The 123,356-nt window shown below is 44.5% G+C and overlaps 2 protein-coding genes across 3 annotated transcripts; both read right to left on the bottom strand.

Moving 5' to 3' along the window:
• Positions 1 to 518: 518 nt before the first annotated feature.
• Positions 519 to 53,867, bottom strand: LOC309551990 (uncharacterized protein). 2 transcript variants are annotated; one of them, XM_082252735.1, is made up of 4 exons: positions 53,710 to 53,867; positions 17,426 to 17,764; positions 13,321 to 13,438; positions 519 to 1,506 (listed from the first exon to the last, which is right to left on the bottom strand). In XM_082252735.1, exons 1-4 carry the CDS (start codon positions 53,759 to 53,761, stop codon positions 804 to 806), a joined length of 1,212 nt encoding a protein of 403 aa, XP_082108861.1. In that variant the 5' UTR covers positions 53,762 to 53,867; the 3' UTR covers positions 519 to 803. The 2 variants fall into 2 exon arrangements, with proteins under 2 accessions (XP_082108861.1, XP_082108860.1); XM_082252734.1 differs by having other exon boundaries at positions 519 to 1,509.
• Positions 53,868 to 53,889: 22 nt separating this feature from the next.
• Positions 53,890 to 107,617, bottom strand: LOC309551989 (calpain-5-like). Its single transcript, XM_082252733.1, has 12 exons — positions 107,227 to 107,617; positions 99,803 to 99,937; positions 99,474 to 99,685; positions 92,576 to 92,765; positions 90,981 to 91,174; positions 88,362 to 88,439; positions 86,231 to 86,426; positions 80,685 to 80,807; positions 75,841 to 76,037; positions 68,594 to 68,712; positions 58,485 to 58,618; positions 53,890 to 54,067 (listed from the first exon to the last, which is right to left on the bottom strand). Exons 1-12 carry the CDS (start codon positions 107,380 to 107,382, stop codon positions 53,897 to 53,899), a joined length of 1,905 nt encoding a protein of 634 aa, XP_082108859.1. The 5' UTR covers positions 107,383 to 107,617; the 3' UTR covers positions 53,890 to 53,896.
• Between the last annotated feature and the right edge of the window lie 15,739 nt (positions 107,618 to 123,356).

The following is a 123,356-nucleotide window of genomic DNA, read 5'->3' on the forward strand; positions in this document are numbered from 1 at the left end:
AGTTCAATATGAATGGATGAAGTCAGTTTAGAGTGTGTCTCTTAAAGTGGTGTTGAAGGTTTTGGCTTTAACAAAAAAAAACATGTCATACATACCTGCTCTGTGTAATGATTTTGCACAGCGCAGCCCTGATCCTCCACTTTTTGGATCCCCGCCGCCACTCCTGGCTCTTCCCCCTTGACCAATGCCCCCAATAGCAAACTGTTTGCTATGGGGGCACTGATGCATGCTCGCTCCCGTGCCCTGCTCTATGAGTTAATAAGACACATAGAGCCACAGCTCGGCCTCGCCCCACTTTCCCCTCATTGGCTCACTGACTGTGATTTACAGCAGTGAATGCCAATGGCTCCCGCTGCCATCTCAGCCAATGAGGAGACTGAGTCCCAGTACCGCCAAGGGTCTCGTGCACATCGCTGGATCAAGAGAGAGCTCCGGTGAATATTGAGGGGTGCTGTGGTGGGAGCAGCACACAGAAAGTTTTTTACCTCTTTATCTTAAGCCTTTACAACCACAATTATGTTCTAGCCATAGCAACCTGTAAACAATGTATGCCTGCCAATGGGACATCCAATGCGTCCAAGAAGATAGGTCATGTAGGGGTGAGTAATTCTACTGATCAGTAAAAAAGCATACTAGGTGTGGATGTAAGGGAACATTGCCAAGGTTACAAGGCAGAGATCTTGCCAAAAAGTTCCTGGAATGTTTTAATAAGTCAGCAAATAATATTTCCAAAAAATATTTAATATAGCAACCTGTAGGTAATTAAGTCCCAGCAATACATGTTTATTTGTCCTTTAAATGATTTAAGAAATTGCTGTGTGTGGGTACTTGAAGTGGGCATTGTTTGGCTGGGATTCCCAGGCCGGTCGACTGTGATACATAGGGTTAATGGTGGTGAATGGAGACTCCGGTGTCCTTGGAACACGTAATCTTGGTGGCTGTAAAGGAGCAGGGTCTTCAGAAAAGTAGGATGTGTCTCCACACAGACAGGGAGCAGATGTGGTATGGTAAGAGTTACCAGATGATGACTGAGTTGAACTTGCATAAGGGAACATCTCAGGTTGGTCTCCAACTGGCTCGTTCTGGGTGTTTTGCAAATGGGGCATCTTTGGCCGTTGCCTGTTTTGTCTGCGAATGTTGCTGTACATATGATTATCTGTGGAAGTATGTTCTGGTATAACATGGATCCTTGGGGGAGGAACTGAAGATGAGTTTGTGTAGGGAGGAGGATCAACTGTCACAGAACTTTCAGAAAGCCACTGGTTCCTTGGGGGTGGGATTTGATACTGTTCTGAAGCTCTTGTTGATGGGCCTTCAAAAGGCAGAGGATTTGCCGGTTCTGCGTGATGAGTATGTGCCCTCTGGGTTACCTCATTATTTAAAAGATTTGCTTCAAAAGGAGGTTCGTATGCAAGGTTGACTGAGGGTGAAGTTCTTGTATATGGAACCTGTGAACTCTGAGCTCTGTTCCACACTTCTCGACTGACCCCTCTCAGATTTAAGATCCTCCTGTTTAAAAAAAAAAAAGTTATAAAAGTTTATACTAAGAATAAATAGAACTGAGCACATAATGACTGACTACTCCAAACTTAGGGCATCTTTAGGGCTTTGGTGCCCCAAGTTTGGGACCTGTGAGCACCAAACTCCAAGCCTACAGAAACCTTTCCTTTGGTCTGCTCCCCAGCAGTCCTTCATGCTAGTAAAGTCCCTGTATCACTGCAGTATGAGTAGTTGGGGGTGATTTGTAATTCTTACAGTAAATTCATCATACATTTCGACCATAGATACAATTCAACATGTTTTCTAAATTTTACAGGCATACCCCTCTTTTAAGTACACAATGGGACCAGAGCAAGTATGAAAAACGAAAATGTACTTAAAGTGAAGCAATACCTTTTTTCATTTCTCAATGCATGTAAATACACTAGCTCTATAGGAAATCTTGGTCAGCTTGACATGGCACTGCTCCTAAACCATAAATGACAAGGACACGAAGCTTGGGGAGCATGTTAAGGACTATGACATTGTAGATTACCTAGGCAAGCTGGCTGGCCACAAATAGGATATGTTGTAGTCCTGGGTCCCTTCTCGGTGCTCCCTAAGTTTGCTATCCCTGTCACTTATGGTTTGGGAGCAGTGCCATGTCAAGCTGACCAAGATTTCCCATAGACGCCAATGTTAAAAACCGGGAGTAGTGCCATGCCAAGCTGACCAGGCTGTGTCCGTGCTCGCGAGTGTACGTAAAGTGAGTGTACTTAAAACGGGGTATGACTATATTCACACACACTATATTACCACAACTATTGGGACGCCTGCCTTTACACGTGCATGAACTTTAATGGCATCCCAGTCTTAGTCCGTAGGGTTCAATATTGAGTTGGCTCACCCTTTGCAGCTTTAACAGCTTCAACTGTCCTGGGAAGGCTGTCTGCAAGGTTTAGGAGTGTACCTATGGGAATGTTTGACCATTCTGCCAGAATTTCTACATACATTTCTACATGTACTGTATGTATCGCTACCTCCAAAAGAGCCGCTGGATTTTGGGCATCCCCCCCCCCCCCCACACACACAGTACCCACAGCCAGCAACAGGAATTTCCACACTCTCTGAATGGCTCAAGAAACCCCCCTAGGGATTTTGGTTTATGCTGTTTATGCAAAGAACAACGAACTTTGATAGGGAACAAGGTACATGGGATACCCAGGACTTGAAGAACTGTAAACTCCAGACAGCAAATGAGGACCTGCTAACATCTCTGGCTATTCTAATCCAAAGTGTAGAACTGAGCTGCAACACTGGGAATGATAATGCAGCAATAACAAACGTACATTGAAGAGACAGCACCTGGCTGTATTGCATGGCACCTGGCTGCTCTAGGCCCAAAGTAGAGATATGATAGGGTGCTCCTGGCTGACTTGCCTCTGCACTTAAAGCGGAGTTCTGGGCACAGATCTCATTTTTTCATGAACATACCCCCAGGACAGTCAGGGCTAGCACATTCCACAATGGCTAGCCTCTGATCTGTCCCAGGTTGGAAATAACCTTTTAGAAGAAATACTTACTTTGAAAATTTCTTCCACAGCGTTTCCATCTCTCTTGTGGGCAGCTGAAGCCGGCGCGGTCCTCTTCGGTGTCTTCTTCCGCGTCTTCTTCTCCCAGAATGCGCCGCACCGGCCCCTCTCGTCACTTCCGGTGCGGCGCCGCATTCCTAAACAGCTTCTGGGCATGCCCAGAAGCTGTTTAGCAGGGGAATGCGGCGTCGCCCGGAAGTGACGAGTGGGGCCGGTGCCGTCGCATTGATTCCTGGGAGCGATGACGTTCAGCTCCCAGGAATCATCGCGAGGCAGGAAGTGACGGGGTGAGCCTCGGCGCTGGAGGAGGAAGTACCCTGAGGTGAGTATTTACGATCTTCGATTACAAGGTGAGTATACAAAAAAAAAAAAAAAATAACTATCCAATTCCTTTTCAGGTTATGTGTAGCTAGCGGAGGGGCACAAAAATAAAATACCGATTTTGTGCCCGGAACTCCACTTTAAAGTGATTGTAAACAATCACCTTGTAAAACAACCCATTCAGTTAAAAAATAAATGAAAGGCAAAACATTTTTAAAAGGTTCAAAAATACATTATAAATACAGTTTTTCCCTTTTTTTTATAAGTTATCACATTCCCTCTGTTCTCATCTGCATAAGTGCTGGGGGAGGAGAAGCAGCAGCACACTGAGCTTCCCTGTGAATGGCTGTGCAGCGGGGCAAGTCTGGACAAGTCTGATCATTGGAGGAGAGCACACTGAGTTTCCAGCACAGCTAGGGAACTGACTACGGGTGCTCTCCTGCTTAGTGTGGTCAGTTTTTAATAGGAAAGCAGAGGGACTGGCAGGAACACCAGGGATTTTACAGGAAAGAATCATACAAAGAGAACATGATATTTCTTAAACGTACATGGAACAGCAGGCACAATTAGGAATATGAAGTGGGGTAACAAACGCTTGAAGCTTCCCCCTGGTCCCAGACATGTAAGGTCCTCACTGACCTCTCTGAAGCTTTGGGTGTGATGCTCGTTTGTACCTACTAAGTTTCCTTTAAGTGTTCACTCAAATCCAGAAAACTGCAGTACTGGCTAGGGTTGCCAATTTTCTGAAATGGAAATAAGGAACGGCGGGAGGGGGCAGGGCGGGGGCGGGGCGGGGGATGTTTTTTCCAGTGCAAAAAATAAGACAACATTTTAAGGAAGTGTAGTGCAAATATCTTTATATAATTATACTTCCATAACTTTTTCTTTGCTTTCCTTACCATTTTATCTGCTATTCTCCCACCCTTTTTTTTGCTCTCCTTCTGCTCTCCTTCCCATTTTCTCTGCTATCCTTCCCTTTTCTTTGCACTTTCCCTTTTCTTTGCTCTCCTTCCCCTGTCTTTGCTCTCCTTCCCCTGTCTTTGCTCTCCTTCCCCTTTTCTTTGCTCTCCTTCTGCTGTCCTTCCATTTTCTTTGCTCTCCTTCCCTTTTTATTGCTCTCCTTCCCCTTTTTATTGCTCTCCTTCCCTTTTCTCTGCTCGTAGTCCCCATTTTTTGCTCTCCTTCTCTTTTCTCTGCTCTCCTTCCCCTTTTCTTTGCTCTCCTTCCCCTTTTCTCTTTGCACTCCTTCCCCTTTTCTTTGCTCTCCTTCCCCTTTTTTTGCTCTCCTTCCCTTTTCTCTGCTCTCATTCCCCTTTTTTTGCTCTCCTTCCCTTTTCTCTGCTCTCATTCCCCTTTTTTTTTGCTCTCCTTCCCCTTTTCTTTGCTCTCCTTCCCCTTTTCTTTGCTCTCCTTCCCCTTTTCTTTGCTCTCCTTCTGCTGTCCTTCCATTTTCTTTGCTCTCCTTCCCTTTTTCTCTTTGCTCTCCTTCCCCTTTTCTTTGCTCCTTCTGCTGTCCTTCCATTTTCTTTGCTCTCTTGTCCCTTTTCTCTGCTCCTCTTCCCTTTGCTCTCCGAGTCCTCCCTCTGCTCATCTTCCCCATTTTTCTGCTCTCCGTCCCATTTTGTTGTCTCTTCTCTTCTTCCCATTTTATTTGCTCTCCTTCCCCTGTCTTTGCTCTCCTTCCCCTTTTCTTTGCTCTCCTTCTGCTGTCCATCTATTTTCTTTGCTCTCCTTCCCCTTTTTATTGCTCTCCTTCCCCTTTTTATTGCTCTCCTTCCCTTTTCTCTGCTCGTAGTCCCCATTTTTTGCTCTCCTTCTCTTTTCTCTGCTCTCATTTCCCTTTTCTTTGCTCTCCTTCCCCTTTTCTCTTTGCACTCCTTCCCCTTTTCTTTGCTCTCCTTCCCCTTTTCTCTTTGCTCTCCTTCCCCTTTTCTTTGCTCTCCTTCCCCTTTTTTTGCTCTCCTTCCCTTTTCTCTGCTCTCCTTCCCCTTTTCTTTGCTCCTTCTGCTGTCCTTCCATTTTCTTTGCTCTCTTATCCCTTTTCTCTGCTCCTCTTCCCTTTGCTCTCCGAGTCCTCCCTCTGCTCATCTTCCCCATTTTTCTGCTCTCCGTCCCATTTTGTTGTCTCTTCTCTTCTTCCCATTTTATTTGCTCTCCTGAGTCCTGATGGGAATGGATGCTCTCCTTCCTCTTATCTGCTGCTTTGCCTAATATATCCCTTTTCTTTGCTCAACCTTCCTTTCCTCTGCTCTTCTCCCCTTTTCTCTCTTCAGTTCTGCTGCTTACCTTTTTTTTTCTCTTGTGCTCAGCCTCTGGCAGAGTCTGCTCGCTTTCTTGCAGCAGCAGGTACCGCGGGCGCCGGGCGGGGAAGGGAGGGGTTACGTCGTGACGTCACGACGTCATCGACACGGGCCGGCATTGCGGAATTCAATTGGTATTGGTCAGAAGGCAGAGAGGGGAGGGGATTAAGGGACGCACAGTCAGTCACAGTCACAGACAGTGTAGTACTACTACGAAAGTGAGTCACGAACACCAAGTACCGCGGAATACGGAACAAAGTGCATTCCGTATCAGTTTGATACGGAACAGCACTTGTCTTTGTAAAATACAGGACGATTCCGTATTTTACGGAACGGTTGGCAACCCTAGTACTGGCCTCTCTGCAGGGCAGAATGTTCCTGGCATGGCTTGATGTCTGCAGCTAAGTGGCCTGACTGGGCTGATTGAAGACTTGAGGCTCCCCACTTCTCTCTCTTGCTTATTATTTTGCCCCAGCAGCCCGCAGTACAGTGGTCTCCTCCAGATGACTTCAGGCTGTAGCCTCAGTCCCTCCACCCACTAAGTTCTAGAACTATCCAGAGATCTCCAGAAGACAGAGGGAGGTAACAGTACCTTTTGAAGCACTTCAGGGCCTCCTAAACACAATTAACCTGTGCTCCTCTGCCTACAGGGGAACCCAACTAAATGTACCTAAACTAGCACTTTTTTAACTTTTACTTTTAATGATAATGGTAAACATGAAAAAATAGAGAGGGCGAATCTTCTTAACAGGGGCACAGACAGCAATAAAACCTGACAGGAGTTGTAATCCCTCTCCACTCTATCCAAAACTAAAAAACAAAAAGTTATACTTTAAGCCAGTGGTCTCCAAACTGTGGCCCGGGGTCCAGATGCGGGCCTTTTTTTGCCTTTATACCGCCCTTGGGACACTCTTCCGCCAACTGACACCAACAATGGAGCACTTTTCCTCCCACTGTCACCAACAATGGGGCACTATTCCTCCTACCGACATCAACAATGGGGCACCATTCCTCCCACTGGCGCCAACGATGGGGCACCATTCCACCCACTGACACCAATGATGGGGCACCATTCCTCCCACTGGCATCAATTACGGGGCACTATTCTTCCACCAACACCAACAATGGGGCACTATTCTTCCATTGTTGGTGTCGGTGGAAGAATAGTGCCCCATAAATGTGTCGGTACCAACGATGGGGCACTATTCTCCCCACTGACACCAACAATGAGGCATTATTAATCCCACTGACACCAACAGTGGTGCACTTATTCCTCCCAGTAATGCCAAAGATACTTTGTTTACTCTCACTGATGCCAGGACAATTTCATCTTCCAAAGGCCACAGTCCGGCCCCCCTAAAGTCTGAAGGACAGTAAACTGGCCCTTTGTTTAGAAAGTTTGGAGACCCTTGCATTAAGCAATTCCTCTCTCCATGCTAGTTATGTATAATACCAGTTATACATTGATAATCATCTTACCATGCCAGGGACGTAGATAAAGGAGGGAGTATGGGGGTCCAAACTCCCCCCCCCCCAATCTTAGAGTATCTGTTTGCACTAGAAAGCTCAGCCGACAGATTTAAGATGTGCATGCCAGCAGTCCTCTCTTCTAGCTTTGCCCTGGAAGTCTGCCTACCCTGGCTAAAGGAAGCAGGTCACAGACGTTAGGCTATCCAGATCTCTGTCCAGGCACTCAATAGAGACTTCTACTGCCTCTTTCCCCACCACTTTAGGTCTTCTGCTGAATCTACATGGGCAAATGATTGAGTTACTGCCCGAGTGGGAATGTGGGGATGGGCACCGAGGCCAGGAATAAACACATGGGGGCACTTTTACATGTACTAGTGTCAAAGGATTTTTATTCGTACAGCTATATTTGGGAATATTGCCGCAGCTGTAGTATCTCTACAATTCCTGTCTTTTTTATAGGAAGAGAATGGTATACTGTGTGTTCATTGAGTTTTAGCATTTATGGTTGGCTGTATGACAATAATCAGGTTTGTGAAACAACATGGTTTAGGTAGCTTACAATAGATTGGAATAGAATAGAAAAAAGCACTTTCTGAATAACCCTGCTGACTCCTGCACTATGCAAATTACCCACTTCTGACTCCTGCATTATGTACATCACTCACACCTGAATCCTAAATATGAACATTACCTAATCCCGGGCCTGCATTCTGTACCTTACATACTCCTGACCCCTGTACTCTGTCTACTACACCTGCACACTCTATACATTGCATATTCCTGACCTCTGCACTTTGTACGGAGCACACTCCTGACCCCTGCACACTTGATACATTACATATTCCTGACCTCTGCACTTTGTACACAACACACTCTATACATTACATATTCCTGACCTCTGCACTTTGTACACAGCACGCTCTATACATTACCGATTCCTGACCTCTGCACTTTGTACACAGCACACTCTATACATTACATATTCCTGACCTCTGCACTTTGTACACAGCACACTCCTGACCACTGCACACTCTATACATTGCATACTCCTGACCTCTGCACTTTGTACACAGCACACTTCTGACCCCTGCACACTCTATACATTACATATTCCTGACCTCTGCACTTTGTACACAGCACACTCTTTACATGACATATTCCTGACTTCTGCACTTTGTAGACAGCACACTCTATACATTACATATTCCTGACCTCTGCACTTTGTACACAGCACACTCTATACATTACATATTCCTGACCTCTGCACTTTGTACACAGCACACTCTATACATTACATATTCCTGACCTCTGCACTTTGTACACAGCACACTCTATACATTACATATTCCTGACCTCTGCCCTTTGTGCACAGCACACTCCTGACCACTGCAGTATATACATTACCCACTCTTGACCCTGCACTCTGTACATTACATTTTACTGACCCCTGCAGTATATACTATACATTACCCACTCCTGACTACTACATTCTGTATGATACATACTTCTGACCTCACTGTATAATTATAATATACTGAGCATACACTAATAATGATCACACAGCACTGTACAATAATACCTAGTATATACTAATAACGATCACCCCATACTGTATGATAATACTGAGTATACACCGATAATGATCACATGACACTATATAATAATACGGTTTATACAAAGATAATGATCACACAATCCTCGCACTGCATAATGTCAGTAATATGTAAAGTTCAGCACAGACACAGGAAGTGGAAAATAGTACACAGAAAAAATATACCTTGTGGTTAGACTGTGTCTGTGCTGTGTAGGTGTGAATCTCATCTACCATTATTTTCTTCTCTGAATTTTCTATTGCATTCATTTTTAGACAAGTACATGAATGTGATCAGATAAACATAAATAACATTCATATCAGGGATCAATGTTTTTTATGATTCAATAAATAGTGTAATTATACTGGTACATGTGGATTGCTGGAAGGGGAAAAGAAAAAGAGAGACAGTGATGGGGAACAAGAGATAGAAAGAGTGAGTGAGTGAGTGAGTGAGTGAGTGAGTGAGTGAGTGAGTGAGTGAGTGAGTGAGAGAGTGAGAGATGAAAAGCAAAGAGAACACAAGAATATGAGATGGTAAAGACAAAAAGTGCATAGAGTGAGAGTAAGAGAGTGTGATGGTGATGGGGTACAATAGACAGAGCAAGAGAGAGAGAGAGATGGTGATGGGGTACAAGGGATAGCGCAAGAGAGAGAGATGGTGATGGGGTACAAGAGATAGAGTAAGAGAGAGACATGGTGATGGGGTACAAGCAATTATGTATCTTGGCCTAGGCCAACAAGGCCCAGGCCTAGGGCAGCACTTTGCAGGGGGGCGACAAAAAAACCGCCCCTGGATGAAAAAACAGCCTCCTTCTGCCTCCTGCATGAAAAGAGTCCCCAACACTTGCGCTACACTTTTAGTGTAGCGCCAGTCTCATGAGCCGGACTGGGCCAGGTGGCAGGGCCTAAAGAAGCTGCACTGCTGCCAGTACGAAAATACTGGCCGGCGGCCGATGACTGGCCTGGCATTTGGACAGAACAGCGGCCGCACTTTAAACAACTAGCGGCCGCCAATACTAGTAGGTGTGGCACTGGCCGCAGGTCTTATCAGCCTAATGCTCTGCTTACCCTCCCCTGCGGCATACCAGGCTTTTGTAGTCTTCTGGATGAGAAGTAAAGCTGGAACATATACTTTTTTTGCTCATGGTTTTTGCAACCTGCTGATTTGTCATAGGTTTTTCTCTATAGGAACATCTTAATGGCAGTTAATCCTGTTTTATTTAGCAAAATGTATTGTAATTAATACACAGGTAAAAGATCTTTCAGTCTATGTGTTGACATATTTTGGGGTCATTTTTGGCCTGACTGAGTCCTAATGCTTTGACTAATAAACTGGTTTGTGAATGTCACATAACATCCTTCGAATGGAACTGTAGTTGGGCAGGTTCCCATCCCCAGTGTTCCTCCTGGGATAAGTGGTGCTGACAGCTAAGAGCAGTACCTGTGTTGTCAGATCAGCATTGTATGTCCAATAATCCACAAATATGGATTCAGCCCAACCCTATCTGCTGGCCCAATGTGATGTCATTTAGGGGTATTTGGCAGTTGAATATGAGCACTTCCACCACTGGAAGTGCTTTTGTTATCACTTAGCACTGGCATTTGTTCTGACGTCAGTTTGAGATACTTCAGTGATCATTCAGAATTTATTGAAAGGTGCACTTGACCTTCTGACCTGCATTTACCTGTGCTTAATGCAAATTTTGCATTCCAATAGACTTGCATGGGTATGGAAAGCCTACTTGAAGCAAGCAAAAGCCTCTCAACGCAGCTTAGGGTCCATTCACACCAGCTGCTGCGTTGGTGAAGCCTAAAGAGGAAGGGGCGTGGTTTGTAGATGACAGGGGGGGTCTTAAACAGGAAAGGGTGTGGCCTTAGCAGGAAGGGGTGGGTCATATTTAAATTGGGGGGCACACGAGTTTAGTCAGGCCTAGTGCAGCACAAAACCTAAATACACCACTGGTTACAAGAGATAAAGTAAGATAGAGAGATGGTGATGGGGTACAAGAGATAGAGTAAGAGAGAGAGAGATGGTGATGGGGTACAAGAGATAGAGTAAGAGAGAGAGAGATGGTGATGGGGTACAAGAGATAGAGTAAGATAGAGAGAGATGGTGATGGGGTACAAGAGATAGTGTAAGAGAGAGAGATGGTGTACAAGAGATAAAGTAGAGAGAGAGATGGTGATGGGGTACAAGAGATAGAGTAAGAGATAGAGTAAGAGAGAGAGATGGTGATGGGGTACAAGAGATAGAGTAAGAGAGAGAGATGGTGATGGGGTACAAGAGATAGAGTAAGATAGAGAGAGAGATGGTGATGGGGTAGAAGAGATAAAGTATGAGAGAGAGATGGTGATGGGGTACAAGAGATATAGTAAGAGAGAGAGATGGTGATGGGGTACAAGAGATAGAGTAAGAGAGAGAGAGATGGTGATGGGGTACAAGAGATAGAGAGAGAGATGGTGATGGTGTACAAGAGATAGAGTAAGAGAGAGAGATGGTGATGGGGTACAAGAGATAGAGTAAGAGAGAGAGATGGTGATGGGGTACAAGAGATAGAGTAAGAGAGAGAGATGGTGATGGAGTACAAGAGATAGAGAGAGAGATGGTGATGGTGTACAAGAGATAGAGTAAGAGAGAGAGATGGTGATGGAGTACAAGAGATAGAGAGAGAGATGGTGATGGAGTACAAGAGATAGAGAGAGAGATGGTGATGGTGTACAAGAGATAGAGTAAGAGAGAGAGATGGTGATGGGGTAGAAGAGATAAAGTATGAGAGAGAGATGGTGATGGGGTACAAGAGATAAAGTATGAGAGAGAGATGGTGATGGGGTACAAGAGATATAGTAAGAGAGAGAGATGGTGATGGGGTACAAGAGATATAGTAAGAGAGAGAGAGAGATGGTGATAGGGTACAAGAGATAGAGAGAGAGATGGTGATGGGGTACAAGAGATAGAGAGAGAGATGGTGATGGGGTACAAGAGATAGAGTAAGAGAGAGAGATGGTGATGGGGTACAAGAGATAGAGTAAGATAGAGAGAGAGATGGTGATGGGGTAGAAGAGATAAAGTATGAGAGAGAGATGGTGATGGGGTACAAGAGATATAGTAAGAGAGAGAGATGGTGATGGGGTACAAGAGATAGAGTAAGAGAGAGAGAGATGGTGATGGGGTACAAGAGATAGAGAGAGAGATGGTGATGGTGTACAAGAGATAGAGTAAGAGAGAGAGATGGTGATGGGGTACAAGAGATAGAGTAAGAGAGAGAGATGGTGATGGGGTACAAGAGATAGAGTAAGAGAGAGAGATGGTGATGGAGTACAAGAGATAGAGAGAGAGATGGTGATGGTGTACAAGAGATAGAGAGAGAGATGGTGATGGAGTACAAGAGATAGAGAGAGAGATGGTGATGGTGTACAAGAGATAGAGTAAGAGAGAGAGATGGTGATGGGGTAGAAGAGATAAAGTATGAGAGAGAGATGGTGATGGGGTACAAGAGATAAAGTATGAGAGAGAGATGGTGATGGGGTACAAGAGATATAGTAAGAGAGAGAGATGGTGATGGGGTACAAGAGATATAGTAAGAGAGAGAGAGAGATGGTGATAGGGTACAAGAGATAGAGTAAGAGAGAGAGATGGTGATGGGGTACAAGAGATAGAGAGAGAGATGGTGATGGGGTACAAGAGATAGAGAGAGAGATGGTGATGGGGTACAAGAGATAGAGTAAGAGAGAGAGATGGTGATGGGGTACAAGAGATAGAGTAAGATAGAGAGAGAGATGGTGATGGGGTAGAAGAGATAAAGTATGAGAGAGAGATGGTGATGGGGTACAAGAGATATAGTAAGAGAGAGAGATGGTGATGGGGTACAAGAGATAGAGTAAGAGAGAGAGAGATGGTGATGGGGTACAAGAGATAGAGAGAGAGATGGTGATGGTGTACAAGAGATAGAGTAAGAGAGAGAGATGGTGATGGGGTACAAGAGATAGAGTAAGAGAGATGGTGATGGTGTACAAGAGATAGAGAGAGAGATGGTGATGGAGTACAAGAGATAGAGAGAGAGATGGTGATGGAGTACAAGAGATAGAGAGAGAGATGGTGATGGTGTACAAGAGATAGAGTAAGAGAGAGAGATGGTGATGGGGTAGAAGAGATAAAGTATGAGAGAGAGATGGTGATGGGGTACAAGAGATCAAGTATGAGAGAGAGATGGTGATGGGGTACAAGAGATAGAGTAAGAGAGAGAGATGGTGATGGGGTAGAAGAGATAAAGTATGAGAGAGAGATGGTGATGGGGTACAACAAGAGATATAGTAAGAGAGAGAGATGGTGATGGGGTACAAGAGAGAAAAAGTATGTGAATGAAAAAGATGGTGAGAGAGATGGGAAACAAGGGACAGAGAGAGTAAGAAAAAGAGCGAGAGGAGGTGATGGGGAATTAGAGATAGACATTGATTACAAATCTATCTCTGACCATCCTACTATGATAAAAATTACACATTTCTCTTTATTTTGATTCATCTTAAGGAACAAATACAAGATAGTTTTATAATCACAAAACCTCACCGAGAATTCTTCTTTGTGCAGCAGATGTGACAGATAAGGATAAGCGATCCGAAAATGAAGAATCCGCTAACCACCAGAACGCCCAGGAGAGCCGACTCAATGCTACGTCCATCTGAGACTGACAGAAGAGAACACGCTAACTCCATGTACAGGACAAGGGCACCCACACACTGCTTCATATTTCATAGGTCACAGCTGATTCAAACATCATTCTCAGTCAGTGCCGGGACAAGGTCGTCTAGAGCCCCGGGCAAACATGCCAAACTGCGCCCACCCCCCCCCCCCCCCCCCCAGATTAAGTATATGAGCATTATGTGTCAGTAAAAATCTCCCCAGAAAAACACTGAGCACTAATCTGAAGGCTTACCCCCCTAAGCATACATTCCTCCTCCTTCCAGTACAAAACCGCCCCCTGCTGAAATCCCCCCTCTCTTGCCCCCATTCCCCAAATGCCCCCCACCACCAAAAAAAATTCCCCCTCCTAGCACAAATCCTCTACTCCTAAAGTTTCCCCTCCTAGTACACATCCCTTCCCACTGCCAGTACAAAATTCCCCCCCCCAAATCCTCCCTCCCAGCACAAATCTTCCTCCCTCCTCCCAACACAAATCCCCCTAAATCACCACTATTACTACCACCCCCCCTCTAGTTTCCCACTCTAAAACAATACTTACCCCCTGCTGCCCCTCAAATGCCCCCTTCCAACACAAATTCCCCTCCCCCTTGATCTTTTTGTGGTGCCCCCCCCCCCCTTCTTTACATGATACCACAGTGTCCAGGGCAGCTTCCCCTCCTGCCCACCCCTTGTCCCGGCCCTGCTTGCAGTAACTGTGCAAAGAATGTATTAGACTGAGCAATAAAAAGTGGTATGAATATCAGACATTCTCATTATTATCAGAAATTTGTATCAGAAATGTTCATTATCTTCATATATTTGCTATCATATCATTTGCTATTAAAATATTTGCTATTATTTACACAAGTTTTTGAAGTGCTTGTTACAGTCACATGAGCACTGGAAGTACTCGCTACAGATCCATGACCTTTGGAAGTGCTCGCTACAGATCCATGAGCATTGGAAGTGCTCGCTACAGATATATGAGCACTGGAAGTGCTCGCTACAGATACATGAGCATTGGAAGTGCTCGCTACAGACACATGAGCATTGGAAGTGCTCGCTACAGACACATGAGCATTGGAAGTGCTCGCTACAGACACATGAGCATTGGAAGTGCTCGCTACAGACACATGAGCATTGGAAGTGCTCGCTACAGACACATGAACATTGGAAGTGCTCGCTACAGACACATGAACATTGAAGTGCTCACTACAGACACATGAGCATTGGAAGTGCTCGCTACAGATACATGAGCATTGGAAGTGCTCGCTACAGATACATGAGCATTGGAAGTGCTCACTACAGATACATGAGCATTGGAAGTGCTCACTACAGATACATGAGCATTGGAAGTGCTCGCTACAGACACATGAGCATTGGAAGTGCTCGCTACAGACACAGGAGCATTGGAAGTGCTCGCTACAGACACATGAACATTGGAAGTGCTCGCTACAGACACATGAACATTGGAAGTGCTTGCTACAGATACATGAGCCTTGGAAGTGCTCACTACAGATACATGAGCCTTGGAAGTGCTCACTACAGATACATGAGCATTGGAAGTGCTCACTACAGATACATGAGCATTGGAAGTGCTCACTACAGATACATGAGCATTGGAAGTGCTCACTACAGATACATGAGCATTGGAAGTGCTCGCTACAGACACATGAGCATTGGAAGTGCTCGCTACAGACACATGAGCATTGGAAGTGCTCACTACAGATACATGAGCATTGGAAGTGCTCGCTAAAGACACATGAACATTGGAAGTGCTCGCTACAGACACATGAACATTGAAGTGCTCACTACAGACACATGAGCATTGGAAGTGCTCGCTACAGATACATGAGCATTGGAAGTGCTCGCTACAGATACATGAGCATTGGAAGTGCTCCCTACAGATACATGAGCATTGGAAGTGCTCGCTACAGACACATGAGCATTGGAAGTGCTCGCTACAGACACAGGAGCATTGGAAGTGCTCGCTACAGACACATGAACATTGAAAGTGCTCGCTACAGACACATGAACATTGGAAGTGCTTGCTACAGATACATGAGCCTTGGAAGTGCTCACTACAGATACATGAGCATTGGAAGTGCTCACTACAGATACATGAACATTGGAAGTGCTCACTACAGATACATGAGCATTGGAAGTGCTCACTACAGATACATGAGCATTGGAAGTGCTCACTACAGATACATGAACATTGGAAGTGCTCACTACAGATACATGAGCATTGGAAGTGCTCACTACAGATACATGAGCATTGGAAGTGCTCGCTACAGACACATGAGCATTGGAAGTGCTCGCTACAGACACATGAGCATTGGAAGTGCTCACTACAGATACATGAGCATTGGAAGTGCTCGCTAAAGACACATGAGCATTGGAAGTGCTCGCTACAGTCACATGAGCATTGGAAGTGCTCACTACAGATACATGAGCATTGGAAGTGCTCACTACAGATACATGAGCATTGGAAGTGCTCGCTACAGACACATGAACATTGGAAGTGCTCGCTACAGACACATGAGCATTGGAAGTGCTCGCTACAGACACATGAACATTGAAGTGCTCACTACAGACACATGAGCATTGGAAGTGCTCGCTACAGATACATGAGCATTGGAAGTGCTCGCTACAGATACATGAGCATTGTAAGTGCTCACTACAGATACATGAGCATTGGAAGTGCTCGCTACAGACACATGAGCATTGGAAGTGCTCGCTACAGACACATGAGCATTGGAAGTGCTCGCTACAGACACATGAACATTGGAAGTGCTCGCTACAGACACATGAACATTGGAAGTGCTTGCTACAGATACATGAGCCTTGGAAGTACTCGCTACAGACACATGAGCATTGGAAGTGCTCGCTACAGATACATGTGCATTGGAAGTGCTCACTACAGATACATGAGCATTGGAAGTGCTCGCTACAGATACATGAGCCTTGGAAGTACTCGCTACAGACACATGAGCATTGGAAGTACTCGCTACAGATACATGAGCATTGGAAGTGCTCGCTACAGATACATGAGCATTGGAAGTGCTTACTACAGATACATGAGCATTGGAAGTGCTCGCTACAGATACATGAGCCTTGGAAGTGCTCGCTACAGATACATGAGCATTGGAAGTGCTCGCTACAGATACATGAGCCTTGGAGGTGCTCGCTACAGATACATGAGCCTTGGAAGTACTCGCTACAGACACATGAGCATTGGAAGTGCTCGCTACAGATACATGAGCATTGGAAGTGCTTACTACAGATACATGAGCATTGGAAGTGCTCGCTACAGACACATGAGCATTGGAAGTGCTCGCTACAGATACATGAGCATTGAAAGTACTCGCTACAGAGATGTGAGCATTGGAATGGCTTGCTACAGTCACATGAGCATTGGCAGTGCTCGCTACAGTTACATGAGCATTGGAAATGCTCGCTACAGACACATTAGCATTGGAAGTGCTTGCTAAAGACACATGAGCATTCAAAATACTCGCTACAGACAAATGAACATTCAAAGTACTCCCTACAGAGAGAGAGAGAGAGAGAGGTGGTAATGGGACACAAGAGAGAATGGGAAAGATTGTGTTGGGAATCATGGGAGAGAGAGTAAGAAAAAGAGAAGAAGAGATGGATGGTGATGGGGGACAATGTGGGACCAGCTACATCCGATCCCGATGATATGCTCATTGCTATTCCTTCATTAAAAGGGAAGAGTGTTGCACATTCCAGCACTGGAGATTTGAGGACCAAACCGGTATTACTCTTTGATAGTCATCCACTAGAAAAACAAGAAATCTGAAATGGGGGACGGGGGATTTTTATGCTATCTCTGTCCAGGGCCAGTTTTTAAAGCAGATCACAAAAAACTGGTGGTGGGTTTACCCCATAACACCCCATCTGGTTTTGGCCATGGGCAGTAAGAACTCTTTTCCATCAGACCCAATGAAGGTCCTCATCATCTTACCTAAGTCACCTTCAACCGTTAGACAGTTTTCTTGGACCATTCCAGAAGGGTAGGTTATGACTTCACAACACACCACTTTGCTGGCCTCTGCTATCTCCATTGTGTAGGTGGTTTCATCCATTTTGCTTAGTTTCACTATCAGTTGGTAAGCGAGCTGCGTAGCATTCCCCCAGACTGAGTTCAGAACAGCGATCATGTTGTATTTCCCATCGGGGAGACGCTCCTTCCAGTGCACCTGGGTCACTTTCTCCTCTGGGATGGCAGCAGTACAAGAGATGAGGAAGGAATCATATAATGTTTGGGTGGAGGTCATGATGAGATGAGAAGATGGCAGTTGAACTAAAGATAAAAATGATATATGGTTAATATAATTTCTTTAATTGATTTTACATGACATATTTTGTAGCATGTTAACCACTTAAGCCCCGGAAGATTTTACCCCCTTCCTGACCAGGGCCTATTTTTTTTTTTTCCACAAACAGAGCTTTCTTTTGGTGGTATTTGATCACCTGTGCGATTTTTTTGATCATGCGCTATAAACAAAAAAAGCGTCAATTTTGAAAAAATAACAATATTTTTCACATTTTTTTATATGAAATTCCCCCCCCAAAAAAATGTAAAAATCAAAATTTTTTAACATTTTCGGCCAATTTGTTTTATGCTACATATGTTTGGTAAAAAAAATAGCAAAAAGCTTATTTTGATTGGTTTGCGCAAAAGTTATCGCGTTTACTAACAAAGGGAAAGATTTTTGTCATTTTTGTTGTTTTTTTTTTTTAACGCGTAATGGCGGCGATCTGTGATTTCTTTCACGGTACTGCGACATTGCGGCTGACAGATTGGACCCTTGACTGACATTTTTGACACTTTTGAGGTTACCAGTGACATTTCTACAGTAATCAGTGCTATACATATGCACTGTTACTGTAAAATTACACTGGCAGTGAAGGGGTTAACTTTTTTTGAGAGGGAGGGGTTATGTGTGTCCCTAGGGGCGTGATTCTAACTGTGATTGGCTGTGGCTTGAGGTGTAGGAACAGTGATCAACGGTCCTACATAGTAGAACCGTATGATCACTGTTTCTACACAGGGGAGAATGACAGGCGGCTTGTTTACATTAGCCGCCTGACTTTCTCCCTCTGCACCGACGATCACCGAGAGTCACACGCGTGGGGGGGTCCGTGACCGCACGGGAGCGGGAGCGCGCCTCCAGGGGCGCGTGCTCGCTCCCTAGACCCTCACAGGCTAGCGATGTAGTACTACGTCGCTCTGCCTGTGGGGGGCTGACTGCCGACGTAAATAGTCGTGCGGCGGTCGGCAAGTGGTTAAGATCTGTCCCTCTAAAAATACCATCCAACAGTGGCATGCTGGTTGATGTATGTCTCTGGGACTTCAGTGGTAAAGTCTACCTGCTATAGTCTTTGCTAAATGTTTGTTTTGGTGGGTTCTCCAAAGTATACAATTAGTTAAAATGGAAGTAAATCCTCCTATCTTTTTCAGCCAAGGAAGCTGCCATCTTGGCCTTTGTTTGATCTTCAACTGCCATGATGCCACACATGTGATCAGTTATGACAGTGGTCCTCAACTCCGGTCCTCGGGGCCCACTAACAGGCCAGATTTTAAGTATTACCTTGGGGAGATGCAGACTAGAATACTGCAATCACTGAGCAGCAAATGAGATCACCTGTGATGTAATTTAGTTATCTTGAAAACCTTGCCTGTTAGAAGGCCCCAAGGACCGGAGTTGAGGACCACAGAGTTATGACATAAGTCATTGGATGGTTTAACAGTTTGGTTGAGAGCATAACCAATGGGAGTGTTACATTCCCGGCACATGCCAAAAATGTAACTGTTTTTTTAAACTATTACATCGATGGGTTTACTTCCACTTTAAAAATGAGATGATTTAAAGAAAAGAAGAAAGGCTTCTCTTAATGTAGTAGGTGTCCTCAGTCAGGTCTTATAGTGTTACTAAACCCAGGACCCTGTATTTAATATATCTGGTCTCCCACAGTACACAGAATATAGAAATGCAATTATTTTAGTAAATACACTGCTGAAAAAAACTAAAGGAACACTTTGAGAACACATCAGATCTCATTGGGAAAAAATCTCATGCTGGATATCTATACTGATATGGATTGGGTAATGTGTTAGGATCTATACTGGTATGGACTGGGTAATGTGTTAGGATCTATACTGGTATGGACTGGGTGATGTGTTAGGATCTATACTGGTATGGACTGGGTAATGTGTTAGGATCTATACTGGTATGGACTGGGTGATGTGTTAGGATCTATACTGGTATGGACTGGGTGATGTGTTAGGATCTATACTGGTATGGACTGGGTAATGTGTTAGGATCTATACTGGTATGGACTGGGTAATGTGTTAGGATCTATACTGGTATGGACTGGGTGATGTTTTAGGATCTATACTGGTATGGACTGGGTAATGTGTTAGGATCTATACTGGTATGGACTGGGTAATGTGTTAGGATCTATACTGGTATGGACTGGGTGATGTGTTAGGATCTATACTGGTATGGACTGGGTGATGTGTTAGGATCTATACTGGTATGGACTGGGTAATGTGTTAGGATCTATACTGGTATGGACTGGGTGATGTGTTAGGATCTATACTGGTATGGACTGGGTGATGTGTTAGGATCTATACTGGTATGGACTGGGTGATGTGTTAGGATCTATACTGGTATGGACTGGGTGATGTGTTAGGATCTATACTGGTATGGACTGGGTGATGTGTTAGGATCTATACTGGTATGGACTGGGTGATGTGTTAGGATCTATACTGGTATGGACTGGGTGATGTGTTAGGATCTATACTGGTATGGACTGGGTAATGTGTTAGGATCTATACTGGAATGGACTGGGTAATGTGTTAGGAATAAAAGGATGCCACATCATTTGATGGAAATGAAAATTATCAACCTACAGAGGGCTGAATTCAAAGACAACCTGAAAATCAAAGGGAAAAAATGATGCAGCAGGCTAGTCCATTTTGTTGAAATGTAATTGCAGCAACTCAAAATGGTACTCAATAGTTTGTATGGCCCCCACATGCTTGTATACAGTAAATGCCTGATAACATCAGGGGATGCTGCTATTGAGATGACGGATGGTGTCCTGGGGTATTTCCTCCCAGATCTGGACCAGGGCATCACTTTTAATATTTGGGTTGGGGGGCTGGAGCTCCTCTTTATTATGATCACTTTAGATACAGGTAAACCCAGCATAACCAGCATCTTGAGTGATCAAACTAATTATCCCCCAGGACCCCTCCAATCTTTATTAGTTTGTTCACCAATACCAAGCCCTGATGAAGGCGGACCCTCTGAACCTCAAAAATAAACATGTGCACAATGGAACAATGTTGTTTCGTTTCGGATCGGTTTATTTAGTTATTCATTTTGTTTTGTCATATTCGAAATGTCAGAATGATTTGTTTTTTCAAAATTTGTTTCATATATTCAGAATTCGTTTGTATATTTGGATTCGGTTAGTATAATCGTTATTTTCCTATCGAATTTCGGAAGACGGTTATATTTGTTGTATTCGGTTCTTTGCTATTCTATTCTAATCTTTTCTATTCTTATCATCATCTCATTTCATTTGTTTATTTATATTTTTTCACAAAACGTTTTTATTGAGATAAAACATCATAGAGCATTACAAGACATCAACTTCAGTCCAGTACAATAGTCTATTACAGAGTAAGGCATCTATGGTCATAGGATAAGATATCAACTACAAGAACAAAACAGTAGTGAAATTCATAGGAACATGCGGTAACACTCAAGGCATGGAAAGATGAAGCCCAAAATTTTTTTGAATTCTTAAAGATAGCATAAAACTCGTAACAGAATTAAGCGCAGGGAGTAGATAAGAATAGGCACGGCTATATAGTTTTAATGAGGTTACCTGTATACGGGGATTGCGAGCTCGTTGTAGAGACCAAGTATGCTTATAGAAAGTTCGGAGAGTTTGTGTAATAGGTGCAGATGTTATGGTTGGGCGGGACCAAAGTAAGGTGAATTAATATTTCCTTAGGGCTCTATATTAGATCCATTTCATAGCTAAAGCCAAAAAATGGGTGACGGAAAAGGGGATGGGGTAGGACGGGGGAGACTAAGAAAGAAGTTGGGCAGGGGATGGAAAGGAGGTGACCAGGGGAGAGAGAGAAGGAGAAAAAGAGAGGAGGAGAGAATGGAGAATGAGAGAGAAAAAAAAAAAAAACGGGGGGGGGGGGCTTATGTCACTTTTATACCCTACTTTATTTATTGCAATATGTTTCAAATTCAAAATTTATTTTCAAATTCCAATTTTTTTTTTATTGTAAAGTCATTTTTGAATTTTCCGAATTCGTTATTTGGTTACGTTTACGTTATAATTTTTTTTTCGGATTCATTGAAATTCATTGCTGTTGTGCTTCGTAAATTCAGATACATCCGAATCTCCAAAAACAAAGTTTTTGTTCGAAAAACAAATTGAAACAAAATGCACATGTCTACTCAAAAACATTTTGTCTTTTTTTTTTTTTTTTACATCTGAGGAAAATTAATCCTGGTCTTATGGGTTCTGATTTAAAGTGTCTGTCCAGCCAAACCCCAGTTGAATACAGCAGAGATTTTTTTGCCATATGTGCGCCATTTGGGGTGGGGAGGAATTTCTTCACCTTCTGTCCTGGATGGAAAAAAAGACAAATGCCCAACTAGTTCAACCAACAGAAAAAAATAAATGGAAAACCTGCATATACAATCCTAAACCCACAGCTGATCCAGGCGAAGGAAAAACAATCCCTTATGAAGCATGACCAATTTGCTCCCACAGGGAAACAATTCTTCTGGATTCCCCAAAGACAATTGGATATTCCCTGGATCACCTGGACAATTGGATATTCTCCTGTAGATCACAGTGCAGTTCGTTCTGAACTCCTGCGATCCATTTTTAGCCAACAGTGGGCTGAAGCCCGCTGTCGGCTGACGTCACAGAGCAGAGCCAGTCTAGGCTGGGGAATGACCCCGGCATTATGATCAGGATCTGGCCACAACCCTGGATCGGAACCTGGCTCAGCCTATCAGTGAAACCACTGAGAGAGCCTTAGCCAGCCGCTCTCGCCCCTCCACAGCCCAGCGCTCCAGTGAGCACAGAGGGGTTGGTCAGAGCAGAGAACCGAGCGATCAGCGATGTTTGATCGCTCGGTTCTCACCCTTAGAGCCGACAGGGGACAGATCTAGGTAAGTGAGATAAAAAAAAAGTCCAATGCGATTAGAGGAGAAGCGTTTTAACCTCAGGCAACGTGGGGGGTTCTTTACTGTTAGGGCAACAAGATTGTGGAATTCTCTACCACAAGAGGTGGTTTCTGCGGGTAGTATGGTGGCTTTCAAAAGACTCTTAGACTTACATCTCAAGGATCAGAACATTCAGGGGTATGGGAGATGATTACAGCCACACATACCTACACAGGTTGAACTAGATGGACTATTGTCTTTATTCAACCTCACCTACTATGTAACTATGTAACTATGTAATAGTTCTCTTTTAACTGGTTCCAGAGCGCCCGCCGCAGTTTTACTGCGGCAGGCTGCCTCTCCTGCACGAACCGACGTAACTCTAGGTCGGTTGCACATTTGGTCCTGGGGGGTGGCTCGCTCCCGCCCCCACTAGGCAGCGGGGATGCCAATCCACGGGGCCGGCGGCCACCATTGCCGCCGGTCACCCGCGATCGCTCCCTACTGAGAGAGAAGGACAGACAGCTGTTGTAAACACAGCAGACCATTGTTCTCTCTGGAATGAACACAGAGCACCTGTGATCCTCCGATATAGGAACACAGGTCTCTGTGGTCATTTCACAAGCCCCTCCCCCATACAGTTACAAAACACCCCCTAGGCTCACACATAAACCTTTAGTCACCACTATGTTAACCCCTTCCTTGCCAGTGTCATTATTACAGTAACAGTGCATATTTTTAGCACTGATTACTGTAGTAATGTCACTGGTCCCCCCCCAAAAGTGTCAAAAATGCCAGTTAGGGGTCCGATCTGTCTGCCGCAATGTCGCAGACCCACTAAAAATCGCAGATCGCCGCCATTACTAGTAAAATATAAACAAATAAAAAAAAATTGACATAAATCTTTCCCCTAATTTGTAGAAACGATAGCCTTTGGACAAACCAATCAAAATACACTCATTGCCATTTTTTTTTTTTTTTCTACCAAAAATATGTAGTAGAATACAAATTGGCCTAAAGGGATGAAACATTTTGATTTTTACATTTTTTTGGGGGGGGAATGTTATATAACAGAATGTGAAAAAAATAGTTTTTTTTTTTTTTTTCAGAATTGTCGCTCTTTTTTTGTTTATAGCGCAAAAAAAAACGCACAGGTGATCAAATACCACCAAAAGAAAACTCTGTTTGTGGGAAAAAAAGGACATCAACTTTATTTGGGTACAGTGTCACACGACCGCGCAATTTTCTGGTAAAGTAACGCAGTGCCGAATTGCAAAAAATGACCTGGTCATTAAGGGGGAAAACCTTCCGGATCAGAACTGGATAAAATCCAGTTAACTTTTGTGTATTTAGGAATGCATCCAGCTCTTTTTTTAAACAATCCACTGAGATGGCCAGAACTTGTTCTTGAGGGAGTCTATTCCTCGTTTCCTTAGCTATTACTGTGAAGAACCCTTTCCATACGTGGAGTATAAATCTTTTTTCCTCCAGACGTAATGAGTGTCCTCTGTGATGACCTGAAAGCGAATAACTCAACACCAAGTCTCACTATATGGACCATCTATGTATTTATACACAACACGAAGAGACAGAATATTGTTGAAAAGTGAGGGAAAACATCCCATAGAAAGGTGTCACCAGAACAAATGCCCCTGTTGTACAGATCCAATCTCTGTTCTTGTTTTTCGGTAGCAATCCAAAATTTTACATTTTTCCTCACTGTGAAGCTGGCATGCTAAGGTAAGTAATGCTGTAATAGCCAAAACATGTCAGCATGGATCCTGTGTATATGATGTTGCCAAATAAAGGATCATACCAAGGAGTTATAGAGTTGCCGGCTTAATTTCTGCTTTGGACGTTGGAACAGGGGAGTTGGGATCCCCCAGCCTGAGCACCGAATCTCAGCAAGTATTTTCCAATTGTGCGGATGGGCTTGGCAGGGCTGTCTTTAACACATGGCAAAAGGGGCAGCTGCCCAGGGCCCAGTCAATGTTGTGGGGCCCAAAGCAGCTGCCCCTTCAGCCCATGCTGCCTGCAAATAGTCGATAAGTGTATTCCAGGGGGGGCTCCAAGAAAATATTTGCCCAGGGTCCAATCAATATTAAAGTTGGCCCTGGCTTGGGTATTTCCTGCTTGTATGTGGCAGAGGTTCCACTCCTTCCCTATTCTATCCAAACAAAAAATAAGTCTTGGGTAGAGATATACTTTACGTATCCAGCATCCACCTTCATGTTCATACATGAAGATATAATTATGACACCTCTAGAAGGTTAGGTTCTGGAAGAGCTGCAACAATACTAAGAAATACTGAGCACAGAGAACGAGCTACAGAGAGTAAAGACTATGGAACAACCAAGGCCCACACAGGTAAAAACCTTCATTTTCTTAAAGCCCTTTTGGAAGTCCCACATCTTTTTCTACTTTATAGTCCTGAAACAACTTATTTTGTTTCTTTTTAAACTAATTTGCCTGTGGAAATTTCTTAAAATTTCCTCTGTGCTTCCTGCCCGCCCACACCGACATTTCACTTGTCAGCGGTGGAGAATCTGTTCAGCATCTTCAAGACACTACTGGCGATGTACATTGAAAAAGTCCATGCTGGCTGCTAGGGGTGGGCATAGCTTTAGGGCAGGGAGCTGCAGAAATAAAAAGTTGAAGAGTCCGCCCCTGAGGAGCTTCCATAATTGCTAGAAATATAAACGAGGCTTTTCCTGCAACATAGAGGTCATTAAGGTTAATTTTGTTTCTTAGAGGAAGACTGACACAGCGCTCCCTAACAATCTGCCCTGCTGGTCAGTAAACCACCACCTCTTAAATGTCAATCACAGCAGGGTGGTTGGTGACAGGTTGGAAATTCTTAAAGATGAGTAAAGGCCATACCCCCCCATCACCATCATCCTTATACAGACTTATAGTGCAGAGTAAAGCTGGATACACACCATACAACTTTTGTTGGCAGATTTCCATTAGATTTACCTTCAACTATGTAGTGCAAGGGCCTGCCTAATTGCATACAAATTTAACCACTTAAGCCCCGGAAGATTTAACCCCCTTCCTGACCAGGGCCTATTTTGCGATTCGGCACTGCGTGACTTTAATGGACAATTGCACGGTCGTGCGACGCTGTACCCAAACTAATTTGATGTCCTTTTTTCCCCACAAACAGAGCTTTCTTTTGGTGGTATTTGATCACCTGTGCGATTTTTTGATCATGCGCTATAAACAAAAAAAGAGCGACAATTTTGCAAAAATAACAACATTTTTCAAATTTTTTTATATGAAATTCCCCCCCCCCCCCCAAAAAAATGTAAAAATCAAAATTTTTTAACATTTTAGGCCAATTTGTTTTCTGCTACATATGTTTGGTAAAAAAATTGCAAAAAGCGTATTTTGATTGGTTTGCGCAAAAGTTATTGCATTTACTAACTAAGGGAAAGATTTTTGTCATTTTTATTGTTTTTTTTTTAACGAATAATGGCGGCGATCTGCGATTTTTTTTGCGGGACTGCGACATTGCGGCGGACAGATCGGACCCTTGACTGACATTTTTGACACTTTTGGGGGTACCAGTGACATTACTACAGTAATCAGTGCTATTCATATGCACTGTTACTGTAAAAATGACACTGGCAGGGAAGGGGTTAACTTTATTTGAGAGGGAGGGGTTAAGTGTGTCCCTAGGGGCGTGATTCTTACTGTGATTGGATGTGGCTTGTGATGTAACAGCACAGATCTACAGTCCTACATAGCAGGACCGTATGATCTCTGCTGTTACACAGGGGAGAATGACAGGCGGCTTTGTTTACATTAGCCGCCTGCCTTTCTCCCGGTGTAACCGGCGATCGCGAGTGACCGGCGGACATTGGGTCCGCCAGTCACTCGCGCGTGGGGGGTCCATGAGCGAGCGGGAGCGCGCCTCCGGCGGCGCGCGCTCGCTCCCTAGAGCCTCACAGGCTAGCGACGTAGTACTACGTCACTTTGCCTGTGAGGGGCTGACTGCCGACGTAAATAGTCGTTAGACAGTCGGCAAGTGGTTAAAGTGTTTAGGTCTGACCTCATATTATATGGTTTTGGTAAATCTAAAGGAAAAAAATCTAAAGATAATTGTATAGTGTGTATCCAGCTTTAGGGAGGTGATGGGCATGACCAGAATCCTCTGATGAAGTGTAGGGACACCGAAAACTGATCAGGCTCCAGGACTCTTTTAAAGGAGAAACAAAAGCTTTCGGGAAAACTGTTCCTGGTAAAACGCTTTATAAATAAATTTGAGATTGGACATTTTGCATGTGGGGTATAAAACGGGGAGCGCAAAGTGTATATTGTGAGTTGCTGGTTGGAATATTTTGGGCATAGAGGCTGCCATTCTTACTCCCTGGTACAGTCAGAACGGGCAAGTAAAGAAGTGGCTGTGCATTATATTCTGGCACCCTTAAGCTGGCTATATACAAGTAGATTTTTTAATGAATATTCATACGAAATTCATATGAAAATTTTTGGTACATTTGACAGTTTGACTTCAAAACTGCATTTGCATTTAACATTCAATTTTGAGATGAATGGACTTTGTCCAAAACCACACACACTGAGAAACAAAACTTCCATCCTGTCCTTTCTAATTTTTTTTGTCACTATGGTCGAAATCCAAGTGTCAGTTTGATCCCATTGATGATGAGAAAATTGAACAAACGTTCTTAAATGGAAAAGGTAATTCTGCTAATGAATAGTTAGCTTTAGAGTATCTCTACTGTTATTATTGCATGTCTCACCAGGTTGGATTATGAGGTGTACTGGGCTCTGTGTTCAGGAGAACCGATCCCAAAATTTGGAATATGTTAAATTTGGACCAAATTGTAAAAAAATTGGATGTACCAATCCAAATGTCATTGTTTTTTTTTCTTTGGGCAGTTTGGATTTCCAAAAGGCTTCTGGAAAAAAGGGGCCAAAGGTTGTTTCTGCCTTATATCTGCTTCTGCTGTCCCCTGACCACCCTTAAGCCTCGTACACAAGCAACAAATTTCCACCGACCGGTCGTCCGTCTTTTGTCCAGAGTGGTGTCTGTTGGTTGGAATGTGCCTAGACTGCACACGAATTTTCCCACATGACAGAATTCTACTTCATGTGTTGGATTGCTTTCTTTGTGTTCTTTCATCTCTGAGCATGCCTAGTCTTGCTCATAAGATTTTTCCCCATCGAAATCTGTACTAATGAGACGAAAAACGGACGTGTTTTGACGGAGTACAACAATTTTAATGCCTGCACACCAGGATTTTTTCGGCCGAAAAGTCGGAGTCGGTTGTCGGAAGCACCATACTTTGTCGATTTGTGGTGCCTCAAGTCAAGTATGGGATTTTAAGGGCAGGAGTAAGGCGAGTAAACAGTAGTAGTACAATTTGTAGATAAAATTTATTCACATGTATAATTATATACAGAGATTTGAGTGAATTGATGGGTAAAGTCCCATTGTGATAGTGAAGAGAAAAAAAGTAGTAGGTGTGGTTACACGTGAAAATAGTGACTTAGACAAGAAAGGTAGATGGTCCTGCTCTGCTGTTCCTCATATCAGAGAATGGGAAATGGTTGCAGAGAGGGGCCTGATCGGTATTCCAACATGTTTCGGCCTGTAGCGGCCTTTATCAAGGATGTTACCGATTCTAGGAATAAGTACAATAAATTGTCAGAAATAGTAGTATATAGTTGTTCAAGTTTAAGTTATATATAGAGTTGTAGATAAACATACATATTTTTTGTCCACTTTCTGGAGTATTGCTTTCCCAGACTTTTTCCAGGAGCTGCAGGAACAATGCTGTATTGGGTGAGAAAAGTGCGGTATAGTTGTAGTTGGAGCCACAGGTGAAACAACCTGAAGAGTTGTTGGTAATAAATAGTATAAAAATAATAATAATAATTACTTCTTGGGCCACGTTTTTTCTGGTCCAATGTAGTTCAATGTGGCTATAGTGTATAACTTTCCACATTGATGGAGATCATCTGTGGTGTTTGCACATTGATGGGAGTCATCTGAGGTGCAAGGTATATAAGAAAGATGCATAGTAAAGTAAAGGATGGTTTGAGGTAAAAATAAAACATCCTTGAATGCAGTACTGAAGGTTTGAAAATTGGTGAAAAGTAAGGACTTGGTGGAGAGATGTTGGTACATCTTTTCAAGTCTATGCTTACGTTTTGTAGAAGGTATTGGTATGGTGTTGCAGCATGTTGCCTCCAGGTCCTGTCCTCCTGCGATCCGGGAGAGACTGAGGATCTGGAGGTGTTCCCCGGCCTTTTAAAGGCTGTCGCACATGCGCAGTGATGCGCTGTGTGACGCCTATGGGCGGTGTCCGTGGTCTGACGTGAGATGCGTCTGCATGCGGCAGATGCGGCATCCCTTGTAGCCGTGCGGACGTGCCCCTGCGGCCGCCGACACAGAAGAAAGCCAATAAATCCCAAGGGGGATAGTGGAGGGTGCAGGACCGACCGATTGGCTTAAAAATGCCCCGATCCAAAAGGGGAATCGGGGCTTTCCGTGCCGGGAGTTCCTGGAGTGCAGGAATTAAGCAAAAGAAGTGGATGAACAGTGTCATGACAGTATATGTACAGACGTGTAAACACCAATTAAGTACATATGAGAAAGATTAAATAAATAAACAAGATATAATATATATTGATATATATAGGTGCAGCAATATAATCATGAAGGGAGAGGGGATGTGAGACGGTCTGGATAGGGTCCGAGTAGGGAGGGTATTCTATGGTCAGGTATCCCGGTATCATGTTTTTGGCATGTATTGGGGAGTAGGATGGCCAAAAAATGGCCAATTGTAGGTTGGTCTAAATGGAGGTGGATTTCCTTGGTATGAGTTTAGTCTTTTTGCCGGAAGAAAAACCTGGGAGGAATGGACGATAACTTTGGGCTTCATTTAGCCCTGGTGGGATAGTGGCCTTGAGAAGAGTAATCCAACGCATTTCTAGTTGTAATAACGTTTTGTTCCAGTCCCCCCCACGTAGTGGGATGTGGATCCTGTCCAGGGCCATGAAGTTGATTTTTGGCATTTTATAGTTGTGGTTGTCCCTTACGTGTCTGCCTAAAGGCATATAGAAATTGCCAATGTGCATGGTTTGGAGGTGTTAGTTGACCCTCTTCCCAAATTCCTGTCGGGTCTTTCCTATGTAGAAGGACCCGCATTCGCAGGTCATCATGTATATTATTCCTTTGGTTTTGCAGTTGCAAAAGTGCTTGGGTTGAAATGGTTCTCCATTCGGTAAGATAGTATTAGTTATTTGGCGGATGACAGGGCATTGGGCGCAGTCTCCGCATGGAAAGGTGCCTTTGTTCTTGCATGGGTCTCTTTTTGATCCTTCCTGGAATTCACTACGTACTAGTTGTTGTTGGAGGGAGCCTGCTTTCCTAAAAGTAATAGGTGGGTGGTGTGGTAGGAACTTCGAGGTGCTGGGTTCTTCCATGAGGATGGGCCAATTCTTAGTAAAGATGTTTGTAATTTCCTGGTGTTCGTTGGTGAATCTGATGATGATGCGAGTATCAATTCCGGTTTTGCTGGATTGCTTGTTTTTGAAGAGAAGCATTTCTCTATCTTTGTTGTTGGCCCGATTGTATGCCTTGCGTAGAGAGGTTTTGGTATAGCCTCTTTCTAGGAATCGGGAAGTGAGTGCATCAGCTTCCAATTTGAAGTTGGCTGGGTCATTACAATTTCTCTTGATTCTGAGGTATTGGCTATAGGGTATGGAGTGAATGAGGGGTTGTGGATGAAAGCTTGAGGCATGAAGAATGGAATTGCCTGCTGTCTCCTTTCTATAGAGAGTGGTGGAGATTTTTCCTGTGGGGTCTTTATATATTAGGGTATCAAGAAACGATATTTGATGTTTGTTATATGACATTGTGAAAAACATATTGTATTCGTTTTGATTCATCTTTGTTAATAAGTCAAGTATCATGTGTTCTGGTCCGTTCCAAATAATCAATATATCGTCAATATATCTTTGCCATATAAGAATCTTGTCAGTATAGATGGTGTTTACTTCATTTGATAGAAATTCTTGCTCCCATGAGCCTAAGTAAATATTGGCGTACGAGGGCGCGCAGCTGGTTCCCATCGCAACCCCGCACGTTTGGATGTAGTAGTTGCCACCGAATGTGAAGACATTATAATTGAGTATGTATTGTAGCATGTCTGTGATGAACAGGTTGAATTTTTGATCACGTTGATTGTGGCAGCGAAGTGTTTTTTCGATAATTTGTATTCCTTTAGTGTGAGGTATGTTGTTGTATAGAGATTCCACGTCAATCGTGATTAGGTAGGTTTCTTCTGGTATGGTGATGTCATTAAGTATCCTGAGAAGATGAAGTGTGTCTTGAGTATAAGAAGGCAGGTCTTTGACATGAGGGCGTAAGTATCGGTCAATAACTTTACTCATGGACTCTGAGATGCTTCCATTCCCGGATATAATCGGTCTTCCAGGTGGGTCATCCATGTTTTTATGCAGTTTGGGTAGTGCATATAATGTCGGAGTTTTGGGGTGTGGTGTCCTTATATATTCCCATAGGTTCTGGGAAATGGTACCTTCCCAGAATGCATTATCCACTTTGGTGTAGAAGATTTGATCATATGATTTGATCATAATTGGGGCGATCTGTTTGTAGCATTTGGTGTTAGAGAGTATTGTGTGGCACATATTTTTGTATTTTTCTTTGCTCATAACAACTACATTGCCTCCTTTGTCAGATGGCTTGATGATAATTGTGTCGTTATTTTTGAGTTCTTGAAGAGCTCGTTTTTGTTTGTTGGTCAGGTTAGACATATGTTTTTTCTCTCTGATTGCTTCTATGTCTTTTGTGGTTTGTCGCACAAACAGTGCGATTGCTGGGTTGGTGTTGAAGGAAGGGAATTTGTTTGATTTCTTTTTGAAAGTAGGTGTGTCTGTAGTTGCTTCTGGTTCCTCATTGTCAGAGTCTTGGTCTGGTTCACTGGGATCATCCCAGTCATCTAGGTCACTTTCTTGGAGTAGTAGGTTGAGGTCCCGGATGGCTCTGAACTCAGCCGCTGTGAGTGTGGGTGTGGCTTGTGGTTGGGGTTGTTTGTGATAAAGAGTTTAGAGTAGTAGATTTCTGGCAAATAAGTTGACGTCTTTAATGGTTTCAAACTTGTCTAGGCATGTATTAGGACAAAAGGAAAGGCCTAGAGATAGCACTTCATTTTGTTCCTTGGTTAGTATGTGGGATGATAGGTTTATTACCGTTTTTCTTCCTCCTGTTTCTTCTCCGATTGGTGCTTCCTGGGGGGTTTGGGGTTCGTTTTCCCTAAAAAAACACTCTGTTGTTTCTGGTCGACCTTTGATCGTGTAAACATGTTGTAGGCTTTGGGGGGTTGGTCTGTGTTCCCTGATTGTGTGGCTTGTTCATATGCCATATTGGTTCCTTGGAAATGGGGTTCATTTTCCTGGGTGTTTTCCTCATCTGTTCTACGTTGTGGTTCTTGTTGTTTTGGAGGTGGTCCTCTTCTATTTTTATGATAGTCAGGGCCAGAATTGTATGAGGATGAGTCTGATGAATAATAATGTTGTCCTGTTTTATCTGAAGGTCTGCCATATTGGGTTCTGCGGTTGGTTCGTTGATTTGCCCATTTGTATGCTCTGCCTTGGGCGAAAGCATTCTTGTCCCGCCAGTATTTTCTTTCTTTTTTCCGTAAGATGTCCTTTCCATATTCTTCCAGGTGTGATTTAAGTTTGTTTTCCTGTTCACTGTATAGTTGAGCTTTTTTGAGAGGGGCCAGTTGTTCGTAGGTTTTTTTGATGTCAAGATCTAGGGTTTTTATTTGTCTCAGATATTCTTCTTGTAGAAGAATCATTAAGTTCCTAGAACATTCATTAAGTTGGTTTTCCCATTCTTTCTTAAGTTGAGTTGTAACATTTTCCATAGTGGGAAAAATTTGGATTCTTAATCCCACCGGGTTGATCTTCTCGCTAATATAGCGTTCAAATGTTTTAATGTGCCAGTGTAGTGCCGACTTTCTCTCCAAGTGTTTTTGTAGTGTTCGGAATAATGCCAAGATGTCGGATTCCGTTTGTTCTTTGGCTTTGAAGCTGGTGTGGATGCCTGACATAAGAGTCTCCCATTCATCACCAACCAGGTCCCCCACATCTTTTTCTCCTTCTTCTTCGGTCATCCTCGCTGAGTAAAAGGAGGATGTTGCTTTAAGAGACAGGCAATCAACAGGGCTTTGCTGAGACTGTGGATAGTACCACAGCGCAAGCTATGTTTGCCTGGGAATAGTAAGTTTGGTGCTATTGCTGCTTAGCGACCATAAGATAAGTTTGTAAAATAATAAGTATTATTTTACAAACTTATCTTATGGTCGCTAAGCAGCAATAGCACCAAACTTACTATTCCCAGGCAAACATAGCTTGCGCTGTGGTACTATCCACAGTCTCAGCAAAGCCCTGTTGATTGCCTGTCTCTTAAAGCAACATCCTCCTTTTACTCAGCGAGGATGACCGAAGAAGAAGGAGAAAAAGATGTGGGGGACCTGGTTGGTGATGAATGGGAGACTCTTATGTCAGGCATCCACACCAGCTTCAAAGCCAAAGAACAAACGGAATCCGACATCTTGGCATTATTCCGAACACTACAAAAACACTTGGAGAGAAAGTCGGCACTACACTGGCACATTAAAACATTTGAACGCTATATTAGCGAGAAGATCAACCCGGTGGGATTAAGAATCCAAATTTTTCCCACTATGGAAAATGTTACAACTCAACTTAAGAAAGAATGGGAAAACCAACTTAATGAATGTTCTAGGAACTTAATGATTCTTCTACAAGAAGAATATCTGAGACAAATAAAAACCCTAGATCTTGACATCAAAAAAACCTACGAACAACTGGCCCCTCTCAAAAAAGCTCAACTATACAGTGAACAGGAAAACAAACTTAAATCACACCTGGAAGAATATGGAAAGGACATCTTACGGAAAAAAGAAAGAAAATACTGGCGGGACAAGAATGCTTTCGCCCAAGGCAGAGCTTACAAATGGGCAAATCAACGAACCAACCGCAGAACCCAATATGGCAGACCTTCAGATAAAACAGGACAACATTATTATTCATCAGACTCATCCTCATACAATTCTGGCCCTGACTATCATAAAAATAGAAGAGGACCACCTCCAAAACAACAAGAACCACAACGTAGAACAGATGAGGAAAACACCCAGGAAAATGAACCCCATTTCCAAGGAACCAATATGGCATATGAACAAGCCACACAATCAGGGAACACAGACCAACCCCCCAAAGCCTACAACATGTTTACACGATCAAAGGTCGACCAGAAACAACAGAGTGTTTTTTTTTAGGGAAAACGAACCCCAAACCCCCCAGGAAGCACCAATCGGAGAAGAAACAGGAGGAAGAAAAACGGTAATAAACCTATCATCCCACATACTAACCAAGGAACAAAATGAAGTGCTATCTCTAGGCCTTTCCTTTTGTCCTAATACATGCCTAGACAAGTTTGAAACCATTAAAGACGTCAACTTATTTGCCAGAAATCTACTACTCAAAACTCTTTATCACAAACAACCCCAACCACAAGCCACACCCACACTCACAGCGGCTGAGTTCAGAGCCATCCGGGACCTCAACCTACTACTCCAAGAAAGTGACCTAGATGACTGGGATGATCCCAGTGAACCAGACCAAGACTCTGACAATGAGGAACCAGAAGCAACTACAGACACACCTACTTTCAAAAAGAAATCAAACAAATTCCCTTCCTTCAACACTAACCCAGCAATCGCACTGTTTGTGCGACAAACCACAAAAGACATAGAAGCAATCAGAGAGAAAAAACATATGTCTAACCTGACCAACAAACAAAAACAAGCTCTTCAAGAACTCAAAAATAACGACACAATTATCATCAAGCCATCTGACAAAGGAGGCAATGTAGTTGTTATGAGCAAAGAAAAATACAAAAATATGTGCCACACAATACTCTCTAACACCAAATGCTACAAACAGATCGCCCCAATTATGATCAAATCATATGATCAAATCTTCTACACCAAAGTGGATAATGCATTCTGGGAAGGTACCATTTCCCAGAACCTATGGGAATATATAAGGACACCACACCCCAAAACTCCGACATTATATGCACTACCCAAACTGCATAAAAACATGGATGACCCACCTGGAAGACCGATTATATCCGGGAATGGAAGCATCTCAGAGTCCATGAGTAAAGTTATTGACCGATACTTACGCCCTCATGTCAAAGACCTGCCTTCTTATACTCAAGACACACTTCATCTTCTCAGGATACTTAATGACATCACCATACCAGAAGAAACCTACCTAATCACGATTGACGTGGAATCTCTATACAACAACATACCTCACACTAAAGGAATACAAATTATCGAAAAAACACTTCGCTGCCACAATCAACGTGATCAAAAATTCAACCTGTTCATCACAGACATGCTACAATACATACTCAATTATAATGTCTTCACATTCGGTGGCAACTACTACATCCAAACGTGCGGGGTTGCGATGGGAACCAGCTGCGCGCCCTCGTACGCCAATATTTACTTAGGCTCATGGGAGCAAGAATTTCTATCAAGTGAAGTAAACACCATCTATACTGACAAGATTCTTATATGGCAAAGATATATTGACGATATATTGATTATTTGGAACGGACCAGAACACATGATACTTGACTTATTAACAAAGATGAATCAAAACGAATACAATATGTTTTTCACAATGTCATATAACAAACATCAAATATCGTTTCTTGATACCCTAATATATAAAGACCCCACAGGAAAAATCTCCACCACTCTCTATAGAAAGGAGACAGCAGGCAATTCCATTCTTCATGCCTCAAGCTTTCATCCACAACCCCTCATTCACTCCATACCCTATAGCCAATACCTCAGAATCAAGAGAAATTGTAATGACCCAGCCAACTTCAAATTGGAAGCTGATGCACTCACTTCCCGATTCCTAGAAAGAGGCTATACCAAAACCTCTCTACGCAAGGCATACAATCGGGCCAACAACAAAGATAGAGAAATGCTTCTCTTCAAAAACAAGCAATCCAGCAAAACCGGAATTGATACTCGCATCATCATCAGATTCACCAACGAACACCAGGAAATTAGAAACATCTTTACTAAGAATTGGCCCATCCTCATGGAAGAACCCAGCACCTCGAAGTTCCTACCACACCACCCACCTATTACTTTTAGGAAAGCAGGCTCCCTCCAACAACAACTAGTACGTAGTGAATTCCAGGAAGGATCAAAAAGAGACCCATGCAAGAACAAAGGCACCTTTCCATGCGGAGACTGCGCCCAATGCCCTGTCATCCGCCAAATAACTAATACTATCTTACCGAATGGAGAACCATTTCAACCCAAGCACTTTTGCAACTGCAAAACCAAAGGAATAATATACATGATGACCTGCGAATGCGGGTCCTTCTACATAGGAAAGACCCGACAGGAATTTGGGAAGAGGGTCAACCAACACCTCCAAACCATGCACATTGGCAATTTCTATGTGCCTTTAGGCAGACACGTAAGGGACAACCACAACTATAAAATGCCAAAAATCAACTTCATGGCCCTGGACAGGATCCACATCCCACTACGTGGGGGGGACTGGAACAAAACGTTATTACAACTAGAAATGCGTTGGATTACTCTTCTCAAGGCCACTATCCCACCAGGGCTAAATGAAGCCCAAAGTTATCGTCCATTCCTCCCAGGTTTTTCTTCCGGCAAAAAAGACTAAACTCATACCAAGGAAATCCACCTCCATTTAGACCAACCTACAATTGGCCATTTTTTGGCCATCCTACTCCCCAATACATGCCAAAAACATGATACCGGGATACCTGACCATAGAATACCCTCCCTACTCGGACCCTATCCAGACCGTCTCACATCCCCTCTCCCTTCATGATTATATTGCTGCACCTATATATATCAATATATATTATATCTTGTTTATTTATTTAATCTTTCTCATATGTACTTAATTGGTGTTTACACGTCTGTACATATACTGTCATGACACTGTTCATCCACTTCTTTTGCTTAATTCCTGCACTCCAGGAACTCCCGGCACGGAAAGCCCCGATTCCCCTTTTGGATCGGGGCATTTTTAAGCCAATCGGTCGGTCCTGCACCCTCCACTATCCCCCTTGGGATTTATTGGCTTTCTTCCGTGTCGGCGGCCGCAGGGGCACGTCCGCACGGCTACAAGGGATGCCGCATCTGCCGCATGCAGACGCATCTCACGTCAGACCACGGACACCGCCCATAGGCGTCACACAGCGCATCACTGCGCATGTGCGACAGCCTTTAAAAGGCCGGGGAACACCTCCAGATCCTCAGTCTCTCCCGGATCGCAGGAGGACAGGACCTGGAGGCAACATGCTGCAACACCATACCAATACCTTCTACAAAACGTAAGCATAGACTTGAAAAGATGTACCAACATCTCTCCACCAAGTCCTTACTTTTCACCAATTTTCAAACCTTCAGTACTGCATTCAAGGATGTTTTATTTTTACCTCAAACCATCCTTTACTTTACTATGCATCTTTCTTATATACCTTGCACCTCAGATGACTCCCATCAATGTGCAAACACCACAGATGATCTCCATCAATGTGGAAAGTTATACACTATAGCCACATTGAACTACATTGGACCAGAAAAAACGTGGCCCAAGAAGTAATTATTATTATTATTTTTATACTATTTATTACCAACAACTCTTCAGGTTGTTTCACCTGTGGCTCCAACTACAACTATACCGCACTTTTCTCACCCAATACAGCATTGTTCCTGCAGCTCCTGGAAAAAGTCTGGGAAAGCAATACTCCAGAAAGTGGACAAAAAATATGTATGTTTATCTACAACTCTATATATAACTTAAACTTGAACAACTATATACTACTATTTCTGACAATTTATTGTACTTATTCCTAGAATCGGTAACATCCTTGATAAAGGCCGCTACAGGCCGAAACATGTTGGAATACCGATCAGGCCCCTCTCTGCAACCATTTCCCATTCTCTGATATGAGGAACAGCAGAGCAGGACCATCTACCTTTCTTGTCTAAGTCACTATTTTCACATGTAACCACACCTACTACTTTTTTTCTCTTCACTATCACAATGGGACTTTACCCATCAATTCACTCAAATCTCTGTATATAATTATACATGTGAATAAATTTTATCTACAAATTGTACTACTACTGTTTACTCGCCTTACTCCTGCCCTTAAAATCCCATACTTGACTTGAGGCACCACAAATCGACAAACTATACTCTCGGGATGGTGGCAGAAACTATTTCTTTCCCTTCCAGCTAAGATCCAAAAAACATTTCTTCAACGGAAGCACCATACTAACAAGCCGAAAATCGGCAGATCGGTCGTCAGACGAAATTTCCCGGCCGAATTTCGACGCATGTGTACGGGGCTTTAGTTTTACTGCCAGTGCCACCAGGACCCTCTCTTCCATTTTAATATCCCAACTTGAAATTTTGGCAAGAAGGCCATCAGGAGCTTCCTAAACAATCTTACACAATTAGTGGCTCTGTCATTCACACTTTTTTGATGGTTGGGACTCCTCATGATTTTGTTGAAACTTTCAGTTGGGAAATTCTGAAATTTAGGGTTTGGTAGAACTGACACTGATTGAACTTTATAAAAGTTTGCTCATCACTTATGATCAAACTCCACTGTCTATAGGTCTGCATAGATATACAAAGACATAGTGCCCAACTACTATAACCAACTAATGTAGATACCATGGAAGCTGATAGCGGTTGATACTACAGTGTTTATCTCAGAGCCTTTAGTTGGACACTAGTTCTGCTTAAGGTCATGGTGAACCAGTAAGAAATCCAATGGACATATTGACCAGTTCACTGGTTCTGTGAAGGACTGATGTGCGCCAGGTTGTTTTGGCAGAGAGGACCTTTTATGGGCCCCAAATGGAAGCACCCGTTTAGTCCTGAAGGGCAGCGTAGCCTACAGACTTTAGAAGCCGTCTACAAGTTGAGGTACAAACTTGCACTTTGCAGTGGGCAGGTCCTCTATCTGTATGGGCACCCTATCTACTTTGCCTCTTTGGATGTTCTTCATATGTTCAGAGTGGATTTATTACAAGCTCATGGCAATGTGGTGCACACACCCGCAAATGGATACGCATGTGTATGTAGACTGCGACTGCACCACACATGTGAGGTATCCCCATGAACGTCGGAGTGAGAGCCATAATTCTAGGGCCATAAATCATGTGGTGCCTGTGGAGAATTTTATTTTTTTTGCGAAATCGTGGGCACAAGCAATTTTGGGACTTTAAATGTTTGGTATTTCTTTACTCAATGCAACCTCTTCTTTTATTTTTTTTACCGGAAAAGTGGGCATTTGTTTGATGTTTATTGATATAGTGTGTAGTGTGACCCTCTCCTGTATTCTCTGTCTATAGGTGACCCTCACCTCGATTCCGGTGTATAGGTGACCATCTCCTGTATTCTCTGTCTATAGGTGACCCTCACCTCTATTCCGGTGTATAGGTGACCATCTCCTGTGTTCCCAGTGTATAGGTGACCCTCACCTCTATTCCTGGTGTATAGGTGACCATCTCCTGTATTCTCTGTCTATAGGTGACCCTCATCTCTATTCCGGTGTATAGGTGACCATCTCCTGTGTTCTCAGTGTATAGGTGACCCTCACCTCTATTCCTGGTGTATAGGTGACCATCACCTCTATTCCTGGTGTATAGGTGACCATCTCCTGTGTTCTCAGTGTATAGGTGACCCTCACTCTATTCCTGGTGTATAGGTGACCATCTCCTGTGTTCTCAGTGTATAGGTGACCCTCACCTCTATTCCTGGTGTATAGGTGACCCTCACCTCTATTCCTGGTGTATAGGTGACCATCACCTCTATTCCTGGTGTATAGGTGACCATCTCCTGTGTTCTCAGTGTATAGGTGACCCTCACCTCTATTCCTGGTGAACAGGTGACCATCTCCTGTGTTCCCAGTGTATAGGTGACCCTCACCTCTATTCCTGGTGTATAGGTGACAATCTCCTGTGTTCTCAGTGTATAGGTGACCCTCACCTCTATTCCTGGTGTATAGGTGACCATCTCCTGTGTTCTCAGTGTATAGGTGACCCTCACCTCTATTCCTGGTGTATAGGTGACCATCTCCTGTGTTCTCAGTGTATAGATGACCCTCACCTCTATTCCTGGTGTATAGATGACCATCTCCTGTGTTCTCAGTGTATAGGTGACCCTCACCTCTATTCCTGGTGTATAGGTGACAATCTCCTGTGTTCTCAGTGTATAGGTGACCCTCACCTCTATTCCTGGTGTATAGGTGACCATCTCCTGTGTTTTTTCAGTGTATAGGTGACCCTCACCTCTATTCCTGGTGTATAGGTGACCATCTCCTGTGTTCTCAGTGTATAGGTGACCCTCACCTCTATTCCTGGTGTATAGGTGACCATCTCCTGTGTTCTCAGTGTATAGGTGACCCTCACCTCTATTCCTGGTGTATAGGTGACCATCTCCTGTGTTCTCAGTGTATAGGTGACCCTCACTCTATTCCTGGTGTATAGGTGACCATCTCCTGTGTTCTCAGTGTATAGGTGACCCTCACCTCTATTCCTGGTGTATAGGTGACCCTCACCTCTATTCCTGGTGTATAGGTGACCATCACCTCTATTCCTGGTGTATAGGTGACCATCTCCTGTGTTCTCAGTGTATAGGTGACCCTCACCTCTATTCCTGGTGAACAGGTGACCATCTCCTGTGTTCCCAGTGTATAGGTGACCCCCACCTCTATTCCTGGTGTATAGGTGACAATCTCCTGTGTTCTCAGCGTATAGGTGACCCTCACCTCTACTCCTGGTGTATAGGTGACCATCTCCTGTGTTCTCAGTGTATAGGTGACCCTCACCTCTATTCCTGGTGTATAGGTGACCATCTCCTGTGTTCTCAGTGTATAGATGACCCTCACCTCTATTCCTGGTGTATAGGTGACCATCTCCTGTGTTCCCAGTGTATAGATGACCCTCACCTCTATTCCTGGTGTATAGGTGACCATCTCCTGTGTTCTCAGTGTATAGGTGACCCTCGCTCTATTCCTGGTGTATAGGTGACCATATCCTGTGTTCCCAGTGTATAGGTGACCCTCACCTCTATTCCTGGTGTATAGGTGACCATCTCCTGTGTTCTCAGTGTATAGGTGACCCTCACCTCTATTCCTGGTGAACAGGTGACCATCTCCTGTGTTCCCAGTGTATAGGTGACCCTCACCTCTATTCCTGGTGTATAGGTGACAATCTCCTGTGTTCTCAGTGTATAGGTGACCCTCACCTCTATTCCTGATGTATAGGTGACCATCTCCTGTGTTCTCAGTGTATAGGTGACCCTCACCTCTATTCCTGGTGTATAGGTGACCATCTCCTGTGTTCTCAGTGTATAGATGACCCTCACCTCTATTCCTTGTGTATAGGTGACCATCTCCTGTGTTCTCAGTGTATAGGTGACCCTCGCTCTATTCCTGGTTTATAGGTGACCATCTCCTGTGTTCCCAGTGTATAGGTGACCATCACCTCTATTCCTGGTGTATAGGTGACCATCTCCTGTGTTCTCAGTGTATAGGTGACCCTCCCCTCTATTCCTGGTGTATAGGTGACCATCTCCTGTGTTCTCAGTGTATAGGTGACCCTCACCTCTATTCCTGGTGAACAGGTGACCATCTCCTGTGTTCCCAGTGTATAGGTGACCCTCACCTCTATTCCTGGTGTATAGGTGACAATCTCCTGTGTTCTCAGTGTATAGGTGACCCTCACCTCTATTCCTGGTGTATAGGTGACCATCTCCTGTGTTCTCAGTGTATAGGTGACCCTCACCTCTATTCCTGGTGTATAGGTGACCATCTCCTGTGTTCTCAGTGTATAGATGACCCTCACCTCTATTCCTGGTGTATAGGTGACCATCTCCTGTGTTCTCAGTGTATAGGTGACCCTCGCTCTATTCCTGGTTTATAGGTGACCATCTCCTGTGTTCCCAGTGTATAGGTGACCATCACCTCTATTCCTGGTGTATAGGTGACCATCTCCTGTGTTCTCAGTGTATAGGTGACCCTCCCCTCTATTCCTGGTGTATAGGTGACCATCTCCTGTGTTCTCAGTGTATAGGTGACCCTCGCTCTATTCCTGGTGTATAGGTGACCATCTCCTGTGTTCTCAGTGTATAGGTGACCATCACCTCTATTCCTGGTGTATAGGTGACCCTCACCTCTATCCCTGGTGTATAGTTGACAATCTCCTGTGTTCTCAGTGTATAGGTGACCCTCACTCTATTCCTGGTGTATAGGTGACAATCTCCTGTGTTCTCAGTGTATAGGTGACCATCACCTCTATTCCTGGTGTATAGGTGACCATCTCCTGTGTTCTCAGTGTATAGGTGACCCTCACCTCTATTCCTGGTGTATAGGTGACAATCTCCTGTGTTCTCAGTGTATAGGTGACCCTCACTCTATTCCTGGTGTATAGGTGACCATCTCCTGTGTTTTTTCAGTGTATAGGTGACCCTCACCTCTATTCCTGGTGTATAGGTGACCATCTCCTGTGTTCTCAGTGTATAGGTGACCCTCACCTCTATTCCTGGTGTATAGGTGACCATCTCCTGTGTTCTCAGTGTATAGGTGACCCTCACCTCTATTCCTGGTGTATAGGTGACCATCTCCTGTGTTCTCAGTGTATAGGTGACCCTCACTCTATTCCTGGTGTATAGGTGACCATCTCCTGTGTTCTCAGTGTATAGGTGACCCTCACCTCTATTCCTGGTGTATAGGTGACCCTCACCTCTATTCCTGGTGTATAGGTGACCATCACCTCTATTCCTGGTGTATAGGTGACCATCTCCTGTGTTCTCAGTGTATAGGTGACCCTCACCTCTATTCCTGGTGAACAGGTGACCATCTCCTGTGTTCCCAGTGTATAGGTGACCCCCACCTCTATTCCTGGTGTATAGGTGACAATCTCCTGTGTTCTCAGTGTATAGGTGACCCTCACCTCTATTCCTGGTGTATAGGTGACCATCTCCTGTGTTCTCAGTGTATAGATGACCCTCACCTCTATTCCTGGTGTATAGGTGACCATCTCCTGTGTTCCCAGTGTATAGATGACCCTCACCTCTATTCCTGGTGTATAGGTGACCATCTCCTGTGTTCTCAGTGTATAGGTGACCCTCGCTCTATTCCTGGTGTATAGGTGACCATATCCTGTGTTCCCAGTGTATAGGTGACCCTCACCTCTATTCCTGGTGTATAGGTGACCATCTCCTGTGTTCTCAGTGTATAGGTGACCCTCACCTCTATTCCTGGTGAACAGGTGACCATCTCCTGTGTTCCCAGTGTATAGGTGACCCTCACCTCTATTCCTGGTGTATAGGTGACAATCTCCTGTGTTCTCAGTGTATAGGTGACCCTCACCTCTATTCCTGATGTATAGGTGACCATCTCCTGTGTTCTCAGTGTATAGGTGACCCTCACCTCTATTCCTGGTGTATAGGTGACCATCTCCTGTGTTCTCAGTGTATAGATGACCCTCACCTCTATTCCTGGTGTATAGGTGACCATCTCCTGTGTTCTCAGTGTATAGGTGACCCTCGCTCTATTCCTGGTTTATAGGTGACCATCTCCTGTGTTCCCAGTGTATAGGTGACCATCACCTCTATTCCTGGTGTATAGGTGACCATCTCCTGTGTTCTCAGTGTATAGGTGACCCTCCCCTCTATTCCTGGTGTATAGGTGACCATCTCCTGTGTTCTCAGTGTATAGGTGACCCTCGCTCTATTCCTGGTGTATAGGTGACCATCTCCTGTGTTCTCAGTGTATAGGTGACCATCACCTCTATTACTGGTGTATAGGTGACCCTCACCTCTATCCCTGGTGTATAGGTGACCATCTCCTGTGTTCTCAGTGTATAGGTGACCCTCACCTCTATTCCTGGTGTATAGGTGACAATCTCCTGTGTTCTCAGTGTATAGGTGACCCTCACTCTATTCCTGGTGTATAGGTGACCATCTCCTGTGTTTTTTCAGTGTATAGGTGACCCTCACCTCTATTCCTGGTGTATAGGTGACCATCTCCTGTGTTCTCAGTGTATAGGTGACCCTCACCTCTATTCCTGGTGTATAGGTGACCATCTCCTGTGTTCTCAGTGTATAGGTGACCCTCACCTCTATTCCTGGTGTATAGGTGACCATCTCCTGTGTTCTCAGTGTATAGGTGACCCTCACTCTATTCCTGGTGTATAGGTGACCATCTCCTGTGTTCTCAGTGTATAGGTGACCCTCACCTCTATTCCTGGTGTATAGGTGACCCTCACCTCTATTCCTGGTGTATAGGTGACCATCACCTCTATTCCTGGTGTATAGGTGACCATCTCCTGTGTTCTCAGTGTATAGGTGACCCTCACCTCTATTCCTGGTGAACAGGTGACCATCTCCTGTGTTCCCAGTTTATAGGTGACCCCCACCTCTATTCCTGGTGTATAGGTGACAATCTCCTGTGTTCTCAGTGTATAGGTGACCCTCACCTCTATTCCTGGTGTATAGGTGACCATCTCCTGTGTTCTCAGTGTATAGGTGACCCTCACCTCTATTCCTGGTGTATAGGTGACCATCTCCTGTGTTCTCAGTGTATAGATGACCCTCACCTCTATTCCTGGTGTATAGGTGACCATCTCCTGTGTTCCTAGTGTATAGATGACCCTCACCTCTATTCCTGGTGTATAGGTGACCATCTCCTGTGTTCTCAGTGTATAGGTGACCCTCGCTCTATTCCTGGTGTATAGGTGACCATATCCTGTGTTCCCAGTGTATAGGTGACCCTCACCTCTATTCCTGGTGTATAGGTGACCATCTCCTGTGTTCTCAGTGTATAGGTGACCCTCACCTCTATTCCTGGTGAACAGGTGACCATCTCCTGTGTTCCCAGTGTATAGGTGACCCTCACCTCTATTCCTGGTGTATAGGTGACAATCTCCTGTGTTCTCAGTGTATAGGTGACCCTCACCTCTATTCCTGATGTATAGGTGACCATCTCCTGTGTTCTCAGTGTATAGGTGACCCTCACCTCTTTTCCTGGTGTATAGGTGACCATCTCCTGTGTTCTCAGTGTATAGATGACCCTCACCTCTATTCCTGGTGTATAGGTGACCATCTCCTGTGTTCTCAGTGTATAGGTGACCCTCGCTCTATTCCTGGTTTATAGGTGACCATCTCCTGTGTTCCCAGTGTATAGGTGACCATCACCTCTATTCCTGGTGTATAGGTGACCATCTCCTGTGTTCTCAGTGTATAGGTGACCCTCCCCTCTATTCCTGGTGTATAGGTGACCATCTCCTGTGTTCTCAGTGTATAGGTGACCCTCGCTCTATTCCTGGTGTATAGGTGACCATCTCCTGTGTTCTCAGTGTATAGGTGACCATCACCTCTATTCCTGGTGTATAGGTGACCCTCACCTCTATCCCTGGTGTATAGTTGACAATCTCCTGTGTTCTCAGTGTATAGGTGACCCTCACTCTATTCCTGGTGTATAGGTGACCATCTCCTGTGTTCTCAGTGTATAGGTGACCATCACCCCTATTCCTGGTGTATAGGTGACCATCTCCTGTGTTCTCAGTGTATAGGTGACCCTCACCTCTATTCCTGGTGTATAGGTGACCATCTCCTGTGTTCTCGGTGTATAGGTGACCCTCACCTCTATTCCTGGTGTATAGGTGACCATCTCCTGTGTTCTCAGTGTATAGGTGACCCTCCCCTCTATTCCTGGTGTATAGGTGACCATCTCCTGTGTTCTCAGTGTATAGGTGACCCTCGCTCTATTCCTGGTGTATAGGTGACCATCTCCTGTGTTCTCAGTGTATAGGTGACCATCACCTCTATTCCTGGTGTATAGGTGACCCTCACCTCTATCCCTGGTGTATAGTTGACAATCTCCTGTGTTCTCAGTGTATAGGTGACCCTCACTCTATTCCTGGTGTATAGGTGACCATCTCCTGTGTTCTCAGTGTATAGGTGACCATCACCTCTATTCCTGGTGTATAGGTGACCATCTCCTGTGTTCTCAGTGTATAGGTGACCCTCACCTCTATTCCTGGTGTATAGGTGACCATCTCCTGTGTTCTCGGTGTATAGGTGACCCTCACCTCTATTCCTGGTGTATAGGTGACCATCTCCTGTGTTCTCAGTGTATATGTGACCCTCACCTCTATTACTGGTGTACCAAGTTGATATTTTTTTTTCTTCTTTAAATAAAAAGGACACAAAAAGTCAGATCTGGACCCTGTGAATGGATTAATACCAATATATTGGGCAAGTTGCTGTTTTTAATGATTTGCTCTTATCTACTCAAACTCATCAGCTGCTATAAATTATTGTTTTTATTGTTCATGAAAAGAAAGTGTGATAACCACAAACACTTTCAATTTCTCAGAAACTTCACAGAGGAAATAAATGTTTTCCCCAACATTCTGCCACTGACAGTAACGCTGATCTCACTGCATATATAACAGAATTATTATAAAGTGGACCCAGCATTAGATATTTTTTCTCATGCTAAGTAATGTGTCAGTGCAACACTTCTAGGTATTTATTACCCTCTTACAGAGATCACAATACTCCCCCTACCACAGCCTTCATATGCTTTTCAGGACAGAGCCATAGTTATTCAGGTATCATCCAGGGTCACCATCTACTTCCTGCTCTGAGCTGATTGCTCAGAAATGACACAAACATGTAAATTGTGTAGTTTTTGACTATTTTCACAAAGGCCTGACATACTGTAGATGCATCTTCTCACCTTGAAACTTTTTTTAAGCACTTGCTGACCACCCTATAGCAGTTTTACTGCTACAGGGCGGCTGCATCTTGCAGGATCTGGTATATACATGATCCCGCACTTCCAGGTAGCGAGTACGAGTGCGCGCCACCGGCGTCACGCTACCGCTGTGATTCTGATCAGTGGGTCCCGCAGAATCGATGTCCGCCGACACCACTGATCGTTCGCTACACATGCTGAACGTCAGTCTGACTATGTAAACAAGACAAACTGCCATTCTGTCTTTATAGAAGGCATGGATCCTGGGTCCAGGGACACGTATCTATGCCTTCTCCTAGTAAAAGCACCACACTGTGTACACAAAATAACTAGCTAGGCTCACAGTTGATCGCCCCTGATGTTAACCCCTTCCCAGTCAGTGTCATCAGTACAGTGACAGTGCATATTTTTAGCATTGATCACTGGATTAGTGTCATTGGCCCCCAAAAAGTGTCAAAAGGGTCAGTTAGTGTCAGACTGTCTGCCGCAATATCACAGTCCCACTATAAGGTGCTAATCGCCACCATTACTAGTATAAAAATAAATAAATAAAAATTTACAGTATATATCCCATAATAGTTTGTAGACGGTATAACTTTTGTGCAAGCCAATCAATTTAAATTTATAGAGATTTCTTTAACAAAAAATATGTAGGAGAATACATAATCGCCTAAATTTATGAATTTTATTTTTACTTTTTATGGGATATCTTTTAAAGCAGAAAATAAAAAATATATATATTTTTTTTTTCAAAATTGTCGATCGTTTTTGTTTATACCGCAAAAAAATAAAAAAGTGCAGAGGTGAGCAAATACCACCAAAAGAAATCGCTATTTGTGGAAAAAAAGGACATCAATTTTATTTGTGTACAGCATTCGAACGACTGCGCAATTGTCCGTTAATGTACCGCAGTGCCGTATCGAAAAAAATGGCCTGGTCATGAAGGGGGATAAACTTTCTGGAGCTGAAGTGGTTAAAAGTAAAGCCTGATCAGTGGGGGAGAGAAGATTGAAGAAAGGCTCCCTTGTGCCTTCAGCATACAGGTGGGCGACATCATCTCGGCCTAGACAAGGTCACTGGCTGGCGCCCTAAGTGACGGTTCACACTAGTGCAATGCCAAACATCCCATGTGTTAGTGTAGGAGGAGTTTTCATTCTCCCTTGACTGTCCTATGAGACTGCAGGACCCCCTGACCCTCTGTCTGGACAGTGCTAATTGGCCCTGTGTTGATCACATGCACTTTCCCAAGAAAACAAAAACTCTCTAGCAAAACACAACAAACTGAGCATGTGCAGCTTGCCCCCAAGTCTCTGTTCTATCAGGAGATGGTTTGGGGAGAGTGGAAGAAGGGGAGGATCAGAGAAGACAGGGTCAAACTGCTTTTTAACACAATGTGGAGGATAAACCCGTTATGTTCCACAGTGAGTATAACACGCATGCTTTACTGCATATACAGACTGATTTTACTGTTGTGAGCTTAGTAACACTTTAAGGCTTTGACTCTCACCAGAGACATTGTACATGTTCCCAATGTGGGATTTCTGTGGGTACCTTGGCTTCCAGCCACACTCCAGGAACAAACTGGTAAATAGATCAGCTTTCACCTAAACTTACCCTAGTGTGTGTATTGTGTAGAGCAGAGGTAGGACGTTCGATTGTAAGCTCCTTGGGGCAGAGACAAATATGAAGCATTCACAGTTATTGGTAAAACAATGTGGAATATGTCAGCACTCTGCTAATCAGTAGAATCGTTTTCAGGGCTCTACCAGAGAACATAGCCCTGTAATGCTGGCCACACAGATTACAATCTGATTGTACAGTTTCCTTAAGATTTACCAAATCTATGCAGTGTGAGGGCCTGATTGGATACAAGCTGGATATAAATGGAATGGGTAGTACCATACACTGCATAGTTATTATAACATTTAAAGACGATTGTACAGAAATTGCTTTAAAAGAACAAAGTGAAAAAGCAGAGTCTCTTTAGGTAGACCTAGCATCACCAAGCAAGATCTTTATTTTTCCTGGCCAAATTCCTAGTGACCCATTAACTCAATGTCCAGGAGTTATGGAATATGAGCAGTGGGACTACATTAAAGAAGGGAATGAGAGAGGACCGGTTGGGTGATCTGCAATAACGAAAGGCAGTAGCTAAGGGGTACACAAAACACATTGACTGGTTTACTAAGTGGATCAACTTGAGTAAATAAGCAATGTTTGGTAAGCATTTGTCTGCCATGGATGGGCCTAATTTAATCCACATTTGGGCAAAGCAGTCCACTTTTCACTACTACCGTATGTCAAAAGAAAAGGGCCAGGCAAAGAGATGCAGAAGAGGACACCAAGGGGGAAAGGCAGAAGAGGACAATGAGGGGAGGCAGAAGAAGACACCGAGGGGGAAAGGCAGAAGCTGAAACCGAGGGGGAAAAGGCAGAAGCGGAAACCTGAGGGGAAAAGGCAGAAGCAGGACACCGTGGGGGAAAGGCAGAAGCAGGACACCGAGGGGGAAAGGCAGAAACAGGACACCGAGGGGGAAAGGCAGAAACAGGACACCGTGGGGGAAAGGCAGAAACAGGACACCGTGGGGGAAAGGCAGAAGCAGGACACCGAGGGGGAAAGGCAGAAACAGGACACCGAGAGGGAAAGGCAGAAGCAGGACACCAAGGGGGAAAGGCAGAAGCAGGACACCAAGGGGGAAAGGCAGAAGCAGGACACCGAGAGGGAAAGGCAGAAGCGGACTCCGAGGGGGAAAAGCAGAAGCAGGACACCGAGGGGGAAAAGCAGAAGCAGGACACACACACAGAAGTGGGCACTGAGAAGGAACTAGAAGTGAACATGAAGGGGAAGGCAGAAGTGGACACGCGGGGGGTAAGAAGTGGGAAAACAAGAGGGAGGTAGATGTGGACACAAAGGGGTGGCAGAAGTGGACACCGAGGGGGAGGCAGAAGTGGATGCCTTGGATGTTTCAGAAGGAGAAGGGTGCAAAAACGGCAGGACCTTTTACCCTATACGGCTAAAGTAGCTTACAGCTCATGGGGGAAGTGCGCACTTTTTGCCTTGGGTGCTAAAGGAACATGTGCTGACACTGCAAGAGAATCATTAAATGCAGAAATACAGGCAGTTGTCTATGTAAATCTCTACTTTTCCTTGGCAGCTTGGCAAAGAATATCGTAATTTTACATACCAAATTGTAAAACACAAAATGAAAATGAAACATTAAAAGAAAATAACTAGTGTTTATAAAATATATTTTCTTTATTTAGTTATGTTCAGGACTACAAAAATATAATAATTTATAAATAGGTTTTCTTTTTTTGCATGATATATTGCATATGATATTCCATATTAAATTACTTCTATCCAGCAAGTGGAGCTCTAGGATCCATTTCATATGTTTACCAGGCTAATCTCAGCTGCACTGCGGAAAATCCAGTTTCTTAAAGCTTAGTGGCTGAGGTCCGAATTGCACATACAGCTGCACATCCCCCTCCCTCCTCTATTTCCATGCTTTATACATCCTTGAACAGCCCTTTCTTTCTGAAAGGGCCAGTAACTGATAAACCCATAACGCTTTGTGACATCAGTATCTAGGGAGCATTTTGTATTAAATGTTTGTTTGTAAAAATAAAACTTATCAAACAATATAAAAAGATAAAAATAACCGTTTAAAAATGTATAAATGTATGTGTTAACACAATGCATTTTAAAACATTAAGCCATAAACAAGATCCCTTTTACCTAACGCGGCACGAGTTGTGGTACGCTGCAGTGTGGGTTCAATGCCCGCTACTGTAATGAAGTGCTGGGGTACCATTTAAAATAAATGGCACTGCAATGCATGACGACACACAAAAATGCTTTTTATTGATTTGTAAACATCTATAAAACAGTTTGTGGGATGATTTAGCTGAATATATTTTACTGGGCAAGACCTACAAGTAAGAAATAATAGGAGGACATCTGACCTTACAAAGGTGGGCTGGTCAGTTCTAGACCACTGGGTCTCATCCATGGAAGATGGACATCAAAAGGGACTTTTGCTTCAATTACTAACCCCATTATAACTGTTCAGGATGTAACAGACAATACCCCACCCACACAACCCATATCCAGAAGTATTATCACTTACTTATTAACATTTTTACATACAATTAGTATCAGTACTCACCAATGGTGCAATGTCAAGGGATACCTTAGGTAACCTATTCCAGGTCATGTTCAGCTTTTTAGTAAGGCTGTCTGTATCCCCACTGGAAAGATGTCCTTCCAGTGCCAAAGGAGTGAGAGGAAATTTCCCAAAACAAGGGGAAATACTCCATGAATAGATACAGGAGACCTCAAGGGTGGCCCTTGACATCACCAAAGGTCTGCACATAATATTTAGTGCTGGTGTGATGTTACAGAAAACTGCTAGAGACTGCAGACATGCTAGAGAAGATGATCAGAGACTACAGGCGTGCTACAGGAGATGATCGTAGACTGCATACATGCATCAGAAGACGGTAATTGACTCTGAGCATGCTACAAGAGATGGTCAGAGACTGTAAACATGCAACGGGAGATGGTCAGAAACTGCAGACATGTAACAGAAGATGGTGAGAGACTACAGGCATGCTATCAGAGATGGTGAGACACTGTAAACAGGATACAAGATGTGGTCAGAAACTGTAGACATGATATAGTAGATGGTCAGGGACTACAGACATGCTACAGGAGATGGTCAAAGACTGTAAACATACTATGGGAGATGGTCAAAGACAGCAGATATACTATGGGAGATGGTGAAAGACTGTAGGCATACTACGGGAGAAGTCAGAGACTGCAGACATGCTACAGGAGATGGTCAGAGACAACAGACATGCTACAGGAGATGGTCAGAGACAACAGATATGCTACAGGAGATGACCATTATGCTATAAGACATGGTCAGAGACTGTAAACATGCACCAGGAGATGGTCAGAAACTCTAGACATGTAACAGAAGATGGTCAGAGACTACAGGCATGCTACCAGAGATGGACAGAGACTGTAAACAGGATACAAGATGTGGTCAGAAACTGTAGACATTATATAGTAGATGGTCAGGGACTGCAGACATGCTACAGGAGATGGTCAAAGACTGTAGACATACTACGGGAGATGGTCAAAGACTGTAGACATGCTACGGGAGATGGTCAAAGACTGTAGACATACTACGGGAGATGGTCAGGGACTGCAGACATGCTCCGGGAGATGGTCAAAGACTGTAGACATGCTACGGGAGATGGTCAAAGACTTTAGACATGCTATGGGAGATGGTCAAAGACTGTAGGCATGCTACGGGAGATGGTCAGGGACTGTAGACATGCTACAAGAGATGGTCAAAGACTGTAGACACACTACGGGAAATGGTCAGGGACTGCAGACATGCTATGGGAGATGGTCAAAGACTGTAGACATGCTACGGGAGATGGTCAAAGAATGTAGACATGCTACGGGAGATGGTCAAAGACTGTACACATGCTATGGGAGATGGTCAAAGAATGTAGACATGCTACGGGAGATGGTCAAAGACTGTAGACATGCTACGGGAGATGGTCAAAGACTGTAGACATGCTACGGGAGATGGTCAAAGACTGTAGACATGCTATTGGAGATGGTCAAAGACTGTAGACATACTGCGGGAGATGGTCAGGGACTGCAGACATGCTACGGGAGATGGTCAAAGACTGTAGACATGCTACAGGAGATGGTCAAAGACTGTAGACATGCTACGGGAGATGGTCAAAGACTGTAGACATGCTACGGGAGATGGTCAGGGACTGTAGACATGCTACAGGAGATGGTCAAAGACTGTAGAGATACTACGGGAGATGGTCAGGGATTGCAGACATGCTATGGGAGATGGTCAAAGACTGTAGACATGCTACGGGAGATGGTCAAAGAATGTAGACATGCTACGGGAGATGGTCAAAGACTGTAGACATGCTACGGGAGATGGTCAAAGACTGTAGACATGCTACGGGAGATGGTCAAAGACTGTAGACATGCTACGGGAGATGGTCAAAGACTGTAGACATGCTACGGGAGATGGTCAAAGACTGTAGATATACTACAGGAGATGGTCAAAGACTGTAGATATACTACGGGAGATGGTCAGAGACTGCAAACATGCTACAAGAGATAGTCAGAGACTGCAGATATGCTACAGAAGATGGTCAGAGACTGCAGACATGATAGATAAGACGGTCAGAGACAGCAGATATACTACAGGACATGGTCAAAGACTACAAACTTCAGGAGTCATTGACTGGAGATACGTTATAGGAGACTGCTAAAGATCACAGCTATTACACCCCCTTTACAGCAGCTCCCTTAAAAAATGACGTACTGACATTTGTTTCAGGAAGATCCATTATAGCAGATCAGATGCAAAGAAGAAGAAAATAAAAACTGATTGAACAGAAAAAAGTAAAACAGTGCAATAGAAATAAAACAAGATTTATCCACTAGAAGGTGGTCATAAGAATACTTTTCCTTCAGAGATTTGTGATTTTGTGCAGCCACATGCAGCCCTTCGGCACTTACCGAGCGTCTTCTCTGCAGGGGATCTGAGGGCCACACAATAAGTGCTAAAGGGTTGCATGTGGCCCTTAAGTGTCAGGTTGGGTCCAAGGTCTTAGGCTGGCCATACACTATACAATTTTCTTATTCAATTTCCTTTAGATTTACCTTCAACTATGTAGTGCAAGGGCTTGTCTGATTGCATACAAATTGAAAGTGTTTAGGTTTGACCTTATATTATATGGTTTTGGTAAATCTAAAGGAAAGTTGAACAAGAAAATTGTATAGTGTATGGCCAGCCTTAGACAGTTATCAACCAAACAAATATTGGATTCCTCCTCCTGGTGACCAATAGAGAAGGTTAATCTTCCCAGCAGGGGCACAAACAGTAAAAAAAACTGTTCGAGTTTCCAATCCACTATAAACAAATCAAAAGGTTTTTTTCTGTTTTTAGATACAGTTTTAGAAACGTCATTATAGGCACATGTAGGCCATTGTTCCCCTTGCTGCCCACACCACCCATCACATGGTCCATACCTGGACAAACTCCTCCGAGAAGAAGAGTGACAATCACCAGCATCCTCCCCATGGTGAAGCTTCTGTGAAGTCTGCAGAATGTGCGGAGTGGAGGTGATGTGGGACAGGAAAGAGGGGGAGATGTATAGAGAGAGGAGGAGGAGGTGACAACCACATATGAAACCAACAGACTGCAGGCAGGAAGAAGTCACAGTGCAGTCAGGTCTGAGCTGCTCGATTTTTCCACCATGATGTATCCAGCCGACGCCGTGTCTTTCCTCTGTAGTCTCAGCACCGAGATCTGGTCCGAATCTCCGACAGGGCACGGGACGGACACACTGCCCAATAAGATGTCCCTCGCCCATCGAGACTGCCATACCTGCAACACAAGACACAACTCACTACCCGTCTTCAAAGTCCAAAGCAAAACTCATCTCATAAAACAGGGATCCTCAAACTATGGACCTCCAGCTGTTGACGTCACGTCCCATGAGGCATTGTAAAACTCTGACATTCACAGACATGACTAGGCATGATGGGAATTGTAGTTCCTGAACAGATGGAGGGCCATAGTTTGAAGATCTATGAAGGCTCCACTGCTGAAAATGCTGATTGCCTGGCTGTCATGCTGACCACTGGCCTCAATACTTTCTGAGTCACTGACAAGGAACACGAGTGCAGACCAGGAAAGTCAATAGGAATTATCTGCATTTGGGTCTCAGGTCAGAAAGTTGATGTCAGAGGGTCAGCAGACTTTTACAATATTTACTTATCCACTTTACCCCTCCCTTCATGACCAGGCCATTATTTGCTATTCAGCACTGTGCTGCTTTAACTGGTAATTGCACGGTCATGCAACCCTGTACCCAAACTAAATTTATATCATTTTTTTCACCCAAACAGAGATTTCTTTTGCTGGTATTTGATCAGTGGTTTTAATATTTTTGTGATATAAACAGAAAAAAACATAAATAAAAAATAATCAAATTTCTTCATAAATTGAGGCCAGAATGCTACATGTCTTTGGTAAAAAGAAAAAAGTGCATATTAATTTGTGTGAAAATCATAGTGCCTACAAATGATGGTATATATATATATATATATATATATATATAAAAATATACACACACACTGGAATTTTTATTTATTTTATACTAGTAATGATCAGCAACTTATAGCGGGACTTTGATAGTGCGGAGAGCAATCTGATACTAACTGATGGGAACTGTCTGACACTAACATAACCAGTGACACTAATACAGTGATCAGTGTTAAAGGAGTTGTAAAGGCAGAGGATTTTTTTTATCTCAATGCATTCTATGCATTTAGGCCCTGTTCACACCTGAGCGTTTTTCAGCTCGTAAAACGCTCATCTCTGAAGTCTCAGAACGCCCAACATGCAAAATCCCATTCATTTCAATGGCCCCTGTTCACATCTGAGTGTTTTATCACCTGAAGCAAAATGCCTGAAGCCCTATTCACACCTGAGAATTTTCCAGCTCATAAAACGCTCATCTCTAAAGTCTCAAAATGCCCAACAAGCAAAATCCCATTCACTTCAATGGCCCCTGTTCACATCTGAGCGTTTTGTCTCCTGAAGCAAAAGGCCTGAAGCTCAAAAAAGTACATGAGCTTCTTTTTTGGCAGATTACAAGCATTTTTGTTGGATGTCAATGCCTGCCTCCAAACACCTGCAAAAAAAAGCCTGAAAAAACGCCTGGAAAAAAGCCCAAAAAAACGCCTGTAAAAAGCCCCAAAAAACACCAGAAAAAAGACAAGAAAAACGCCCGAAAAAAGCCAGAAAAAACACATGAAAAAAGCCCAATAAAACGCCTGAAAAAAGCCAGAAAAAAACGCCTGAAAAATGCCCAAAAAAACCCCAAAAAAACGCCTGAAAACAATACGCTCAGGTGTGAATGGAGCCTGAAGCTCAAAAAAGTACACGAGATTCTTTTTTGGCAGATTACAGGTGTTTTTGTTAGATATCAATGCCTGCCTCCAAACACCTGCAAAAAAATTGCCTGAAAAAAGCCCAGATAAACGCCTGAAAAAAGCCCAAAAAAACACCTGAAAAAAGCCCCAAAAAACGCCTGAAAACAATACCTTCAGGTGTGAATGGAGCCTAAGATAAAAAGCCTTCTATGTGTATAGCAGGCTCCCTAATACTTACCTGAGCCGCATCTCTATCCAGCGATGTCCACGAGTCCCTCGGCTATCTTGGACTCTCCCTCCTGATTGGCTGATGCACAGCAGCGGCACCATTGGCTCCTGTTGCTGTCAATCAAAGTCACTTAGCCAATCAGAAGAGGGGGGCGTTGCCGAACGGCAGCTCTGCGCCTGAATGGACACAGGGAGCTGTGACTTGGCTCGGGTGCCCCCATAGCAATCTGCTTGCTGTGAGGGCACTCAACAGGAGGGAGGGGCCAGGAGCACAGAAGAGGGATCTGAGAAGAGGAGGATCTGGGCTGCTCTGTGTAAAACCAACTGCACAGAGGAGGGAAGTATAACATGTTTGTTATTTTTATAGAAAAAACAAAAGAATGAAACTTTACAATCACTTTAATCGATGTGGCTGATTTTTTTCCCCCTGCTTTGCAGGGAGATAAAAACAGCCACCCTACTGCTTCCTGTACAGAGCCCTGTGTTGTTAGTAAACACAGGGCTCTGTACTGTGATTCGCTAAGCCGATCAGCAGGTCCTGGCCATAAATCATTGGCCAGGATCTACTGACCAACTTGTGCTGTGCCAAATTACAGCACAGATCAGCCGGCGGGCACTCCAAGGGCCAGCTCTGGCCAATGGAGAGCCTTTATTGATAAAATGTGAAGCTTTTCTGAAAAATGATACCATTGCTGTATACGATGACACGTCAGCACAGCTACCATTGGACTCTTCCTGCAGACATCTGGATGCCGGCTGCATGTTGCTTAAGCAACACAAAAGAGCGTATTTATAAAAAATCTGCATAGCACCTTGCCCGGCGAAAGTGCATGTACATTCGTTCTGTTAGAACGGGGCAACAAAAATGTTATTAGACTATTTACTGTGCTAGTGGAATGTTTTTAATTGATTTAAAAACAGAAAATATAGCATTTGGCCACTGGATGGTGCTAAGTATCATAGCAAATTCCTACGATACTTTGTGCTATCCAGTGGGCAGAAGTGGTATTTACAGTTTTAAAGCGGAATTCAGCCACTTTGTAAAAAGTTAAGACACAATAAGTCCACGGAATTGCATAACACCTCCTGGGCTTATCTCTATTATTTATATCTGACAGATTTATTGTTCTGCCAGGAATTACACTCAGAGCTGTAAGAGTAGATAAAGGCACACAGAGCAGCTATCCACCCCCCCCCCCCCCCTTTCCAATGCCTATTCATAGAAGCCTATTTATTATTTTGTGAAAGGGTTCACATAAGACCAGTGTTAATTTTGGCAGCAAATTTCAATTTAGTTTTAGTCTTAGTCTTAGGACTAAAATGGCATTTTAGTTTTAGTCCTATTTTAGTCTTCTGCAAGTGTTTTAGTTTTAGTCGTATTTAGTCGACTAAAACTCCAGTATATTTTAGTCGACTAAAACGCCCTACATTTTAGTCGACTAAAACTAATTTTAGTCATCTATAATGGAATGGGCTTAGTTCAATTGTAATTTGTAATGCATTATTTAAGCATTTCTCTACAATTTACAAACTCATTATATACTACTGCTGGTCCTGGAGTGAAAAATCTAATATGTTATTACTTATGCTTTGAGCATGCACCAGTGTTAATTTGTGGCAGCAAATTTCGATTTAGTTTTAGTTATAGTCTTTTGACTAAAATGCCATTTTAGTTTTAGTCGTATTTTTGTCTTAAGACTAAAATGCCATTTTAGTTTTAGTCGTATTTTAGTCATCTGAATTGTCTTAGTCGACAAAAACGTTTTAGTCGGTTTTAGTCGACGAAATTAACACTGCATAAGACAAAGGCTTCTGTGAATGGGCAGAATAAAAATGACATAAATCTTTCCCTCAGTTAGTAAACGCAATAACTTTTGCGCAAACCAATCAAAATAAGCTTATTGCGATTTTTTTTACCAAAAATATGTAGCAGAAAACAAATTTGCCTAAAATGCTAAAAAATTTTGATTTTTACATTTTTTTGGGGGGGAATTTCATATAAAAAAAATGTGAAAAATATTGTTTTTTTTTAAAATTGTCGCTCTTTTTTTGTTTATAGCGCAAAAAATAAAAATCGCACAGGTGATCAAATACCACCAAAAGAAAGCTCTGTTTGTGGGAAAAAAAGGACGTCAATTTTGTTTGGGTATAGCGTTGCACGACCACGCAATTGTCCGTTAAAGTCACGCAGTGCCGAATCGCAAAATAGGGCCTGGTCTTTGAGCAGCCAAATCCTCCGGGGATTAAGTGGTTAAGAAATTCGGACTTTACTTCCCCTTTAACTCATGGTGTGCCCTCATTTCTTTTTTACAAAGGAGATGAATTCCTGTAATTCAGCTTTACACTAATAATGGGGAAAAAAATGTTTTTACCAGCACAGGACAAAGCCTAATAAGATTTGTTTTTTTGCCCTATTTGCATAGAACAAATGTACATACACACAGTCACTGGGCGAATTGCTACAATGCTAACCACATGCCTTCTATTCATACATCCTACATACCCGGACCCCATTTTATTACATCTTGGCATCTCAGTAGCTTCAAAAAGATCTTTGAAATATGAGAGTCAGTGTTCAGATTCTCTTGCAGAGCCTTTGCTGCCTTTTCCCGCACCTGGGAGAATGGCCGTCCTACCTGTACAACAATCGCCCTTTTCTCATGTTTGCGGTAAAATATGGCTTTCAAGTCAAACTCCGGGTTCCGTCCTTTCACCGTCTGCGATCTTACCTTCTGACCCTCACAGTGAATCGTCACATAGACAGAAGGATCTAGCAAAAAAAAAAGAAATCTGCATTAGTAATTCAAATCCTAATTCCAGCCACATAAGAGTAAATATTGTTGTTAGGTTTATATTTCTGTTTGTGACCACATTGTGGAGATTTTCTCTCACTTCCTGTCCCGGTGACACCAGGTCAGAGACTTTCACACCAGGCATGGGCAGCAATAAAAAAGTTCTAACTCTTCCCTACTCTGTCTGTGTACCCATTGGGGAGATCCCTCATCACTTCCTGTCCTGACAAATGAATGTGGAGAGACCGAGAGCAGCACAAATATAATGTAAGTAACAGAAATCTTTATTGTGCGGGACAGAAGGTTGCAAGAGGAAACCAACATGTTTTGGGGTTTATTACTCCTTCATCAGGGCGTATGCTGATAATAAATAGGGAGAATACAGGGCATCAGATGATATAATAAAGCAGGAATATGCAAACTGTGGCCCTCCAGCTGTTGCAGAACTATAAGTCCCATCATGCCTCTGCCTCTGGGAGTCATGCTTGTGGCTGTCAGAGTCTTGCAATGCCTCATGGGACAGCTGAGCCCGGACGAGGGTAATATTGAGCCCCCAAAACGCATTTGCTTTGCATGAGGAAAAAATATGTTTTGTTTCTTTTAGATTCGTTAATATATTTATTTTGTTTCATTAAATTTGGTTAATTCATTTGATTCGTATTCAAAAAATTTTTATGCCTTTTTAGAATTTTCCTCGAATTTACCAATTTTTTCAATTTGAAGCGTTTGAATCTATATATTTTAAAAATCGGTCGAATCGAAAACTTTAGGTTTTTTTTTCCGATTCAAATGTGGAAAAGTGAATAAACAAAAGAAAAATCTTCATCAAATGATTACAATTTAAATCACCTTTGGCTTAACAAAAACAGCGTTATTTCAAAATGGCACTCTAATAACACACACAGTCTTTGATTTCAGAAATATGTCTACAGTTCGAATGCAACTGGAATTCGATGTAAAATTTGATTTAGAATTTCAATTTGATATTCGGAGCATTCAGTAAATTTCGTTTATACTGTAATTCGGGTATTCGGATATCTCCAAAAACCGAAAAATTTGTCTGAATATTTATTCGGAATGAAACTAATCGCACCTCTTTGATTTCAGAAATGTTTACAGTTCAAATTCAACTGGAATTCAATGTAAAAATGGATTTTTGTAAAATCTTACCGTAAAATCCTTTTCTCTTAGCTCATTGACAGACGTAGTCCTCGGTGATACACCACCTTCGGGTTATGTTGCCTCCACAGGAGCAGGACTAGACAGGAAATTAAAAAGCTCTGGCCACACCCTAGGGGCAGTCCCAGAGGGTATATCCTCTCTCTCTCTGCCTCAGCAAATCAGTTATGTGAAAAAGCAGTCTTTAGAGATTTTAACCCAACCCAACTCAAAAACAGAGGGGCGGGGACTACGTCTGTCAATGAGCTAAGAGAAAAGGATTTTACGGTAAGATTTTACAAAAATCAATTTTTCTCTAGCGCTCATTGACAGACGTAGTCCTCGGTGATACACCACCTTCGGGACGTCCCAGAGCAGTATCACAAATGAGGGGTGGGAAAATGGAAATCAAATCCCAATCTAGAAGGCCCAACCGGTGCCAACTAGAAGTTTACAATGCTCATCCTTAATGATGAGACTCAACAAAAAAGAGAAATTTTTTTTTTTTTTTTTCAAACAGAAAAAAACCCTCGAGGTAGACCACCGGTCTCCTCAAATTGCGGCCTGCAAAACCTTGCGGCCAAATGAGGCATCCGCCGATGCCGTCACATCAATTTTATAGAATTTTGTAAAGGTATGTACCGACGACCAGGTGGCCGCCTTACATACCTGGACCACTGACGCCTGATGGCGAAAGGCCCAGGAAGTACTGAGCGCTCGAGTAGAGTGCGCCCTAACAGGGAACGGAGGACTCTGACCCTTAATAGAATAAGCCTGTACCACCGTTTGTCTAATCCATTTGGCAATGGTCGCGGCAGATGCAGGCAAACCCTTTCTGGGGCCATCCGTGATCACAAAAAGTGAATCCGTCTTACGGAATGATTCCGTAGCTTTCAGGTATACCCTGATTGCCCGAACCACATCTAAGGAATGCAACGCATGTTCCCGATGATGCTTGGGCTGAGGACACAAGGAAGGTAGTACAATATCTTCATTCAGATGAAAATCTGAAACCACCTTAGGAAGAAAAGATGGCTTAGGATGAAGTACTACCTTATTCCTATGAATCACTAGGTATGGGGACTGGCATGATAATGCAGCCAGTTCTGACACCCTGCGAGCAGAAGTAATAGCCACCAAGAAGGCCACCTTCTGGGATAAAGTAAGCAAGGGAATCTCCCTGATGTTTTCAAAGGGAGGTTTCTGTAGAACCGACAAAACCAAATTAAGATCCCAGGGCGGTAAGGGCGCGCGGACTGGAGGAGCCAGGTGCCGCACCCCCTGGATGAAATTCGGCACCAAGGACTTGGTAGCTAAAGGTTTCTGAAAGAAGATTGCTAATGCTGAAACTTGACCCTTGATGGTGCTCAAGGCTAGCTTCTGCTCAACCCCTTGTTGCAAAAAGGCCAATATTCGAGTCACCGAATAGGTACGTGGAGGAAATCCTAAAGATTCGCACCACGCAATATAAGTCTTCCATGTGTGATAATAGACCTTGCTGGAAGTCGCTTTCCTTGCTTTAATAAGGGTAGGAATGACTGAAGTAGACAAACCTCTGTCCTTCAGTACTTGGGTCTCAATGGCCAGGCCATTAAACCCAGCGACTGTAAAGCATGATGGTAAATTGGTCCTTGAGACCACAGACACTCCCTGAGACGAAGTTCCCACGGAACGTCTGCGACTAGCATGTCCAAGTCGGCCAGGCCGGCTTGAGGAGGCCAGCCTAGAATTTCTAGGACCACTGGCGCTGATAGAATCTGAACCAGGCGCCCCTAGAGGTATCTGGCCCCGACCATCCGAGAAAGTCTGGTCGTTTTCTGTTCCCACACATTTATCAGATACCTGATTGTTATCAGGAAGGGTGATCTTTTCTGGTTGAACCTCAGGGACCGAAGTCACCCGACTAGAGGCTACTTGGCCTATCTGGTCAACCAGATCCGATTCCTGTGAGGTATAGGGACTAATCTTAGGAAAAGGTAAAGGAAAAGATCTATTCAGGGAACGGTAACTACCGCTTCCTGTAGTACTTAAATGTTGGAAGGGAAGAATCGCACCGGTAGTAGTGGTTGAAGCTCGATCTAATGTCCTGAATACCGGTGAAAACCTCCCCCCACCCTGAAACCGGGTGGGGGCGCACCTTCAGGCTGTGTACTCCTTTGCTTCGGGTTTGGCTGGGTTGGTCCTCTGCTTGTCCGACCAGCCCTTCTTGAACCCTCCTGGAGGAGTCTTGCCTTTCCCGCTAGTACCAGCCGGGCGCCCTTTATGGGCGGTAAAGAAAGGTCCTCGCTTGTTGTGAGGTCACTTAGCTTTAGCAGCCTGTGGCAAAAAAGTGCTCTTGCCCCCAGTGGTGCATGCCCTAATAAGGGAGTAGTGTCCAAGGCTGCGTCACAGATAAACTGTAGCCCTTGTATAATCTGTTCCATCAAATCAGATGTCTCCTGGGGAATATCTTTTCCCCTAAGGTCTTGGCGTACCATTTTCGCCCATTCCGTAAGTGTCTGGGAAACTAGACCAATAACAATTACTGGTCTAAATGCTGACCCTATCAGAGAGAAGATGGTGCAGGACTCTGCTTCCATCTTTCGATCCACCGGATCCTTAAAGGACGAAGTGTCCTCCACTGGGATAACCGTGGCTTTATTCAGCCTGGAAATAGGTGGATCCACGACTGGTGGTACCGTCCATTTCTTAATGATGGATTCCTCAAACGGATAGCGTCTAGCAATACGCTTGGAAATAGTAAAGGTACGTTTAGAATGCTCCCATTCTCCTTTAATCTGATTACTGAAACATTTGGGTACAGGAAAAACCTTCACCGTTTTGATGGGCTTATTAGTACCAAAAGGAATCTCTGTTTCAGTTGCCTCTGCCGGTAAAGCCTCAAGTTTTAAGGTTTCCTGCACTGCCACAACTAGTGCGTCCACCAATGCTTCTTCCTGAATTATAGCAGGAGAAGAAGCGTCCTCCTCACTGTCTGAGGGGGCTTTACCTGGGATAACAGCCTTTGCAGAGGAACCTGCAACTGCAGTGACCATCTCCGAATCTGAGTCAGAGGTGTCAGATAATATAGGGGTAGGCGGGGGTCGCTTCCTTGACCCCCGTCCCTGACAGGCCGCCTCCACCCGAGCCACCATAGACTCCAAAATTGCTGTAAATGACTCTACACTCTGTGCACCGGCGGGTCCCGTGGCCCCCTCGAGGGAAACAGGTGGGGGAATATGTGTGGCAGGGTCCATGATAATTCCAGTCACTTCCTGGATAATATAATTCAAAAATAAAAAACCTTTTTTTTTTTTTTTTTTTCAGACCCCCAGCGCCACAAAAAGCCCCTTAGTGTTACCTGCTAGGGATCCCTATCGATCGAGAGAGAGAGAGAGATAGACCCCCAGGCTCACCACTTGATGCTCAGAGTTTAACTGCAACAGGTTACAGCGCTGTCTTGACAAACAGGAAGTCTTTTGGCTGGCTGCCCAGGAAGAAAGGAGGCGGCTCCGCCCTTCTGCACGCCTTCCGGCGCCTCCCCTAGCTCCACGAGGTGTTTGGATCACCTCAAACATGGCCGCCCCCATGCTGGAGACACGAGGCTACGCCAAAATGGCGGCTCGTGCGATCCAGCAAAAAAAATGGCGGCGGCCTGTACTGAATAGCAGTGTGCTGCAGGGCACACAACACTCTCTCTGCATGGGGATTTGGCGTGGTTGGCGGTACCGGCCCTGGCGGACCGCATGGCCATTCGGGAGGCCTGCTAATAGTTGGAGATCTGATTAGGAAGGCAGTCTACATGTCCGTGGCTTCTGACTGGTAGGTAGCTTATTCTTATCACCGTAAGATTCCCAGAATGCCACAGATTATAATCTTTTTAACATGTATACAATTAGATTGTTAGCTCCCAAACCAAGCCTCCTGGCTTTTTGCACATAAAATCACACTCAAAGTAGGAGGATCTGTGTCATTTATAGGATAGAGAGGGACTCTATCTTACCATACAGAGAGGGGCCCGCGTTCACCACAAGACCCGTCAGGGGAAAAGGGGGAACATACTACTCACCATACCGGAACCAGGCGGGCACCAACTCCTGACAGTACCCCTCTCCACCGGGGCGGGAGGGCTGTCGACCGATATGGACGCCGTGACTCATGGTCTTTGGCATTTCAGCGAGACGTTTAACTCGCGGGGTCAGTCCTTTAATGGGACTTTGTCGCGGCCGACCCAGCGCGGAGCTATGGCCTGCACGCGCTCGTAGGCTGAACTGGGGTGACCACCGGATCTCAACATCCAGCCCGTCGCCCAGTTCAGCTTTCTTGCTTGAAGATCTCACAGGAACACTGGAGAAAAAAAACTGTCTAAAAAATCCTTTAAGAAAAAAATCTTGCCAGGACCTAAGATCCCAGCAAGGTATCTAGGTCCTTACTCCTAACTAGACAGAAAATAACTGATTTGCTGAGGCAGAGAGAGAGAGGATATACCCTCTGGGACTGCCCCTAGGGTGTGGCCAGAGCTTTTTAATTTCCTGTCTAGTCCTGCTCCTGTGGAGGCAACATAACCCGAAGGTGGTGTATCACCGAGGACTACGTCTGTCAATGAGCGCTAGAGAAAATTTGATTTGAATTTCAATTAGAATTTCTGAAATTCAGACTAGGTTCGTTTCGTTATTCAGAGCATTCGGTACTCTGTAATTCGGAAAAATATCCGAACAACAATAAATTCCCCTGAATATTTATTCGGAACGAAATACCTATGCACATGTCTATTCTCTTGTGACTTAACTGGACATTCCATTATATGTGTGCGGTATACTTAGAGGTTCAAAGAGCAGCTATGGAATGAGGTGACGGTAAGCGTGCCACGTGTATATGTTAAATAAGGTAAAGCTTTATTTCCCACAACAGAAAGACACAAGAGATGCACATTTGGGCGGGGGGGGGGGGGCTCAATACTCCCCCCTTCATCAGGGCTCAGCAGCCTATCCCATGACCCAAATGAGCACAATGCTCTTTTATCCAGTATACTTCCTATTTACTATCAGCATCTAAGCCCTGATGAAGGAGTACTGATCCCCCGAAATGCGTTGGATCACTCTTCGTGGCTTTGTCATGCAAAATACAGATTTACTGGATTTACATTATACTGGGAGGTCCACAGAGTAGCTATGTGGAGAGCGTAGGAGTGTCACAACTCTAATGTATGTCCAGTAAGTCTTTCCCATCATCATCCTCTAAGCCGGTGGTTCTCAACTCGGGCACACTAACAGGCCAGATTTTAAGTATCACCTTGGGGAGATGCAGACTAGAATACTGCAACCACTGAGCAGCAAATGATATCACTTGTGATGTATTTCAGATATCTTGCAAACCTGGCCTGTTAGTGTACCCTGAGGATAGGAGTTGAGAAACACTGGTCTAAGCCCTGATGAAGAACACTGGTCTAAGCTCTGATGAAGAACATTGGTCTAAGCCCTGATGAAGAACACTGGTCTAAGCCCTGATGAAGAACACTGGTCTAAGCCCTGATGAAGAACACTGGTCTAAGCCCTGATGATGAAGAACACTGGTCTAAGCCCTGATGAAGAACACTGGTCTAAGCCCTGATGAAGAACACTGGTCTGAGCCCTGATGAAGAACACTGGTCTGAGCCCTGATGATGAAGAACACTGGTCTGAGCCCTGATGATGAAGAACACTGGTCTGAGCCCTGATGATGAAGAACACTGGTCTAAGCCCTGATGATGAAGAACACTGGTCTAAGCCCTGATGATGAAGAACACTGGTCTAAGCCCTGATGATGAAGAACACTGGTCTAAGCCCTGATGAAGAACACTGGTCTAAGCCCTGATGAAGAACACTGGTCTAAGCCCTGATGAAGAACACTGGTCTGAGCCCTGATGAAGAACACTGGTCTGAGCCCTGATGATGAAGAACACTGGTCTAAGCCCTGATGATGAAGAACACTGGTCTAAGCCCTGATGATGAAGAACACTGGTCTAAGCCCTGATGATGAAGAACACTGGTCTAAGCCCTGATGAAGAACACTGGTCTAAGCCCTGATGAAGAACACTGGTCTAAGCCCTGATGAAGAACACTGGTCTAAGCCCTGATGAAGAACACTGGTCTAAGCCCTGATGAAGGAGTGTTCATTCCCCCAAAACATGTTGGCTTTCTCTTGTGACTTTCTGTTGTGCAAAACAAAGATTTACTGGACTTACATTACACTTGTGGGGTATGATTGGAGGTCTCTAGGATAGCTATGGAATGTGAAGAGAATAAGAACACCACAATAAAAAATGTGGAGAGAGTATGAGTGCCCCAAATAAAGCCCTGATGAAGGAGGACTGAGAACCCAAAACCTAGTGGATTGTCTTACTGACTTGGTCATGCAAAATAAAGGCTTGTTGGACTTAAAGTATACTTGTGGGGTATGATTGGAGGTCTCCAGGATAGCTATGGAATGTGAAGAGAATAAGAACACCACAAATATAACAAGTTGAGTCCAGTAAATCCCTATTTACTATCAGCATCTAAGCCCTGATGAATAAGTACTGAGTTTCCAAAACGCATTGGCTTAGTCTTATCATGCGAAATAAATATTTACTGGGCTTACATGATACTTGTGTATCCTTTATTATATAATCTGTTGCGCAGTATGCTCCCTATTTACTCTCAGTGTCTAAGCCCCTGATGAAGGAGTACTGAGCCTCCAAAACGTGTTGGGTTACTCTTGTGACTATCATGCGAAATAACGATTTACTGGACTTAAATTATACCTATAGGGTAGGCTTGGAGGTTTCCAGGGTAGCTATGGAACGTGGAGAGAATGAGAACACCACAAATATAACAAATGTAAGTCCAGTAAATCCTTTTTTCCACAATAGAAACTGATGCATTTTGGGGGGCTAACTACTCCACCTTGATCAGGGCTCAGCCGTCTGACCAGTGACCCAAATGAGCACAGTCCTGTCCTTTTTTATATAATCTGTTGCTCAGTATGCTCCCTATTTACTCTCAGCATCTAAGCCCTGATGAAGGAGTACTGAGCCTCCAAAACGCGTCAGGTTACTCTTGTGACTTTATCATGGGAAATGATGATTTACTGGACTTACATTATACTTGTAGAGTATGCTTGGAGGTCTCCAGGGTAGCGATGGAATGTGGAGAGAATAAGAATGACACAAATATAACAAATGTAAGTCAAGTAAATCCTTATTTTTTCACAATAGAAACTGATGCATTTGGGGGGGCTAACTACTCCCCCTTCATCAGGGCTCAGCAGCCTGACCAGTGACCCAAATGAGTACAGTCCTATCCTTTATGTATGGCTGAATTTGCATTGCAGAGACATCGCATGTGATGTGCATAGGAATGCGATTCAAATTGCATGCAATCACATAAGTGTGAACCCAGCCTCAACGATCATATCATTTATAGTAGTTTTTAATACAGTATAACAATTGTATACTAGTGTGTGCTGTTACACCAATATGTAAGATATAATATAGATAGATAGATAGATAGATAGATAGATAGATAGATAGATAGATAGATAGATAGATAGATAGATAGATAGATAGATAGATAGATAGATAGATTATATATAATATAAAGCATAGTTATGGTAATGTCTATATATTTGGTCATTATACTGCCATCTTGTGGTTATTTTGGTTGTTGCACTTGCTTTCTGTCTCTCTCTTCTGTGTTCCCTCATGTCCCCACCCATTTATGATGTATTTCCTGTTCCTTTATGCTTGTGGGGATAGAGATGGCCACATCTGTCTAGGCCTTTATACAATCTGCTCGCATCTGGGAACACATTACCATGTTTTGACCTGCGGATACCATCTTTCAATCATTTGCCACATTTTGTTGTCTGCTATACCTACTGCTTGCAACAAAACCTACGTGGATGGAAAGAAACGGTGTCTGGTGAGTTCAGCTATCTGATAACGGATTATCCGCGGTGATTGTATCTGCTTATACAGGCCAGGAATAGGTCCCAGCAAGGGATAAGTCAATATTACAACAATTGGAGTCAGAATATAGTGTATATTTGTTATGTGCAGTCTGATTATGGTAATGTGTGCATAACATTTTTGTGTCCTTAAAGTTGAACTATAGGCAAAACCTTTTTTTTTTCCACATTTTGGATAGAGTAAGGAAGGGTTAGGATCTCTAAAAAAAGAGAAGTATTGCGGTTTTTTTTTTTTTACAAATAATACATACCTAGGTGGATGGAGCATCATTCCGATGCTGCATCTATCCCCCGCCAGCTCTAACATGGAGCACCGAGCGATCAAACACCTCCGATCACTCAGTTCTCAAGGTTCCCTGAGCAGAGAGCTGGTGACTGCCCTCTGCTCTGCCTCTCCAGCGCTCACTGGAGCGCTGGGCTGTGGAGGAGGCAGGAGTAGCCGGCTCAGGCTCTCAGCGGGTCGCTGAAAGGCTGAGCCGGGCGGTAGTCCAGGCATGAGGGCGGATCCCAACTCCATGATCGTGATCTTGCCCGAGCCTGGACCGGCTCTGTAACGTCAGCAGACAGCGGGCTTCTGGGATTAACCAAAAATTTGGGATTTTCTTTTACTTTCACTTTCAATGAAAATGATAAACAGGACAAATAGAGAGGGTGAATGTTGCTAAAGGGGGCACAGACAGCAATAAAAATTGACAGGGGTTCTAATCCCTTTCCAAAGCTAAAAAAAAAAAAGTTTTGCCTTTAATTATACTTTCATTTGTTTGGTTGGCTGTCCATACAAAGAACTGACACCTATCACCGAGTAAAAGGTATACTGCCCACAAACTTACCACTGCTACTTCCGGGTACTGACAGCCCAGACGCTGCATGCACCGTGATAGAGGTGACCACCCGCGCATAGCCAATGAAAAACAGGCAGGAGGGCTCAGGAACATCTTTATTCAGTTCTCTGTGAATGATAAACCCAATAGGACACCAAAAGGCCTTATTAGTATGAGTAAAATAAAATCACAATGGATTTTGGACAATTTAAATTTTTTTTTTCTGATTTTTTGATAGTGGACTTTAATGGATCTTTGGTGGAAAAGACAGCAGTAGTTTTGAATGTTAATAAAGACATACCCGGAGCTTGAAGGAAATGATAAGCATAGGGCATACATGACAGGGTGGAAGAAAAACCAGGCAGTAGGGGGTTAAATTAGTTGTTGGGATATGAGAGGTCAGAACTCTTACCTTATTGGCAGAGCAGACGAGGTTATGGGGAGGAGCAAGAGAGAGAGTAGTTGGAGGGGAGGAGTGAAGGGGCTTCACTTGCAGACTGGAGATCGTGGGAGGAACGTCCCTCCCACCCGCCCTGGTGATGCAGTTTTCTGTCGCTCTGCTAAGGAAGTTGGCGGTTGGGGTCCTTGACGAGGGTCCAAAACATGGTGTCGAATGATAAAATGGTGGGACCCATTTCCGGTATGGAGTCCTATGTTTGGCCTGGTTCAGTCTAGACCGACCGGGTACTGTAAGGTGGTAGGGGTCTGTGGTCAGTTAGGATAGTCCTCGTGGCGGTGTTTTGGCAGCTGGGGATAGAACCTAACTTAATGGTACCACAGACTCCAAAGTTGTGGGAGATGGTATCATCAAGGATCTGAAACCATTCTTTGATCTGGATTGGCTTGACTGTTTTGTTTTTCTGTTATTTATGGTTTTGTTTAATAAAAGGCCAAACCGGCCATTTAATCCCAATGCCAAGTTAGTGTTGTCATTTAAAGGTAAAGGGGGGTGGTGTTGAGTACTAATCTGGGTAATATGGTTAAAGAGGTGGGATCTGAACTACCCTAGTCAAGACATGCCCGGAGCTTGAAGGAAATGATAAGCATAGGGCATACATGACAGGGTGGAAAGAAAACTAGACAGTAGGGGGTTAAATTAGTTGTTGGGATATGAGAGGTCAGGACTCTTACCTTATTGGCTGAGCAAACTAGGTGATGGGGAGGAGCAGGAGAGAGACTAATTGGAGGGGAGGAATTAAGGGGCTTCACTTGTAGACTGGAGATCATAGGAGAAACGTCCCTCCCGCCCGCCTGGTGATGCCGTTTTCTGTTGTTCTGCTAAGAAGGTTGGACGTTGGTGGTTGGGGTCCTTGGCGAGGGTCCAAAACATGGTGTCGAATGATAAAATGGTGGGACCAATTTCAGGTATGGATTCCTGTGGTTGGTCTGGTTCAGTCTAGACCGACCATTTAGTGTAAGCTGGTAGGGATCTGTGGTCAGTTAGGATAGACCTCAAGGTGGTGTTTTGGCGGCTGGGGACAGAACCTAACTTAGGCTCGGTTCACATATATGCGATGCGGGAAGGCTGCGAATTCGCAGCCTTTTCCTGCATCGCACACGCACCCCCGGCAGTTCACACTGCCATATGCGATACGCTGGGGGTGTCAATGTAATCTTAACGACACCCCCAGTTTGATCGCATATCGCAGTGCGATCGTGCAGTTCGCACAGGATCGGATCGCACAAGTGTGAACCGCTGTGCGATCCGATCCTGATGCGGCAGCAAAAATGCCTCCTGTGCGTGTTTGCTGCGGGTGCGATGCGAATTTAGCCATACAAACTGTATGGCTAAACTCGCACCGCACAGCTGATCGCATGTAATGTCGGAGCAGTGCGCTCCGACATTACATGCGAACCCGGCACACGCAGAAGTGTGAACCGGGGCTTAATGGTACCACAGACTCCAAAGTTGTGGGAGATGGTATCATCAAGGATCTGCAACCATTCTTTGATATAGATTGCTTTCACTGTTTTATGTTTTTCTGTTATTTATGCTTTTGTTTAATAAAAGGCCGAATCAGCCATTTAATCCCAATGTGGAGTCAGTGTTGTCATTTAAAAGGTAAAGGGGGGTGGTGTTGGGTACTGATCCAGGTAATATGGTTAAACAGGTGGGATCTGAACTACCCTAGTTATGTTCCACCTTTTGACAAGAATACGATGTTTATCTTGATTTTACGTATATGTTTTCTATTTCCAGTGTATTTATTATGTGAAGATTTGATATGAATAAAGAATGAAAATGTTTTTTCGTTCACGTCTATGAGATCCCTGACACCTTCCCATGACAATGTCTGCCGAGAAGAGAGGGGGATTTACATGCAAATGGGGCCGAATTCATGGGTGCCGACCACATGCTGAGTCCAGGGCTTTGAAGCTGAACTGGGATAAAAGAACAAAAATAATCGAGCTAGGCAGGGCCGGATTAAGAATATCATGGGCCTGGTGCTGAGGATTTTGGTGGCCTTTTTTATGGAAATAAATAAAATGAAAATGCAAACAATTCTTTGTTAAAACAAAGTAAATATTAACACAAATTAAATTAAATGGGGGGGTGAGAGAGGGCGGGGTGTGAGAGAGGGTGGGGGGGGGAGGTAAGAGAGAGAGAGAGTGCCTTTGGGTAGCTTAAGTAGAGTAGTATGGTGGCACTCACACCACGGTGAACTGTGTGTGGGTCCACAATGGGGTAAGAATGGGAGGGGCTTATAGAGGCATGGTTAAACAAACTGTATGGCTGAAATTTGCACCGCACAGAGATCCCATGTCATTTTAAGAGCAGCGCGCTCCGAATTACATGCGATCTCTGTGAAGGCACAAATGTGAACCGGCACTTACTGTAGATTAAAAGTACACATTTCTTCTATAATTTGTCCCATTTAAATTCACACTAAAATTATTATTCTGATACAAAGCACTAGGAAGTTATCTGCAAATGAAGTAAGAATGTTTTTTAATTATTTGGCATTTTTTAAAAATAAACAAAAAAAGGATAAAATAAGCTTTATTAATAAAAATAACCACTTTAAGACCGGAAGGATTTGCCCCCTTCCTGACCAGGCCCTATTTTGCGATTCTGCACTGTGTTATTTTAACGGACAATTGCGCGGTCGTGCGACGCTGTACCTAAATAAAATTGATGTCTTTTTTTCCCACAAATAGAGCTTTCTTTTGGTGGTATTTGATAACCTGTGCGGTTTTTATTTTTTGTGCTATAAACAAAAAAATAGTGACAATTTTGAAAAAAAAAAAAAAAACAATATTTTTCACATTCTGCTATATAACATTCCCCCCCAAAAAAAATTAAAAATCAAAATTTTTTAAAACATGTTAGACCAATTTGTTTTCTGCTACATATTTTTGGTAAAAAAAAAAAAAACGCAATAAGCATATTTTGATTGGTTTGCGCAAACGTTATCGCGTCAACTAACTACGGGAAAGATTTAGGTCATTTTTATTGGGGGTTTTTTTGGTGGCAACCTGCGATTTTTTGCGGGACTGCGACATTGCAGCGGACAGATCGGACCCCTGACTGACATTTTTGACACTTTTGGGGGGACCAGTGACCTTACTACAGTAATCAGTGCTAACAATATGCAGTTACTGTAATAATGACACTGGCAGGGAAGGGGTTAACAGTAAGTGATCAAGGGGTTAAATGTGTACCTAGGGGCGTGTTTCTAACTGTGGGGGGGCATGGCTTGTGAGACCTGTGATCCTATATAGCAGGGAAGGGGTTAACATTATGGGTGATCAAGGGATTAAATGTGAGCCTAGGGAAGTGATTCTAACTGTGGGGGGGGGTGGCTTCTGAAATTACCATAGAGACCTGTCATCCTCTATAGAAGGATCACAGGGGCTCTGTGATCATTCCAGGGAGAAGAACGGTCAGCTGTGTTTACAACAGCCGACTGTCCTTCTCTCTAAGCAGGGAACAATTGCGGGTGTCAGGTGGCAATCAGAGCGCCTGCGCACTGCATCGGCTTCCCCGCTGACGAGCGGGGGCAGGAGCGCGCCGGCGTGGTGCACGCTCGCCCCCTAGCCTCCCGACAGTTGGCGCCGTACATGTACGGCGATTTGCCTGGGAGCGACTGCCTGCCGCCGTATAACTGCGGCCGGCGGCCAGAAACCAAATAATAATAATGACAGTTAAAGCTGAACTTTGCTGAAAGTAAAAACCTTCTGTTGTAGTGGGGCTACCCCTGCACTGAAAGGGTTAAATGCTCAATTACATCTAGGGGAATAGAAAGATCAGTTTTACTCACTTGATCCTCTGCTCCCATTGGCTCCTCCAGGCAGCAAGGCTGCTCCCCACAGCCTCTTCTCCCCTATGCTCTGGTCAGGGCTGCTGTTGGAAATCATGGGGCCCCATACAGCCTACCTGACAGGGTCCCCTTCCCCTGGCCAAAAGTGACTGGGGACATAGAATGATCAGTCCCTTTCTCTACAGCCTCAGCTGCACAGATGAATGAATATGATGCGCTCCAAACCTTCCTGCTCATTCACAAAACTGAAGCATAGTAAACATCGTTTACTATGCTTCAGTGATGAATGGACACAGGAGTGATCGGTACCAATAGTTCCCTGTGTTCATTCAGGAATGGAAGGGGCTAGAAAATTACATTTACCAGTCCCTTTCCCCGCTCTCCATCCTAAAACATCCCCCTGTGTGCCTTCAGCAGCTTCCGGCAGGAGAGGAGGGAAGCTGGCAGCACTGCAGGGGAAAGGGGCACACAGAGAGGGCCCGACAGCATATGTAAGGGGTGCATGTGCTAGAACCGATCCCTCTGCAGTGCAGCTGGAGGGAGAAATGGGAGGAGAACCTGGCAGCGCTACAAGGGGAGGCAGAAGAGGATTGAAGTCTGCAATAAGACAGTACAGCTTAGCAGGTGCCTGGGCCCCCCTTTTGAACTGATAGGGGCCGGGCCCAGTATAGGAGAGCTGGCTGTACTGCCTTTTCAGCGGCCCTGGCTCTGGTGGTTGAATGCCCTTGATGCCATTAAGATGGATACAGAGCCCATAGACCGGAACTTGACATGAAGGTGCAAAAGAACTGTCCACCACTGGAGCGTCGGGGAGTGCTGTCTGCCAGGGGAGCGGAACCTTCATTCCTGACCCCTAGACCTAAAGCAGCATTGAATTCTCAAACCCTGCTGCAAGAGTCAATTTTAATTTCCCTGGAGTTGGGCTTTAAAAAAATGAAAAGGAGAAGCTAAGCGGGAAGGGAAGGAAAGAGTTTATTGGGTCTCATTAGAATTAACTAAGGGTTAAGAAGGAGTTAAATAGGAACACGTTTTATTTAAAAAATATATATATTTTACAACCTGTAAGGCTAATTTAAAGTGGTTGTATTAAGATCATAAGTGTCATTTCTGTCTGCGTCTTTGTTCCTCGGCTATCAGCATGAATCACTTCTGACAAGTTTTCCTGACACCAAGAGATAAAAGGTGACGGGGAGGGACTGATTGACAGCCTCAGCTCTGTTCCTGTGAGCTGTATGGAGGGGGGTGTGTCCCTTCCCCCCAATCAGCTGTCAGAGCTCTCCTCACTGAGCCCTGCAGAGTGCAACTTCAGCTCTCCGCCCCCTTTTTTTTAACTCTTAGACAAGCTTAAAAAATCAGCACTTTGAACGGATGTAGAGAAGAGAAGTGTGCAGATAGAAAAGGTACAACGTATGTAGGAGGGTTTGTTTAACCACTTCTCGACAGGAATGATTTGCCCCCTTAATGACCAGGCCATATTTTGCGATTCGGCACTGCGTTAGTTCAACGGACAATTGCGCGGTAGTGCGACGCTGTACATAAATAAAATTGATGTCCTTTTTTTCCCATAAATAGAACTTTCTTTTGGTGGTATTTGATCACCTGTGCGATTTTTATTTTTTGCGCTATATGCGACAATTCTGAAAAAAAAAAAACAGTAATTTTCACTTTCTGCTATATAACATTCCCAAAAAAAAAAAATCTAATTTTTTAACATTTTAGGCCAATTTGTTTTCTGCTACATATTTTTGGTAAAAAAAATGCAATAAGCGTATTTTGTTAGGTTTGCGCAAAAGTTATCACGTCTACTAACTACGGGAAAGATTTATGTCATTTTTATTGGGTTTTTTTTTTTTACTAGTAATGTCGGTGATCTGTGACTTTTAGCGGGACTGCAACATTGCGGAGGACAGATCGGACCCCTGACTGACATTTTTGACACTTTTGAGGGTACCAGTGACATTACTACAGTAATCAGTGCTAAAAAATATGCACTGTTACTGTAATAATGACACTGGCAGGGAAGGGTTAACAGTAGTTGATCAAGGGGTTAAATGTGTACCTAGGGGAGTGATTCTAACTGTGGGGGGGGGGGCTTGCGAAATTATCACAGAGACCTGTGATCCTATATAGAAGGATCACAGGCGCTCTGTGATCATTTCAGAAAGAAGAATGGTCAGCTGTGTTTACAACAGCCGACCGTCCTTCTCTCTCAGCGGGGAACGATCGCGGGTGTCAGGCGGGATTCGGAGCCGCCTGCTCCGTGCATCAGGATCCCCGCTGAAGAGCGGGGGTGGGAGCGCGATGCCAGGCGGCACACGCTCGCCCCTTAGCTGCAGGCCCGCGACCAACGTATACCTACGGCGGTTTGCGCAGGAGCGGCTGCGTGCCACAGTATAACTGCAGCTGACGGTCGTTAAGCGGCTAATCTCTGTGTATCTGGGAATAGACCCCACACTGGGTATATGTAATGGTTTACAACAACTTTAAATGACATCATATGCAGAATAAAGGCCACCCCTTTAATTTGCACATAAATGAAATCAAGTAAATAGGATATAACAATAAGATTGTTACATTGTATTTCTCAATGAAAAATCAGAACACTTTGTATTTTACACAGCAACAACAATGCTGTGATAAAGAGCAAGTTTCTTCTGTCATTTTGACAGCAGGGATTTGACGGCAATAGTGGCCAGGGAGCAGCAAAGAGGGGGGAAAAAAACATGGTGCACAGTAAAAGTCTAAGGCTGGCCATACATGATCAATTTTCTTGTACAATTTTCGTTTAGATTTACTGACCTCAAAAGTATGTGGTGCAAGGGTTTGCCTAATTGGATACAATTGAAAGTTGTTTAGTTTTGACCACATATTACATGGTTTTTGGTAAACCTAAAGTAAAATTGTATGGCCAGCTTAATGTGCTTAGCTAAAAGATTTTTGAGGTATATGCCGTACCCTCAAGGTCCTTAACTGTTTTTGCCCCCCCTATAATACCTGAGATGGCTGGCCCGGTCTGTATACACTCGGAGGAGGAAGGCACCGGTCTGTCTGGGGTGGAAAGTGGTGGGTAAGATGACGTAACGCCCTTTCTGTAGTTCGGTATGCAGTAGGACGCTTCGGGAGTTAATGTAAGTAGAAGAGGAGGCTTTGCTAGCAGAACAGTGTAGGCGATATCTGCGGTTCACTTCGACCTAAAAATAGTAAAAAGAAGGGGAGGGGTACAAGAGATAAAACAGGTCAACATGAGAGGGGAAGAACCAAATGGGAACAGATGAGTGATAGAAATGTCATATACTACAAAAAAAGATGAGAGATTATGATATTATCAACCTAAAAACGCTCCAATTTATTTGTGCTATAGTCATATTAATCAAAGGTATTATTAAAAATTATTCTCTGCCATGGTAAGAGTATAGGATTGCCAATACTGACCCAAAACTTAATTCTTTCCAGTCATCTACCCAAAAATTATAGATAGGACTCTTCAAAAAAATCATAATCTCTGACTGTCTTTGAACACATTTGCCATCACACGCCCATAGCGCCTAAACTGATTTCTATACTTTATGTGCATCTTAATCATCTTTCTTCTCCTGTTAGGCACGCCTACGTGGTAAGGTGGGAGGTGGACTTAAAGGCACATAAAACTGAGGAAGAATGGTCTCGGACTTGATTCACCACTGCAGCCTTCATTTCGAATGTCGCGACTCTGGAGTCTTTCTATCAGGTCCTAACTAGGTGGTATAGGGTACCTACCAGACTCACTCACCCTGGACATTCTGGTTTATACTTTAGGGGCTGCCAAAAAGCGGGACATGTCCTCCATACATGGTGGACCTGCCTGATGCTAGGTCGTTTTTGGTCTAAAGTGTTCGCCCTCCTTTACAATTTAGTTGGAGTTAATTTTCCAAAGACCCATGGTTCACCCTCCTACATTTCAAACCTCTACACCTCACCAAACTTCAATTAAAACTGGCACATTACGTACTCTTGGCCTCTAAACTAACCATCACTAAAGCTTGGAGGAAGCAGTTCACTTACTTCTCCGAGGTCGAAACTAGGTTGGGTGGTTTTTATATCAATGAATATTTGATAAGCATGATTACCAATAGTCACCGGAAATTTGACAAGATCTGGAACCCTTGGATTGCCCAACGCCATCCTTAACTTCTTCTGTGATACGTGCCTGCTGTCCCACTAATCCTGTATCGCGGGGGGTCCCCTGTGCCAGCCTCTCTCCCCTTACTTTTCCTTTTCTCTCCTCTAGTATGGATCTTACTTTCTATCCTGTTTTCTCTCCCCATCTTTTTCCCTTTTTACGCTTTCCCTTTCTACATTCCCCCTACTCCCCCTTTCCTTTTTTTCTTACTTTCTTGGTTGAACATCTTGGTCTACTTGTCCCACATGCATGATGTGACTTTTGATATCAAAGCTCTGTGTACTGATATGCTATTATTCCCCTTGGTTTGGGATACGCTCCAGCAACAACGCAACATGTTCACTGATCATTCTACAGTGTTTTTTTGGATATCAGTTTGCAATATGTTGATCAATGTATTTGGCTTATTTTCATTGTACCCACATTGCGGACTGTTTGATCTGTCCAAAATTCTCAAACCAATAATAATAAATAACAGTAGTAAAAGTATTCCTGTGCCGTTTACCAAACAGAAGGCAGCTGAGACAAAAGTGGTGTACCCAACCAGCATAAAACATAATAAAAATCAAACAAAGTGTAGCGCCCTAAGAAAAAATAATGTCCATACAACTTGGTAACCAAAATGCAAATCATAAATGGTCTTAGCCATCATTTAAAGGTGCAGTATTGAATATCAGTCCTGAGTCATCGCCATCACCAGAAAGATTGGACACTCACCACGTCCATTAGGACGAAACGCGTCCGTTCGACTTATTGGTATTGACGTCCTGCTGCTGTGCAATTCGCCAGCAGCATTACATGTGAGTTACATGTGATTTGCTGTATTATCTTTGTTTTTTTGTTTGCTTCAATAAACGTACTGCACTATGATTTTACCTTTGGGCTCTGGCTGAACTGCTTCGTTTCCCTGTTGGATTCATTTATGGAGATTCAGCGGAGGTCTTATATAGTTAGTCAGGTTGAAAAAAAAACACAAGTCCATCTGGCTCAACCAATAAAATAAAAAAAATAAAAAAAAAAAACAGTAATGAAAACCCAACCATACAATCCCATATACACAATCCTATACCCGCAGTTGATCCAGAGGAAGGCCATTTTGACATCCAGTGGGATCCCTGGTTATGTACATTTGAGGCTCTCTAGCTACCGTAATGGTAGCCACGTTATCTGCTGAGTGTCCAATCTTTCTGGTGATGGCGGTAACTCATGACTGATATTCAATACTGCACCTATAAATGATGGGTAAGACCATTTATGATCTACATTTTGGTTACCAAGTTGTTTGGACATTATTCATGTTTTTTCTTAGTGCCCTACACTTTGTTTGATTTTTGAATTTTCAATAAAAATAAGTACACTGAAATAGAAAAATCATAATACACTAATGTTTCCACATCACAGGCAGTTTCTTCTCCTGTCCTGGAGTACATAGGAAGGTTAAGCTGGATACACACCATACAACTTTTGTTGTTAGATTTCCTTTAGATCTACCTTTAACTATGTAGTGCAAGGGCCTGCCTGATTGCATACAAATTGAAAGTGTTTAGGTTTGACCTCATATTATATGGTTTTGGTAAATTGAAAGGAAAAAAAAATCTAAAGAAAGTTTAGAAACTAAAGAAATCTAAAGAAAGTTGTACAGTGTGTATCTAGCTTTAGTCTTCCTGGACATGCATGCTCACCTCTGACATCTACTGGACATTCCTCAACACTGCAGGTCCACACCTAAATTCATTATCAGTCTTTAAATTGAGATCAAAGCATTTAACCAAAGCAGTTCTATAGCCGCTTTCGGACCGCCCGTGGCAGAAATACTGCGGCAGGCTGTCCCTCCAGCGCAAACCGCCGTAGGTATACGTCGGTCGTGCGCCTGCAGCTAGGGGGCCCCTACTCAGCAGCGGGGACTCCGATGCACGGCAGGCGGCTCCAATTGCCGCTGGCCACCCGTGATCATTCCCCGCTGAGAGAGAAGAACGGTCAGCTGTTGTAAACGCAGCTGACCGTTCTTCTCTCTGGAATGACTCTGGAACAGAGCTCCTGTGATCCTTCTATATAGAATCACAGGTCTCTATGATCATTTCACAAGCCCCACCCCCATGCAGTTATGAACGCAGCCCCTCCTAGGTACACATTTAACCCTTTGGGTTAACCCCTTCCCTGCCAATGTCATTATTACAGTAACAGTGCATATTTTTAGCACTGATTACTGTAGTAATGTCACTGGTCCCCCCAAAAGTGTCAAAAATGTCAGTTAGGGGTCCGATCTGTCCGCTGCAATGTTGCAGTCCCGCTAAAAATTGCAGATCGCCGCCATTACTAGTGAAAAAAAAAATAACCAAAAACAATAAAAATTGCGTCAATTTTTCCCATAGTAGACGTGATAACTTTTGCGCAAACCAATCAAAATACGCTTATTGTGATTTGTTTTACCAAAAATATGTAGCAGACAACAAATTGGCTTGAAATGTTGAAAAAAATTTAAATTTTTAAAACATTTTTTTTTGTTTTTTTGTGGAATGTTATATAGCAGAATGTAAAAAATATTGTTTTTTTTTTTTTCAGAATTGTCGCTCTTTTTTTGTTTATAGCGCAAAAAAAAAAAAAAACTCGCACAGGTGATCAAATACCACCAAATGAAAGCTCTATTTGTGGGAGAAAAAAAGGACATCAATTTAATCCAGGTACAGTGTCACACGACCGCGCAATTGTTTGTTAAAGTACCGAATCGCAAAAAAATGGCCTGATCATTAAGGGGGAAATCCTTCCGGTCCAGAAGTGGTTAAAGCTGGCCATACATGATCCAGTGGGTTGAATGAAATCGATTGAAAAAAAAAAATGCAGATTCCCCCATCCACACATTTGAGGTGGATGGGGGAATCCTTCCTACTGAACTATTGTATTCTGACAGTGGGGATACTTCCTCACCAGTAGAATACAATGATCAGTGTTGCCAGGTACACCCAGCACTGATATTTTGGCATAAACCCAACAGGCTGAATGTACACAAGTCGATTGATAGATCAGCTTGTGTACAAGAATTGGGCTGGTCCAGAATTTCAATCCATGAATGGCCGGCTTCAGGCGGACCATTCAGATCCGCCTGTCCTTTTTTTGGGCAGATCTGAACGGTTCCCCCATGCATGTCTATGGGGCATCGGATGTCAGCTGAGACATGTCCGCTGACATCCGATCCGTCAAATCTGGACGGATGGAAACCCTATTTTCCATCCATCCAGCGGATGGGATCGGATGAGAACGGACCGACGGTCCGTTCCCATCCGATTCCCCCATAGAGATGCATGGGGAACTGACAGCTGTGTCTCTGCACACAGCATGGAGACACAGCTGTCATTCTCCTGCTCAGTGGGGGTTTGGCGGATCGATCCCCCGCTGAGATAAACGGAGTCCGTCCGACGGACTCCCTGTGTGAAAGAGCCCTTAGTCTGTAACCTGCCTGACTATTATGTGTTTGAACTGCTTTTTGGAATTCAACTATATTGGACTGTAGTTTGGACTTTGATTCAGTCTGAATCCTGCCTTACCACACTCCTGTGTTCAATTCATGTGTGTGTTCATTTCAGCACTGTAGCAGCATAAATTCCATACCATCAGAGAAAACACGAGGGGATAATATAAGGTTGTTCTCAGCAAATATACAAGCTGGGTAGGGACAGGATACCTTGAAGACAAAGAACCCAATGGGCAGGTTGTCACCTCCCCCGGTGCTGCGCTGAGTCCGGTGATCTTCTTGCTCCAATGAGATGAGGACAGAGTCATGGTCCAAGGTCACATCAAAGGAGAACTGCAGAGAAACAGGAGGCATATAAAACGGGTTAGACCCTAACTTCAACCCATGATTTTTTAGTTTTGGGTGGAGTGGAGGAGAGTTGGGCTTTTTAGAGGTGGATGTGCAAAAATTTGAAAAATGAAATGCAATATTGTATGGTAATTTCACAGAAGAATACAGTGGAGGACAAATATGGTGCCCACGCTTCATATAAAGTACCTCCAAAGGGGTCATTTAAAAAATATTCTAATTACCTTGAGCAAAAGTCAACCTCCAGACAAATCTGTAAATGTAACATTTCTTCTATCTGCTAATTCATTAAAAAATATATATACATTAATTAACCACTTTACCACCGGAGGATTTTGCTGTCTTACGTCTGGGCCACTTTTTGCGATTCGGCGCTGTGTGACTTTAACTGACAATTGCGCGGTCGCGCAACGCCGTACCCAAACGAAATTTACGTCCTTTTTTCCCACAAACAGAGCTTTCTTTTGGTGGTATATGATCACCTGTGCGATTTTTACTTTTTGCGCTATAAACAAAAAAAAAATTTTATATGAAATCCCCCCCCCCCCCCAAAAAAATGTAAAAATCTAACTTTTTTTTTAATTTTTGGCCAATTTGTTTTCTGCTACTATTTGGTAAAAAAAATCACAATAAGCGAATTTTTATTGGTTTGCGCAAAAGTTATTGCGTTTACTAACTAAGGGAAAGATTTCTGTCATTTCTGGTGTTTTTTTTTTTTAACGAGTAATGGCGGCGTTCTGCGATTTTTTTTTTGCGGGACTGCGACATTGTGGCGGACAGATCGGACCCTTGACTGACATTTTTGACACTTTTGGGGGTACCAGTGACATTACTGTAGTAATCAGTGCTATATATATGCACTGTTACTGTAAAAATGACACTGGCAGGGAAGGGGTTAATTTTATTGGAGAGGGAGGGGTTAATGTATGCCTGGTGCTTACTAACATGTGTGGGGGGGGGGGTGACTGAGTGACACAGGGACAGATCGCATGTTCAGCTATGCTGAAAACTGCAATCTGTCACTCCTTGTCACTGAGGCGATCCGCCCGCTCTGTTTACACAAGCGGGCGGCAGTGGCGCAGCCAGAGGGTTAGCTGGGGTGGCCGCCGCTCGTCCCCTGGCCCGACTCCCGCTGTGACTGAAAACAGTGGGAGCGCGCGAGTGCCGCCTACAGGGGGAGGAGTCCAGCGACGTAGGTCTACATCGCTGGACGATAACGAACCACTTTGCCGCAGTACGCTCAATGTGACTGGTCGGCAAGTGGTTAATTTAATTCATTTTTTTCGTGAGCACCTGAATCTGTCTCCTGTAATCTGCTGAACAACAGCACTCAGACTGAGAGAAGGAGGCTAAGCATTTTGGGACAGTCAGAAATGCATTACTGTCAATGCATGATGCTGTCAGTCTAATGCTATGGACATGCTTATTGGAAAGTAAAGCACAGAGAAAACCTCTTCCATGTACTGAACTGAATGTATAAGAAGGATGTGGGTGGAGCTTTGACCACCCTGGACTGCTTAAAGCGGAGTTCCAGCCATTTACTCACCTGTCCAACGGTCCAGCGATGCGGCCGCCGGAAGCCTCGATCCTCTCCCTCGGCGCCGGCATCACTGCTGTGGGCACCCGGCTGTTACAGTTTGCGGCTTCACAGCCGGGTACCCACTGCGCATGCGCGAGTCGCGCTGCGCGCCGTGATTGGCCGGCAATCTTCTGGGACCTCTGACGTGTCCCAGAAGATTGCAGGGAGGGAGGGGGCGAGGAGAACTTCCGCTCAGGGCGCCGCGGCGCTCCGAGCGGAAGTGGGAGCGGGTACCTGTCAAAACTAGGTACCCGCTCCCCCCCCCAAAAAAATGACATGCCAAATGTGGCATGTCGGGGGGTCAGAACTCCCTAAAGCGGAAGTTCCACTTTTGGGTGGAACTCCGCTTTAACTACACTGGGGGTCAGGGCCCAGGTTATCCTCTCTGATGGGATCCTAGATTACAAGCTATAGAGCAGGGGTCCCCAAACTTTCTAAAGAAAGAGCCAGTTTACTGTCCTTGAGACCTGAGAGGGGCTAGACTGTGCACAATGGAAGTAAACAATGCCCAATCTTTGGTGTTAGGGGGGAGAAATAGTTGGTGTCAATGGGAGGAATAGTGCCCCATTTTTGTTGTCAGTAGCAGGAGTTATACCCCATTGTTGGTGTACGTGGCAGGAATAATGCCTGAAGGGCTGTATAAAAGGCAAGCAAAGGGCTCCAGGGCCACAGTTTGTAGACCACTGCTATAGAGTATTCCAATTTTTTTTACCACTCCCGGTAGTTTGAGCGCTCTGCCATGTTGATTTGGGACCTGCATGGCAGATGCCACGTGATAGAGGTGAGGGAGTTCAGAGAATGTCCATTTACTGATTTCCACTGCCTAGCAAGAACCCAGAAGGGGCGTGTTACATCACTTCCTTGTTTGGCAGCTAGTTTCAATGAAGGGCAGGTAGTCATCAAGGGTCTAATAGACCCCTGATGTCTAGTTAAAGAGAACCAATCACAATATTAGTCACACAGGGGAATTGTGTTTCCTAAATAGTAAAAAAAGAAAATTTAGTGAAAAAAAAAAAAAAACATTGCAAAGGGCAGTCCAAAGCAAACATATGGCAATGACTGGACAATGGCAGTCTCTGCTCAGTGTGTTCTGCAATACAGATTATTAATTAGCTCCCTCCTGGTCTCCCTCCCAATATATCCGTCTACAACCGGTACCCTGCACCCTTGTCCACGTTACCAGTGGCACCACAACTCTCTGTCCGGTCATTGCCATATGTTTGCTTTGGACTGACCTTTGCTGTGCTTTTAATAAAACAGTCTTGGATATACAGCACTATTGGAGTGTTTTTCACTTTCTATAGATATTGAGGCTATGATGCGACATGGGAGAAAAAGGCTTTGTTTCACTCAAAAATCCTATATGGGAATGGTACCATGTTCATGTGCATAGTGACCTCTGGGCTCTGAGGCTCTTCTATATGGTAAGCTTTTGAATTTGATTGTGGTGGAGGCATTTATTGGTGTGACCACAGAAAATTCAATGATATTGATGAACATCTATTGTTGATGTGAATTTGTAGGTAGGTAGACTTGTATGCTGCCCCAGTCAAGAGGGTTGGTGTTAATTGTGTTTCACGGTTCTTTCTTGGTAGGCTTTTTTGGGTCCGACCCACTAGTTCTGTATATTATAAAAAGGGACAAGGGTCTGGACCTGAGAGAGTGGTTGCTGCTGTTGGCTGTTCATTGCTTTGTTCGTGGTGCTGTTGCCGGAGTCTTTCTTGCTAGCCTGTGTAGATATGCAGAGACCAGAGTGCCAGTTGATGAACATCTGGCTTCAGGATCCTTCCACATCCTAGAGGGATTTCTGGGACCTGCAGTAGACCCTGAAGATGCCAATCCTGGATACCGCCATCATAGACCAATTATGGACTCTTACCTGTACAGGTATGCTGGCGCAGCCACAAGCCTGAGTTAGATATTCGTTTAGGGAAAGAATGTGCCTTTGTTTAACTGTTATGCCAAGTTATTTAAATAAAGCTTTTGAAACTTTGTCTTTGCCTGGTCTGAAGTTCCTCAGGGGATGTAATGCAAGTAAATGGCCCAGCACACATAGTTTAAAGCGCGGTCCAGCTAAGCATATTGGGGTATGAGGATAACAGAGTGAGAATAAATACAGTGTGAAGACACTAGTGGTTACCAAGGGTAATAAAGGTTTATTTAGCAGCCTGTTATAAGTGTGTACATGTGGCAGGTGGGATAGCCTCTTGCAGGATGAGTTGTTGTATTCGGCACTCTCTCCGTGAGCAGGTCCATCGCCCATAGCAATGAGAGCAGATCAGCGCATCATAGGTCCTTGTGACCTGTGCACAGGTATGAAAGAGGAAAAGTACATGAAGGGCACACATCGAGTCCACGCTAGGTGCACGGGGGGAACCCATACCAATGCTGGGCGTGAGGTAGTGGAGATACTGTCACGTACCGTCCGAGGCCAAGGTCCCTTGTGGCTAGATGCGGTACACCCCTGAAGGTGGTACAAGAGGTGTAGCGCCCAAAGAAGCACAGGTAGCCAACAGGGTACTGAAGAGCTGGGCCGGTGATCACCTGGTGGATGCTGGAGATGACAGGATACACAGCAAGGCAGATGTCTCTCAGGAACTTCAGATGTACTTGGCAAACTTGTGCACACATGAAACAGTAGTAAAAACCAGGCTGAGGATCAAACATGGGTAATCAGTCCGGGGACAGGGCAGGTAGCAAAAACAGGAACTTGGCCGAGGTCACAACAGGAAAGCAGGCAGGTAGTAATAGCAAAGTCCGAAATGTGAGCTGGAGTCATACACAGGAAGGCAGGCGGGTAAGAAATAGCGAAGTCCAAAAAGCAAGCCGGGGTCATACACAGGTGATCAAACAGGAGCAAGGTTGGTAGAGCAAGCTAGAGGGTCGACGCCAGGAGAAGAGATCAAACAGGTCGGGAAGAAGCCGGGTCACAATAGGAAATCAAAGGAAAGTACGCAGAGGTTCAGGAACACGGGAAGGCTGATGACAATCCAGTAATTTGGTGCAATTAGTAGCAGTCTTATATAGGCCAGCAAGTGGCCACATCTGTCATGTTTTGCGTGCGCCATTGCGTATGCTGATTTGCGCCGTCACGCACCTGCATACACCAATTCGCCATTCTTCTGCGCACGCACGCGGAGTGCGCCAAATGCGTCATCTCTAGTAATGGCAGTATTGCCAGTTCTTACACGGGCATTTCCCCTGACAGATACGCTGGAGAGGGCATTGGCTCTGCCTGTCCCTCCTAAATGCAACATTGACCGTGGTGCTGTATAACAACATCAAGGGAGTTATCTAGAGTTTACCGTATGTTCAAGTAAAGGTGCCCTATGTGTGAGGCAGTGACCCTACCCAAAGTGCCTAGCGTAGCCCAGAGGCTAGGGTAGTCCTCTGATATGACCCTTGCTTGGCGCCCAACGAGGAGGGAAACATGGAGGAGGTGACAACCACCACACTGCCCTACACCCTGTTGCCCTCCTACAAGTTCACCTGTAATATAGTGGTGGAAGATGTGCGTTTGAATGCATTTGAGGAGTATCACCAACAGTGCTACAGTATCTTGTACAAGTAGACCAAATCAATGTTACTTGGGAGGAGTTCAAAGGCTCACCTACACCATAAGGAATGGATATTTTGCACTGGCTGAGATAAAGGAAAAACCGATGAGGAGGTGATATTTCGTTTTTTTTTTTTTTTGGGGGGGGGGGGATATCTGGGGGGGGGGGTTATCTTTTCACATTCACGTCACTTTTCCCTGAATAGGTAAAGTAATAGTGTCTCTTTAAACAGTTTAGAAACATGGGGCCCCTTTGCAATAACAGTTCTGTACCTGAGGGTTGTGTAGGTAAGTGGCCTTGTTGTTGGGACAGCCACCACTCCGGTCCTTCAAAGGATCAGGATTTTGCTTCCAGGCAGAGAAGACGGACTCCTCGTTCCACGTCTTGTGAGTGCTCAGGAAGTGCGTGTTCACCCTCCGACACAGCGTGAGATCAGTAAAGTGTGTGCAGAAATCCTCCCAGCTCATCCTAGATGAGGAAATACCTTGGTTGTTACAATATAACCTTCAACCAACTTCAATGGAAAAAAAGAAAAAAATTCAACCAACTTGGAGGACCCAGTCTATACAATATTTTAGTTTGTTTTAGATAAAATTTATAATAATGTTTTCTATATTCATTTATGGTCTGTACTCATTTTTAAAAAAAAAATTTTAACCAGTGAAATATGAGTTGTAATTATCTTACGTTTGTAAGAAGGTGCAATTAGCTAGTCTGCCACTAGGCAGCTCTGTTCCAGAGTAGTGTCTGATTACAGAAAGCAGTGTCATCAGGTGCTAGCCCCCCTTTACTTTGAGCCCTCCTGTAGTGATGTGATGGTGCCCTTATATAAGCCAGGTTGGGAGGAGCCCTAGTGCAGTTTGGCATGGGAGCCAGAGTCCTCACCATTGTGCAGATGTAGCCAGCAAGTGGAGGCCCTGGATAGAGCTAGAGGCTGGGGAGAGGCCCAGAAGAGCTGGCTATAGATTTCCTGACCCTTATGGCGGTGGGAGCTAGGACAGGTTGCAAAAAGGTATTTTAGGCCAGGCCAATAGTTTTCTGGAGGGTCCCGGGAGAGGTGTACCCATAGAAGAGGTGACTACAGAGATCCCATCTTAGTGAGCATCAATGTCCCCAGGTAAAGATAGACTGTTAAAAGTGGTAGTAAACTCTCAAAGTTTATTTTTTACCTACAGGTATACCTATAATACTTATAATAAAGTTTACCTGTAGATAAAATTAAAATCTCCTATAGCAGCCGGTGACATCATTGGCGCACGCGCTCTGAATGCACGGCATACTGTGCCATTCCTTCACAGTCCTGTGCTGTGGCACAAGTGACGTCATTGCGGCTTAGCCATTTAAGGGACTGTAGCCTGTGAACCTGGAAGGAAGACAGTGTGAGGATGAAAGCCTCTGCAGCAGTGACAGTGCGTCGCTGTCACTGCTGCGATGCATACTAGCACACTATGGGGGGGATTTACTAAAACTGGTGCAGACAGAATCTGGTGCAGCCGTGCATGGTAGCCAATCAGCTTCTAACTTCAGCTTGTTCAAGTAAGCTTTGACAATAAAACCTGGAAGCTGATTGGCTACCATGCACAGCAGTACCAGATTTTGCACTCTCCAGTTTTAGTAAATCTCCCCCTATGCCTTTACCTTGCAGGGTATGTTTTTTTTTTCTTTTTTTAAGCCCTTACTACCGCTTTAGGGGAAGCTGGCTTACCAAAAGTGCTACATAATGCTTTCACATATGACTACTGCGGACCGTTCACTAAATGTAATAATATACTGTCAAGTGACCCCAGATAGTAAGTCAATTTGATTGTTTGTGCTATCTTTCAAGTTCCATCAGTGCAGCCACCCTATCTTTGTGTGGATGTTCCTTCCTTTGGGGATATGAAGGTTAGTGGCCGGGATGTCAGGTAGAGGCTCCTGGCATGGGGTGGGCACAAGATAGTGGAGAGTTAAAGCCTCAAGCAGGAAGGTCGCTGTTCTAGCAGGAGAGGAATCTGGGCAGGGCGCCAGGGACCTTTGCTCTGTGCGCCAAATTCTAGCCATTGACAAGCCCCTCTTACACGTTTACCACTTGCACTCAGCGAGAGACAATTTCTAAGCAGCTGAATTATTCAGAGGCGAGAAGTAAGTTAGTTTATACAGGCTGCCATGCTGATATTTTACATAGTTAACAAAAAAAAATATTAGAAAAGTATAAGATCGAATTTTGCAAATTTCCCAAATAAATTATATGACATTAATCCCAAACCATTATGTAGTTAGACAATTATCACAGATACAGGTATATATAATAGGTGTCCTCTCTATTACTCTTCCAGTGACTTTTTTGGGATTTCACAATCAGAAAGTAAAATGTATGCCCAGCTATAGATAGGGTAAGAATAAGAATATTTTATTAATATTTACCAAAATTCTCCATCGTCATCCACCGTGACACCCATTTTCTTCCTCTCCCTTTGGCTCACTTTCTTCCATTCTTCTGATCTACACAAACAGATATTGGTCACAAGTGGTTCTCAATATACATTTGTTTAATGTAACACCCTCCTACGTAGGTGCTAGAGAGGGCATTGTTGTTGGTTTTCCCTGCTTACCAGGGGCACTGTCAGGCAAATTTAAATACTCTCTGCCTAACAGAGCAGTGATCCATTGATAGGGTCAGCTATGTGTGATCAGATGCTGCTCATGTTGTCCGCCTGTTTCACACTAGTCCAATAGGAAGGAGCATATTGAACAGTGGGAGGAAACCTGACAAATGGGAGCATGGGTGTAGATACAGCACTTGCAAATGGACGAGGAAAGTGCATCGAGGCATGCTGGGTGACTGTATATATACCAAGAGAGCATGTGTGCACGGGGTCTTCGGCTGGAGAGCGGGGTCCCAGAGGAAGGGGGCTGCTGCCCCTCCTCTGTACAGGCTGCCATGCGTCTTCAGGTGGACGACCTGAGGGCCGGAGTTAAAGAAGCTGCAACCCAGATGTCCTGCAGAGCTGGAGGAGAGGGGGATATACCTGGAAGGATCTGCTCCTGGTTGCTGTGAGTACAGATCCATGTCTAGGGGCCTGTTCGGTGCGGGCCATCCCTTCAAGCTAGTGAAGTCAGTGGATGGGAGTCAGCTAAAGAGAACACTGGTTAGTGTCCTGAAGAGTCAGTGTTCATTGAGTCGGCTGCCAGAGCGAGCATAGGACGTCTCCTGCCATATATATGCAGTATGGTTCAGCAGAGAGTCTGCTATTCATTTTCAGTTTAATGAGGACAAGTGAGAGATTTCCACCTCTGTGCATAGTCAGGGCCGGATTAAGAGCATCATGGGCTTGGTGCTGAGGATTTTGAAGGGCCTTAAGGGCCGTGCCTTGGCATGCACCCAGAGGAGGAAGGGTGCAGCCATGCATGCCTAATTCAACATGGGATGCTGTCTCTGAAGCCCATAAACACATCCATGCATCGGCAACTGTCCCTCCTTGTCCGGCCTTCGCGCTGTGTGGGGAGGTTCTGAGGGAGCTGCCTGGGGAAGCGAGCATAGAAGCCAGACTTCTGTGTTTACAAGTGACAGAAGAGCGGTAACAGTGAATATGGCCAACCCGGGGCCTATATAAAGGTAGAGGCCTGGAGCTGCAGCTCCAATAGCCCCTACGTTAATCTGCCCCCCCCCCCAGATATCCCCCCCCCCAAAAAAAAAAAACGAACACCATTGGCTGGTCATTGGATAAAGAACGGAAGAGTGTGCAGGTTGTTGTGTGAAAATACCCAAATTTCTGGCTTCAGGATAATCAGAGAAAGGCCCAGAGAAGAATATAATCAGCAACCCCCATGGGGGCAGTAGTACATTACTTTCCTTCCATACCTGAATTTCTAGCCTAAATAAGGAATATTCTTTCAGATTTGGGATGTAAGTGATCGCAAAGTGAACCTAAAGTCAACACATGTTTCTTGGGTTAGTTGCATTGAAGGACCAGATCTGTGTGAGCAAAAGGCTCTGCGTGATTAGCAAATCAGGACCTCAATGTAGAACTCGCCCGTCAGCTGCGGCCAGAGGCATAACTAGAACCTTCAGGGCCCCACTGCAAGAAACCATGAAGGGCCCCCCGGGGCCCTTCTCTTTAAGACTGGGGCTCTTCCCACTGATCCTGGGGGCCCTTTACTCTCGTTGAGGGGCTCTTTATTACGGTCCCGTAGCAGTACCCTTTCACAAGTTCTGCAGTGGGCCCCCTTCCTGCCATCTTGGGGCCTCCCAACGATGGTGGAATGCCAGGGCCCGGTTGCAAGTGTGACCTTTGCGATCCTGGAAGTTCACCCACTGGTGTCAGTAGTTTTTATTTTTTGGTATTTTAATTGTATTATTTTTTTATCATTTTATTTTATTTTTTTACAATGTCACTGAGTATGACTCTGTCCATTCAGGAAAGGAAGGAGCTGGTAAATTACATATTTACCGACCCCTTCCTGGTTCTCTATTGTGACACATCCCCTGCAGCAGCCGGCAGGAGAGAGGAGGGAGCACAGTGGGGGGGGGGGCAGCACAGTGGGGGGGGGGGGGCAGCACAGTGGGGGGGGGGGCAGTAGGGGGGTCCAGAGACAGCAGAACACAAGTGAACTGGATAGAAGCGGGGGCAGCATACAGAGGAACCAATCTCCTCCATTTTCCTTATGCAGCTACAGGAGTAAAAAGGAGGACAGTGATTTCTCTACATGCTGCCCCCGCCGCCCCTCCTATCCAGGTGTACAGGGGAGCTGCACAGGCCCCCTGGAGCATGGGGCCCGGTTGCAATTGCAACCCCTGCAATCCCTGTAGTTACACCCCTGGCTGCGGCTAAAAAACCTACGTGGAAGTGAGACTTCAGTGAATCTGGGGGTGACCCTGTGTAGGAAAGAGAGAAGCATTTGAGAAGTTTAGCGGGTAAAATTTATTGGCAGCTGCAAGGGGGACCAGAACATTTGAATTTAATGTTTGACTTTGGATTCACTTTAATAATTTCTGTTTTAGAAATGTAATGTTGTATCTCACAATATTCAACCTGTCCTTACCCGTCGCTCCAGGCCCCCTTCCATTCTCCGCTCCCCCAAGGATTGCGCAGGCGGACGAGGCGCAGTTTGTGAGTCCGAAAAAGGGACAAGAGCCCCGAGTGAAGGGTGATGCTTTTGACTGCGGTAATACTGTAGGCGTGGCCTGTGACCAGGCCACTAGAGAGGACCTCCTCCATAGACTGATTTGCTGATGGCTGTGGAGGAGAAACACTGCTTAGCATTTTTCTTTATATACCATTTAGTGTTGGGGTTAAGGGTTAGGTAAGTGTTGGGCTTACAGGAAGGGTTAATGTTAGGGTTAGGATTACAGGAAGAGTTAGGATCAGTGTTAGGATTACAGGAAGGGTTAGCGTTAGGATTACAGGAAGGGTTAGGGTTAGTATTAGGGTTAGTGTTAGGGTTACAGGAAGGGTTAGGGTTAGTGTTAGGGTTACAGGAAGTGTTAGGGTCAGTGTTAGGATTACAAGAAGGGTTAGTGTTAGGATTACAGGAGGGGTTAGGGTTACAGAAAGGGTTAGGGTCAGTGTTAGGATTACAGGAAGTGTTAGGGTCAGTGTTAGGGTTACAGAAAGGGTTAGGGTTAGTGTTAGGATTACAGGAAGTGTTAGGGTTAGTGTTAGGATTACAGGAAGTGTTAGGGTCAGTGTTAGGATTACAGGAAGTGTTAGGGTCAGTGTTAGGATTACAGGAAGTGTTAGGGTCAGTGTTAGGATTACAGGAAGGGATAGGGTTAGTGTTAGGGTTACAGGAAGGGATAGGGTTAGTGTTAGGATTACAGGAAGTGTTAGGATTACAGGAAGTGTTAGGGTTAGTGTTAGGATTACAGGAAGTGTTAGGGTCAGTGTTAGGGTTACAGAAAGGGTTAGGGTTAGTGTTAGGATTACAGGAAGTGTTAGGGTCAGTGTTAGGGTTACAGAAAGGGTTAGGGTTAGTGTTAGGATTACAGGAAGTGTTAGGGTTAGTGTTAGGATTACAGGAAGTGTTAGGGTTAGTGTTAGGATTACAGGAAGTGTTAGGGTTAGTGTTAGGATTACAGGAAGTGTTAGGGTCAGTGTTAGGGTTACAGGAAGGGATAGGGTTAGTGTTAGGGTTAAAGGGTGGGTTAGGGTCAGTATTAGGGTTACAAGAAGGGTTAGAGTTAGTGTTAGGGTTACAGGAAGTGTTAAAGTCAGTGTTAGGATCAAAGGAAGGGTTAGGGTCAGTGTTAGGATTACAGGAGGGATTATGGTTAGTGTTAGGGTTACAGGAGGAAGGGTTAGGGTTAATGTTAGGATTACAGGAGGGGTTAGGGTCAGTGTTTGGATTACAGGAAGATTTAAAGTCAGTGTTAGGGTTACAGGAAGAGATAGGGTCAGTGTTAGGATTACTGTTAGGATTACAGGAAGGGTTAGTGTTAGGGTTAGGATGACAAGAAGGGTTAGGGTTAGTGTAAAGGTTAAAGGGTGGGTTAGGGTCAGTATTAGGGTTAGGGTCAGTGTTAGGATTACAGGAAGGGTTAGGGTTACAGGAAGTGGGGGGGGGGGGTGAATCATCCAATCACCTTGTCTGTGTGGAGATCCATGAACATGGACTATGTGGAGATCTGATCTTCTTACCCTAATAGAGCTGCATAGGAGTGATGCTCTTGAGTGGGCCTTCATCAGAGCCTTAAATAGCTTCTTCTTTGCCTCATCTGATCTGAATTTTTCCTCCAAGATGTCCATGGGCTCAGAAACACCACCAGTGAAATCAATCAGAGCTTCGGCTGTGCTCCCTCCATCAAGAGCTTCATAACTTCCAATCAGTCTGGAAGAGAACATTAAAGATTAGTAAAAAAAATTGGTCAAATGTCACATTCACTCAGGATTGGCCTTACATTTACCAGCAAATCATTCACCTGCTTCATAAAGTGCATTCACCCCATCAAAATCAATTCAGTGATTGGTAGATCTGCCACTAGGTGGTGGTATTTACTGCTTGTATAAATGAAGGTGGTATTAAACCCAAAGAAAACAAATGCAGTCACCACATCAAAGAATTGGTAGCCTGTAATATATTACAGATATAATATAGGGGACAGACGTAGGGTTCAGAGTATGGGAGCGTAGTGTGCCATGGGGGAAACGGAAACTGCATTACTTCAACAGAGAGACGTATCACCAGAGATGGAAGTTTAATACCTCTTCTTTGCCAGGTAAATGCGTTGGCCAAAATATATATATACAGGTCCCTCTCAAAAAATTAGCATATTGTGATAAAGTTCATTATTTTCTGTAATGTACTGATAAACATTAGACTTTCATATATTTTAGATTCATCACACACAACTGAAGTAGTGCAAGCCTTTTATTGTTTTAATATTGATGATTTTGGCATACAGCTCATGAAAAACCAAAATTCCTATCTCAAAAAATTAGCATATCATGAAAAGGTTCTCTAAACGAGCTATTAACCTAATCATCTGAATCAACTAATTAACTCTATACCGCAATCATGGGTAAGACTGCTGACCTGACTGCTGTCCAGAAGGCCATCATTGACACCCTCAAGCAAGAGGGTAAGACACAGAAAGAAATTTCTGAACGAATAGGCTGTTCCCAGAGTGCTGTATCAAGGCACCTCAGTGGGAAGTCTGTGGGAAGGAAAAAGTGTGGCAGAAAACGCTGCACAACGAGAAGAGGTGACCGGACCCTGAGGAAGATTGTGGAGAGGGAAATGGCAAAATGCCTGAAGTCCAGTGTCAAGTACCCACAGTCAGTGATGGTCTGGGGTGCCATGTCAGCTGCTGGTGTTGGTCCACTGTGTTTTATCAAGGGCAGGGTCAATGCAGCTAGCTATCAGATTTTGGAGCACTTTATGCTTCCATCTGCTGAAAATCTTTATGGAGATGAAGATTTCATTTTTCAGCACGACCTGGCACCTGCTCACAGTGCCAAAACCACTGGTAAATGGTTTACTGACCATGGTATTACTGTGCTCAATTGGCCTGCCAACTCTCCTGACCTGAACCCCATAGAGAATCTGTGGGATGTTGTGAAGAGAAAGTTGAGAGACGCAAGACCCAACACTCTGGATGAGCTCAAGGCCGCTATCGAAGCATCCTGGGCCTCCATAACACCTCAGCAGTGCCACAGGCTGATTGCCTCCATGCCACGCCGCATTGAAGCAGTCATTTCTGCAAAAGGATTCCCGACCAAGTATTGAGTGCATAACTGAACATAATTTTTTGAAGGTTGACTTTTTTTGTATTAAAAACACTTTTCTTTTATTGGTCGGATGAAATATGCTAATTTTTTGAGATAGGAATTTTGGGTTTTCATGAGCTGTATGCCAAAATCATCAATATTAAAACAATAAAAGGCTTGCACTACTTCAGTTGTGTGTAATGAATCTAAAATGTATGAAAGTCTAATGTTTATCAGTACATTACAGAAAATAATAACCTTTATCACAATATGCTCATTTTTGGAGAGGGACCTGTATATATATATATATATACATACACATACATTTTTTTTTTTTTTTTTGGCGTTGCATTATTAGTACTTTTTTTTTTATTTTTTTTTAACATTCATTTTAGTGGGATTTCTTAATGTGTGTCATTGCACTAAAAATGCTGAACATTCTGTTTTTCTTTTTTTTGGGGGATTTTTTTTTTTTTTGTAATGTGCTGCAACACATAGACATTAAACTTTCTTAATTTTCAGGCAACACACACAAGTATAAATGAGCCCTTGCAAAGACCCCACACCCCTGTCTTTGCTCTTGGTGTGGAAGTGTGCCCCCTACTGACTGTATAAAATACACCTGAGGATGTCAGTGCTGTGCACACTGTGTTTATGCAGTTGGTAAGAGATGTTATCATAAAAAAAAAAAAAAAGGTGTTTGATTCCGCTTCAGAGAAATTGTAAAAAAGACTTGCCCATTGGGCCGCTTCTCTGGGTTCCCTCCATCAGGATTGCCTTGGAGCGGGTGGCCGCTATTTGCCTTATGGACACTAGCTGGGATGTCCTCTGCAGTTTAGGACAACCGGTTTTCTCTCCCTGTATTTTTTTTTTTATCATCCCCTCTTTTTTTTGTATATTTTTTTATGTAGGGGTATTCTTGACATTATTCCTCTGCTACAAGGATGCATTGCAGTTACTCCAGGGAAGCCTAGTCTCCACTTTCTCTTTTTCCTTTCTTTATTCCGGTTTCCTTACCAGTCTTCGCTTTTCCCTGTTTTAATTCTTTCCTTAACCCCTTTGTGCCTAAAGGTAAAACAAATCTAAATGCCTAAACCCCATTTTCCAACTTTTAAAATGAGTTAGTAAAACTAAAAACTTGTAGTTCCGCAACAGCTGGAGGGCCGCCAGTTTGACACCTGTAGATGATCTTGTCCCGGCACTGGTGTATGCTGTCTGTAGACTAGGACTATATATAAAGTGGAAGTAAACCGGACAGCTAGGCTTTTTATGACAGATCGGGCTTTGCATTTTATCATCTCTTCCATCATAAATGCTTCTCCCTGCTCATTCACAGGAGTTATATCATCATGGCCCAGCCTATCAAGATGGCCGAAGACTATGTACCTGGAAGAGAACTGTTTGAATATTGAAGCGCCGACATAGCTGGAGGGGATTGCTCTGTTAGCGAAGTGTGCCAACACATACCCAAGAGCCATTGCAAATTCTGCGGGACTGTGCCGGGATTTCAACAAAATCCCAACATCCCAGCATTCCAGGCAGTGTCCAAGAGCCCAGTGCAGGAATGCTTTTGTTGGCATTAGGTTTTTGCTGTGTCCCGCACTCTGTACCTCTGCATTCTGATCCCTGACTCGTTGGTTGGATGCCTGCTGCATGACGTCACACATAGGGCTGTTATTAACTTGCCTACTGGGCCCTTTCACCCCCTTCCTGCCCAGGGCAATTTTCAGCTTTCAGCGCTGTCACACTTTGAATGACAATTGCGCGTTCATGCTACACTGTACCCATATGAAATTTGTATCTTTTTTTTCACACAAAAAATGGTATTTAATCACCGCTGGGTTTTTTATTTCTTGCTAAAAAAAGAAAAAAGACAGAAAATATTTTCTGTCAGTAAATTTTGAAAATAAATGTTTCTCCTTCACTGATGTGCGCTCATGAGGTGGCACTGATAGGCTGCATTGATGGGCACTGATGAGGTGCCACTTATGGGCACTGATGAGGTGGTACTAATATGCCGCACTGATGGGCACTGACGAGCACTGATAGGCGGCACTGACGGCCACTGACAGGCGGCACTGATGGGCACTGACGGGCAGCACAGATGAGCAGGCACGGATGGGCACTAACTGGCAGCACTGTGGGCACTGATTGCGGGCACTGATGGTAGGCACTGTGGGCACGGTTTTTTAACTTTCTGTAATCAGGGCACTGATGATCAGTGCCCTCGATTACCTGTCCTAGACTCCCCTTTGAGGAGGAGCCGCTGATAGGCTCTCCTCGCCACACACTCTGACAGTGTGAGGCGAGGAGAGCCCATAAATGTCACTTCCTCATTTACATGTGACCGGCTGTGATTGGACACAGTTGATCACATGGGTAAAGAGCCAAGTCATTGGCTCTTTACCAAGATTGGGGTCGCGCCGTGGCCACGATGGCCGCACTGCGCCCCCCTGCGCGCACGCGAGAGAGGCCATTACATGATGTCGTCCCAGAACGAGAGCTGCACCGCTCCGCCATCATTTGATGATGGGCAGGCGGTAAGTAGTTAAGGACCAGGCCTATTTCTGACATTTGTTGTTTACAAGTTAAAATCAGTATTTTTTGCTAGAAAACCCACAAACACTATATATTTTTTTTTTTATAGCAGAGACCCTAGAGAATAAAATTTAGATCATTGCAATACTTTATATCACACTGTATTTACGCAGAGGTCTTAAAAACACAATTTTTTGGGTAAAAATACACTTTTTTTTTTAATTAAAAAAATAAGAAAACAGTAAGAATAGCCCAATTTTTAGGTATAATGTGAAAGATGATTTTATTCCCGAGTAAATTGATACCTAACATGTCATGCTTCAAAATTGCGCTCGCTCATAGAATGGCGACAAACTACGGTACCTAAAAATCTCCATAGGCCACGCTTTAAAATTTGTTTACAAGTTAGCCATTTAGAGTTACAGGGGAGGTATTGTGCTACAATTGATAAAAGAGATCAAATCAGGGCTAAAGCATAAAAACAACATATGTATAGAGGGAGAATTAAATGAATACAAGTGCTCAAATATATAAGATGTGCATAGATACTATTGTGCAAAACATGCTTGAATGAAACACAAGTGAATAATATGAACCCACAAGGGGGTAGTGCAATAAAGGTGAAAAAAAATATTTAAGTAAAATTTAAAGTCCATAAAAGCTTGTGAAACCAATGTATCAAAAATGTATATAAAAGTCCACAAATAAAGTGTAGATATTGCAATAATAATAGTGACTTTCCATGCAGAGTCCCAAAGTGAACCAGCACTAATCCAACCAATGAGTGCAGTGGCCGCTCACCTCAATAAAGGATATTAACTAGGGATAGACCAATATGCTTTTTTCAGGGCCGATACCAATATTTTGGTCACAATGTATCGGTATCAGCCGATATGGGCCGATATTTTGTACATTTAAAGTTTTGAAAAATAAAAACAATTTTGACACAAATCTAGTACTGAACATGTTAATTTTTGTTTAATGCCTAATGGCTGGCTGGCTGGCACCCTGTGGTGGGTGGGTGGCTGGCACCCTGTGGTCTATGGTGGGTGGGTGGGTGGCTGGTACAGGGGCTGTGGGTGGCTGTCTGGTACAGGGCCTGTGGGTGGCTGGCTGTTTGGCACCCTGTGGTGGGTGGGTGGCTGGCACAGGGGCTGTGGGTGGCTGGCTGGTACAGGGCCTGTGGGTGGCTGGCAGTTTGGCACCCTGTGGTGGGTGGGTGGCTGGCACAGGGGCTGTGAGTGGCTGGCTGGTACAGGGCCTGTGGATGGCTGGCTGGCTGGTACAGTGCCTGTGGCTGGCAGGTACAGGGCCTGTGGGTGGCTGGCAGGCTGGTACCGGGCCTGTGGATGGCTGGCTGGCTGGTACAGCGCCTGTTGATTTGGGTGGCTGGCTGGCACCAGGCTGCTGTGGGTGGGTGTATGGCTGTGATACACTCACGCGAGACTAGTCCCGACTCCAGACGAGGCTGTCCGAGGCGAGGGAGGCGGCCTAAGAAGGCAGAATGACATCACAAAAATATCGGCAATTCCGGGACCGATACCCATATATCAGGGAAAGTGCATATCGGCTTTGCCGATAATTGGTCTATCCCTAATATTAACCACTTCAGCTCTGGAAGATTTTACCCCCTTAATGACCAGGCCATTTTTTGTGATTCGGCACTGCGTTATTTTAACTAAAAATTGCGCAGTCGTGCGACGCTGCACCCAAATACAATCAATGTCCTTTTTTTCCCACAAATAGCGCTTTCCTTTGGTGGTATTTGATCACCTCTGTATTCAGGTACATATTTTTGGTAAAAAAAAATCCCAAAAAGCGTATTTTAAATTGGTTCGCGCAAAAGTTATAGGGTTTACAAACTATGGGATAGATTTTTGGACTTTTATTTTTTTGTTTTGATTAGTAATGGCGGCGATCAGCGATTTTTAGAGGGACTGCGACATTGCGGCGGATAGATCGGACACCTCACTGCCATTTTTGACACTTTTTGGGGACCAGTGGCATTATTACAGTAATCAGTGCTAGGAATATGCACTGTTACTGTATAAATGACACTGGCAGGGAATGGGGTTAATACTGGGGGTGATCAAAGGGTTAAATGTATGCCTATATGTGCTTGCTGACTGTGGGGGGAAGGGCTCTATGACAGGCACACAGAGATCGGGGGTTCAGCTTAGCTGAAACACACGATCTCTCTCTGCCTGTGTGACAGGAGAGCCGCCTGCTTTGTTTACATAGGCAGACGGCTCTCCTGTCAGTTTCCCTAAAGATGGCGGGAGGCCGGCGGCGATCGTGCCCGCTCCTCCCGCGGTCTGGCTCCCGCTGTGTCTGATCACACAGTGGGAGCGTGGCTCCGGCGGCGCACGCGTGCCGCTAAAAGCGCGGGCATAAAATCATGTAGATCTACGTGATTATGCACAGCCGAGCCGCCCTGCCGCAGTAAATCTGCGTGGGGCGGTCGGCAAGTGGTTAAGCGCCTACAAAGCAATCCAGTAGTAGGGATTCTTCCACAGTAGTAAAGGATCAGCTCATGAAAAATAAATAAGTATCTCCATGGTATGGTATGTAAAAGCAGAATTTATTAATGAATCGTAACTTACGGCTCAATTTACGATTGCAGATGTGTATCAGATGGGACCGCGGGGTCCCAGAATCATAACACCGTAGATGAATGTAGACTTCCGGTCTCGGAAGTTACCATTAACAGCAACAACCAATTTAAAAAAATGAATCATAAAGATGAACAAACACAACAGGACGCCCAGGGCTAAGATAGGAAGGACCTTACTTGGCATAAGCTTTCTCGAGCAGCGAACACCAGAATGCGTCAGACTTGTGGCTAGGCCTGCAAAAAATTAACTCTCCACCAGATGTTGGCAATCGGTCATCGATAACGACTTCTACCCAACGGCCAAAACGCCAGAATCGGAACCTGAAGATCCCGCAGTGAGGGACTCCTCCAGGGCTGGGCCATTCCTGCTCTTTGGGGGAAGGTATGACCTGGAGAAGAAGGTAAATGTAGACTTAAAAGAACGCTTTAGTGATCTTGTGCTTCGAGCCATTGGTCAAAAGAGAAGGTTAATACAATCAGGACTTTTTTAGGGGGAAGGCACTTACCTTCTTCCATATGGAGGGGTCTTTGGCTAAACATGATGCAGCTGCCACAAACCAGCAATTACCCAGACTGCCTTGCTGCAGGTCACGTGGACTGATGCCGCTGGTGGAAAACAGGCGGGGTGTTCTTACCAGATCCTGCAACAAAGGCAGCAAATTATTGTGTAAGTTACCTCAGTCAGTTAAATTACTAATTTTATTCAGGACACTTAAAGTGGTTGTAAACCCTCACATATACCCAGTGAAGTGACTGGTCTCGGGTGATATACAGAGATTAAATAAAGCCTCCTACATAAGTTGTACCTGCTTTTCTGCAGCCCTCTCTTCTCTACATCAAGTGCTGAATTATAAAGCTTGTCTGAGTTTTCAGAAAAAAGTGGCGGAGAGCTGAAGTTGCAATTTGCAGAGCTCAGTGAGGAGAGATCTGAGAGCTAATTGGAGGGAAGGGACACAGCCCCCTTTCACACAGCACCAAAACAAATGTGCTCCTGCGCTCAGAAACAGGGTTCCCAGACCACTCCTATCACGGAACTCTTACTTGGCATCTCCAATGGCTAAGGCCTTGCTGCCCTCTAAGACCGGGGTGGTCAACAAAGTACTGCAAACAAAAAAGGGTTCTGAGGAAGAGGCAAAGCCTCAAAACGCGTCAGCCGTCATTCTATCGAAGACAGTGGACTCCGATGTTTGAATTTGATATGCTGGTTTACTACTTCTGTTTGTGAGTAGCCAGTTTTATTTTGTACTAATAAAGCCTTACTGAGGATAATGCGCTAGGCCGGTGCGCCCTTTCACACAGCACACAGGAACAGAGCTGAGGCTGTCAATCAGAGAGATCCCTCCCCTGTCACCATTTTTCTCTTGGTGTCAGGAAAACTTGTCAGAAGTGATTCATGCTGATAGCAGAGGAATGAGGCAGCAGACAGAAATGGCACTTAGTGCTCCTAATTGAGACAAGAACACACTATAGAGGGATAGGCTTTGTTCATATTTAATGTCTGAGGTTTACAATCACTTTAGGGGTTCCAGTGATATAGGTTTATGCAATCGAGTTAACAAGCATTGCATTAAGGCAGCCTATTAATTTATAATGGACTGCCAATGCACTACAGTGGATTAAAAACGTGCATTACTCTTTTTAACAATGCAGCAACCCCTATGACACCCCAAAGGCAGGCTAGCACCTCCAGGGGCTATGGCTAAAATGGGGGGCTGAGAAAGGATATTGGGTGCCAATCACTTTTGTCTTTTGTAAGTTTTATTGCAGAACGGTTAAGGAGGTGAGGGTTAGTGGTTCCAGATACTGTAGCAGATCGCCTACAGATTCTCCAGATCCAGATCAAGGTCCAGCTTCACGGTGTCAGAACCTTTAAGCCAACCTGGCAACACTGTAAGCCTCTTCCCAAATTTCAGTACGTCCTCCAAGTGGGTCACCAGGTCCTTCTGAGAGACCAGCCTTCTTCTTGGCTCTCTCCAGCAAGGGGCCTTCCCTGGGTCTACTCCTTATCACAGCTTCTTCCAGACCAGGCAGGACAGCTTTGGGACCACTTCAGCACACATTACGCTACTAAACAGCCTATTGGGCCTAACAGCAGAGCTCCATCCAGCAGCACTTCCCAGGTCTCAGCCCAGGGGAAGAGAGCAAGTACATAGCCTGTCCTAAATATTTATATCCTCCTCCAGCATGCACCAGTGGCCTAAGCCCTCTACTGGATTGGCAGAGAAGAAAAAATATTTATAATTTAGTTTTGTTTGTGAAATCTCATACTATTTGGTTTGGTAGGGGACTGCGCTCAAATAAATGAATAACTCTCCAATAAGTGAAATTAAAAATTAATCAATAAAATATAAAAATGAATCAATATCTCTCCAATAAGTGAAATTCGCTCCTGGTGACGTCAGACACACACTGACGAAACGCGTCGGATCCCGTGATACACCACTATGTCCTTTCCTGTCTGTGAGGCGCAATTGGAACGCGGAACAGCGTTCAGGATGTCCAGCCAGTTTTTACAGTTTTGACATGCAAGTTACTACTATTTTCAATAAAAGATGTTCGTAAACACTACACCATGAGCCTCCCTTCATTCTATTTATCTATGCTGGATACCTGTCAACCACGCTGATTAACGAGTGGACTATAGTGGACACCTAAAGGGCTATCTGGATCCTGGAACCGTGCTCTCTACTGAGGGTTTTACAGCGGGATATTATATAAACGCCAAACCCCAAGGGGGTATCTGATAAGTGGGCTGTGCATGGGGTGGTGATGGAGGAAAGCACATACCCACTGAATGGATGTCGGTAAATGCTACCTACCCACCATTACCAATTATACTAAGCACTAAGAGCACTTTGTTAGATTGGACACTATCACTATTTAATACCATTGAAGTATTCACCACGGACTTTCACCGAAATATGAATTGATTTATAATTGTATTTTATTTATTTTTATTATTTGAATTTCACTTATTGGAGAGATATTGATTCATTTTTATATTTTATTGATTCATTTTGAATTTGACTTATTGGAGAGATATTCATTTATTTGATCCCCTACCAAATAAATTAGCTATCAACTATACTGTTGTTTGGACGAACGGCTCAAAACTTGGTTATATAGTATTCATAATTTTATTAATTTTGCTAATTTTGTTACATTCCAAAACACTTTATCTTCTCACGGATTGGTTTATACACTTATGACTCACGCAAATATATATTAATATTTTCTGATCATTTATCACGTTGTCATATATTAATTTGCGTTTTCACTCAATCATTTTTCATCCTGTGCGCAACCGTCTAAGTGTATATTTACACTTAATTTTCAAAATCTCATACTATGACCAGTGATACCTACTGGCGACAGCGAGAATTCACAAGCCAATTTGGGCCTAAAGTATAACTAAATTCAAAATTTTTTTTTCGTTTTGGATCAAATGCGAAGGGATTAGAGCGCTTGCCAGTTGTTTTGCTGTCTTTGCCCCCACAAGGGAGATTCGCCCTCTCTATTTCTCCTGTTTACTATTATTATTGAAAATGAAAGTAAAAGAAAATCCCAAATTTTGGGTTGTCCCCAGAAAAGTAATAGAGGGGAAATATTCCAATGGGGACACTATTTCTGGTGACCTGGAGGTCCCCAAGAAGTTCCATTAATTTGCAGGGATTTCCTCTCACTTTCTGTTAGGCTATGGGACAGAAAGTGAAGGGAAATCTCCATAATGGGACAAAGATGTTGCAAAAAAAAAAAAAAAAATCTGTCAGAAGAAATAACCCTCCCTTATTCTATCCAAAATGAAAGGAAAAAAGTTTTGCCTATAGATGTACTTTAACCACTTGCCGACCGCCCCCTGCAGTTTTACTGCGGCAGGCTGGCTTGGCTGAGCAAAATGGCGTAGCTTTACATCAGTCACACGCGTGGTGCTGGGGGCAAGCGCGTGCTGCCTGCGGCGCGCTCCTTTCCCCACTAGACCATGGGGATGCTGATCCACGATTGCTGCCGGGCACCCAGGATCACTCCCCGCTAACAGAGAAGGATGGTCAGCTATTGTAAACACAGCTGACCGTTCTTTTCTCTAAAATGATCAGAGCGCCTGTGATCTTTCTATATAGGATTACAGGTCTCTATGGTCATTTCACAAGCCCTTCCCCCATACAGTTAGAAAACACTCCCCTAGGCTCACACTTAACCCTGTGATCACCCCTAGGTTAACCCCTTCCCTGCCAGTGTCATTATTACAGTAAGTGTCGGTTCACACTGATCCGACTCCAAGTCGCCCCGACTTCGGGCGACTAATGAAGTCGCCCGTGCACCGTGACTTCGGTGCGGCTTGCAACGACTTCACATAATGGAAGTCAATGCAAGTCGCTCTAACTTTGCAAAAAAAAAGGTGCAGGAACCTTTTCTAAGTCGGAGCGTCTTGAGTCGCTCTGATTAGAACGGTTCCATTGCACAGCATGGACCACTACTTGTCAGGCGACCAAGTCGCCTGACAAGTCGGATCAGTGTGAACCGGTGTAACGTGAGAATTACCTACTCCGTGAGAAAAACCTACCCTCGTCACTTCCGGCCAGAAACAGCTGAGCAGCGCAGCAGTGCGCATGCTCAGAGCCCCGGATACCTAATGGAAGAACTGAAGAGGTTACTAGTGCGCATGCGCACTAGTATGAAACGATCACGGTGTACCGTGAAATAAACCTACCGACGCGGCGGTTACATAAAACAGCTGTGCAGAAATACGAGTCATCTCCGCTCCTGTGCCTGTCACTTCCCTGCTCTCGGCAAGTAAATATAACAGCGGCTCTCGGCTCCGTGATTTATGTTTTCATACACCCGCCGCCGCTTTTATATTTACTAGCCGAGATCAGGGAAGTGAAAGGCACAGGAGCGGAGATGACTCGTATTTCAGCACAGCTGTTTTAATGTAACCGCTGCATTACATACAGTGCCGAGAACCAGAAGTGACGAGGGGTAGGTTTTTCTCACGGGTAGGTAATTCTCACGGAACACCGGCACTAACAGTGCATATTTTTTAGCACTGATTACTGTAGTAATGTCACTGGTCCCCCCAAAAGTGTCAAAAATGTCAGTTAGGGGTCCGATCTGTCCGCCCCAGTCCCGCTAAAAATCGCAGATCACCGCCATTACTAGTAAAAAAAAAAAAAATGACATAAATCTTTCCCCTAGTTTGTAGACGCGATAACTTTTGCACAAACCAATTTAAAATACACTTATTGCGATTTTTTTTTTTTTACCAAAAATATGTAGCAGAAAACAAATTGGCCTAAAATTTTAAAAAGATTTGATTTGTAAATTTTTTATATAGCAGAATGTGAAAAATATTGTTTTTTTTTTCTTTTTTCAGAATTCTCGCCTATAACGAGGACATTTCCCAAAAGAAAACATAACTAAATCCTTAGTATAGAACTTTCTCCTGTAAATTGAATGGACTTTAAACTAGAATATGAGATGTTGCTGTATGATAAATAGTAATCCAAGCATTGAAGGACATGAAGGTCATGGGAAGGGTTGGAGGGACAATTCAGACTCTGTGGTCCAGAAGAGACATTGAGACATAAACATTTCCACTGATGTAATGACCAGGTGATGTCCTCGTCTCCCTCACACTGATTAGCCCTCAATGTACAAAGTCCCACTTCTGTGATGTAAACATACTGCTGATTGCTCGCATATATACCTCTATGAGGTCAAGAGCAGCCGTACAACATGATGAATGACACTGTCCTCATAGGGGACTTCCTGATATATTGTGAGACTGCAATTATATACAGAGAATGCCTCTTTAGCACAATCCTTATCCCAGGAACCTCGTGCTGCTGTGACCTCATATGACATGTGGGTAAGGGTCCCTGAACACTTACAGGGTACGTTTTGGGACCCTCACCTGCATGGGGCCTGCAGTAAAGCACTTCATGTGAATGGACCCTAACAGTGCTTGTTTGGTAAAAAATCTATTTATTCCAAAATTTTATGTTAAAAGAAAACAAAATCTTAAACTACTTTTGAAGGACATTCAAATGTTCTGAGTATTTGTGTACAAATTTTCAATTGAAATTCTACTAGTGTATTTTTTCTTTAAATCCGCGGTGGTGCAAAAACTACAACGAGAAAAAAGTGAACAAAAAACGTGCATGTGAACACACACTAAAAAGTGCACTTGCAAAATTGGAACTTCCGCTTTAGGTAGTAATAACCCCCTGACATGCCACATTTGGCATGTCATTTTTTGGGGGGGGGGAGCGGGTACCTAGTTTTGACAGGTACCCACTTCCGCTCGGAGCGCCGCAGCGCATTGAGCGGAAGTTCTCCTCTCCCCCTCCCTCCCTGCAATCTTCTGGGACATGTCAGAGGTCCCAGAAGATTGCCGGCCAATCACGACGCGTAGCGCAACTCGCGCATGCGCAGTGCGTACCCGGCTGTGAAGCCGCAAACTGTCACAGCCGGGTGCCCACACCAGTGATGCTGGCGCCGGAGAGCAGAGAGGGAGAAGAGCGAGGCTTCGGGCGGCCGCATCGTTGGACCATTGGACAGGTGAGTGTGTTAGGCTGGAACTCCGCTTTAAATAGGAAGTAAACCCTCCACAGGAAGTTGTACCTATAGGTAAGCCTATATTAAGGCTTACCTATAGGTACTGTAAATATCTCCTAAACATGCACCGTTTAGGAGATATTTACCTTTAATGCAGCCAGTGACGTCACTGGCGCATGCGCTCTGAAGGAACGGCAGATCGTGCCGTTCCTTCAGAGCCCCGTGCCGTGACCGTCGGCTCCCGCGCGCGTGCGCGGGAGTGACGTCACCGCGGCTCCGGCCAATCAGATGGCCGGATGCCGCGATCCCGGAAGACGGGCGACTATACATGTCGCCCGTCATACAGGTAAGCGGACGGCACGGCGGGGGCTCGTTCTAAGGTAAGTATTTCATAATGAGCTAGTATGCGATGCATACTAGCTCATTATGGGTTTCTCTTTCAGGATGTAAAGAAGAGAAAAATTTTTTTTCTCGGTGTACAACCTCTTTAAGGGTGTGCTTTTAGTCCTCCCCCCCGAAGGGGTAGGACTTCTACCCTGATCCCCCGGGGCGCGAGGCTCCTGACAGGGACAAAGGGTTTACATGGTCCGCCTAGCCAGAAGACCTGGCAGACCCCGTTCTTCTGGGCAGCCGAAGCCGCACCCCAATACTTGGTCGAGGGGCTCTCCCGAAGAGAGATCCCCCCCAGAGGCAGGGGAGGAAGGAACCTGAGGGCCACACATCCTCCCCCTAGATGTCAGGGCAAGCCCGAGGACTCACAACCTTCATCCGTGAGAAAAACACACACAAAAGTGAAAAAAACGTGGGAGAAAATAAATAGAAGATAAAAAAGTAGCCGTGCCGAATGTGCATTGGCCTACACCCTGAAATTCTACTAGTCTATACCCAGGCTTAAAGTAAAACTAAAGGCAAAACTTTTTTTTTTCATTTTGGATGGAGTGGAGAGTCAGTTTTTATTGCTGTCTATGCCTCCATTAGGGAGATTCACGCTGTCTATTTGTAACATTTACATTATCATTAAAAGTGAAAGTAAAAGAAAATTCCATATTTCGGGTTGTCCCCAGAAAAGGAATAGAGAGGAAATCTTTCAATAGGGACACTAGTTCTGATGACCTGGATGTCCCCATTAATTTGCAGGAATTTCCTCTCACTTCCTGTTTGGCTATGGGACAGGAAGTGAAGGGAAATCCCTGCAATGGGGCACAGATGGTAAAAAAAAAGCAATCTGACAGAGGTTATAATAAACCCTCCCTTGCTCTCTCAAAAAAAAAAAAAAAAAGTTTTGTCTATAGTTCTACTTTAAGGACTTTAACACATACATCCACTTACCTATCCAACTTGGTAACTAAATTATAGACAAAGTGTATAACATTACCTGAGGTCGTTTCCACTCCACCACCCTGGGAGGACTCTGGCTGTAGTACAGGGACTGGTCATTTGCTGGAAAGTTGGGATCCTCAAAAACACGGTTTTGCCGACAACATATGTTTTTAAGCCGGTCATAATGCTGGTCCTGGTAGTGAATAACCATGGTGCCGTGTGCTCACCGTCTCAGAGTTGTAAGAAATGTCAGACAAGTCCCTGGAAGTACGTTGTGTTGCAATCAATCTGCAATTCCTTTTATTATTGTCAGGGGCTTCACTGTCCCTCCACATCCAACCATTAATGCCAAGAATTAATTCCAGAGTTTGTATGGCCAAGCTGGTCCTAGGAATCAGAGCATATCCGTAGCAGATCCAGTGCGGAAGATTCAAGCTTCTTTTCAGTATCAGTCACAGAGGTGTTATCGGGTGTGGTGAACAAGAGAACCTGCAAAGCCTGTTTTCATCAAAAGACAGCAACACCCAACAAAGAATAAAATAGAGGCAACAACTCATAGAGGGTAACACGAAAATGTTTGCAAGGACACACAGAGGCATAATGCTAGTAAAGAGTTAGAGGAGACAGGTGATACCAGGACAAAGCGGGAGGTGAGTAAAGGTAACAAAACAGGAGGGGGGCAGAGCAGAGGTAATGCCAGGATCCAAGAGGAGAAAATGAGGATACCAGACAGAGGGAGATGCAACTAATAATGCCAGGGCAAAGAGTGGGGAAGATGCCAGGACCCAAAAGGAAGTAAGTCAAAATGCCAGATAGAGGAAGAGGTGACTATTAATGCCAGGATACAGTTAGAAGAGTGGTGATACAAGGGCAGAGCAGGAGAAGCTTGGAGGTACCAAGAGAGAATGGGAGGAGAGGTGATGCCAGGACCCAAAAGGAGAAAAATGAAGATACCAGACAGAGGAAGATGTTTCTATTAATTCCAGGGGAAAGAGTGCGAAGAGTGGGGAAGATGCCAGGACCCAAAAGGAAGAAAGTCAAGATGCCAGATACAGGAAGAGATGACTATTAATGTCAGGATACAGTTAAGCCCCATACACACGCGTCGAAAATTGGCAGGGAATTTTCGTCCGACGACCCATCTGCCGATTTTCGGCTTGTTAGTATGATGCTTCCGACAACCGACTCCGACTTTTCGGCCGAAAAAAATTTGGTGTGCAGACTATAAAATTTTTGTCTGCCGTCAAAACACGGCCGATTTTCGTGCAGTCAGTACAGATTTCGACAGGGAAAAATCTAATGAGCAAGACTGGGCATGCTCAGTGAAGAAAGAACACAAAGAAAGCTAACCAACACATGACATCACTTCTGAAGTAGAATTTTGTTGGGCGAGAAAATTCCGTGCAGTCTAGAGCACATTCCAACCAACAAAACACAACTCTGGACAAAAGATGGACGATCGGTTGCGTGTGTACGGGGCTTTAGAAGAGTTAGGCAGAGCAGGAGAAGCATAGAGGTACCAAGAAAGAATGGGAGGAGAGGTGACGCCAGGACCCAAGAGAAGGAAAGTGAAGATGCCAGACAGAGGAAGAGATAACTATTAGTGCCAGGACAAAGAGGGAGGATAGCGGAGAAGCTACCAGGACCCAAAAGGAGGAGGATGAAGATGCCAAACAGAGGTAGAGGTGACTAATATTGCCAAGACACAGTGAAAAAAGTAGAGGACAGGTGATGCCAAGATCCTAAGGTACTAAGACACAAGGGGGGCAGAGGAGACATGGTGCCAGGAACCAAGAGTAGAAAAGTGAAGATGGCAAACAGAGGAAGAGGTGCCTATTAATGCCAGGGCAAAGAGTGCAGAGACTGGGGAAGATGCCAGGACCCAACAGGAGGAAAGTGTGGTAGAGGTGACTATTCTTGCCAAGGCCCAGTGAGAAGAGTGGTGATACCAGGACAGAGTGGAAGGATTGCAGAGATACCACGACAAAGGGGAAGCAGAGGAGAGGTGATGCAAAGACCCAAGAGGAAGAGAATGAAGTTGCCAGATAGAGGAAGAGGCAGGGCTTTTTTTTCTCAGAGAATAGGTGCAGGAACTCCCCCTTTCTGATTTGCCCCTTTTTTTTTCTTGGGTGGAACAAAGGAATGGTGGAACCAAGGAATGGTGCTCGGAGGTGGGTGGGGCGCTCCCACCCACCTCCGAGCACCATTCCTTGGTTACACCCCCTACTCACCTCCTAGTACTGCCCTTAGAGAATACAGAACCACTTATCATTTTGTGGTGCTAAGTAATTTGTATGGAATTTGGTAATGATAACAAGAAAAGCAATAAAATGGATCCCCTGCAGCCAGTAACAATAGATCCCCCCTGCTGGAAACAATAGATCTCCCTAACAACAATGGACCACCTGCAACAAAATCTCCTCCTTAGCAACAATAGACACCTGGCAGCAACAACAGATCTCCCTGCAGCCAGCATCAGTAGACTCCCTATCAGCCAACAATAAACCCCTATTTTAACAGTAGATCTCTCCCAGCAACAACTGACCCCCCAGCAATATAAGACCCACCCCCAGCAACAGTATGTCCCCCACATGCAATAATAGACCCCCCTGCAAAAAAAGATCCCCTCCAGCTAGAATAGATCCCCCAAACAATAGACCCTGCAGCACACCCCAGCACCTCTTGCCATTACATACAGTCAGTGCTGGAGCTGCTGGAACTGCGTTCCCCCGCGTTTCCACTGAATAAATGCCCTAGGAAGAAGTGACTATTAATGCCAGGATACAGTGAGAAGAGAGTGGTGCTGCCAGGCCAGAGTGGGAGAAATATTGAAGTACCAAGACAGAGGGGGAGGAGAGGAGTTGTGATGTCATAACCCAAGAGGGGGGAAATTAAGATGGTTGACAGAAAGAGAGAAGAGCAGTGATGATACCAGGACAGAGGAGGATGAGAGTGGTAAAAACCTAAGAAGTAGAAAATAAATGGTGATGCTAAGGCACAAGGGAATAAAAGAGGTAATTGCAAGGCGGGGTTGAGGGGAGTGGTATTGCCAAGTCGAAAGATGAGGAAAGTGATGATGGCAACGCCGAAATGTTGAGGGGTCATAAAACCAGTACAGAGGAATATTAGGGTGGTGATGTTAAGTCAGAGGTTAAGGCCAGGGCAGAGGATAAGAAGAGCGGTGATTCCAGGGCAGAGGATAAGAAGAGCGGTGATTCCAGGGCAGAGGATAAGAAGAGCAGTGATTCCAGGGCAGAGGATAAGAAGAGCGGTGATTCCAGGGCAGAGGATAAGAAGAGCAGTGATTCCAGGGCAGAGGATAAGAAGAGCGGTGATTCCAGGGCAGAGGATAAGAAGAGCGGTGATTCCAGGGCAGAAGATAAGAATAGCGGTGATTCCAGGGTAGAAGATAAGAAGAGCGGTGATTCCAGGGCAGAAGATAAGAAGAGCGGTGATTCCAGGGCAGAAGATAAGAAGAGCGGTGATTCTAGGGCAGAGGATAAGAAGAGTGGTGATTCCAGGGCAGAGGATAAGAAGAGCGGTGATTCCAGGGCAGAGGATAAGAAGAGAGGTGATTCCAGGGCAGAAGATAAGAAGAGCGGCGATTCCAGGGCACAAGATAAGAAGAGCGGTGATTCCAGGGCAGAAGATAAGAAGAGCGGTGATTCCAGGGCAGAAGATAAGAAGAGCAGTGATTCCAGGGCAGAGGATAAGAAGAGCAGTGATTCCAGGGCAGAGGATAAAAAGAGCAGTGATTCCAGGGCAGAAGATAAGAAGAGCAGTGATTCCAGGGCAGAGGATAAGATGAGTGGTGATTCCAGGGCAGAGGATAAGAAAAGCAGTGATTCCAGGGCAGAGGATAAGAAGAGCGGTAATTCCAGGGCAGAAGATAAGAAGAGCAGTGATTCCAGGGCAGAGGATAAGAAGAGTGGTGATTCCAGGGCAGAAGATAAGAAGAGCGGTGATTCCAGGGCGGAGGATAAGAAGAGCGGTGATTCCAGGGCAGAGGATAAGAGTGGTGATTCTAAGGAAGAGGATGAGGAGAATGGTGATGCCAGAGCAGAGGAGTAGGAGAATGGTGATGCCAGAGCAGAGGAGTAGGAGAATGGTGATGCCAGGGCAGAGGAGTAGGAGAATGGTGATGCCAGGGCAGAGGAGTAGGAGAATGGTGATGCCAGTGCAGAGGCTGTGGAGTGTGATGATGCCAGGGCAGAGGATGTGGAGTGTGATGATGCCAGGGCAGAGGATGTGGAGTGTGATGATGCCAGGGCAGAGGATGTGGAGTGTGAAGATGCCAGGGCAGAAGATGAGGAAAGTGAGAATGGCAGTGCATAGGAGGTATAGATGGGAGATAAAATTAGGCTAGAGGGAGAAGAGTGTGGCAGCAGAAGGAGAGAGGGCGGTTATGCAGAAAGGATGCAGAGAAGGAGAGGAGTGAATAGAGAAACGAGTGGAAATATATCAACCTTATCTGTCCCCAGGCCTACCAGTGCTAGGATCTTGGTGCTAAAAACCACTAGTTGAGAATAGAAGAGCCCTCTGAAGAGCAAAGTGCGAAGGGTTAGGCAGGCAAAATGAAACATTCTATTAAACTCTGGAAGGGCCGGAAGGAAAGGTAAACGGTATCACACACAGGCGGACAAAGGTCGAAAGACAGAGAGGGCGCAGTGGAGATAAAGCAGAAGATTAGAACACAATAGTAAACAGAATATAACATCATTAAAGTAAAAGTACAGTATATAACACCATACGCCATATGTGAATAACATCGCAATGCAAAATCCCATTTGCAAATTTTCTACAACTATATTTTCCTGACCCAGTCCTTTTTACTAGCTTGTTATTTGGTTTCTTTTCCTTACTGTGTCTTTTTGGCCTATATATTTTGCTAATAGGTGTCCCTCATTCCCATCTCAGAAAGTTGGGAGGTATGCTTTAAAGCCTATGGCCAGGGATGTCCTGAGCGGGCCTATGGCCAGGAGTTGGGAACATTATGCCAAAGGCTTTTTTCTACCAGCACTGGGTCACTGTCCTAACCAAGAAGAAGTGTGGCGGGGACTTGAGCAGTTTGGTGCCAACACACAGCCAATTATAGTCCCCCTTACAAACCTTTTCAGTTCCATGTCAGCAAACCCACTAGGTCACAGGTGTCAAACACAAGACCCCTGGACTGAATGCGGCCCCCTAGGTCATTTCATGTGGCCCTCGCACCTCCCCTGCAGCTGCGGCAACCCTCTTGTCTCTGCCCCCACCTTGTCTCTGTAGTTGGCAGCAGAGAGGAGAGAACTCCTTTGCCAGATCCTGCACTCCGCTGTGCAGCTGCAGAAAGGCTCGTCTTTGATCACCCCCACCCCTCCCCCTTCTCAGCAGTCTGCAGTAGAGAGGAGAGCAGAACTCCCCCTACAGATCCTGCACCTCTCTGTGCAGCCGCAACACCACCTTGCCTTTGCCTCTCCTGGTCTCAGCATTCAGCAGACTCTGGAAGCTGACTCCAGCCCTCCTGTGGTTCTCCTCCAGACCCTGCACTTCTTCCCCGATAAACCCTGCATCTTCTTCCTGGCAGCAGCACAAGGTAAGGGGGCGCATTGTGATGTAAGGAAGGGTGGGGGACTCTTGACTTCTGATAGTGGGGGGGGGGGGCTTGCCATCTCATGTAAGGGTGTAAGGGGGCGCTCTGGACATCTAATCCTACATATATATCCAGCCCCTTGAGGGCAACCATAATCCTCATGCGGCCCGCAATGAAATTAAGTTTGACACCCCTGCCCTAGGTGTACAGAACAAGAGGCTCAATTTACTATGCCGTAATGGCCATTATGTTAAATAAATAGAGGCGGGACTAATAATCGCAGGCCAATGAAAACTGGGGACAGCTTAGCCATGGCATGTGTATTTGGGGCGTTCGCTGGCTCTTGTTTCACTTACACTAAACCATCATTTAGTACTTCTTACGATTTTAGAAGATAAATTTGTACGATTCATATGTAACTAAAACATACGAGCGCACACCCAGGTTTGCAATATTAGATGTTGTTTACTTAAAGTGGGCCTCGCACTTCAGATAAAGTCAGCTTATTCAATGTGTCCCCCTCACCTTTCATTAAACAGTGGGAAACAAAAACGGAAAATAGGTAACATAATTCCCTTTCCCTCAGTGGCGGTTTTAGGCATGGGAGAACGGGGCAGCCGCCTGGGGCAGCATTTTTTCATGACACGTGGGGGGCGGCATGACAGTGTTCCCCAACCCCCGGGCCACGGACTGGTACCGGTCCGTGGATCAAATGGTACCGGGCCGCCCGTGCAACTTTGAATAATTTCACTGTGGCAGCCGAGGCGCAGAGCATTACTCCCCCCCCCCCCCGAGCCCGCCCATTGTGTGACAATAGCGAATGAAAATTCGCTATTGTCACACTGATCCTCCTCCTGGCCAATCAGGGAGCGGGTCCTCCCGCTTCCTGATTGGCCGAAAGGCAAACCCCACGCCATTGGCCGAGGAGGAGGCGCCGCGGGAGGACTGAGGAGACGCAGGGAATCCGGGGACTGAACTGAAGAGAAGTGAGGTAAGTGCATGGACGGGTCTCGCGGGGGGAACGCTGGCACTCTGCATTGAAAGGTGGCACGCTGGCATCTCTACACTGAAAGGGGGCAATGCTGTGGAACTCTGCATTTATTGGGGGCAATGCTGTGGCACTCTGCATTTATTGGGGGCATTGCTGTGGCACTCTGCATTTATTGGGGGCATTGCTGTGGCACTCTGCATTTATTGGGGGCAATGCTGTGGCACTCTGCATTTATTGGGGGCATTGCTGTGGCACTCTGCATTTATTGGGGGCAATGCTGTAGCACTCTGCATTTATTGGGGGCAATGCTGTGGCACTCTGCATTTATTGTTATGTTGTCATGTTATTTTTTTTTTTTTGGGGGGGGGGGGGCCGGGAGGGAGTCTTGCCTGGGGAGCAATTTAATGTAGAACCGCCACTGCTTTCCCTGACTTCCGTAGTGCCAGGGGCCACATCATCCTCCTGCTAAAAAGGGAATGCTGGGTAGCCTAAAACTTGCAAAAAGGCCATGTATTACAGTGCAGGACTGTCTTCTCATTAGATTAAAGGCCGGTACACATGATAATGAAGCACTGCCCCCTTCAGGGCTGCTGGATTTTAACACTTTTAGGTTACCCGTAGCAACTGCATGCAGAATCTTAACACTTTACTTTCTTGGCTCAGTCAGTGAACAGTCTAGGGGTTGTTGTTTTTGTGGGATGAGTGGGATAATCCAACACTTGAACTATTCACAATGCCGAGGACTTCTGTCTGAAAATTCGGCAAGGCCGCAGCTTCATCCTGCCCCTAGATGATTCTGAAGTAAGGTTCTTGAGTACTTATCTTCTGGGCACACACCTAGTACCCCCTTTCTATCCACCAGCTGACACCCATCCTCTGACTACTCTACTCCGGAGTGGCCCCCTTCCTGGTCAGGCCCTTAGACACGATCCTCTGTACTCAAAATACTGCTTTTCAGGTTCTCCAGAGTTCCAACTCCTAGTCAGCTCTCCTGGACCTCTGGGTTCAGCTCCACACTTCGGGTTCACAGGCCGACTGCCTGTGACCGTACACCAACCACTGCAGAAGAGGAGGCAGCCGCCACCCTCCTTCTGGGACTCTGCTTCCCAGCCAAAGACCTTGAGCACATGTGCTCTTGGCTTTTATACTACACCCCACACTGCACCAAGACAGCAGCCTGTGCCAATCCCTGGGGCTGTATCAAAGCCTGTGTTCTCATTGGCCAGATTTCCTCCACTGTACAATGTGCCTCTCCATTGGACCAGTGGGGACACTCCCTCAGACCATATGAATCACACACTGGGCACATTGAGCAGACCTAACTCACAGATCCTGCTCTCTGTTAAGGCCCCTTTGACAACGTCAGTCTATAATGAAACGCGTCAGGTGGAGCTTACGGCGACGCACGCCACAAGCGGAAGAGACACGGCGGCCATCTTGTCGGTGGGATGCAGCAGCATCAAACCATCGGAGGAAAGAAACACACAAAGCTCACTACCAACGGTGATTTTGTAAGTTATTCACATTGCTTTTGGGCCAAATAAAGCTGTGTAACAGGTTACACTATGAGGCGGTGTTCTGTTTCCTTTTTTTGGGCCCTATGATGATGAGATGACGATCGCTTGATATATGCTGGGACTAAGGAGTGGAGGATCCTATTTGCCTGTGATACATACGCTATATGACCTTTGTGATGAGGGTCATACACATCCGGTAAGGATCAGTGTGTACGGGTGTTTGATGGTGGTTTTCTCCCACTGAGGATCTTCACTTCTATCCATCTAAAGATCTCCACATATATACATACGGATCACCTGTGAACTGTGGTTTCTCTCTTGGATCTATATGAACATTCTGTGCAAACAGTTTTTTAGATTAGCGCCACATTTAGATTTATATTGCCTTTTATCTGTTATTTCAAGATTTCTGTTGGCTGCTTTTCGCCCTTTTTAGGATATATTTATAATATTTGTTTTTAGCGCAGCAATATCGTGGTATACTTTATGCTACATATGTTTGGTAAAAAAAATCGCAAAAAGCATATTTTGATTGGTTTGCGCAAAAGTTATCGCGTTTACTAACAAAGGGAAAGATTTTTGTCATTTTTGTTGTTTTTATTTTTTAACGCGTAATGGCGGCGATCTGCGATTTTTTTTGCGGTACTGCGACATTGCAGCGGACAGATCGGACCCTTGACTGACATTTTTGACACTTTTGGGGTTACCAGTGACATTTCTACAGTAATCAGTGCTATAAATATGCACTGTTACTGTAAAATTACAATGGCAGTGAAGGGGTTAACTTTTTTTGAGAGGGAGGGGTGGTATGTGTCCCTAGGGGCCTGATTCTAACTGTGATTGGCTGTGGCTTCAGGGGTAGGAACAGTGATCAACGGTCCTACATAGTAGAACCGTATAATCACGATTCCTACACCGGGGAGAATGACAGGCGGCTTATTTACATCAGCCGCCTGCCTTTCTCCCTCTCCACCGACGATCGCCAAGTGACCGGCCTAACCCTGAGAGTGCTGAAGTTCTGGCCTGTGATGCAGCACCAGAGAGAGAGCCCTGTGAGAGGCTAAGGAGGTCACCGCAGGACACTAACGTTACAGTAAAGTGCCTGGTGATTCTTGGGAAACCGCAAGTATACACATAACTGTACAGCATACATCTGTCACTATGATCTGGATATTGTTTACTCCTTTGTGGATTAAAAATATCACTTCAATAAGTGATTAAGAGCTCCAACTGCAGGCAAAGAACCGCAAGGTCTTGCTAGCGCAGTGACTATGTTCCTTAATCCTAAAGGGAGCCCCCAGCTTTAGAGTGTTTATCCCAGTTAGACTGAATCATTCAGATAGACAGGAAGTAATGGTTATTGACTGAAGTCTAAGTTTGTTCATTAGTGAATAACATTATAGTACAGTGTAGTCACTCTCACTTACTATATTTCAATATATATATTGCTACGTGTTTAATTTAAATTGGGTCATTGGGGTTTGAAAGACTAACACCCTATTTCATTATTGCATATTCTGGTGTGTTATTATTGTACCTGTTGCATTTAATCTGTTCCAGTAAACAGTTACACTGGTATCCAAGTGTCAAGAGTATTACTGCTTAAACATATCTGAACCTGTAGTACCCAGTGGGTCGGAGGTTTCTCAGGGTCCAGGGAGTGCAGAGGAGGTGCTATTACCCAGCAGCCCCCAAGGGGGTCGTGCTACATTTGGGGGCTCGTTCAGGATCCTCTGTGCCACTCCAGCCCTGAGCATACCCCTTTACAAGCCAGTTCCTCGAGGGCTATGAACCTGACCCTTGCCAGAGCTTGGGGATGCTTTCAAGGAGCCCAACTAGAATGGAGTGTTGTATGAGAAGTCACTGGAAATGATTGCACTGAGACAGAGATTTGAAGATGGGTGAAAGCTCTAGCCCCTGACCAGAGGGCCTACCTCCTGGATGCCCAAGCAAATTATGAACTGGATGTTGTCAAGGTGTTAGTGGAATAGCGGGAAAGCGTGCCTGCTTTCAGGTGAACGATATAATGTTGTCTGAAAAAATATTAGCTTGAGTGGCTGCCTGCCGCAGTATATACTGTATGTGGCAGGTGGTTCTTAAGTGGTTAAATGGCTTCTCATGCAACTTCATTGAGTGACCATGTGTCTTCTTAACTACCTGCCGACCGCTCACAGTAAATATACTGCGGGTGGGTGGCAGGTGCAGGCTCGGCCACGTACATGTACACTATATTGTCAAAAGTATTGGGACGCCTATCTTTACATTCACATGAACTTTAATCTCCTTAGCGGTATTCCCGAGTGTGGATCGGGGTTAATTTTCATTACCATTAGCAGTAACCCCGAGCCACATTTAGGATTACCCCAGAATCACACTCACCTTTCCCACGATCCCACGCCATCCTCCAGCCATCCTCACACTCTCTCCACGCTCTGCAGATACCGGCACTTGCCATCCGGTTCCCTTCCCTGCGAGCGTTGCGACGCAGGGGGCTGGAACCAACGGCAAATTCAAAAATGTAAATACACTAAATGACATGATACAAAGTTGTGACCCTAACGGATTACACTGTATCATACCATTTCACCTGGTGACTTTTCCAGTGCCCTGCCTGTGCTTTTCTAGTTCTTTGTGCCTGGCAAATTTTGAATGACCATGGCATCCAAAAATCGTTCTTTTTGCGCAAAAGCACTTTTAGATGAACTGGAAAATAGCGACAGGCAGGGCACTGGAAAAGTCACCAGGTGAAATGGCATGATACAGTGTAATCCTTTGTATCATGTAATTTAGTGTAGCGATAGCGATTTGTGGGAAAATTCGTCATCAGGTACGGAAAGTGATGACATCGAGGATTCTGATGTCTCTTTCTGGCACATAGCTTGTGGAATTTGGGAAATATATCAAATGATTCTTCAGAATTTCCAACGGAGCGATGCGCCAGAAAGAGACATCAGAATCATCCCTGTCGTCACTTTCCGTACCTGATGACGAATTTTACCACAAATCGCTATCGCTTAGTTCTTCAAGTAACTCAGTTTCGCTGTCACTGTTTTCCAGTTCGTCTAAAAGCGATTTTGCGCAAAAAAAAGAACGCTTTTTGGACGCCATGGTCGTTCTCTATTTTCCAGGCACAAAGAACTGGAAAAGCACAGGCAGGGCACTGGAAAAGCCACCAGGTAAAATCCTGTGGTGAAATGGCATGATACAGTGTAATCCGTTAGGATCACAGCTTAGTATCATGTAATTTAGTGTATTTACATTTATGAAATTGCCGCCAGTTGCACCCCCCTGCGTCGCAACTCTCGCAGGGAAGGGAACCGGAAGACAGGTGCCGGTGTAACGCTAAAAAACCCTACCCCGTGAAAATTCCCAGTGCGCTGCTCAGGCAGTAAATGATCGGCTTAGACCGTAAGTGAAAAGGGTAGGGAACTTTCACAGGGTAGGGTTTTTTAACGTTACAACGGCTTCCCGTGAAATAACCCTACCCTCGTTCCCAGTGCTTAAAGCGTTGGGTTAGCAAATGATGTCGGCTTCCCGTGAAAATACCCTACCCTCAATCCCCGGCGGGTCGAGGAAAATGTAAAAGTGTCTCCTAATGGAGGAAAATTTAAAATATGTATATATATTTTTTATCATTCCATTTCGATTAATATATATACATTTTCTTCCATTAGGAGGCACTTTTAAATGTTTCTGGACCCGCCGAGGAACAAGGGTAGGGTATTTTGACGGGAAGCCACCGCTTTAAGGACTGGGAACGAGGGTAGGGTTTTTTCACTGAAGCCGAGATCATTTACTGTGCGCGCATGCGCACTGGGAAGCGGCTCAGCTGATGACTGACGTACCCTCACCGGAAGTGACGAGGGTAGGGAATTTTCATGGGTAGGGTTTTTTAATGTAACACCGGCATCGGCCGAGCACAAAGCGGGAGGACAGCGGGAGGATGGCTGGAGGGGGAGCGCAGGGGAAGGTGAGTTTTAAAATATAAAACAACAGATTTCCATGCAAAACAATATACCGCTTTTAGCACAGAAATTCTGACATAACCAGACCGCCAGGGAGGTTAATAGCATCCCAATCTTAGTCCGTAGGGTTCAATACTGAGTTGGCCCACCCTTTGCAGCTATAACAGCTTCAACTCTTCTGGAAAGGCTGTCCACAAGGTTTAGGAATGTGTCTATAGGAATGTTTGACCATTCTTCCAGAACAGCATTTTTGAGGTTAGGCACTGATGTGGACTAGAAGGCCTGGCCCGCAGTCAGACATGGATGAGCGAGTTTGGGGTGGAGGAACCTAACTGGCCTGCACAGAGTCCTGACCTCAACCCAATAGAACACATTTGGGATGAATTAGAGTGGAGACTATGAGCCAGGCCTTCTTGTCCAACATCAGTGCCTGACCTTACAAATGTGCTTCTGGAAGAATGGTCAAACATTCCCATAGACATGCTCCTAAACCTTGTGGACAGTCTTCCTAGATGAGCTGAAGCTGTTATAGTTGCAAAGGGTGGGCCAACTCAATATTGAGCCCTACAGACTAAGACTGGGATGCCATTAAAGTTTATGTGCGTGTAAAGGCAGGTGTCCAAATACTGTTGACAATAGAGTGTACCTAAAGTGGAAGCCTGGGCTAGTACTAAGGTTAAAAGGGCTCCCATCCGCCTTTCTAATACCTATACGAACTACCCTGCAGAAGAAAGATGATTATACATATCTAGTCTCAGGGCATTCCTGTCTGGTCATGTGATTGTCTCCCAGCGGCAAGCTTCAGGATAGAGGAAGAACCAACAACGGATGCCCCATAGTAAGCCAATGGGGTGCAGTGGTATGACCTCTGCAGTTTATGTATGTATTTGCAAATGGGTGCAAACAAAACCCCTTGTTTCCAACGTGAATTGTTTGACAGGGTCAATTCGGTTAGTTGCAGGCTGGCGAGCTGGGAGTTTTTGTTTGTTTTTTGACATGCGTCATCCTTCCATGTTCTCCTTGCTGCAAAGGCCAGTTATAGGTTGGAGTGGTTGCCATTTTTTTGTACAGTTGGTGAATTGGTGAGGGGACGCACTGGATATCTTCGCTGTCATTGTGCTTTTGCCGGGTGTCCAGTGCGTCCCTATACCCTTAACTAATTGCCGACCGCCCCACACAGATTTACTGCGACAGGGCGGCTCGGCTGCACATAATCACGTAGATCTACGTGATTATGTGCACGTGGATTCAGCGGCACGCACGCGCCGCCGAAGCCACGCTCCCGCTGTGATTAGACATAGCAGGAGCCAGGCCACGGGAGGAGCGGGCTCGATCGCCGCCGGCCTCCCGCGATCTTCGGCTAGAATAACAGAAGAGCCACCTACCTATATAAACAAAGCAGACGGCTCTTCTGTCAGAGAGGCACGGAAAGATCGTGTCATTCAGCTAAGCTGAATCACTGATCTCTCTCTGCCTCTGTCCAACCCATCCCCCCACACAGTTAGGAAGCACAAAAGGAAACACATTTAACCCCTTTAATCACCCCCAGTGTTAACCCCTTCCCTGCCATTATCATTTATACAGTAACAGTGCATATTATTTAGCACTGATTACTGTATTAGTATCACTGGTCCCCAAAAAATTTCAAAAATGCCAGTTAGGTGTCCGATCTGTCCGCCGCAGTGTCCCGATAGAAATCGCTGATCGCTGCCATAACTAATAAAAAAATTAATTAATTAAAAGTCCATAAATCTATCCCGTAGTTTGCAAACGCTATTACTTTTGCGCAAACCAATTAAAATACGCTTTTCGGGATTTTCTTTTACCAAAAATATGTAGCAGAACACAAATTGGCCTAAAATGATTTTAAAAATTTGATTTTTTACATTTATTAGGAAGGTTTTATAGCATAAAATAAAAAATATTGTTTTTTTTTTTTTTTTTTTTTTTTTTAATTTTCGCTCTTTTTTTTGTTTATAGTACAAAATATAAAAACTGCACAGGTGATCAAATACCACCAAAAGAAAGCTCTATTTGTGGGGAAAAAAGGACATCAATTGTATTTGGGTACGACCGCACAATTGCCAGTTAAAGCAATGCAGTATAGAATTGCAAACAATGGCCTGCTCATAAAGGGGGTAAAACCTTTCAGTGCTGAAGTGGCTAAAGAGGAGTTCCAGCCACCTGTGAAAAAAATAAAAGTCAGCAGCTACAAAAACTGTAGCTGCCGACTTTTAAAAAACAGCCACTCACCTGTCCAAGGATTCAACGGTGCACTCAGCCCAGCCGTCTTCACCCTCTGTCCTCCCTCGGCGGTGCCGGCATCTTCACTATGGGCACCCAGCTGTGACAGCTTGCGGCTTAACAGCTGGGTGCCCACTATGCATGCGTGAGTCGCGCTGCGCCTCGTGAATGCTGTCTTCTGCGACCTGTCAGTTTTTTAGTGCGCAAGTGGGAAGCAGGTACCTATCAAAATCGGGTACCTGCTTCCCTCACCCCCCCTTTAAAAGTGCCAATTGCGCAAGAGGAGTGGGGGACGAGTCCTTAACCACTTAAGCCCCGGAGGATTTGGCTGCTGTACCCAAATGAAATTGACGTCCTTTTTTTCCCCACAAACAGAGCTTTCTTTTGGTGGTATTTGATCACCTGTGCGAATTTTACTTTTTTGCGCTATAAACAAAAAACAATTTTGAAGAAATAACAATATTTTCACATTTTTTTATATGTAAATCTCAAAAAAAAAAAAGTAAAAATCAAAATTTTTTAACATTTTAGGCCAATGTGTTTTCTGCTACATATTTTTGGTAAAAAAATTTTTTAACAAGCGTATTTTGGTTTGCGCAAAAGTTATTGCGTTTACTATCTACGGGAAAGATGTAATTTTTATTGTTTTTTTAACTAGTAATGGCGGCGATCTGCGATTTTTTTTAGTGCGACTGCGACATTGCGGCGGACAGATCGGACCCTTGACTGACATTTTTGACACTTTTGGGGGTACCAGTGACATTACTACAGTAATCAGTGCGATAAATATGCACTGTTACTGTAATAACGACACTGGCAGGGAAGGGGTTAACTTTATTGGTGATCAAGGGGTTAGGTGTGTCCCTAGGGGCGTTATTCTGTCAGGGGGCGTGGCTTGTTACATCATCACAGAGACATACGATCCTACATAGCAGAATCGCATAGCCTCTGTCATGATCCAAGGGAGAATGACAGACAGCTGTGTTTACATCAGCCGTCTGTCTTTCTCCATCTCCTGAGGGAGATTGCGAGTGGCCAGCGGACATCGGAGCCGCCGTTCACACGCGCAGGAATGTCAGTGTGTACCCCTTACGTCACTCTGCCCAAGAGAGGCTGACTGCCGCAGTATATAGTTGTGCGGCAGTCGGCAAGTGGTTAAACCGGAACTTCCCCTTTTGGGTGGAGATCCACTTTAAGGAAGGGTGGGCCCCCTCCAGGCATACCTGCCCTTAATCTATCCATTATTATATACATTATAATAGTCATTTCTTTTGCATGGTTGCGCTATTCTTTTTTTAATATACATGTTGCTTGGTCCATAGCTGCACCGGCTTTAGATATACATGTTCAGGGTTTGCTCCCCCAATTTTTTGCTTGTTTATTATGTATTCAGTCTGACCAGACTTCTGAGGTTGAGCATCCCATCCCCCACACAAACCTGTACTCTATCAGTGTCCACCATCAAGTAGATACAGGAGGAGTCCTTTGTAGTGCATTAGCACATCCATCCCAGCAAGGAGTGTTGTCTCCAAGGGTTAGAGAGGCTGGATTCACACCCCTTTTCTATGGACAGTGTAGGACCCACTGATAATGGGGTACTTTGACGCAGTGGTGGGCTTGAGCACGATATGGCCATATGGTGGGACTAAACCCCCATTTTTATTTATGGATTGTCTCCATATTTTATAGTCATTTCTTTTGCATGGTTGCGCTATTTTTTTTTAATATACATGTTGCTTGGTCCATAGCTGCACCGGCTTTAGATATACATGTTCAGGGTTTGCTCCCCCAATTTTTTGCTTGTTCATTATTATAAACAGTCATGGCCAAAAATATTGGCACCCCTGCATTTCTGTCAAATAATGCACCATTTCACCCAGAAAATTGTTGCATTTATAA

Source organism: Pelophylax lessonae, assembly GCF_965119305.1.
Source record: "Pelophylax lessonae genome assembly, chromosome: 4".
Classification (NCBI taxonomy): Eukaryota; Metazoa; Chordata; class Amphibia; order Anura; family Ranidae; genus Pelophylax; species Pelophylax lessonae.

What these genes read in the sequence shown, in the direction of transcription:
- LOC309551990 (XM_082252734.1), bottom strand. Translation starts at nt 53,761, where the DNA reads ATGGGGAGGATGCTGGTGATTGTCACTCTTCTTCTCGGAGGAGTTTGT. An exon ending in TCTCGGAGGAGTTTGTCCAG is followed by an intron (nt 17,765 to 53,709) that starts GTATGGACCATG and finishes TTTTATCTTTAG; the next exon opens with TTCAACTGCCATCTTCTCAT. An exon ending in AACGGTTGAAGGTGACTTAG is followed by an intron (nt 13,439 to 17,425) that starts GTAAGATGATGA and finishes CTCTTCTGTCAG; the next exon opens with TCTCAGATGGACGTAGCATT.
- LOC309551989 (XM_082252733.1), bottom strand. Translation starts at nt 107,382, where the DNA reads ATGGTTATTCACTACCAGGACCAGCATTATGACCGGCTTAAAAACATA. An exon ending in GACCGGGCCAGCCATCTCAG is followed by an intron (nt 68,713 to 75,840) that starts GTATTATAGGGG and finishes TATCATTCACAG; the next exon opens with AGAACTGAATAAAGATGTTC. An exon ending in AGTACCCGGAAGTAGCAGTG is followed by an intron (nt 58,619 to 68,593) that starts GTAAGTTTGTGG and finishes TTTTTTTGCTAG; the next exon opens with ATCCTTCTGTCTATGTGACG.